This window comes from Lithobates pipiens, unplaced genomic scaffold (genome assembly GCF_037356315.1).
Source record: "Lithobates pipiens isolate NorthernLeopardFrog02 unplaced genomic scaffold, aLitPip1_a1.2 Scaffold_22, whole genome shotgun sequence".
In the NCBI taxonomy this organism is placed as follows: Eukaryota; Metazoa; Chordata; class Amphibia; order Anura; family Ranidae; genus Lithobates; species Lithobates pipiens.
Window position 1 is genome coordinate 80,140,740 of NW_027507784.1, and position 144,179 is coordinate 80,284,918.

The window sequence follows — 144,179 nt, forward strand, 5'->3', positions numbered from 1 at the left end:
GTAACCAGTAAAAAAATATTTAAAGCGTCGCCTATGGGGATTTTTTAAGTAGCGACGTTTGGCGCCATTCCACGGGCATGTGCAATTTTGAAGAGTGACATGTTTGATATCTATTTACTCAGCATAACTTAATCTTTCACTTTATGCAAACATTGGGCTAACAAGTGGTTAATAATAGAGCTTGCAGTCAGTAGTGTTAGGAGATAGTGCGTGCTGTCTGCGTGCTCTGTACCCAGTACATACCGCTATAATATAGGGCAGGCCCCTACTTTCAAACATCCAACTTACAAACATCTCCTACTTGCAAACGCAAGGAGACAGCAGCAAGTGAGATGAAAAAAGATGGACGACAAAACAAATTATACAGGGGTGATAACCCTTCCCTATGTTTTCCAAAAAGCTTAAAGATAGTTTTTTTGACTGGAGCTACACTTTAAAAATGTACCAGTTGAAAATGACAAACAGATTCAACTTAACACAACAAACCTACACAGTCCCTGTCTTGTTTGCACCGCCTGTATACTGCTGTTCTGAGTATATAGGGCCTGGGGGCCACACGCATTTCCTTTTTTTAATATGGGTACGGGGTTCCCCTTAATATGCGTACAAGACCCAAATAGGCTGGTAATGGGCAGGGAGGGCTACCCATGCCATGTTTCTCAATGATTTTCAACCATATTGCAGGAACCAGATATAACATTAAAACCGCAAGCAGTTTTAAATGGTGTTATTTCCGTTTAATGTAATTTTGTGCAGGGACTGTTCTAAACACGGGAAACACGTGGCACTTCACAGGCATACTACAGACACCCCGCAGGCACCATATTTAAAGGAATATTTCACTTTTTTTTTTTCACTTTAATCGTCATTAAAATCAGTGCTCCCGCCAAAACGGTAGTTTTTAAAACTTTTTTTTGCAGTGACCCATGTCCCCTGAGGCAGGAGGCAGGTCGCCAAACCCTTTTTAGGACACCATCTTGCATATTAGCCGTTAAAATGAGCACTTTCCAATTCGAACGTTCGAGTCCCATAGACTTCAATGGGGTTCTAATGTTCGTACCGAACGCGGGGGTCGTTCGCAAGTTCTGGTGCGAACCGAACCGGGGGGTGTTCGGCTCATCCCTATTCCTGAACGACTTTGGGGGCGACTTGCATTGACTTCTATACAGAAGTCATTTTGCAAGTCGCTGCAGCGGTCGCGTCTGGGTCGCCTGAGGCAGTAGCGCTGTAAGTTGCGCTGCCTCAGTGTGAAACGACCCTCAAGTAGCATCTCGTTGTTTCTTATGATCATCAGCATTACAATTATCACAGGTAACACAATAAGCAGGTGCTCTGTCATGGCTCTATCATTGCTCTAGGTCACATTGCTTTTGGGTGCTCACTGAGTTAACTTATGGCTGTACTGTATGTAACAGACTGTAACAAAGCACAGCCATAATACAGTGAGCACCCAAAAGCAATGTGACCTAGAGCCATGACAGAGCCATGACAGAGCACCTGCTTATTGTGCTACCTGTTGTAATTGTAATGCTGATAACCTACTGAGCTGTGAGATACATGATAGGACACAGTGAGTATTCTAACCTCTATTCCCCACTCACTGTGTCCAGTGCAGCCAAGTTGCCAACGCTGTCCTCCTCCTCTCCCCTGTCAGCCAATCAACTTCTATATAACTCATGAGGAATGCAGCCGGGAGACGAACGGAGAATCACTGTATCACTCCGCCAGCCGGGACTAATAAAATAGTGGGGCGGCATGATGTACATGTGCCCGAAAATAAAGAAATAGTCCCTCTGCTGCGCCTGCACTCCCCTCCTGGAAAATTATTTAACCCCCCCTATGTAAGCAAGTAGGAGCGGGAGGGGACTTTAGGAAACTTTTTTTTTTTTTTTTAAATGCAGTAACAAACTGTAAGATGCCCGGGCCCCACTGTGTAGCTGATGGGGGCGGGCCCCGTACAATGGGGCTGGTTGTACTGCCCTATCAGCGGCCCTGCCCACCCATGACTGTTCTGAAGAATTGACTAATACAACTTCACCAAGACTGGACCTCACTGACACTCCCAACCCTGAATTTCTAGACATTTTTGTTGACGGAAGTTGTTCCAGACCATCAGATAGCACATACAGAACAGGGTACGCAGTAGTTACTTTGCCTGACGTCATTATTGAAGCAAAACCACTAACAGCCAGTTCAGCACAACAGGCTGAACTCCATGCCTTAATTAGGGCATGTCAGTTATTTCAGGGACAGAAAGTGAACATTTACACTGACAGTAAATACGCTTTCAACATGGCCTATGATTATGGAATGATCTGGATTAATCGGAGGTTTAAAACCGCAGACAACAAACAAATTTCCAACCAAAAATGGGTGGAAAACCTCCTGCAAGCACCCCATTTACCATCCAAAGTTAATATTATAAAAGTGAAAGGCCACTCTTATGACAAAACAGAAACTACTAAAGGTAACAATTTAGCTGACAGAGCAGCCTCCTGATTTTCCCTCCACAGCTTCTCTTGTACAAAGAAAAGCACAACCCGAAGACATAGATTGCTGGGTTCATGCAGGTTTGACACACAATCCAGATGGATTGTGGTCAAACAAGGAGGGAATCATAGGGATCCCAGAAGCTGTTGCTCCCTTAATCCTGTCATACCTTCATGGTCCTGGACACATAGGAAAAAAGCCCCTTTTACAACTGTATAACCAAAGCTTTTGCACACAGAAAGCGCATTCTCTGGTCAGTTAGCTAGTGGACTCATGTCTCACCTGTGCACAAAACAATGTTCAAGGTCCAAAATATGGTTTACATGGACATCTCCCACCCCCTTTGGGTCCCCTGCAAGATATACAGATAGATTTCCTATTACAGGAGAGACCGCAGGGATAGCTACTAGATGTATAATCAATCATTGGATCAGTAGGTTTGGTTTACCTGCTACCATATACTCTGACCAGGGGCCCGCTTTCACAGCAAAACTCACCCAAGAGTTAGTGAAAGTTTTGGGGATACAATGGAAGCTCCACATTCCTTACTATCCACAGAGTGCAGGAGTAGTGGAAAGGATGAACAGGAACATTAAGGACAAGCTAAGGAAGGCCACACAGGGTACTATGAAGAACTGGCTTCATTTCTTGCCAGGGGTACTCTTCCAGATAAGGACTAACTTATATTCCTTACAGGAAGAGCACGTGAAACATTTGGTAAGTAGCCTTACTGAAAACTATGATAAGGTTGCTGTCACTTTCCCTCCTCTTTCCACAGAGCCCCTTCATACCAGGAGACAAAGTGTTGATCAAACAACTTGCAGTCCGCAAGCAATCAGGTCCCGTCTTCCAAGGTCCATTTGAAGTCCTCAAGGTCTCCAGGACAGCAATTCTGACCGAGCAAAGTCCGCAATGGATCCACGCATCAAGGATAAAGAAAGTGCCACAGCAGCAAGAACCAGAGATGGACCCAAAGCCAGGACCAAACGGATCCGAAGAGACACTGACCCAACCACTCCCTGCCACCTCCCTCCTCCATTCGGATCCGAAGAGACTCTGATCCCATCACTCCCTGCCCCTCTCCCCTCCAGCCCCACAGACCCCCTTTGTCCCACAGCCAAGCTGCCTTCCTTCTAGGGTCCCCCAAGCCCCAATTCAAAAAGCCCAGAAGGTGCAATGTTAAAATTATTCTTATTTTGTAAATTGCATTAACCATGAAGGTATTCTTATTAACTGTTTTTGGGTGCTGGCTTACATCTTCATGCGGAATGAGTAGAAATAACTGTATAGGGGTCAGGGGTAGAGCAACATTTACAGGAATGAGTTATAAATTATCCCTGCTGTATATAGACAGGAGATAAAATGTCAAAAGCACAAGTTGCAGCAATTACTGAGTATCACATCCAGAGGAGGGATGGGACATGTAATATAGCAGCAATCATATTGTTAGCAACATATAAAGGGACACAATGATGAAAGGGAAAAATTACAGGACCGAATGAGACGTTTGGGAGACTCCTGGAATCCATTCTCTGGAGTGGGAGGTTGGTTTGGTTCGTTCTGGGATAGTATCATGAATTTCTTTAAGAAAGTAGGAATGATCCTCATCATCATACTTATCCTGGGAATTGCAATTTATGCCACCATTAAGATTGTATTTTGTCTAAATGGGTAGAATTACCAAAATCAAACCTTCCACTTCAGACCCAGACACAGCCATGGCTATGTTCTACTCAGAACATAGGTGGTACTGAGAATGATCAAGAAAGGACTTTGTCCTTCATGATCAGAGGAGGGATTGTAAGGGTAGGGAGAGTCAGCCTTTAAGTTTATACTCTTCTTTTTACATTTAGACTCTGCTTGAACAGATATTTACTAAAGTTTAGTGAAACACCATGCTTTGCAAGTTACTTCTGAAGTCTGCAAGAAACAGGATGCATTTGTGGTTAGAGCTAGCTGTTAGAACTTATAAGAAGTAGGAAATATTCATAAGGTGAAATGAAGTTATGTGGTTTAATTGTAGACAATTTATAAGGTCATGAAATGTATTTTTATAAATATGTGTCTGGGGACCTTTCATCAAAAATTCCCCTAAAAATTCTGCTTAATGTATGACGCTCTAAATGTCAATGTTTCATGATTGGTTATGTCTTGAATGTCTTGACTAATCCTGATTGGCTGACAATGCAATGTTTGAAGCACATAAAAGTAGTATGCAGGAAATAAAGAACTCGTAGTCATGATAATCCTCAACTCGTGTGATTGTCTGATTTTACCCAATCGATTGAGAGGGCTTTCCAGTGATCACTAAAGTCCAGCTCGAGCTAGGAGCTAGGAGGGGCGCACCTTACAGACTATATTAGCCATGTATATTTAGATATTGTCAGGCAGATTGTCTCAGCCTACGGCATCTGGACACCTCCTGGTCTTCAGGTTCAATAACAAACTGGACAAATTGCATCCAGGTGGAGATATCCACTTGTGGAAGCAGAAGATGCTCTGATAGCCCCAAGGGATCAGTACACTCTGATCTATACTGTTCTTACCCTAAAACATCTTTCTCACCTGATCTCTAGTATTGAGCTGGAGCACATATTGGTGATCTATATAGGCCTGGAATGGCCTAGGCAGGTGTATGATGATCTGGTAGGATTTCCTTCAGATGTATTGTGGGCCCTGCCAGACTATCCGTATATTCTGCCCCAAGGAACAGTTTGCTATCTTACCTCTTGTTCACTATCTTTAAAAGCATGGCTGTTAAAGCCCAGGTTTTAAGGAGTACTGGTATAGATGTGTTTATGATTCCTACTATGCTCAATTCTAAAAGTCCACTTCTTGCAAGGTTTCTCTAAGGATGTGGAAGGCATACTTTACTTTATTGTGAATCTATGGGCTTTCAAATCAGAAGTTTCTTTGTGCAACAAATTTTCTCCTTACTACAGTTGGGTCTGGACCATCGTGGGGCGTTTGGCACCATCAAAGTTCAAAGACATCACTTTTTAAACTTAGACCTTTGTTCGAGGGTTCTCGCCTCTGCAAGGCGAGCTTCTGCACTAGTAATCTTATTTTATAAAGAACACATTTTGGTCTTGTGTAAGGTACTCCAGAGGTCCAGGGCTTCTTTCCTGCCCTGAGATAGTCTCTGTCTTTCACCTCCAAAAGGAGATTTCTTCATCAAAAGAAAAGTTTGATCCATTGTCTGACTATGATTGGTCTTGTATGACTTTATCTTTCAGTCAATTTTGGAAAGACGGATTCTCATTTTATCATTCTGGAAGGATGCCTCAGCTTTTCATTCATGCATCTCTTGGTAGCTCACACACATCATTCAAGCTCAATCTCAAGGATCAGGTTCCACCTTTTCCTTTCTAGGTGCACTCTACTAGATCTAGGAGTGCTTTTCAGCATTAAGCATCTGTTTTCCAGCTTTGAAATGGTGCCCACCTAGTCTTATGTTTGCATATTCTCTAAGTTGTGCCAGGTGGATGTTTCTGCCTTATCTGATGCCAGCTTTGGGTATATGATCTTTAAGGTGGTTCTTTGAGCTGTAAGCAGTCCCCAAGTCTCTGGTGTTTTCTTGGGCCTGTTAATGTTTGATGCGTTTCTCACGTCTCAGTTGGACTGCTTTTGGAAACGCTGAAGGTTAAGACGTACTGTATTCCTAAAAGGACTTTTGCTTGTGATTATTATCTCAGTGCTACTTTGCTACAAAACTGAGGCTTGTTGGTAGTGAAAAGGATTATCTTGGGCTGGTCTTCAGTTTTTTGGCTTGCCAGTGTCCAATCCTGTAGGCAGCAAAATAACTCAAAGGTTAAGACTTCTTGGGGTTTATTTACTAAGGCTGGAGTGTGCAAAATATGGTGCAGCTGCACATGGTAGCCAATGAGCTTCTAACTTCAGCTTGTTCAGTTAAGCTTTTACAAAAAAACTGAAAGCTGAATGGTTTCTATGCAGAACCGCGCCAGATTTTGCACTCTCCAGCTTTAGTAAATCTATACCCCCCCCCCCCCCCCCCCCCGTGTCCTTCATTCGCCTACACTGAAGGGTTCCATTGTTCTTAAATGAACTCTTATGGTGAGTACAAAAATCTTATTTTTCACCACTAATTCACTTATTCTAGTGTTCTAGTGCATTATTCTAAAAGTTTCATGCTATTACATAGTGTGTGTGTTTATGTATGTAAGAACAAATATATATTCAGCTAATAATTAACACTTGTTCTGTTTAAATACATTCCATGTATTTTCTATATCTCTTCATCAATAAAAATATTTTCAGCAGTTTTCTTATCAGTAGGAAAGATAATAAGGAGTTTATGGTCCCAGAGAAGGTATAAGTGTCCTAATACCGGTATGTTTGTACCTTCTGATCAGGATGGCGCTGGCCTGGAGAGGACTTATTTTAGTTCTCCTCTCATCACTGTATCATGGAAACTGTTCTGAAACTGCTAAAGACTTGATTACAATTGCTGGACCTCTTAGAAGTAACATCGAGGACTTACACAATGCAGCAAGGGCATTTGATGTGTTTGATTGCCACGAAAATGATGTACATGAGATGAGAGAGCGGATTTTGGTTCTGCAAAAGAATGGAGTCACCCACTACAAGATACATTTAGTAGAGAGCTCCATGGTCAAGGGTGACAGTCAAGTGCTGTGTTACAGGAGCCTTCTCCAGGTCCTGGCTGAGGCTGGGATCAAACCTTTAGTAGTATTGCATAGTGGAGATGTGCTATCCATCCGCCATACTACTGAGCATAACATGTATGTAGACTATGCTGACTTTGCCTTCCGCACGTTCGGGGACCTGGTCCACACGTGGATCACCTTCGATATCCCCAAACATGAGACAACTGTCTCTTTAAAAGATCTGCTACAGGAACATGTGAAGATATCCAGCTTATACCGCAGCAAGTATTCCACAACTGGTGAGACGTCCTGTTGCATTTTGAATTATATCATGTTGAAGCCCTTTGTATTAGGTTGTATCTTAGCAACCAGATATTGTGGCTGTTTTCCTTATTATTGCCCCCTTTTACAAATGAGCATAAACCAATCTGCCACTTCAGAGTAGCCTTTTCCTCTGTTATGTCACTGTACATCACTGTTAAAGGGCAGTAATCACCTGGTAGAAATTGATGTGATCAGCATCCTGCTCTCTCCATGGTGACTGTGACAGAAGTTGGATGCCCATGATCATGCCTTGGTCTTGGAAATATCTAACAATTAGATCCACTATAATTATAAGTGTGGATCTGCATACTAGTAATTTGTAAAACATGACTCACTGGCACAAAGAGCTGCTTGTAGTAGGCATTAAAGTTATACTCCACGTGACTGCTGCACTCCTGGGGAGCCAATGCCTATCATACCTGAGACCTTGAGCAGGGCCGGGACAAGGGGTGGGCAGGAGGGGCGGCTGCCCCTGGAGCAATGGTTTATTGCAGGGGTAGGGGGCATCCTGACCCTAACCCTAAGAGAAAGGGGGGTGCAATTTGGTGTCTTTGCCCTGGGCGCTGGATGACCTTCTCCCAGCACTGACCTTGAGCAATGGTGTCCTCTAAAGCGATGCTTTGAGATGCATTGCTGTTTATGCCTAGGTTGTAAACCATTTCACCAGCTAGAGTTCCCAGCAGTATGGGTCCTGGTGGTTATTCCACCTAAAGCAAGTCTCAGGTGATTTTATTCAATTCCCTGCTCTCACAGGAAACATACGATGTCATTTCTCCGGTGATCTATACCACCGGGTTAATAACTTATATCCTGATTCTTACATTCTAGATGAAATAGATGATTTATGTATGAAATGAAAAATAAAGTCTCTTTGCTCATCAGAGATGTTCAAATCCCTTTGCCATGCAGCAATGTAGGATGGAATATGCAATTCTGGAGGTGTTATCAATTCTGCAGTTGCCCTAGAAAGGCGTTGTCTAGTGATTTGGCCCATTGCGCATAATTGCTCAAAAGCAGTAGGCCCAAGCATTATCATAGGATCAAATGGTAAAGATTTAAGATAGTGTCATAGTTGGGGTGCCTGCCATATCATAAAAGCTATAGATTTCCATCTTCCCGAATCCCTAAAATCTTGCATTCTGATTTTATTAATTTCTATAAATTGTTGGGATTTAGGCTCAAATAGTCCTGGTAGAAAATCTGGGCTTCCAATCACTGGTGTCATAGTTGTCATCTTTGAAGGTTTTATCAACCTCAGTTTGGTTAAGCACGCTACTTTACAGGTAGTGCCCATGATAGGATGTTTTTTTACCTGGTTGGGCATTTATTACATGGTAACCACGGGCGGACCTTAAGTGGGACGGTCGAAATGGATTGTTAAAGATATCCAACTCTTTGTCCCTGTGTGGTTGCACCAGTCTAAGATTATGGATAGATATACTGCTTGGTAATAGCGGACTGGGTCTGGAAATCCCATACCCTGACATTTTTTTAGGCATAGTAAGTGTATATGCCTTGATCCCAGGTGGGCAATCTGCCCATAGGAATTGTATAAACTCCTGATTTAATTGGCTTAGAAAGTTAGCTGGAATTGTCACTGGCAAAGTCTGGAATAAATACAATAATCAGGGCATTATGTTCATTTTTAAAATACTGTTCTTTCCAAGTCATGTATGTGTCAGATTTCACCATCTCCTAAGATCGCTTCTAATATTAATCAGCAGTTGTGGAAAATTATACCAGAATGTATTGATTATGCACCGTGTAAGATATATTCCTAAATACTTAAGTCGTTCCATCACCCATTTAAACGAGAAGCTAGGTTCCAAAGCAGAGACTGTAGCTTCTGGAATTTTTCCCTTTGATGTTACTTTTGGTGGTGCCATAACCAGGGCAGCTGGCGAAGCCGCAGAAAAGAAGCCCCACAAGTCTTGCTGTGCAGGGACACCAGTACCAGCCTTAGGTCTCCTCTGTGTTGGCATATAGTTTGATTACCCTCTGCAGCCCTCTGATGATCATCAGATGTGATGGGTCTGCCTGGTCTGCTCAGAGCTCAGCTCATCAGCGTCTGCACTGCTCCATATCCAACCCCTCCCCCTAACTTACACCTTTGACACTTTTTGGGGGCCAGCGACAATAATAGAGTGATCAGTGCTAAAAAATATGCACTGTCACTGTACTAATGACACTGGAAGGGAAGGGGTTAACAGGGCCATTAAAGAGTTAAATATGTTCCCTGGCAGTGATTACTAACTGTGAGGTGGGCGGAAAGATTAAAAACAATCAGCCAACAGCCACACTGAAAAACTGCTGAATGAACCAGTGAGCCCCTGGGGACCATTACAAGTGAGTGAGCACTTTCATTGACCAGACCCTGCTCCCTTCTCTCCCTCCCTGATCCCCCTCTCTTCCTGACCCCCCCTCTCTCTCGGACCCTCCTCTCTCTCCCTGACCCCTCTCTCCCTCCCTGACCCCCCCTCTCCCTGACCCCCTCTCTCTCCCTGACCCCTCTATATCTCCCTGACGCCCCCCCCTCTCTCTCTCCCTGACCCCCCTCTCTCTCTCCCTCTCCCTGACCCCGAGACAGGGTGAGTGGAGAGTGCAGGATGTTAATTTCTCACTACTAAAGTAGTTTACAGCATTTACTTCATAAAAAATCCTTTTCATGATTGAGAGTGTGAAGTTGATATTTTTTTGTTATAAAATCGGCAAGTTCACTTTCTTTGAAAACTATTTTCAGCACACTGAGCTCAAAAGGTTGCCTACTCCTGCTGTAAATCATTACACCTAGCCTGATTTCTAGTTGATAAAGAAACAGATTTTTATATCTCCTAAAATGTAGATATAATTAAATCTAATATATAACAATGTTTTTAAATTTCCTTCATCAGGTGGACAGCTGTCAATTGCTGCAGATCCAGCCCTTGTGGACGTATTCCCTACCATTCAAGAACATTTCTTGGTAAACGTAACCTCTTCACCAACCATTTATTCACTTATATATGTTGTTGTTTTTTTGTTGTCTGTGGTATATAAACTAAACAGCCAAATGTACAAAAACATAGCTCAAGCAAAATAATATGTAGCGACCGCTCTTGAGGAGCATGCGCTATATGTTTTGAAAGTTAATGTTACACCTGAACTGCAGTTTGGTTTGGGTACAATTGTTCCAAATTTGGACCTCAGCATTAGTCTGACTGGACTATAGGATGTTCAGCCTGGCCACCGGGGGGCACTGTCTCTTCTGGCAGTCATGGAACCACAGTCTGGTTGGATGATTTAAGGTTACTTTCTCTCGGGAGCCCGCCCAGTGGGAGTGTCACTCTTGCTGTGCTTTCTGGGAGAGGGTACTTAAGTTGTGGATGTCACGTGGTTCGGGGGTTCTGGTCCAGAAGTATGTTCTGACTCCATGGACCTGGTCCTCCTGACCAGCCCCCAGGAAGGCTATGGCCTGGGGTGTGGATCCACCCGACTTTATGTCTCTGGGCTGGCTAGCCCGAGGCAAGGAACCTAAAGAAGGGATTCTGAGGTGGTTTGGTGCTGTCTCCGGTCGTGGAGAAGCCTAGTAACTTTGTAGCTATCCAGGGGAGGAATCTTCAGAAGAAGGCCACGTACGGATTGGTTTCTTAGCAAGAGCCTGGTGGGGCTGAAGTACCTAAGTGAATCCAATCTCGTGGGTATCGCCAAACTGGTTGAAAGATCCAGGTATTACACGAGTGTTCTATGAGTTTTAGTTTCCTGCATGTTCTACAACAACGTCTGTGGTAGAGATTTATTCCCACATGTTCTACAACAACGTCTGTGGCAGAGACTTGTTCCTTTGTTAAGCACCTTGTTGGCTGCTAGGCCTTGTGAGAGAGGGACTATCCAACTTGAGTGAACATCCAGCTGTGAATGGCTATTCTCTGGATTTAGACAAAGTAAGCAAGTCTTTCATCATTGACTTTGACACTAAGAGTACCTGAATTTTACACCTAACCCTCTGATCCTATTTTAAGAGACTGTTCGTTAACTGCGGTTTTTGCAAATAAAAATCCCTTTAAGCGGATCTGTCGTCAGTCTCTAAAGTTACTGGGCCATTTACCACGGGAAACCCCTAGACACAAATCACAGTGAAGAAGGTAATGGTAAGCCCAATCAAACCAGCAGCTCCTTCGGGGTTTAGTGCTACAAATATATCATAAAAATAATTAAAGAAAGGACCCTTGGTGAAATTGACTCTGGATAGCTACAGCTCAAGATCCACTTGAAGGTTCACCTCTAAGATTCCATTAATTGTACCCAGAACCTCTGCCCAATACCTCTGGAGTTTTGGCAGCCCCGTAATAGGTGTATCAGAGACCATGAATTACTGTATCTAGGGCAAGCCGAATCGGCTCTTAAGCCAAAAGCACAGAAAGGGGTTCTATACACACTATGTAATATAAAAAATTGGGTCAGCCTGTGCAAAGGTGAAAGTGACACAGAAGGAAGAGCCCAAAGAATCTCTTCCCAGGTATTATTAGGAATGGGCCCAATATCCTGTTCCCACTTTGCTCTAAGGGCAAGGGAAGTAGGCAGCGGAAATAATACCTGCAGTAGAAATTGCTTGAACTACTCTTTCCAGCACTGGCAACCAAAACCAAACAGGAAGCTGATAATTTGGCATGTAGAGCATGGCGTGGCTGCAAAAATTGATAGAATCCCCTCTGGTTCAGAAGACCAGTGAACCTTTCTCATATAATTGAGACAGAGTAAGAACCCCCACCCATTCCCACCACTGAAAATCCTGCAGGGTTGATAGCTGAATATTTATTAAGGGAGGATGCCCCCATTAACTTCTTGACAGAATCTCACACCTTGAACAGCTGTAAAAAGGTGGGCATGACAGAAAAACAGAGCACCCAGACAACCCATCCAAGGTAAGCAGTGGTGGGCGTACCTGAAACACTAATTATTAAAGTGAAAATAAACCCTACTATCGTTTTCAGCCATGGAAGCTGCCATTTTTGACCCTGTTTAATCTTCAACTGCCATGGTGCTGCACATGTGATCAGTTATGACACCAGCCATTGGATGGTTTGACAGTTTGACTGAGAGCACAACCAATGTGCAGTTAGCATTCCCGGCATGCCGGGAATGTAACTGTTTTTTGAAACTGTTAAATTGATGGGTTTATTTCCACTTTAATGCCTTTGTTCATAAAATTTGAATGAGTTTGGACTCCATAGATAAACACCTATTTCCCTATGGACTTTGACCATAGCATTCCTTTTGTGTTAGGCCAAGATCCATTCTTAGATCTCCCATCCCTTCCCTCCCATTTAACTTGAGATGAAATGTCCCTCCCTCTATTTTACTTTTTTCTTCTCATCTAAAAGATGTTAGGTCCTGGACTCACATGTCAAACATTCCAGCCTGTAATTAATAGCTGACTTTGTTCTTCCCATACCTATGTGATTTTTGTAGCTCTAGGTTCCTGAGCCTTTTTGGTGCTTTTAGGCTTGTTAAAAACAGCTTATTGTCAAATATCCGTTTATGATTAGAGATGGCTGTGGGCTAGTGAAGGGTCCCTCAATATCAATAAAGGTACCACTGTTTGGTTTGCATCTTGTACTTGTCGCCAGCTGTTCTATTGTCAAACTCACAATAAAAACTAATTAAAACAGAAAGGGCCAATTCAGACTATATGTACAGTAAAATGTATGCCACACACGGTAACTCAAGTACAGCGGTGCGGTATTTTGCAGAGCTATTGATTTTGAAAGTACCTTAATGCCCTGTACACACGGTTGGAAATTCAGACGGAAAAGGTCCGATCGGATTATATTGTTGGAAAATCCAATCGTGTGTGGGCTCTATTGGACTTTTGAGAAATTTGAGAGCAGGATCTAAAATTTTCAGACAAAAAAATCTGATCTGACTTTTCCGATCATTTGTAGAGAATTCCGATGGACAAAGTGCCACACATAATCAGATCAAATTACGAGACCAAAGCTATTGGCTACTAGCCTCCAACTTTGTCCGGCCGTGTGTATGCAACACCAGTTTCGGACAAAATTTGTCGGAAAAAATCTGACTGATTTTGTGGTCAGAATGTCCAACCGTTTGTACAAGGCATAACGCAACAAACCAAACAAAACCAAAGAAAATTCCAGCCTGCAACCAACCAAATTCTCTTGTCTAAGAATTTGCATTAAAAGCAGGGGTTTGGTTATCACACATTTACAAATACCGTATATAAGTAAGCTGCAGAGCCACGTCATGGCACCCCAATATCATCTGCAGTCTTAACTCTGTAAATGTATGAGAGTCTCCATAGTAGAAGCACATGCATTCTTATGAATAGATAGAGGGCAGGTGAGCCTGGAGGGAGCCCACCCCTCCTTAAAGGCACAGGGGCACGCTGGACACCCAGCACATGGCACAATGGCAGCAAAGGTATCCAGTGCGTCCCTTTACCAGTATTACATCAGAACAAACAACTAGCCACTGCCTCCACCTATAACTGGCCTTTGCAGCAAGGAGTGAAATGGATAAGAACTACAATCTAGTTCAAGGTTATCTGCTGCTATTTCTAATTAAAAAGTATAAATGTGCATGCACATTAGAAGTAAACACTCTCTGAGACACGTTCAGCTCGGTTACTTCTAACTTCTGATTTATTCGTGGGCGGTGTTAATATTTTATACATAAAGATACGTCATTGCTATGTCAGTCTAATTGGTACATCCTATTGGTTAAAATACAAGAGAAATGGATAAACTTGATGCTTGAAGTTTGGTTGAAGCTGGTTCTGTTATCTCATATGCATTCTTCTAATGCGTGGGAAGCAGGGGGTACCCGCCATCTTTAAGAGCCAATCTGTATCCTACATAATAAGTAAGGAGTTGCATAGAAACATGTATACACATAAGCAAAAAGACATTTTCTGATTATCATTATGTACATTAGATTCCTTCACAGTCCCCCCTAAAATGGCTATTTTCTTCTGCCCCTCATCTAAAGGTCCTACTCACCTGGCCCATTCTCCTCAGCAACTCTTTTTAAGCTGTATATAGAGTTAGGCAGCAATTAGTTTACTACCCCCCTCGATACAGCTGGAGAAGGGCAATCAGGTGCTATCTATCCCTATAACCCTATAGGATTGTGAGATTTTGGACAGGGAGTGACTGTAGAGGAGTGAAGGGTTTGTCATCCTCCATCATAAGAGGGTCCTCTTCTTCTTGGTGGAGAAATGTAGGTGTGCTGTTGTCTACAGCCTTGCTCATTAACTTCTTTACAAAAGGTAAAATACAGCATACTTTTTTCCACCCACTCATCCAGCTAAAATATTGATCCCATGGGTCTGTAATACCTGAGTTCTTCAACTCCAATCTACATTCTTGTTGACAGTTATTATGGGGATCAAAGATTCAAAACCAGCTTTTACCTGATCCCTGGCTTTGAATTCATCAGGGATCCCCTTGGCTTATGACATGTACAAATGAGGGTCAAAGCTTCCGGAGAGAGCTGCTTGCTTCCTCCTCTGACTAGGTGCTGGGTCAGTATGTATCAAGAGTATCTTCTGCTAGGATATGGAGGGGCATAATGACCTTTTCAAGGGCACATTCACCGGTCCAGATTCCCTCTAATCTGGTCCTATGTTCCAACCCACTGTCCCTCCCAGGAACCACAATTCTGGCCCCAGTAACTGTCTGTAAAACACACATATATATCCTTACCATCAGGGATGTCACTGTACCAATGGCATTGCCATGAAAGAGTCAAACGGACAAGGTACTATGTCACAGTAATCAAAGGTAAAGGTGGTCGCATGTGTACCTGAAGAGTTATACCCAAAATTTAATTATGTTATCATTTTTTTGTGATGGCCACCTCCTGGGCCTCCCCCTAGACCAAACAGAAAAAGGATATGCAGCTTGGTCATCATGAAGTGGGCGGGATCTTGTCCTCAGGGGTTGGAGCTTTCTTGCAGTGGGAGGTGTGTATGCAGGTGTTCTTCCCGGCCAATTCGACTGAGGTGGCTGTGGTCAGCAAAACTTGGAATGGACCATCATATCTGGGTTCGAGAGAATGTTTGTTTTCTCACAAATTTCTTTACCAGCCCCAAATCTCCAGGCAGTAGTTGGTGTGTTCCTGTATCTAATTCAGGATCTGGAATGGAAGAAAACACCTGGACATGCATTTGGGTTAATTCTCGTGATAATGCGGTTACATAATTAGTCAACACATCAGATTGCAACTGTAACTGTTGTGGAAGTAATAGCCAAGTCTGGGGGCTGAACCAAACAACATTTTATAAGGGGATAGAGCATGTTTCCCCCGAGGAGTGTGTCTGACACTGAACAGGGCAATGAGCAAACTGTCTGGCCGACTCTTGTTAGTCTTTTGGGTCATCTTTAACATCCTGTTTTTTTAGTGTCCCTTTCATCCTTTCTAGCTTCCCGCTACTTTGAGGGCGGTAAGGGGTGTGCAGAGCCAACTGAACCCCCAGTGCTGCCCAAATCTCTTTTGTAAGGGTTGCTGTGAAGGCTGGGCCTGATCGCTCTCTATTACCTCTGGGACCTCAAATCTACATACTATCTCACTCAGTATTTTCTTAGCTGTGGTCCTGGCAGTCATGTCCACCTCCACTAAGGCGTATTCAAATCTGCCACTCCTTTGGTATTTGGGAGTGATCAATTTGTATCCCCTGGAAGGGGGTATAGGGCTTTTGCCAGGTGCTTCTTCTGTGCCTTTTCTGTACATTCTGGGTTATATTTGTTGCAGATTTTGCATGATCTGCAGTCAATGGAGTAACTCCTGGTGCTACATAGTAATTGATATGATAGTTCATAAGTGCCTTTGTCAAGTGGGCAGCTCCATTTGCCCATTGCACCACGGCTGGGTTCATACTCCTGGGTAGACAAGGCTTCTTGTTGCACTCAAATAGTCCATCTCTGAGAGTTCCTCCTCTCCATTTTCCAGCTTTCCTTCTCATCCGAACTTGCTGCTTCCTGTAATTCTTCCAGATAAACTCTGTCCACTGGGAAAGTCTGTAGGATGAGCGGTCTTCTTCTACCACCCTGCTGTCCACTTCCCGTGGACCACTGGCTGTCTGTTTGGCAGCTGAATCGGCTAGATGATTGCCTCGAGCTTCCTTCGAGTTGAGTTTGTCGTGTGCTTTACTTTTAGAATAGTCACTTGGGTTGGGAGAAGCAGGGTGTCCATCAAGTCCTTGATGGCTGAGCTGTGTTTCAGAGGTGTTCCTTCAACTGTCAGGAACCCTCTATCCTTTCAGATAACACCAAAATCATGGGCAATGCTGAAAGCATATCTTGAGTCCGTATGAATGTTGGCTCTTTCGCTCTTTGCCAATTTACATGCTTTAGTAAGTGCTTGCTGCTCTGCCACCTGTGCAGACATCACCGGTGGTAAGGTTTCAGTTTGGAGAACCAAGTTTTCAGTGGTGACCTGGATCCTGCAGGGGTATTTCACTCACGGTGGGGAGATGCGTGGTTAACAGCCACATTAGTTCGATGCAGTCATGGGGTGACAAGTCAAGACTAGACTCCTCCTCCTTTCCCCCCTCGAGAACTGAAAGAAGGGTGGTAGGTTTCATTGTTTGACAGCGTAATAGAATAATGCTGTCTAGAAGGTAGGAACACAGGAGTTTCAAGTGTCTGGCAGTGGACAGATGTTTCGGCTGGATCTTGGTTGAGTATGGGAGCAATGTCATGGGGAGCAAGCAGAACGAGGCAGAGTCTGAGGACCAAGCCTGAGGTTTTGTCAAACAAGGCTTGTGCAGCAAAGACAGCTCGCAGACACGATGGGCCTCCTCTTGCTATAGCATCCAGCCGACAGGAATAATATCCTATAGGGCATAGGCAGAAGCCGTGTGATTGGGTGAGTACACCTATAGCATGTCCCAGGTGTTCGGATACAAAAGGCTTGAATGTTTTGTCGTAGTCTGGGAGCCCTAGCGCCAGAGATGGTGTGCTTGAAGGCCTCAAAGTTGAATATTGCTTCAGGAGACATCTGGAAATCTGGAAGGGGTCTGATTTCAGAACATCATACAAAGCTTGCATCACTAGGGAGCCTTCTGGAATCCATGCTCTGCAATAGGAAATTAGTCCAAGGAAGGAATGAAGGGGCTTCTGGCCTTGTGGCAGTGGGATGTCGAAGATTGCTTTCACCCTGTCTTCAGTGAGACAAGACAGTGTCCAAGAAAAATTACAGATGTTGAGCACCACTGCAATTTGGGCTTTGAGGCTTTGCAACCCTGTTTGGCAAGATAGCACAACTGGCTTTCTGAGGTGACTTCAACAGTGGGTAAGTCAGCTGCACAGTGGAGAAGATCATCAACATATTGGAGGAGAATCACTTCCAGGTGATCCTCTTGTTATATGTCAAGGATGATAGCCATAGCTTTTGCAAACTAGCTTGGAGAGTTCTGTGCCCCTTTTGGCATAACTGTCTAGGTATGTTGCTGTTTTTTTCATGGGTGAATGCAAAAGGTACCAGCAGAAGGGGTGAGGGTGGACACTGAAGAGAGCGTGGTCCACCACTGTGAGGTCCTTTGCAGTCAGGGACACCCCCGCAAGTAGCTGGTTCTCTTTTAGGGGTTCTCTTCTTCCTAGAGAACAGAGGTGTGTTGCATGGAGATGTGCAGGGTATCAGGGCTCCATTTGAAATGAGGGCCTTGACATGCTTCGAAATAGCTGCAGATTGGGCTAACTTTAGAGGGGTTATTGTGGTTGATGCACCCTCTTTGAGCTTGACTGAAACTGGTGGCATATTTTAAGTGACAGTTGTCTTCTGGTCCTGTGGATCATAGGCACGCAGAGATTCTGTCAAGTACTTCCTGCGGTATTGAACTTGGAGTTATTGCTTCATGAAGTGTCATCAGGAGAGGCAGAGAATACAAAGCAGATGAGTCTTCTAAGGATAGGGGAGCAAGCTTTTTCTGATATCCTCTTTGAGCCCTCAGACAAAAGCAGTTGATAATGTGTGTGCGTGTGCCTTTCCATAGTGGGAGAAGCCCAGATCATCAAAGGACTTTATGAGTCTAGCATGATACTTCTCCACAGACTCCCCTTTATCTTGGGTTGTGATAGACTGATCTGCCAATTTCTCCTTTGCCCAGTCACAGAGTTGTGCACAGAACTCCACATCTGTGGTGTAGGAAGTGGTACTTGTCAGGCAGACATCATAGAAGGCCGCCTGCATGACCGGCCAAAAGACATGTCCTTCTTTAATTTGGCATAGGCTGATCAAGTCTCTTGAATCCGCACTATCCTGTGGTAGAAGGGCATTGGCTGTTTCTCTGGGTCAGGCAGACTTGTCATTAAGGCCCCTGCTTGTGATGGGGTAAAAGCGACATACATCACAGGTGCCCCTTCTGGTAACCGAGACTGGTGTTGGGGCGAGGGCTGAGAATGGGCACTGTTTCTTATGGTTGCCAGCATATGTTTGAGATCCTCTCGGAACTGTGTGTCGGAGCCGGATTGGGGGTTAAATCAGCAGGTGGCCTTGCTGCCTGTTGTTGGTCTTCCCACTCGGACGCTTCTACATCATTAACATATCTGACCTGTGAAGGTAGTGCTTCCGTATTGGGGAAGATGGGTGTGTGGTAGGATCCATCCTGGTTTAAAACAGGAAGAACTCGGTATAGGCTGTGGTTGGGCCTAGCGGGTGTAGCAAGATGGCCGTCGGCAGGAAGTGCACTGGGCTGGGCAGAAAGTGAAGGCCTGGGTGCACTAAGATGGCTGCCGGGTGGAGTTGTCACAGTGGGTTGTGCTTGGGCTGGAGTGGTGAGAAGGGAGTGGGTGTTAGGGTTGCCCCTCCCCTCCTCTGTTTCAGGTTTTTGCATAACATGGTGATTCCAGCATTTCATCAACTCTGTGATACAATTGTCCGCTTTCTTAACTTCCTTTATACAATTTTCTTTATCACACAGGATTCCTCTCTGTTTCTTTAGCAACATAACACAACTTTGTTAACTATTTCAACATTTCTTCACAATATCACATGCTAGCATTCTCTCTCTTTCTCTTTCAGCGGACGGCTTCAGAGGAGAATACAGGCAACTAATGGGTTAATACTCCTCTGACTGCTGTCTTATCAAAGAATTCCTAGGGTGGGGGCTTACATCCCTGCAAGCTATCCTGTCTCCTTGCAGGCTCCTGGCTGACTTTTATAAAGCCCCAGCTACCCACATTGATGTCAAACATTAATCCACATACACATTTAGGACAAGACATTACACCTGCCACTCTTTGAACTGCAAAGATAGCTCTCGGGAGCAGCTCACCTGAGTTGCAAGACTGCCAAATTCCAGCAAGCCTTCATTCAGTCTGCCCAATCCGCAGCTGAGAAAAACCCTCAGGAAAAGCTCACCCGACAAAACCGTTTATAGACGTTTGCAAGACTGCCCTATTCCAGCAAGCCTTCTTTCAGACTGCCAATTCTGCAGCTGAGAAACCCCTCAGAGGTCCTACACTGTCAACCTCGAGTAACCCATCTATAAACGCCTGCAGAATTCCACCCCACCACTAGAGGCAGAATCTAGGGGTGTGGATGGACACACGCCTGCAGCTGCACTTTCAGTCTGCTAAATTTGCAGTCCTTCAGAATGACAGACACTGAACAGACAATAGTCAGCAGAAAACCATTGGCAGGTTTGTTAAAACAGCCCCAGGCGAGAAATAAGTTACCTGCCTCTTTGAAAAATCTAAAGGAGCCAACAAGACAAAATCAACCGGCCGAATCAGAGAGGTCGTACAGTGGTAAGAATAAATATGCTTACCGTACTGTTAGAGCTGCGCGCTTAACCCCCTTCTCTGATCTGGCCAGCCGTTCAGTCCTGGAATGCGGTTTCCCTTTGATTGAAGCCCGGAGCCCCCACGTTCTGGGCGCCAAATGAAATGGATAAGAACTACAATCTAGTTCAAGGTTATCTGCTGCTATTTCTAATTAAAAAGTATAAATGTGCATGCACATTAAGGTAAACACTCTCTGAGACACGTTCAGCTCGGTTACTTCTAACTTCTGATTTATTTGTGGGCGGTGTTAATATTTTATACAGAAAGATACGTCATTGCCATGTCAGTCTAATTGGTACATCTTATTGGTTAAAATACAAGAGAAATGGAGAAACTTGATGCTTGAAGTTTGGTTGAAGCTGGTTCTGTTATCTCATATGCATTCTTCTAACGCGTGGGAAGCAGGGGGTACCCACCATCTTTAAGAGCCAATCTGTATACTACATAATAAGTAAGGAGTTGCATAGAAACATGTATACACATAAGCAAATAGACATTTTCTGATTATCATTATGTACATTAGATTCCTTCACAGGAGCACATGGTAGGGACAACGCATGTCAAACAAGACCATAAAAATTCCCAGCTCAACTCATCAGCCAGCCTGCAACCAACTAAATTCTCTTGTCTAACAATTTGCGTTGAAACCGGGTTTCGTTTGCACACATTTGCAAATATATGCGTAAAAAGCTGCAGAGCCACTCCATGGCACCCCAGCATTATCTGCAGTCCTAACTCTGTAAATTTATGAGACCCTCCATAGTAGAAGCACATGCATTCTAATGGATAGGCAGAGGGAATGTAAGCCTGGATGGAGCCCACCCCTCCTTAAAGGCACAGGGGTGCACTGGACACCCAGCACATAGCACAATGGCAGCCAAGGTGTCCAACAAACCAAAGCATCTACATGCAATGCACCGCATGCAAACATACTACTGTGCAATGGTGTCGCTATGGGGGTGGCCCATAGGGGGTGGCCCATAGCCCAGAGTCTCTGCAGGGGACCCCAAGGGGAGGGGATTCTCTCTGGGAACTCTGATGTAAGTGGGGGGCTCTCTGGGGACCCTGATGCAAGGGGGAGGCTCTCTGGGGACCCTGATTTTAAGGAGGAGGCTCTTTGGGGGGCCTGATTTAAGAGGGGGTTCTCTGGGGATCCTGATGTAAGGGGGGCTCTCTGGGAACCCTGATGTAGGTGGGAGGCTCTCTGGGGACCCTGATGCAAGGGGGAGGCTCTCTGGGGACTCTGATGCAAGGGGGAGGCTCTTTGGGCACCCTGATTTAAGGGGGGGCTCTCTCGGGGGACCCTGATGTAAGTGGGGGGCTTTATGAGGATATATACACACGCACACGTATATTACTGTATATACATGTGTATGCCCACCCAAGCGTATGACTTTCTTTACTACGCTGTTATGGGCACTAGCCCCAGATCTTTTGTGGTGTGTTGGCAGTCCATTTATTTGAATGCAACATATGTTAACATACCACAACAAATCGCATAGGTCTGAATGGCCATTATGTTGTTTGGTAAGTATTAATATATAATAAATGTTGAAGAAAGCTCTTCATATGAGACTCAGGTCAGGAAGCTAACACACCAGGATAATGAACCTTGATTAATAAGGGAAATAAAAGTGATAACAAGTGGAATATTTTGGGGTTCGTGGCTGGCTCCTGTCAATATACCAAGTAAGAATACTTAAGTTATCTATAGGCTCAATTCACAAATCTTTAACACAAGGATACAGAACTTTTAATCATAATTTAAAAAACTCAGACTTTTAAAAAAATATATATAAAAAATAAACCAATAAAAAAAGAGACAAACTTGATGGACCGCTTGGTCTTTTTTTTCTGCTGGCACTCTTCTATGATACGGTTTAGCATGTTGTAAGCCATGTGTTAAAATGCAGCAGTGCCAATTCTATATCGAAAAACAGAACAGTAAAGTGGGAACAAATAATGGTGGGTGGGCAAACTCCAAACCCCATGCAGGAAAATTGCAACCTCAATTCCAAAAAAGTTGGAACGCTGTGTAAAATCTACTTAAAGCGGAGTTCCACCTGGGAAAATAAATAAAAGTCAGCAGGTACAAATAGTTTAGCTGCTGACTTTTAATATAAGGACACTTACCTGTCCAGGGACCCCACAATGTTGGCACCCAAAGCCGATCTTCAGATCGATGCCCTGTGCTGCGTCCGCTATTCCTGGTAAGGGAGCCAGCCAGTAAAGACTTTCGGCTTCACTCCTGGTTCCCTAATGCGCATCTGTGAGTTGCGCTGTGCATTCTGAATGGTCTCTGCTGTCTTCTGGGACCTGTGTGTCATCCAGAAGACAGCAGGGGGGGGAGGGAGGAGAAGGGGCCGGACGTGGCTTAGTTTGCCGCACAATGTGTGGCATTCTTTTGCTGGAAGTGGGAGCAAATACCTCAAATTTGACAAATATTTGTTCCCCCTCCCCCTTAAAAGCTGCCAAATGTGAAACCAGAGGAGGGGGGAGGAATCCAATCAGTGGAAGTTCCATTTCTGGTTGGAACTCCACTTTAACCACTTCCAGTCCAAGGACATCGTATGACATCCTGGACTTTGAGTATATCTGAATGATGGGTGCAGCTGCAGGCATCATTCAGATATCATCTTTTTCAGCCAGCAATTCCCAGCACTGTAAGAACAATCATAGCAGCAGTTCAGCCATTTGATCGTTCTTACAGGCAGGAGGAGGGGATGCTCCCCCTTCCCACCGCCCTCTGTGCTTCTACCGGCTCGTCCATGCGATTGGGAGCCGGAGAAGGAACCCGCCAGAAATTGAGCATAGAGATTTCCGGTGACTAGATGGTCCCCAGTCATCTCTTTGACCTTCGGAGGCCTGTGCGTGACGTTGTGGCATCACATTCGCCTGGTGGAAGTAAACATTGCCGGGAATCAGCTGGAAAGGCAGAGATTGTTTATTTTTTTTTCTGATCCGACATCTCTCCATAAAGAGGACCTGTCACACACTATTCCTATTACAAGTGATGTTTACATTCCTTGTAATAGGAATAAAAGTGTTTAAAAAGATAAATTTAAAGAGAAAGTGTAAAAATAAAAAAGTAAAAGCAAAATAAACAATGAAAAAAATTAATAAAAATTTAAAGTGCCCCCGTCCCGCGTGCTCACGCACAGAAGCGAACGCATACGTAAGTCGCGCCCACATATGTGAACGGTGTTCAAATCACACTGTGAGGTATCGCCGTGACCGTTACAGTGAGAGCAACAATTTTAGCCCAAGTCCTCCTCTGTAACTCTAAACAGATGACCTGTAAACATTTTGAAAGCGTTGCCTATGGAGATTTTTAAGTACTACGTTTGGCGCCATTCTACAAATGTGGGCAATTTTAAATTGTAACATGTTAGGTATCTATTTACTCAGCGTAACATAATTTTAAGTTTTTTTATTTTTTTATTCATGAAACTGTTTCAAAAACGTGTTTGAAAAATTGCTGCGCAAATATTGTGTGATATAAAAAGTTGCAAAGCTTAGCTCACTATGCTTCACCTATAATTAAAATAAAACCTTTGGCAGACTGACACTTTAATTAGTTTTTTTCTAACTTTAATAAAATTATTGTGTTCATTTAGAGTAGAATAAGCATTTACGTCTTTATATATTATTTATTTTCCAGGAGTCAGTGGATTTCCTGGCACTAAACCTGGAATATAATTGCCAGGATTCTAACCTACTGCCAACATGGACAGCCTATAAGGTAAGATTTGTGACCCGCCATAAGAGGTACTTCAAATAAATAAAAAACATAAAAGGAAAATGTTTTTATTATTCTACTTTGAGATCCTAGTCATTTTCATATAATTATAATAAACACACGGCAGCACTCCAGCAAAGATCCTTGGCATCCTCTATTACATCAAATGGCTAAAAAGTAGCTTGATAGAAGGGCACTCTGGAAAGATTCAGCTTCATATGGGCCTCTTGGAGACGCCATGTATCTGGGTCACTTCTGATACCCTCTAGCCTAAACATGGCCTTGCTTGCCTTTCCAGACTCAGACTTTCAACTACTTGTACAGGCGCACCATTAAGGTCGACCCCCTTACCTGACACATTGACTTGGCCGTTGCAGGTTCTTGTTTAAACTCTTTTTTTTTAGCCTGCATATTAGACGGGGTTGCTGAGTTTTGAACTGCTGGTTTGCCATGCGTCCTTCCCCTCCTTTTTTTCTTTTTCTATTGGGTGCCGTTATCGTACTCTTTCACATTTTGTTGGCTCTATTTCTTTAGGCTCCGTTCACACAGGGGGCGACACGAGGCGACACGACTTGCCGTGCCGTGACCTGACAAGTCGCCCCCGTTCTGTACTACGGAACCGTTCTAAGAGGAGCGGCTCGAGTCGCTCCGACTTAGAAAAAAGGTTCCTGTACTACTTTTGGGCGACCTCGGGGCGACTTGCATTGACTTCTATACAGAAGTCATTTGCAAGTCGCCGCTGAGGTCGCGGCAGGTCGCGGCGCGGCAAGTCGTGTCGCCTCGCATCGCCCCCTGTGTGAACCGAGCCTTATTGTTTTGTTTTTGTAGACTGCAGCCTACGATTTGCCTTATTTTATTTTTTTATTATTGGTCTGTTATTGATGTATGACGATTTACATTATCTGATCCCTCCCTTGGGTGCTTTTTCTTGTCCGTTTTTATTTTTTGCCTTAGAACACGCCTCTCTATTTGGGAGCTTGAGGCACTATGTCTCTCAACTACTTGCCACCCGTAGGACGTCCATGGATGTCCTCGGGTTTCAGTAGTTATACCGGGATGATGCATGCACCTACAGTCATCATCCTGGTATGGATCTTATCAGACGGCGATTATCTTTCCATCAGAAGTGATTATTATTAGCCACTCAATCACTTCAGGGGTGGTGGAAGGGGGGTTAACTTGGTTTAACTTATTACATTGCATACCTTGCTCACAAGTGGTTACAGTCTATTAATCTGTCTTTGTATTTAAAAATTCTAAATAAAGAATACTATAAAAAAAAAAAAATAGCTTGGCAGATATGCATACGTGTTTCAGCCACTCCAGAGCCTTACTCATTACTATGAATAAGGCCTGGAGTGGCTGAAACACGGCAGTAAAGCAGCTTTTTAGACATTTGAGGTAAAAATTATTAGCAAGAATCGTTACTGGAGTGCCGGCTTGTGTTTATAATGATCGTTACCGGAGTGGCTTGCAGAGACTGAGGCTGAGCACCAGTGTTCCCTGATGAATGGAATTGGGTGAGATCAGGTGTGCACATGTTCAATGAGAGATTATTGACAAACTCTGAAATGTTGCCCGTGCACATAATGATAAACAAGGGATCAGTCATAGATATGTTTATTAAAACAATCCTTTGCTCAAACACAGTCATTTGACACAAAAAATAAACATAACATAACTTGGTAACATTTTTATTAAATGTTCTACCAGGACCGATATTCCTTTTCTATAGTAATTTTTTTTTTGATGATGAAACCACACTTTTAGTGCAGTGTGCTTCAGAAAAATACAGTACCCAGGCCATTTTACTGGAATATTCAGCCAGATTGGCAGTCCCTTTCTACATGTTTATCTCTCTAACACCAGTTGTCGATTTCCCCCACATAAGCTGATCTTTTAATAATCCACTATTTCCTTTTCGTAGCCAGAATGTGGCCCATAACCATAGGGGTGCACGTAGGTGGATGCCAGGTGTGCCTGGGCACACTCTTGACACCCCATGTGGCTCAGATTCCCCCTGCTGCCTGGGCCCCTATGTCATTTACTTACCCCTTCCTTTTGTGAATGAACACGGTGAGTGATCGGTACTGGGTTTACACTTATGGGAATTTGATGCGGGTTTCCCCGCATCAAATTCACATGACAGGGGACTGTGACTGGCTTTCAATGGAGCCGATTCACACATCTCCGGGGTGGCCACAGAGCGCACAGCATAAGGGTCCTGTGTGTCTTTGGCTCTGTTTCAGCTCCAAATTCAGGCAAAAATTCAGACCTGAAATGGTAAACAGGGATGCATCGGACCCCCTGCTGTGCCCCACGAAGGGAACTGAAACTGGAGCATGCTCAGTAGATGTGGCAATGGCTGGTCTACATAGTCTCAGGCTGCAACGGGGACACAGACAAGGAAGGAGGGACAGTGAACAGCAGGATCAACCAGGATTTTTGCAGAATACAGAAAATGAATCCCATTGAGTATTAACACTATGTAAAAACAGGTGTTTGAGCAATGGTTTTACTTCTAATTCTAACATTACAGGCTGTAGATAGGGCTATACACATGCTGCAGCCTTGATGCTTTGCTTCGCAGCCCCAGCATTTTTAACTTGGCTAGCAGAGTTTTACAGCCAGTACAGCCTGTCAAGCTTACCCATTGAGGTCAATGGAAATGTGCCGTAACAGCAAGCCAACAGAACCTCCTCCATAAAGCAGAGTTCCATCCATTTAAAAGTCAGCCGCTACAAAAAGTGTAGCGGCTGACTTTTAATAAACAGACACTAACCTATCCCACGGTCCAGCGATGCGGGCGCCCGAAGCCTCGCTTCTCTCCCTCTCCTCTCTGCTGCACCGGCATTGCAAGTGTGGGCGCCCGGCTGTAGCTTCACAGCAGGGCACGCACTGCGCATATGTGAGCAACGCTGCACGTTATGAATGGCCGGGCAATCTTTTGTAACCTGTGACGCGTCCCAGGCGATTGCAGGGATGGAGGGGGGAGAGGTGAACTTCCTTCCGGTGCCACGGAAAACTAGGTACACGCCCCCCCCCCCCCCCAAAAAAAACGTGGAAGTTCCATTTTTGGGTGGAACTCCGCTTTAATGCCTGCCAGCCGCTGCTATACAGCCTTCTGGAAAGCAATCCTCCACTGATCGGTTTTCAAAGGGCAGTAGGCATTGCCGCCAGTGTGAAAGAGCCCTTTGAAGCCGATAATGTAGCCTCTGTGTCAGGCAAATAACTGCTTAACTGAGTTTAAATTGTATGGATTGTTTGGGTAGGCTGCTAGTGAGCCTGTTGTACTTCAGATGTAGCAGTTAGAGGATTGAGTCAAACCATTTTACACTGACAGGAGTACTTACAATGGGCAGCTTTTATTCCTGTATGTAAAACATTTATCCCAAAAAGAACAAAACTGTTTGCTGGAACTGCTTATAAAGTTAGATTTGTAAGGCTTTAATTTGTTAGTGTAAATCTGCTACCCCATCTAACACTCCCCTCCCCCCAGATTAACAATGCTGTTGTCCTAAGGTGTCTTTGTTGCTCTTTAATACAAAATGTAGCCACCCTAATATAGAAGGTATGTTACTGGCAGGATCACCAGGTAAAAATATAGGAAAACAAGCATAAAAAGAAGAAAACGAATACAGCCACCACGTCTGATTGACTGGTAAGCTGCAATATATTACTTTTTGTTTTTGGATTTAACAAGGCTTTAATGGTCTTTCTCCTTTACATTTTTAGAAGAAGAATCTAAAGATTTTAGTCTTTGGTTTATCCCTCACAAACTGTAATGGCAATCTGGAGAGCGGTAAAAATCTTATGCCATTTAACATACACACAGGTAAGAAAGCGTCATATTTTATGATATTGTGGCTGAACCCAGCTTAGACGTAATCCTCCACCCTACCTATCATATACCTACCTTTCCTTTGCCCCCCCCCCACACCTACATTCAAAGAAGCCAATAGAAAAGATAGTACTTCCGGGTACTGAGGACCATGTGACTCACTCCATGTGACAGCACAGGGCCAATCAGTGGAATCCATAGCCCTGTGTGAGCTGTGACTCCGAAAACTCATATTTTGCAGAGGATATTCCTCCAATTCCAGCAGCTAAACAGAGCGATGGGGAGTGAACCAAAGCTAAGTATGTTTTTCTGGAGAGGGCAGAGTTAAAGAGAAGCTGTTGCTTTGCAAAAAATGATTTATTTTACATTCCTTGATAGTTCTTCTAATTCTTGAGCATAGGGTTTTAGCACCACCTACAGGAGTAGGACACTAGACAGAAAAGAATACAGAGAGAATATAGAGCTTTTTTTCACTTTTTGTGCAAGGCTTCAACTTCCATTGACAGGAACAGGAAGTAAGGCAAGATCTCCCCAACAGGACTAAAAAAGGGCAATAACAACCCTTTAGCGACACCAATGCCACGTACACATGATCGGATTTTATGACAACAAATGTGAGCTTGTTGGTGGAAAGTCTGACCGTGTGTATGCTCCATCGAATATTTGTTGTCGGACTTTCCGCCAACAAACATTGGCTAGCAGGTTGTCAAATTTTCCGCCAACAAACTTTTGTTGTCAGACTTTCCGATCGAGTGTACACAAGTAGAGGTCGACCGATATGGGTTTTTCTCTGGCCGATGCCGATGCCGATATTTAGAAATCATGGTGGCCGATAGCCGATATATAATGCCGATTTTTTTTGGGCCGATATGTTAGGCCGATTTTATTTTATTTTATTTTTAATCCCCCTTGATCTAACACACCTTTCCCACTGGGGCGTTTTTTAAGGCGCTTTTGGGCTAAAAATAGCGCCTGTAAAGTGCCTGCAAAATGGCTCCCCTGCAGTCTGTGTGAAAGACAGAGTGCTTTCACACTGAGGCGATGCGCTGGCAGGATCTTAAACAAAAAGTCCTGCAAGCAGCACGTTTGGAGTGGTGTATACCGCTCCTCCACCACTCCTGCCCATTGATATGAATGGGCACCACTGCCGAAGCGGTGCTTCATGGGCGCATTTAACCTCTTCCTTGGCCGCTAGCTGGGTTATATGTGCCCCACTAGCAGCCAAATAGCACCGCTAAAATGATGGTAAAGCGCCGCTAAAACTTGCGTTTTACCATCAACGCCTGCCCGCTCCAGTGTGAAAGCAGCCTTCATTAGTGATACAGAAAATTTCTTACACTTAGGCCCCTTTCACACATGCGGATGATATGTCCGTATTTCATCCATCCGTTTGCGGATGAAATACGGACATCCATTCATCCCTATGGGATAGCGGGTGTCTGCGGATGAGCATCCGCAGACACCCGCTATTGTCCGCCTCCGCAAATGTCCGATTCTGCAGACGGAGGAAAATCCTATTTTTCTGTCCGTCTGCAGAGCGGATCGGATGAACACGGACACACGGTCCGTGCTCGTCCGATCCCCATAGAGGAGAGCGGAGAGCTGACAGGGCGGTCCCCGCACAGTGTGCGGAGACCGCCCTGTCCGCAGCCGGCTCAGCGGGGACAACGGAGAGATCCCCGCTGAGCGAGCGGATCATCACGGGGCGGATCTTTACTGATCCGCCCCGTGTGAAAGGGGCCTTAAACATTTATTAAACAAAACAAACCTCCAATCAGTTTACTTGTATGTATGATCTAGCTAAAAAAAAAACCTATTAAATAAAAACAGGTAGTCAAAAACTTTTGGACAAAAAAAAAAAATGGACTAACTTTACTGTTTTTATTTTATTTTTATTTTTTAAATGGTGTATTTTTTTCCCAAAAAAATGCATTTGAAACACCTCTGTGCAAATGCCGTGTGACATAAAATATTGCAACAACCGCTATTTTATTCCCTAGGATCTCTGCTAAAAAAAAAATATATATAATTTTTGGGGGTCTAAGTGATTTTCTGGCAGAAAATACAGGATTTTTACTTGTAAGCAACAAGTGTAAGAAAAGTATTTAAATGGTTAAACTGAGAACTTCTACACAGAGATGACTTCATTCATTCAGTGTAAACATTGTAACATTTAGTTCTTTTCTTGGCAGTCTGCCCAGAGAGGAGGAAAGTGTTGCTATGACAACTCAGTCAACTTACATTGACTTCTTACAGAAGTCATTTCAAAGTCCCGCTGTAGAATCGGCTTTTTATCAGCAGAATCGGCCGATGCCGATTATTTAAAAAACGGCAAATATCGGCCGATATATCGGCCGGCCGATATATCGGTCGACCTCTATACACAAGTCCGTCGCACAAAAGTCCACGCAGGCTCGGAATCAAGTATGAGCCGGAAGCGCTGGGTCTTTTAAAAATAGTGTTCGTAATGGAGATATTAAATAGGAGTTTGTATCTATCACAGGGTGGCATCTGTGGACACAATAAAAAGTCAAAAAAAACAATTGCCACGTCCTAATCATAACTTCAATAAAAAATTGTAAGGGAGAAGGGAAAGGGGAAAAGGAGAAACCTTCACACAAAAGACCTCAAGGAAAAGTGTTGGTTTTATTGGACTTTTTAGGCAAAAATAAAAAACAATATATTTAAAAGTGTTATTTATTTAAAAAAAAAACAACTAAAATTTAGAACAAAAGGAGGAGATTTGTAAAAACATATCAAGTACTATTTAATATCCTGTCAAGATTAGTACAGTCTACACATAGTTCATATTCATTTCCATATATATCCAAAAATTAACAGCTTATACATTAATACAGGAAGTAAATGAGACAGGATATCAGGTATACAACTAAAACTTAGATATGTTCTGGCGCTCTACATGTTTCACGTTTGTGAATAACGCTTCCTCAGGAGCTTTAACAATTTTCTAAAATACAAAGAATATGTCAATCAGATCAATAACATAAGAACATTTCACATATATTTATTTATACAATCTATCAATATATTAAAATATTAAAATGAAGAAAAAAAAAAAAAAAAAAACCAAGGGGGGGAGGGAAGGGAAAAGGGGTGTTGGAACGGAGGTGTGTGTTGTGAGGACTCCCATGATTTGAAGCAATATGGGAACGGATGTGACATTTAGATTTCGTGCATATAGTGTCGGTATTATAATGAATTTACTTACGTTTCTTCATGGGTACACCCCAAAAGAGATGTGTCGGGGGAGAGAGAGGGAGGGTAAAAAGGAAGTGTTTTTCCAAATAGATAAAACAACCAGTTTTCACTTCAGGGAACCACTTTGATCTATATAAGAGCCTGCGATTTAGCATAGAGGCTTCAGGTACTATGTGGTGTGAAGTGGCCAAGAGAACACAGGAAGGGGTTCTGGTGCCCCGTATTCTGTATAAAAGAAATTAAATAAAAAAATACTTTTTAGGGTGTTTATAAAAAAAAATAAAGAAAGATGTGTATATATACAGATATAATCTAATTTAATATAATAAACTAATGTGGAAGGATCTACTATATTGAGAGGTAATAGATAAAGTAGTGTGAAGGGATTTTCAATAGTTAATTCGACAGATTATCCATCGTTTAGAAAAAGATTTTTTTGTTAATAGATACCAAGTAATATATGATGGGTATATATGGGAAAGATATGGAACATACATGGTAATAACTGTAAAAGAAGGAAGGGGAGGAAGTGGTGCACAAAATGTGCTCAGCATGTGCTGGTGGCAGCATGGTGAAAAGCAAGATAGATAATTAAGGATAAGTAAGGAAGTAAATATATTATTATATCACCTTTAGATTTAAGTGGTAACTTCTAGCGGTGTCTTAATGCAAGTAGAGTAAGGACAGGCTCTCCCAGAATGGTCCAAGGTGAAAAGGGATCCTTGTAGCCCCTATAATGTTTCGCCTGGTGCAGAGGTGGGTCCGACTTATGCACAGCCGTCCCGGTAGTGACGTCACTCCGCGATTAGCGGAAGTGACGTTCATCAACCCGACCACGCCCCCTCGGGTGGCCCCAGTCAGCCAGAACGCTGCGGACCGGAAGTGCGACGTCCCCACAGTCGGTGCATATACTGGAAGCGGGCGGAACGATCGCCCCGCCCCCTATCCAGCCAGCCACGCCGAACAATACAGGAGACACCACACACCCACTCCCCGGTCGGTGGATAGACCGAGTCCAGTACCCCGAGGGGAACCCCAAGGGAGAGTGGGTAATACCAAACTCCCCCATGGGACAGCGCCAACCCGTAGATCCCGAGCGCAAAGCAACGGGGCCACCGCGGGCAGCGCTCACGTGGCCGCATATTGCGATCAAATCAGTCCAAAATCAACACAAAAAAAACATCATTCCCATAAAGAGGAACAGAACATTTGAACAGAAAAATAAAATCAAAATGAAAATATTGAAACATAAATTTAAATCATATATACATAAGGTAATTTTAATTTTTAAATAAATCCCGATGCCATATATGGCTAAATAAGATTTGAGGACATTATCCAAGTGTCCAAATTGGCATTGGCATCAGGAAGTTTGGCAAGTGAGCAAGGACAAAAAAAAAAAAGAGAAGAAAGGGGGGGGAGGGGTATTTAAAGAAATGATTTGTATGATTGGGTCTCGTTTAGGCCTGGAGCTTGAGTGGCATTGAGTCTCTCAATCCAAATAGTCTCTCTTTGTAAAATGCGCTTGTCCCAATTCCCCCCTCGTGGGTCCCTTGGTATAGTCTCCAGGACACTAAACGTGACACAAGTTGCATCAAACACATGGCATAGATCAATATGCCTACTGATCGTTGTTAGCATTTTTCCATTTGAGGATACATACACGTGGTCTTTGATGCGTTGCCACAAACATCTCATAGTCTTTCCGACATAAAAGGCTCCGCAGGTGCAGGTCATTAGATATACTACACCCTGCGTTTTGCAGTCTGCTCTAAAATTTTAATGGAGAGACTCTCCATTTGGAAGTGCGATTTCTGCACCTTGTTTTATCCAGGGGCAGAAATCGCAGTTCCCACATTTGTATAGTCCATTGCATTTTTTTGTATCTTGTCTGTTTGTCGAATAGAAACTTGATACCAGACGATCCCGTAGTGAGGTGGTACGTCTAAATGTTAACCGGGGTTTTGCTCCTATATGTTTTTTAATTATGGAGTCTTGGTGTAGAATGTGCCAGTGGTTTGTAAGAATGCTGCGAACCTCTTCATGTTGGGATGAAAAGCGCGTAACAAGTCTTAAATCAGTTGTTTCAGAGTTGTCATTTTTCTTAGAGTATAGTAAAGTGTTTCTCGGTTTTCTACAGGCTCTGTTATAGGCCTTTCGTAACAGAGATTTACTATAGCCTCTAGCTAACAATCGTGTACGGAGAAGACCAGCTTCCCTGTAGAAGTCCTTATCATGAGTGCAGTTCCTACGTAGTCTGACATATTGCGCATAGGGAATATTCCTCACTAATGGGGCAGGGTGAGCACTCGCTGCATGGAGTAGAGTGTTCCCTGCAGTTTCTTTACGGAACAATTTGGTGGCCAGGCAGTTATTCTTATCCTTGAAAATTTCCAAATCTAGGAAAGTAATTTTTTCAGAGTCTGTGTTCAGGGTAAACTTCAAATGATATGTATTGATGTTCATTACTTCAATAAATTTGATCAGCATTGTAGTTGTTCCTGTCCAGATTATGAAAATGTCGTCAATATATCGCATCCACGACATCACATGATCGGTAAAATCAGAGAGAGATTCATTTGAGAATATATCACGTTCCCACCCCCCCAGGTACAGGTTCGCATAGGCCGGTGCACAGCATGTGCCCATAGCAACACCCTGCACCTGGAGGTAGTGGGACCCATTGAAACAACCAATTATGTGTCAAAACAAAATTGAGAAGGGTTAGAATAAATTCATTATATTTCCATCTGGTATGTGGTTCTTCATAGAGGAAGGTGCGTACTGTCCCGACGCCCTTCTCGTGAGGGATGCTGGAATAAATTTTTTTTAATTTTTATATGTTTTTTCTTTGCTCGCTTGCCAACAATAGTCAAAGAAAAAGTAGACTTGTTATTGCATATATCATTCACTTTTCAACTAGGGTCAAGGATCAGCGCCTTGTCTGTTATCAATAATAATAAAATATATATATATATATATATATATATATATATATATATATATATATATATATATATATATAAAAATATAAATATATAAGATTCCACCTAGAGGTAATGGAGATATCACATACGTCTTGTATGTCACTACGTTCGTAATTGTTGGCCAAGATTTGTGTGACCGTGTGTATGCAAGACAAGTTGGAGCCAACAACCTTCGAACAAAAATCCACGGTTTTGTTGTCGGGAAGTCCGATCGTGTGTACGGGGCATAATCCTCGACTGTATCCAAAGTGAACAAAAAAGGTTTGGTTGAAGTTTGACTTTAAATAAAGAGCAGACATAGCTCTAGTCTACCCCATTCCTCATCTATTTTTGTTCACTGCTTGTTGTGTCTGCAGGTTAATAACTCTGTTTTCTTCTTTTCAGCTATAACTGGGACAGGCGCCACCTTCTTGGGATATGATGTCAACAATTTCCTCCCTGTATCTTCAGGCAAAGTAGGGTAGGTAATTGTGGGGTCAGTTTACACAAAAATGGTGCTTATTTATTGGGTTAGTCAGACATTTGTTTACATCTTTTATCTCTGAAAACTACCAGAAAACTCCCAGAAATAGTTCAGAGACCCCAAGAGGTAGAAGAGAATGCTTTGTGAAGGGTGGAAAGAAGCTGAATGTGTCAACAACCAGCAGCGGCCTAACCATTAGGGGCGCCCAGGCGCCATCCCCTCTCTCCTCTCCACCCCCTATATGCAGTGGATAGATTCATGCATAGCATGAATCTATCTACAGCCACCGCTGCCTCCCCCTAGTCATGTGTCCGGCCCTTTCGGGTCACTGTGTGCAGGAATTACAGAGGCCAGGGTTTTTTTAATCACCTGATTAGAGCCATAGGCTCTAATAGGCTTCAAAATTGGGTGGGCTCGGGTCGCAGAAGATGCTTCTTGAGCCCACCCAGGTGTGTTGCAACAGGGAATGAACATTCACTGTTGCAACACTCATCCTCCTCCCGGTCAATCTGGAACCAGGTATGAAACCCGTTTCCCGATTGGCAAAAACTTCAGGCGATCCTATTGGATGCCTATCGCCGGGAGGAGCATAGAGGAGACCCCCGCAGAGAGGACTCCAGGAGAGGACACCAGAGCCCACCATGCTGTTCTCACCGCCCGCATCCATGGTAAGAACAGCGGGTGGTAGAGGGGGGGTGTTAGCGCCGCGCATGGGGTAACTGGCAGTTGTGCTAGTGCTGGCCCGGGGGTGGGGGTTGTTTGCTGCCCCCCCCAAGAAACCCCACCAGCCGTCACTGTCAATAACTGTCCATAATGGTGCTAAAAACTACATGATTATCAAGGGGAAAATTCGTGCTTTAAGCAAGAGAAGGCTGAAGGCCATCACAACAATTAAAAAAATATGTTAATGTACTGTAGACTTATCTAGGATAAGGGTGGGAAGACCATAGCAAGGTGAAGATGACAGCATTAAATTACCTTGGTTCCTCAGTACATTGGAATTTACATTCATGCCATTAAACCTTTAAACAAATACATACTTTGCCATTGCCAGGGAAACCAAGGCCAGACCACGCAGCAGTATTTCTCCGGAACCTTAGCTTTGCCCAAGTTATGTAACTGACAGAAGAAAACAAACTCCAATAATGTCTTCCTGAATCTGAGATACTTTTCCTTTTTCTCTTTCAATGATTTTTATAGTTTTTATCAAAAGAAAATAACAAATATATACTTTATATATATATATATATATATATATATAAAACTTTACAGTGTTTACACATTTCACCACATCAATATATTGAATACATTTGCCAGTTTGTTAGGCTACTTTTTCCATATACAGTGGGGGAAATAAATATTTTTAATCCCCTGCAAATTTTGTGAGTTTGCCCACTTACAAAGAAATGAAGGGCCTATAATTTTTATCATAGGTGTATTTTAACCTCCCTGGAGTTATGATTATGTCAGATTTTTTATGCTCAAAGCGGTACAATGTGCATAGAAATTTGACGTTTTATTTTATTGGCCTGTAATTCTTAGGAATAACACACTTAAATCTGTCCAAACAAGAGTCTAGTAGACATCCCGGGTATGATAAAGTTTGAAACACAAAATCATAAATTATAATATAATAAATAACTATAAATAATTATAACAAATAATAATAATAATAATAAAAATTATTCAATAATGTAATCAAATCAAAAACACTGAAATTTGCTCAGTTGCAGAATTGTCGCTGTCATTACTCTCAGTGTTTGATGACAAATTTCCCCACAAATCACCATCGCTCAATTCTGAAAGTGATTCTAATTTATTATCGCTGTTTTCTAGCTTGTCTAAAACTGCTTTTGATGTAAAGGGACACTTTTTGGTTGCTATGGACAATCTCCAGCTTCCAGGCAGAAAGAACACTATATATAATATAAAACTGCATGCAGGGCACTGGACAAACCACTGGGGACAAAGGGGATGTAAAATAAGGTGATACAGTAATGTAATCTGTAAGATTACAGTGTACTGTATGTGTAATGTGTTTTTAACTTTTTGAATTTAGTGCTGTGCTCCGTCCCCGTGCGTCGCAACGCTCACAGGGAACGGAGCCTGGCACTATGATAGATTTAGCAGAGACATGGCTTGCACACGCAGCCGGGAGACATTCAAGGATCCTGGGGACAAGGGACAACTTTGCCTGGATCCTGCAATGCGATCCCAAGTGTGGCTCGGGGTTACCGTTTTTGGTACTGAAAATTCACCCCGAGCCACACTTGGGAATACCACTAAGGAAGTTAAATGATATACAGTCATGCCAATGAACATCTAAATGATTCAGAGAAGGACTGGGAGAAAGTACTGTGCTCAGAAGAGACCAAAATTGAGCTCTTTGGCATTAACTTGATTCGCTGTGTTTGGAAGAAGAAAAATGCTGACTATGAACCTTAGAACTCCATCCCTACAGTCAACCACGAAGGTGGAAACATTATGCTTTGAGGCATTTTCTCTGCTAAAGGTACAAGCTGACTATGCCAAATTGAGGGACCATTGGACAGGGCCATCAATCTTGGTTGAGAACCTTCTTCCCTCAGTCAAAAGGTCTTCAGACCTTACTCCAATAGAAAATGTATGGAGGCAGCTGAAACTTTGAGCTGCCAGGAGACAGGCAAGAAACCTTAAGGGTTTAGAGAAGATCTGTAAAGAAGAGTGGACCAAAATCCCCCCTGAGATGTGTGCAAACCTGGTCACTACCTTGGAACCACTGGCATTTATACAGGGATCAGTGCGATTAAAAATGCATTGATTACTGTAAAAATGTCACTGGCAGTGAAGGGGTTAACACTAAAGGGCAGTGAAGGGGTTAACTGTATTCCTTGGGAGGCGATTCTAACTGAAGGGGGAGGAGACTGACTAGAGGAAGTGATGAATCGTGGTTCCTAGCTAATAGGAGGAACACATGATCTGTCACTTCTATCAGAACAGAACAGGGAAGTGTGTGTTTACACACACTCGTCCCTGTTCTGTGTCTCCTGGTCACAATCGCTCATGGCCAGCAGTCATCGTGACTGTTGGCCATGAGCATCGGCCTATTGGGACCTCACGAGCCCACATACAGTAACCTGGTTTCGCGCAGGGGAGTCAATCTGCCACAGTAAAACTGCGGCGGCTGGTCTAGAAGCAGTTAAAGTGACACTAAAGGTTTTTTTTTTTTGTTTTTTTTTTTAAAAAACAAACTTGTCATACTTACCTCCACTGCACAGCTCGTTTTGCACAGAGTGGCCCTGAACCTGCTCTTCTGGGGTCGCCCGGTGGCTCTCTCGGCTCCTCCCCAAATCAGATAACCCCGTCGGAGAAGCGCTCTCCCGTGGGGGTTACCTTGCGGGCGTGGTCCCGAGTCCAGCGTTCAGTGTCCATAGAGGCCAAATGCAGGCCTCGGCCACACCCTTCCTCTCCCACTTCTTTGGATTTGATTGACAGCAGCGGGAGCCAATGGCTGCGCTGCTATCAATCTATCCAATCAAGAGTCGAAAACCCTGGGGCAGAGAGAGAGAGAGAGAGAGCGCGTTCCCGTGGGACAAGTTTGAGGGTTCAGGTAAGTAAAACAGGGGAGCAGGTCAATGACAGGTGTTCACACGAACCTTTACAACCCCTTTAAGTGGTTAAGGGCTCATTCACACTATACATGCATGAAAACTGATGGGAACTGAGGGGAAAACTGATATTAGTTTCACATCAGTTTCTATCGGTTTTCATGCCCGTCAGTTATGTGCCCTATTCATACCATTGTTGATGTCATACCAGTTTTTTCCTGTGCAGAAAAAATCTGCATGTGATATCAGTGTTGGGGTGTAAACAGGGCACATAGAGAACAATTGTTTTTTTCTGTGCCCTTGTAGAACACGTGCAGAAAAACTGATGTTTCTACAACGAGGCCTTTTCGTTTCAACTGAAACCCTCGCAACCAAGAGAAATTTTATATTCAGCAACAACTTACATACAACAATGTAACTTTTCTGGGAAAATTATTTTTCCCGTTTAGATTCCTGGCACCATGGGAAAAGGCTAATTGTTTCTTTTGTTGCAGATCACAGAAGCAGTTGGATAGAGCTTCACGGTCAGCATTTACCACAGTTTGGGAGAAGTTTGCCAGCCAGACACCGGATGAGCGTGATGCCTTCTTATCCGAAAGATTCCCTGGTAATGTTTTGTGGGGTTCTTCTTCTGCTGCCTTCAAAGTTGAAGGGGGTTGGACTGAGGGAGGAAGAGGAAAGTCTATATGGGATGTGTTTGGAGAACAAGGCAATGCTCAAGACAATGCCACTGGAAATGTGGCCTCTGACAGCTACAATAAGATTGACTATGACGTGAACCTCCTAAAAAGTCTACAGTCTAAGGTCTACTACTTCTCCATCTCCTGGTCCAGAGTCTTCCCAACAGGGCGAAAGTCCACAGTTAACACATCGGGGGTGAAATACTACAATAAACTGATTGATAGATTAATAGAAGAAAATATCACACCAATTGTGGCACTATACCACTGGGATCTACCCCAAGCTCTGCAGGAGGCAGGTGGCTGGCAGAATGAATCCATCATTGACGCCTTTGAGGAATATGCTGATTTCTGTTTTAGCAGTTTTGGAGACCGGGTGAAGATTTGGATAACCTTCCATGAACCCTGGGTGGTCAGTTATGCGGGTTATGGCACTGGAGAGCATGCCCCTGGGATTAAAGATCCAGGGAACGCCTCATTTAAGGTAAAACTTAAAAAAATAAAAAGCATGACGTGTTTTCTAGATTTCAATCTTTTTATTACATTTGTATGCATTTAAGAAAACAGAGTACCCACGAGGGGGAAAAAGTAGACAAACACTTGGGTACAAATTCCCTTCATGGGGTAACCAATATAGTGAAGACAAAGTATTCAATTAGGGTAGAGAAGAGAAATACTATTACATCTCAACAATTGCTACAACGCTAGAGGAAAGAGCAGGTTCTAAAGAGGTCATCTCTCTTATTCGACATTCTCGCTTGCTGTCTTAAACCCAATTTTCTGCATATTTTTTCCTTCAGATTAACCAAAAACCTATAATACGAGGTCAAACCTTAGAAGTTTCAATTGGTATGCAATCAGGCAGGCCCTTGCACTACATGGTTTTGGTAAATCTGAAGGAAAAAAACTGCAGAAAATCTGATAGTGTGTATGGGGCTTTACTTGCACCAAGTGCCTACACAAAAACAAATTACTATCAAGTAGAAATTTCTTGGATGTCCAAAAGAAGGAAGAATGAGGCAGGACACGGGAGAAACATGACGAAGATTAGAGAGAAAGGACAGAAGTAGAAAAGATATGATCAAGATCCCCAGGATGCATTAGACTCTCCGTAGTTACCACATCCAGATTTCCTGGTCAAACTTCGACTGGGTATATTTGAGGAGACACAAGAGTTTATCGTTAATCATTATCCAGTTTAGTTTTTGAGCAACGTATTTAATTGACACCACTGATTGGTTCCAACACCTAGCTCAACCTACCTGGTAAAAACTAAAAAAAATACACAACTACAAAGCTGTAACAAACAGCAGTGATCACTCTAACGCTGCGTATACACGATCGGACATTCCAACAACAAAATCCTGGATTTATTTCCGTTGGATGTTGGCTCAAACTTGTCTGGCATACACATGGTCGCACAAATGTTGTCGGAAATTCCAAACATCAAGAACGCAGTGACGTACAACGCATATGACGAGCCGAGAAAAATTAAGTTCAATAGCCAGTACGGCTCTTCTGCTTGATTCCGAGCATGCGTGGAATTTTGTGCGTCAGAATTATGTACACACCAGAACCAGCTCTCAAATTTTTGTTGTCAGAAATTCAACAGATGTCTACACACAGTCGGAATTTCCACCAACAAGCTCACATCGGACATTTGTTGTCGGAAATTCTGACCATGTGTACGTGGCAATATGAATAGCGTGTGAAGTCACAAAGCACAACCAATGCATTTGGACCAATAGGGCTGCTTTTTGGCTCCTGAGTACTAATGCAATTATATACACACCACAAACCAATATAAAACATGTACACCCAAAACATTCCATATATATAAAGTATATCTTGAAAATGATTCTCCAATTGAGGATAAAATCAGTCCTTCATTCTTCTTCCCATGAAACATCTAATCCTGTCTAAAGCTTAGTACACACAACTAGTTTTTGTTCATTCAACCTAGTGGGCTGAACTAAAAAAACAGACAGCTTAGGTTGTAGCCACTATACTAACAATCAGATGCTAGTACAGCTATATCCGCTGCTGTTCTATTGTGTTCTTACAGGGGGGAGGGGCCCCCCCGCCAGAACACTTCGGCACTCAGTCATTGGCTGATGACCAGTCTGCAGACCTTTATCGGTCACGTTCCTTTGAAAGAAACCAGCCGAATGGCTGGCCTCTGTCGGACCAGCTGCAACACACACAGGTCGAATGTCAGCCGGCTTCAAATGAACCATGTACATGATAAAGACCTTCAGGTTGAAATGTGTCATCTGCATATCTGACGTCTAGTGGTGGAAAAAATTTCTGCAAGAGAAATCGCTGGAGAGGTGGTGAGTATTGCATTTAACACCTCAAGGGAGACTTTTTCTTTTTGCTCTGAGTTGTGCTTTAAAAGCTGATTTTCGGGGTTTAACTGTAAAGCGATCAGAGAGGACAGGGTGTGTAAAGCCAAAACTTTTTTTTTAAATTTAGGCTGGGTTCACACTTGTGCGAATTGGATGCGGGTTTCCCCATATCCAATCCGCATGACAGGAGACTGTGACCAACTCTCAATGGAGCCGGTTCACACAGTTCCGGGATGACCGCGGTCTGCACTGGAAAAGGGTCCTATGCATCTATGGCTCCTTTTCAGGTCCAAATTCAGGCAAAAATTCACACCTGATTAGCACCTGCAATGGAGAACAGGGATGCACCGGACCCCCTGTTGCGAGCTGCGCCCACAGTTACTGTGAACCCGGCCTTAGACAGTAGAGAAGGTAATAAAAAAAAAACCCTGATGAGTTTTTTTTTTTGCTACCTCTATCCCATTGGGGTGATTTCCTTTCACATTCTGTATTAAAGTATAAAAGAAGAATGAGAGGACAGCTCCCTAAAGTAAGAGACATCTGCTCCCTCTAGACAGCAGTAAAATCTGATAGGGGTTGTAATCCTATTCCTATTCAAAACATGGAAAACATTTTGGCTTGATATATACTTTAGCCATATTTGAAACTTTATGATTTGTCATTCTGTACGTAGAACTGCCTGCTCAGTAACACTCTTTCTTACGTTGTTTTCACAGGTTACCCATAATATTGTGAAGGCTCATGCAAGGGCCTGGCATGTCTTTGATGAAAAGTACCGTGCCGAGCAATATGGAGCGGTGGGCATCTCTCTGAATTCAGACTGGGCAGAGCCGGCTAACCCCAATGACCCAGAAAGTGTGAGCGCTGCGGAGCGATATGTCCAGTTCATGCTGGGGTGGTTTGCTCATCCTATTCTGTTGAATGGAGACTACCCTGAGGTTCTGAAGACACAGGTAAACCAGAAGAACACCCAGTGCCCCAACATAGTGGCTCCATTGCCCACTTTCACTGAAGCGGAGAAAAACTATATTTTAGGTACTGCAGACTTCATTGGGATCTCGCACTACACAACCCGACTGGTCAATGTCTCTAGCAGCTCTGTTTGTGAGTCCAGCTATGAAAACATTGGTGGGTTTACTACACATGTGGATCCATCCTGGCCAACCACCGCCTCTCCATGGATCTCAGTTGTGCCATGGGGCCTCAGGAGGCTTTTGAATTTTGTCAAGGAAGAGTATGGGAACGCAGTAGTGTCAATATTCATAACTGGCAATGGAATGCCAACATCCAGTACAGGGGATGTATTCAATGACACGGCCAGAGTGCAGTACCTGACCTCCTACATCAATGAAGCTCTTAAAGGTAATGCCCATTGAATAAGAAATGTGATATTTAAAAGGCTTGAGAATTTGCATTTACTGTAAAGAATATCTGTTGCTTTGCCCGTTTGCCTCTCAACCTACTGATACTTGCCTTACTTCACCACTTAACTGTCAGTGCCCTCAGAAAAACCCACTTATTCTAGTATGGAAGAATATGTGACCTCTTATTAGACTGGTGGTACATAAGATTGATAGATCAACTCGTGTATAATCATCTATCTCATACTGTCCAGCTTTAGACCCACAGTCAGGGCTTTTTTTCTCAGAGAATAAGTGCAGGAACTCCCCCCTCCCAAGTCACCACTTGTCTCTGCCCCCTACCCACCTCCAACCACCATCCCATATTTCCACCCCATGCCCACCTCTCAGTACCACCTCTTTTAGCCCTTGTGCACACGGTAGGAAATTCCGACGGAAAATGTCCGACCGTACCGCGTTGTCGGATAATCCGACCCTGTGTGGGCTCCAACGGCTTTTTCCGTCGGAATGTCCGACCAACAAAGTTTGCAAGCTGGGTATAACATTTTCCGACAACATGATCCGATCGGACTTCACAGTGCCGGGACAAGGTCATCCAGAGCCCAGGGCAAACATGCTAAACTGCGCCCCCCCCTGCCCCCAATGTGTATGAGCATTATGTGTCATCAAATATCCCCCCCCCAAAAAAAAGAAAAATAACTGAGCACTAATCTTTTTCACCGCCCTAAGCATAAATGCCCCCTCCTCCCAGTGCAAATCTGTTCCCCTTCAGAAATCCCCCCTCCCAGCAAAAATCTTACCCCCTCCATCCCCCAAATCCCCCCAATTCAAGTGCCCCCCCAAAAAAGAAAAAAAATCACTTCTCCTAGCACATATTATCTACCCCTAAAATTGCCCCTCCCAATAACCCCACACACAAATGTTCTTCCCCCCTTTCCTTCTCCCCTTAAATTTTTGCATACCCCCCAAATTTCCCCTCCTCGAACAATACTTACTCCCTGCTGCCCCCCAAATCCCCCTTTCCAACACAAATCCCCTCCCCCCAATTTCCTTGTGGTGCCCCCCCACCTCACATGAAGCCACAGTGCCCAGGGCAGCCGTCCCTCCTGCCCACCCCTTGTCCCGGCCCTGACGCTTCATACCTGCCACAATTTACCCCCCCAGTGGTGCTTTAAATGTTCATTTGTCATGCTTTATTGGAGTATCCAGTTGATATAATAAGTAATTTTTGACCCTGCCTTACATATTTTGTATATATTCTGACCTTTGTGCCTCCTTATTCTACTTGCAGCATTCAATTCTGATGGTGTAGTTATAAGATCCTACATAGTCCGGTCCCTCTTGGATGGCTTTGAGGGCCCTGAGGGATACAACCAAAGGTTTGGCTTACATCACGTTGATTTCCAAAATGCAAATAGACAGCGTACCCCAAAAGCATCTGCCTACTCATACTCCACAATTATTGCGAACAATGGCTTTTCTAGCTTAAAAACTGACAAAAAGTTTTCAAGTGCAAAATGGCTGCAGTCTCGAAAGTTGGCTCCCCAGCCAGCCTCGGAGGTTCCGTCAAAAGCAAAAGTTGTGTGGGAGAAGTTTTCAGGGCAGACACCCTTTGAAAGAGACATGTATCATTATTCAGCTGCTCCAGAAGATTTTAAATGGGGGGTTTCAACTTCGGCCTACCAGGTGGAAGGAGCGTGGAATGAAGATGGAAAGGGGCCCAGTATTTGGGACACATTTACACATGTACCTGGAAATACATTTGCAAATGACAATGGGGACATAGCATCTGACAGTTACCACCAGCTAGATGCAGACTTGTACATGCTTAGAGGCTTAGGAGTAAACAGTTACCGTTTCTCCATCTCCTGGTCTAGAATATTTCCAACTGGACAAGGCACGCCCAATGACAAAGGTGTTGACTACTACAACAAACTCATTGATGGTCTACTAGCAAGTGACATTTCTCCAATGGTGACCCTCTACCACTTTGATCTTCCACAAGCTCTTCAAGATTTAGGTGGCTGGGAAAATGACGCTGTCATTGAAGCCTTCAATGACTATGCTGACTTTTGCTTTAGGACATTTGGAGATAGGGTCAAGTTCTGGATGACATTCCACCAACCATACACTATTGCAACAGCTGGGTATGGGACTGGTATACACCCACCTGCAGTAAAAGACCCTGGGTATGCTCCATACAGAATAGGTCACAACTTGTTGAGAGCCCATGCCAGAGTCTACCATACTTATGATGATAATTATCGAGGAAACCAACGAGGTGTGATCTCATTAAGCCTCAACACAAACTGGGTGGAACCCAATGACCGAACAGACCCAAAGGACATTGAAGCTGCTGACCGTTACCTGCAGTTCACACTGGGGTGGTTTGCTCATCCCATCTTCATAAATGGTGATTACCCTGAGGCCATGAAATGGCAAGTGGCCAACAAGAGTGAGCTACAGGGTCTCTTATCCTCCAGACTTCCAACTTTTACAGATGAAGAGAAGGCCTATATCCAGGGCACAGCTGATGTTTTCTGTATTAATATCTACACCACCAAAATAGTTCAGCAGAAAATTGTCAGCCTGCAACCCCCATCTTTCAGTACTGATATTGACATTGTAGAAAGATTTGATGATAGTTGGCCTACCACAGCTTTTTATGATGTTTACAGGGCAGTAGCCTGGGGAATGAGGAGGCTTCTTAATTGGGTTAAAGAAGAGTACGGCGATGTCCCAATCTATGTCACTGAAAGTGGACTTTCAATGGACAGTAACCCAGATTTTGATGACTTTGCACGAATAGAATATTACAGGACATACATTGATGAAGCATTGAAAGGTCTGTAAATTTCCTGTCTGTCTATCTATATCTATCTTTTTGTAGGCTGCCGCTGATGACTTCCCTCTGAAAATTGTCTAACTGGTTATCATTTTGGTTTGCTGGCTTTTCTAATTTCCAAATCATAGGGATTGATTTACTAAAACTGAAGAGTGCAAAATCTGGTGCAGCTCTGCATAGAAACCAGTCAGCTTCCATGTTTTTTGCCAAAGCTTAAGGCCGGGATCACACAGATGTGTATTGGATGCAGGTTTCCCCAAATTCAATTCTGCAAAAGCGGCTCTGATTACCTTGGGTTAAAGCCCCCCCCCCCCCCCCAACTTTGTCCTCAGGCCATACATGGTACAAGCAGGGTCCTCTGCAGATAGTTTCCAGTAATGGACAACCATAAAAGTGATTTTAAACTCAAGAAGTATAGGGTATTGAAAAAACAAATCTTAATCCTTGCCTCAGCTGTCCCAGGTCAGCTCTAAGACTCACATCACCGCTGATCACTCAGTTCTCAGCCTCAAGATCTCAGTACCAGCTATCTGCTCTGGACCTCCAGCACTCACTGGAGCTCTGGACTGGGCAGGTTACAGATGCAGCTGGCTGCTGCTCTTATCTTCATGCTGGGAGGCTTAGCCAGGTAGTTCCTGACAATATTGTCAGGACCCTTCCAGAGCCTGGAGCAGCCCATCTTCATTAGCTGATAGTGGACAAACATAGGTGTACTCCTGTAACCCACAAGAGAAGTATGGCCAAAAAATATTTTGTCCTAGTTATCTTTTAATCCATTCTCTGCATTAAGGTAAACCTCACCCCCATCCCTAAACATTTGCCTGAGTCCTGTCACCGATCCAGTGTTGTTCTGGTTGCTTCACCACCCTCTTCTCTTCCTGGTCTCACAGGAGACATTGAGGGCAGTCGGAACCATGAGCTCCTGTTGTTGTCAGTCAAACTCCTCTGAGGAGGGAGCAGGGTCGTGGCTTACCAGTGCTGTGCATGTCTATGGGTGCACATAGCCCAGCTCGGGAGTGCGCCTGCATAGGTGCCCACATAACACAAGGCACTCAAAGGAAGGAGCAGATAGCACCAGTGGGCGATTTCCAGAATAGGAGGTAAGGGACCATTCCCTGCAATATCATTGCACAGAGCAGGTAAGTATAACATCTTTTTTATTTTAGAAATGTAGCCTTTAATATCCCTTTGAAGATACAAATTGCAGTAATCATAAAATGATTTGTGAGTTGTGTAATCATAAAATGTCCATCCACAAATGGAAGCCTCCACAAAGGGTTTAGAAGCAAAATCCAGCAGAAGCTACAGAGTATTAAAAAGAACAGAGGCGCCTCTAAGTGTAGCAATATGTTGCTAAATGTTGTACCTTCATTAAATGTAATTGATACACTTAGAGGCGCCTCTCCTCTTTTATACTCGTGACATGATGCTACTTGTATATCAAGTCAAAATTTATTTAAAACTGTAGCTTGTCTTGCAAAACGCTCTCAAACCAAGTTACTTTTAAACCAAGGTTTTACTGTGTAGTAAAAACAAACCATTGTACTGATTGTTGATTGTACTGGAGGATGTTCCTATAAAACTATAAAATTTGATTTTGAAAATTTTTACTGTTTTGTGAAGCTTACAGCATTGATAGTGTCAATCTAAAGGGTTACTGTGCGTGGTCACTAATGGACACCTTTGAGTGGGATCAAGGATACCAACTCCGGTTTGGACTTTATCATGTGGATTTCAATAATCCCAATCGCCCAAGGACAGCCAAGCGCACAGCCATTTATTACACTGAGGTGATACGCAACAATGGAATATTACAGTCTAGAGATGACTATTTCCTGTATGATGAATTACGCCCTGACTTCGCTTGGGGTGTGGCCTCCTCGTCTTATCAGGTACAGTAATGGTGTTTTTCTGGATTTTTTTTCCTGATAGTTTCCCTGACAGGCATAAACATGTATTTTCCTGTGAAACTGCAATAACCCGTAGTCACTGATCACATGTGGGGTTACTGTAGCCATTTTAGTTAAAGATACATTTTGACTGGTTGCTGCAGGTTATTATTATTATTATACACGATTCATATAGCACCAACAGTTTACGCAGTGCATTACAATGTAGAGGGTGGCAGCACAATTACAGTACAGTTCAATACAGAAGGGACGGGAGGGCCTTGCTCGTAGAGCTTACATTCTAAAGGGAGGGGGTGGTGGTACAAAAGGTAATATATGCGGGGAATGATTTGATGGGGGTGGCTCAGTGACAGTTGTTAGGTGGGTGTGGGATAGGCTCAGGGCCGGGACAAGGGGTGGGCAGGAGGGACGCTGCCCCTGGTGCAAAGGGCTTATTGCAGGGGTAGGGGGCACCCTGACCTTAACCCTAAGGGAAAGGGGGACGCAGTTTGGCATCTTTACCCTGGGCGCTGGATGACCTTGTCCCGGCTCTGGATAGGCTTGCTATACATTGAAATATACATTGGATAGGATAGGATTGGAAATATACATTGGATAGGTTGCTATACATTAAAAATTACTAACTGCCTACTTAACATGGAACTCTGGACATAGCTATACCTTCTCAAAGATTAAAATTGATTGTGCTGAGTGTCAAAACGAAAATGATTTCAGTGACTCAAAACGAAAACAGTGATGGCTGCACTGTTGTTGTGCTATCCAGATAAAGTGCTAGTGCATCAATAATCAAATGAAAACAAATAAAGTGTTTAAACAAGCAGAATTCATGCAAGATAGATCATTTCATACCCATCCAAAAATAATTAATACAGAAAAAAGCGCACAGTACAAAATAGTACATCAATATATGCTCAGTGCAAAACATTCCATATGCGGGACGCCCAAATCCAAATATGCTGCGTGTATATACACACCACTTCAGACTTGGGTGCGTACCCCACTCACAAGCTGCTTACCAAAAGGTAAGACCCCCCCAAAAATGGAAGGTCTGGCTGCACTTTTAGGGGGAAATCCCACTGGGATGGACGGATGGATCCGGGGGCTCAGGAACGATAATTTCAAAAGTAACGTAACTCCTGTACCCCTGGATGACGTCCTATCAGATGAAGCACATCGGGTGGAGCAACAGTGGTGACGTAATCACGCTCGTCAGGGTGCTGACTGCGCTGATCTGGTTTACATGCTGTTTTTGACCTGGCTTTGTGAGTAACTTTTTTTTCAAAATAAATGCTGGTATTTTATATGGGGTTGAAAGGGCAAAAAAGCTGTGCGCGCTCCATGTGCAGTTGCTCCAAAGAAAATGAAGCTCAGGAAGTGATAAATGTAGAGAAGGGACTCATAGAGGTTGTTTTACTAAAGACAAATTGGCTGTGTACTTTACAAAGTGCAGTTGCACCAAAGCTTAGTAAATGGGGTAAAGCTTCACTTTGCAAAGAATACCCAATCATGTTCAAGGAAAATGAAAAAAAAAACAGCATTTTTGCTTGCACATGATTGGATGATGGAAATCAGCAGAGCTTTTGCTCATTTACTAAGCTCTGGAGCAGCTGCACTTGCATACGTGAAGCAAAAATTCTGTTTGTTTTTTTTTTTTTTTTTTTCCTTGCATGTGATTGGGTATTTTTTGCAAAGTGAAGCTTTACTTCATTTACTAAGCTTTGGTGCAACTGCACTTTGCAAAGTGCACAGCCAATTTGCCTTTAGTAAATCAGCCTCTATGAGGTCCTTCTTTACATTTACTACTTCCTAAACTTTATTTTTGGACTGTCTTGGTTACTTATGAAATCATTGTTCCTGAGCCCCAAAACTCTGCCATTCATCCATCCCAGTGGGATTTCTCCCAAAAAGTACAGCCAAAGCATTTCTTTAGTTTGGATGGAGTTGCAGTTAGAAGCTGTATAAGGTTTTTATTGCTGCCGGTATTCCTGTTAAGGAAATAATCCTAATTTTCTGTGTGGTCACCAAAATAGGAAGCAGCAGGTTCGGGCGTTTGACACAGGCACCGTTCAGAAAATTCTTATTTTTCTCAAGGAATGCAACATATTCTCTGATTGGACTAAGTGGGGAATCAGAGTGCTGACAGCACATGCTCCACCTAGTCCAATCAGAAAATTCTTGCAATTCACTGAGAAAATGCAAAGCATTCTCTGGATAGCACCTGTGCCAAGCGGCCAACCTCCTTCATTTACAATGCAGCAGGGCAGCCTCTTGGCACAGGACCCAGAAGCTAGCAGCGACCACTGTAGTAGTAGTGCCTACAGCAATGATTTCCAGCTTCCAAAAGGATTCCACCGGTATGGTATTATCCAGTTTGTACCTGCAATCCTCCCTTAATGCATATTACCAAAAGGGGAAAGAAGTAAATCCAGCCCTAGTGGATAAGTGAAATATTAGCCTCTGTATTCGCTGTATTGTAATTGGCAGGCTTAGGGCTTTTGGATTTTGGACATCCTTTTTTGGCCCTCTTCTCCATTCAGTTGGGGTAGGTGGTAAGCACATCATGAAATATGTATCTCAGTTGCTTTAGAACTCTGGAAACGAGCAGGCTACAGGTCTACGTGACAGCAGGAGGGGTCCCAGTACCCCAAAGACCCACATCATGTGTAAATGGTCCACTTAAATTACCAAAGGGTTGCTGTGCAGTTGGACAGTGTTCACAAATGGCTCATCCACCATTTTTGGACCACTCTTTTTATTTTTGATATATCATTAAATCATTAGTACAAAGGTCAACATGTACCCAGGAATGTATTGTGCCCTAACCCCATCTCCATTCTGATCTGTAGATTGAGGGAGCCTGGAGGGCAGACGGGAAAGGGATTAGCATCTGGGACCAATTCGCACACACAGATTCAAAGATTGCAGATGAAGGGACTGGAGATGTAGCATGCGGCAGTTATTACCGCATTGATGAAGATGTAGAGATGCTGAAGAGTCTGAAGGTCACCCACTACCGCTTCTCCATCTCCTGGCCAAGAGTTCTCCCAGACGGTACAAAAGACGTTGTGAATGAACCAGGGGTCAATTACTACAGTCGTCTGATTGATACCTTACTGAATGCCGGTATTACTCCCCAGGTGAGCCACACATTTTTGTTTCCATTGTAGACCAAAGTAACTGCTGAGCAAGGAGATACTCTTGCACTTTAACTCCAGTCTTCAAAGTCCAACATTTTTTACTTTTCAATAAAGAGGACACTGATGACCACAAGTTAGCTGAAGCTGAACATGCCGTAATTCATCCTTATGATTGCAAGATTCCCTCTTTAATGAGACAACCCTAAATTTTTTTTTTTTTTGGTATTTAGTTGGTGATAGTGGCTCAATATGGCTAGCAGATTTATTGTGTGATTTTAAATGTTTTTTTTTTAACATTATTTCTAATAAAATGTATGATTTCTTTTAAGGAATTGTTATATTTTGGTGCCTTCAAAGTCCATGGTTTCGGTCAAAAATTCCTAACTCTATATTAAAGGTTTCAGCTTAAAGCCTGGAGACAACCTTTTTTTTCTTATAAATCTTTTTCTTTGTTTTTGAGTGCAATGCAAAACGTGTGAATGTACGTATAAGACAAACAACAAACAAACTAATGCCCCGTACACACGAGCGGACTTTTCAACATCCAAAGTCCGAAGGACCGAGTCCGTCAGACTATCCGATCGTGTGTGGGCTGCAACGGACTTTTGATTCGCCAAAGTCTGACGGACTTTAGAAATGAAGCATGCTTCAAATTTTCCCGAAGGAACTCCGCCGGACCCGGTCCCCTTCGAAAACTCCGCTCGTGTGTATGCTACTCCGACGGACTAAAACCGACGCTAGGGCAGCTATTGGCTACTGGCTATGAACTTCCTTATTCGAGTCAGGTCGTACGTCATCACGTTCGAATCCGTCGGAGTTTAGTGTGATCGTGTGTGGCCAAGTCCGTTCGGCCGAAAAGTCTGTCAGAACTCCGTCGGAACTCCGGCGGAACTCCGGCGGAACTCCTTTGGAAGTCTGTCGGACATAAGTCCTCTCGTGTGTACGGGGCATTACAGTTTCAGCATTCTACCCACGCAAGGGGGAATAAGTCACAAGGAGTAATATATGGTAAAACAGGGTAGCTTAGCCAACTATATCTCACCTATAACATATTTATCAGTATCAAGACCTGTGTACCACTGACCGAAGTCTATCAATTACTTAAAGCCCCAAAACCAAAACACGGTTAATATTCCAGCTTAATAGAGAGTGTAGGTGGGGTTGCTGGTAAAAGTTGTTAGTCGTCCACAGCCATGAATGGTTCTGCAAGCCATTTGGCCCAAATTTTTTCATACTTCTTAGGGCAACCTCTGTGAAGGTATGTGTCTCTATAATAAGGAAGAGGGCTATTAACAAAACATTTCCTTGGGTTAAGCGGAGGGAATGCCTGCTTCTTCCAATGTAGTGTGATAGCTTTCCTGGTATAGAATAGTAAAAGGCCAATTAGAGTCTTGTCTGTCAACCCAGGGACTATGTCCTCCACCAGGCCAAGCAGGCAAACTTTTGGAGAGGGGATTATGGAAGTACCAGCAAAGAGATTGGTCACCGTAAGCTGGACACAACCTTTATCTGCTACCTTGGTGGCTCTTGTGACCACAGACATGGTCATTTTGGCTTAAATTATAACTTTAATCCATCAATTCAGCCTTGCTCAGATAGGTAAATATGCTGCGTCAGGCTTCCGCTGGTTCTGGTCACATGAGCATGAGCTTAGATATTTTGTCATGTGGTTTCTGCTGAAGGTGAGGATCAGCCAATCTGAACATTTATCCTCCCTTTCAGCAGAATCTTCAAACTAAAGGCCTAGGCTTTAACCTCCCTGGCGGTATGATTCAGTCTGGAATAAGGTGCTGAAAGCGGTACAATTATTTTGCATGGAAATCTGGCTTTTATTTTGTAGTCCTGTAATTCTTAGGAATAACGCTCTGAAATCTCTTCAAACCAGAGTCTAGCGGACATCCCGGGTATGATAAAGTTTATAATATAATAAAGAATAATAAAAATTATTCAATAATGTAATCAAATCCCAAAAAAACTGAAAAAGGGACATGTTTTGGTTGCTATGGACAATCTCCAAATTCCAGGCAGAAAAAACAGTATTTATAATATAAAAGTGCATGCAGGGCATTGCACAGACCACTAGGGACAAAGGGGGTGTGTATTTTTTAATACAGCACTGTAATCTGTAAGATTACAGTGCTGTGTGTGTTTTGTGTGTTTTTACTTTTTTGAATTTGCCGCCGTTCTCCGCTCCCGTGCGTCGTAACGTCGCAGGGAATGGAGCTCGGTGGCATTCGGCACTGTGAATCGAGCGGAGGACAGCTCGATCACACAGCGCGGCGGACATCGCTGGATCCAGGGGACAAGGTGAGTAACTCTCCCTGTGTCCTCCCCTGCATCGAGCGATGCGATCCCGAGTCTGGCTCGGGGTTACCGTTTATGTAATTAAAATCCCAACCCGAGCCAGACTCGGGATTACCGCTAGGAAGGTTAATCCAGAGACAAGTACTGAAGGGAGCCTTGAACAGCATTTTCTCCATGAATCCTAAGTATTTAATGCCTTCTGTTACTCTTTATTCATTTGTCTGTTTATAATAGTTTCAATATAACATATGTCTACGTTGTAGTTTACATTTAATAGTAATCTATATGTTCATAGGTAGTAGAAGGCACTATCTGTCAACCATTTTTCTCAAGAGAAAGCTAGTGATTGATCAGAATGGATCTTGTGGCCTGATTGCTTGCCTTTCCTTAAGGTCAGGGGTCTCCAAACTTTCTGAAGAAAAGGCCAGTTTATTGTCCTTCAGACTTTAGAGGATCCGGATTGTGGTCGGTGGGATTGAAAATATTCTTAGCATCAGTGGGATTAAACATTGTTATATTTGGTATTAGTGGGGGAATAGTGCTCCATCGTTGGTATCATAAAGAAAAATAGCCTCCCATTATTGGTGGTGTCAGTGGGAGAAATGGTATCCCATTATTAGTGTCAGTGGGACAAATGGTGCCCCATTATTGGTGTCAGTTGGCAGAATTGTGTCTTGTATCAGTGGAAGCAATAGTGCCCCAAGGGCCAAATAAAAACAAGCATAGTGCCACATCTGGCCCTGGGGCCGCAGTTTGGAGACCACTGCTCTAGGTATTTCTCGAAATAGGTATTTCTGGAAGCTGCTTACTTCTGAGACATTGGGGTTGATTTACTAAAGGTAAATAGACTGTGCACTTTGCAAACTGCAGTTGCACCAGAGCTTAGTAATTGAGGTAAAGCTTCACTTGCAAAGAATACCCAATCACATGTAAGGAAAATATAAAAAAACAAAACAAAAAAACAGCATTTTTGCTTGCGCATAATTGGATGATGGAAGTCAGCAGAGCTTCTGCTCATTTACTACGCTCTGAAGCAAGGGCTCTTGCAGAGTGGAACTGCACTTTGCAAAGTGCAAAGTTTATTTGCCTTTAGTAAATCAAAACCATGGGTACATGACTGCACAGCATAATGGAAGAGATTGCTTATTTAAACTCGTTTGCAATGTCCTATCACCATCTAGCTCACTTTATCACAATTTGGCAGTAAGACAAATATATCTTTACATCCAGGTGACAATATATCATTGGGATCTGCCACAAGCTCTGCAGAATGTAGGTGGCTGGGAAAATGAAACTATAGTGGAGAGATTTAGAGACTACTCGGAAGTGCTGTTCCAGAGACTGGGGGACAGAGTGAAGTTCTGGACCACCCTCAACGAGCCGTATATCATTGCCCATCTCGGATACGGAGAAGGAATATTTGCACCCGGTAAGTGTTATGAAACTACATAATTCACTGGATTTATTCATCTCCAGGGCCAGCCCATTGGACCCAGGCAGCACTCTGAGAGGGGCAACAAATTGAACCACGGCCGCCTCTCCTTCTCTTCTATTTAACCAGCAGTTTTGTGTGTCATGATGACAACTGCCCCCTGCCACTCCGCTTGCCCCCTGCCACTCCGCCTGCCCCTATACTACCCTATTCCCTCCTCATAGAGCTATTTACTACCCTAGCCTGTCCATATACTACCCTAGCTTTCCCATATACTGCCCTAGCCTGTCTATAAACTACCCTAGCCTGCCCTTATACTGCTTTAGCCTGTCTATAAACTACCCTAGCCTGCCCCTATACTGCCCTAGCCTGTCTATAAACTACCCTAGCCTGCCTCTATACTGCTTTAACCTGTCTATAAACTACCCTAGCCTGCCCCTATACTGCCCTAGCCTGTCTATAAACTACCCTAGCCTGCCCCTATACTGCCTTAGCTTGTACATATTCTACCCCTGCCTGTCTATATACTACCCTCGCCTGCCCCTATACTACCCTAGCCCATGCTTATACAGCCCTAGCCTGCCCCTCAGAATTGAACATAATGGTATGTCATACAATTTTGCATATAGACAAGGTGCTGTTGCATGCAAATCTGACTTTCTGATAAATGTCATTTTCATTTTAATTATCATGATATAAAATAATGGATGTGTGGCACTTTTGGTGGGTGTGCTTATTTTAATTTTTTTATTTTTTGGGGGGGGGGGGGGGGGGTAGCATTTCATTCTTGGACCCAGGCAGCACAATGTCTTGGGACAGCCCTAAATCTATGGAATATACTTTTTGTCTCAAATTAAATGTGCAGGTTGCTGGAGGAGGGTTAACTCAATTATTAAAGCTTTTGCTGTATGGAAGAATTTTAAGTGACATTATTAGCACTGAGCTTCTACCACGCTGTCAACAGTTTTTTTTATTTATTGTTTTAATAAACCCCTATAGTGTGAAATGCAGCTGTGATTAACTAAGTATATTATATATACATAACACACCCAGAGCTAAAGTGCAATTATGCACTACAAATACCACTTGACCTCTGGAGGATTTACCCCCCTTCATGAGCAGGCAATATTTAGCGATACGGCACTGCATTACTTTAACTCACAATTTCTTCAAAAATGTAGGCTAATATGTATTCTGCTACAAGTTTTTGGTAAAATAATAATAATAAGCGTATATCGTTTGGTTTACATGAATGTTATAGCGTCTACAAACTATGGGATATATTTATGGATTTTTTTTTTTATATATATACTAGTAATGGCAGCGATCAGCTACTTATAGTGGGACTGCAATATTGAGGCGGCCACTAATTGACACTTTTGACACTTTGAGGGAACCTGTGACATTAATAAAGTGATCAGTGCTAAAAAAGGTACACTGTCACTGTACTAATGACAATGGCTGGGAAGGGGTTAAACATCTAGGGCGATCCTCCCCCCCGGGCCATAAAGGCCAGGTAGACATGGGGGGGAGAGGAGGGAGCAGGTATTCCGGAGAGGCTCTTCCCACTTCCGCCCGTACCCCACATTATCTTTTCTTTTCATCTCCAGTCTCGTTTCTTTTTGTACTAAATTACACCAGCCACACCCCTTCCCCCTCCCCCCACCATCCCACCTCCATATTAAACTCTCTGCCTTCCTTCTTCAGTTAGTCTTTCTTCTCTCTCCAGTCGCTCGGGTATACTGATGACTGGAATCTGCAACTTTCTGCACAAGTCCTGTGCTTCTTCCAAAAATGTCAATCTCACCGTCTTTCCATCCCTATGTACTATCAATGCTGCAGGGAACCCCCAACTATATTTAATATTAGCCTGTCTTAAATGTTCTAGTAAGGGTTTTAATTGTGTTCTTCTAATTAATGTTTCACTTGACAAGTCCGCAAATACTTGAAGAGTTGTTTGCTCATATTGCAGCGGGAGACCCTCTCTAAGGTTCCTCCATATTTTCTCCTATCTGTATACCGATGAAATTTAACAATAACATCACGTGGGGCTTCCTCCTTCATTCCTGAAGGCTTCCTAATTCTGTGTACTCTATCGATCTTTAACTCCTCATCCTCTTCTCGCCCTAATAAAGGGTTAAATATTTTCCTTATTTTTTCCTCCAGTTTCTCTCCATTTTGTTCTGGTAGGGCTCTTATCCTTAAATTTTGGCGTCTGTTTTGATTTTCCTGTGCTTCCATTTTATAGAGGCAATTCCTCTGGTTTATTTGCAGTTCTTTCACTTGCGATTTTAATTCTGCGATCTCTTGTGTTTGTTTCTCAGTTTTCTCCTCAGCCTCTTCTACTCTCCTCAACAGGTGGCCCAAATCCATCCGGACATTTGTAATCTCACTTTTAATTAGACTTCCCTTCCTCTCGAACATTGCCATCATCTCAATCTTTGTAGGCATTTGAGCTATCAGGCATGTACTGGCCATTGGGACTACAGGGAGTTTCCCGGTGGGCCGATGGCTCAGTGGGCCGGTTTCAGTGACAAAGTAATGGCTGCGCGACTTGCCCCTCAACTTCACGCAGTGATGTGAGAAAAATACAGAGGAGAATAAGTGAAATAATAAAAGAGGTTAGTGAGGACGCCTTATGTTATGCTACTTATGTTTTTTTGCACAATTACGTATAGTTTTATATACTGTTTTTGTGCTTGTTTGCAAAATTTTAAGTGGGCTGGTCTGGATGAAGGCCAGGGCCAAATTTTTGTCCCAGTCCAGCCCTGTGAGCTATTTCTCTCTCTGTTTCTATACTTTCTCTTGTTTTATCTCCTTGAGCCCTTTTTAGCTTAGCGATTTCCTTTTTAGTGTTTTTGGTTGGCTGGGATGTTGTTTGTTTTTTCCATACCTGGGCTTTTTTGGTTCCCCTCTTTAGTTGTCAGATATTTTTGTATCGAACTAGCATTTACACTAGAATTTAGGCTCTCCCTTGGGGTTTTAGGTTCTGTTGTTTTTTGCGATCTTCCCCTCATCGTTTATCTTATTCGACAGATTACTTGTCCTATGTAAGAGGGTACCTCCCAGCCCAAGTCTCCGCTTTTTTATTTATTATTATTTGGTGGGGGAAGGGGGAGGGGAGGGTTTCCTGCCACTTCACCTCACTGGCTCCCTGATTTAGATGGGGTACCTCTCTCTTCCTTTGCTTTAAAGACTCTGGGACTGGGTGAATTCTTTAAGCCCCTGTACACACGATCGGAGATTTCCACAACCAAATCCGTCTGATTTTTCCCGTCGGATTTTGTCCGTTGGATCTTGTCCGAAACTGTTGCATACACACGGTCGGACAAAGTTGTCGAAAAATCTGATCGTTCAGAAGGTGATGATGTAATTTCATTACGATGGGACTACATTCAGGCTAGTAGCCAATAGCTTTGATGTAGGAATTTGATCTGAGCATGCGTGGCACTTGGTCCAATCAAAATTCTCTACACATGATCGGAATATGTCCGATCGGCCCAGTTGGTCGGGAAATATTTCCAACAGCTTGCTCCCTGATGGTGTCTTGCATGTGGATTTTGTGAACACAAGTGGATTTTTTGAACTAAAGTGGAGAGTTAACAACCAGGACTTGAAAACAGGAGTTAAGACAGGAGTCTCTAACCTCTATCCTACCTCCATCCTCCCCTCCATTTTAAAGATCCCACTGCAAGGGGCAACCAGACAGCTTTCCAGAAACGTCAGGCTGACAGCAAGCCAGATTCACCAGAACCAGAGTGTTTAACGGGGACCACCGCAGCCAGGTAAGCTCGCACCTCCACTCCCCCCCCCCCCAGTGATTGTTCCAGGGACTCCGTCCGACCGCCTACGGGGGTCAGGAAGGAATTTTTGCCCCACTGGTGCGTTTGGCTGTTACTGTCAGGGGGTTTTTCGCCTTCCTCTGGAACAATCAGGAACAACCATAGGTTAGCATACCCCTACCTCCGGCCTCCTTTCCATTTTTTACGCTATCCTAGGACGACTATTCCAGATCACAGCCAGACTTCTTTTCTGAGCGGAGACCTTCACCTTAAGTAAAGGTAGCTGGAACAGCCAGCAACCGAAAACAACAACTCCTTCTGCATCCATATAGGCATCCCCTGATCAACTTGCACGCTAATAGCCTCAAGCACGGCGGCAAGTCTGATACCTAGCCCCACCTCAGGATCAATACCCTGATCAGGATCATCATCTTAGGCCCATAGTACCATCAACAGCATCCACAAACCATGTGCTACTTCAAATACTCAGCTGAAGTTCTGCACAGACTAAGGAACATCAACACCACATTGCCATCTTCCATACAAAAAATACTTCAAAGAGAACAACTATTAAAAACCGGATGACAAGCAGCTCCCAACCACAGGAAGACATCTACTCGACCACTACAATTAGATTGCGCCTTGATTAACGCCAGGTCTGCAGTCAAACATAGACTGGAAGTACACGACTTCATCATCGAGAACAATGTAGACTGCCTCTTCATCACCGAAAGCTGGTTAACCTCTGACTGCAACACCATCCTCACCGAATTGGTGCCGGAAAACTACAGGATCCTAACCGAACACCGGATAGGGAAAAAAGGAGGAGGCCTAGCAGTGATCTTTAAAGGTCACCTGGATCTCACTAAACCATCATCTCAGAACCCAGTTCCTTTTATGGAAACCCTGACGCTACATCTTCAACCAACACCCCATGACACCACTCATATTCTACTGTGCTACAGACCACCGGGACCAAAGTCCAATCTTCTTTCACCCCTCACGGAATCCTTTGCAATGCACACCCTAAAATTCAAAAATTTCCTGGCACTCGGAGATTTCAACCTTTGGGCAAACGAGCCTAAAGGCCCCATCGCGACTGCCTGCATCAATCAACTAGAAGAACTAGGTCTACAGCAACTGATAAAGACTCCCACGCATGGGTCAGGACACACCCTGGACCTCATTTTCAAACAGAACATCGACGTCAACATACTCGACAACATAACTCTGCCATGGACGGATCACCACGGCATCAAATTCAAAATCGCTACCAACATCACCAACGCAAAACGGAAACCTGTAACAACGCACTGGACCAGATCGCATAAAAAACTGTACTCCGAAGCCTTCAAAACCACTCTGTCCAAAAAGATATCTACAATAACCTTAAACCACTCTACGGAGGAAACACTCAACTCCCTGAACAAGGCATTACTGCAATCAGCAGACTCGATAGCACCAAAACGCAGGGCACTCATCAGGAAGAAAAATGCTGGATGGTTTAATAGCTCCCACTCCGCACTAAAGCAAGAACGCAGAAGAGCGGAAAGAACATGGAGAAAAAATCCCACTGAGGAAAACCTATTTAACTACAAAGGTCTCACAGAGAATTATCGGAAAGCAATCTTCAAAGCCAAAAAGGACCACTTCTCATATACAATCTCAACGGCTGCAAACCAACCACGGGAACTGTTTAAACTGGTTATTCAATCAATGAATCCGGTGTGCCTAGAACCCCCAGAAAGCGAATCCCAGGATTACTGTGACAAACTGTCGGATTTTTTCATCGATAAAGTCAAAACCATCAGGGAAACAATTTGTCAGAAGAAAACATCCAACCTCAGCCAGCAAATACATAAAGAGGATGTCTGCACCAACATACCGCAACCGCCAAAATTTTCACTATCCCCAATTACCGTAGACACCGCAAAAAACATCATTAATAAACTGCGTGACAGTACCTCACCTATTGACATCATCCCCACAAAACTACTGAAAGAATGCTCTGACATCGTGGCTCCAACCATAACCCACCTCATAAACCGATCATTCCACGAAGGGATTGTTCCCAGCATCCTCAAACAAGGCATCGTCAAACCTCTACTCAAGAAACCAAACCTGGACCCTCAGGATCCAAACAACCGTAGGCCAAATACAAGCCTCAACACCATTTCTAAGATCATGGAGAAAGCTGTAGTACATCAGCTACAACTTCACCTGGATACTCACAAACTCCTGGACCCCCTGCAATCAGGCTTCCGCCCGGGCCCAAGATTTGAGATGACGCCCTCGAAGCAGCAGATGACGGAGAGCCGTGTCTCCTCGTACTGCTAGACCTAAGTGCAGCGTTTGATACAGTAGATCACAATACTCTACTCGTCCGCCTCACAGAAGTAGCCGGAGTCCAAGACATAGATCTCCAATGGTTCGCGTCCTTCCTAGGAAATCGGTCACAGACAGTGAAACTAGGAAAATTCCTCTCCGAAACTCGGGCAGTCACCTGCGGAGTCCCTCAAGGCTCTCCGTTGTCACTCGTTCTCTTCAACATATACATTGGCCCACTCCTTCAAATCATCAGATGCTCAGATCTCTGCTTCCACTCTTACGCTGACGACACGCAACTTTATTTCCGGATCAATGGAAAAAAAGATCACCAACAACAACTTGAAAACTGCCTCAAATCAATAGAGGACTGGATGACCACTAACTCCCTCCAGCTGAACGAATCAAAGACAGAGCTTCTTATCTTACACCCAAATCATAAGCCCGCAACCAAAACCTCCTGGTCTCCACCAACCGTCTTTGGGCAGACTATCTCCCCAAAGACCAAAGCGAAGAGTCTCGGGGTTATTTTAGACACACAAATGTCAATGGATGCGCAAATAGGATCTGTAGTCAGTCAATCTCACCATCTGCTGCGCATGCTTCGCAGACTCATCCCTTTTATCCCAAAGAATGACAAAGCAGTGGTAGTTGGAACAATCATTAATTCACGACTGGACTACGCAAACTCGCTTTACATAGGATTACCACAATATCAACTTGCGCGATTACAACTGATCCAAAACACGGCGGCAAGGCTGATAACAGGAAAAAAACCCTGGGAATCCATCTCTCCTTCACTGAGGAGCTTACATTGGCTAACCGTAAAAAATCGGATCACGTTCAAGACCCTGTGCCTCACCCACAAATGCGTGCATAGAGAAGCTCCGCAATACCTAATGGAGAAAATAAATCATTACACACCAAACCGCAGTCTTCGATCAGCCAACAAAAACCTCCTCCTCGTGCCCAAAGCCCTGTATAAATCCAAGGGGGATCGGAGATTCGCTGTCCAAGGGCCTCGGCTATGGAATGCTCTATCAATCAACATCCGCCTGGAAGAAAATCACCTGGCTTTTAGGAAAAAACTCAAGACCTTCCTCTTTTAGCAGATGATCAAAGCTCGCCACAGCGCCTAGAGGCGATTCAGTTCGCATTGTGCGCTATACAAGTATTTCATTCATTCATTCATTCAACATGTTGGAAAATTGTGTCGGACGGATATTCGGGCGGAATCAGTCCGATGCATACCACACACAGTCGGATTATTACCCCACGACACGGTCCGATCGGACACATTCCGACGGATTCTCTGACCATGTGTACAAGGGCTTACTTATTTTACTGAAGCACCAGAGCAGAAAGGATCATTCGCCCCCCTTTTTTTTTTCCTGGTTTCTATATAACGTGAGAGAGAAAAACAGGAAAAAAAAGATGTCCTTATATTTTTGCTGCTCTATTTTCAGCCATAATAAAATGTCTATTTAGCAGCTATCCAACACAGGCAAGGGAAGTTTCTTTCCAATAGGTGTTAATTCAGGTAATCACTGCAGATTTCAGCAAAATTGGCGATTTTACAGCACTACTACCGACCCCCCCTTTTTTTTTTTTTAATAATCATAGCATCCGAGCTAATCGCATAATTCATTGCATAGTTCATCACATAGTCCACAGCATAGTTCATAACATAGTTCATAACATTTTGAACCAGCACTGAGCTATATCAAAACAGAGTCTTTAAATGATCTTAGTACTCAGTGCTTGCTTCGGGTATCTATTTAGCAATTCCAACAATTCCAGCAATTAATCAATTGAACCGTTCCAAAGACATCTGAAGATTTTAGGCAGTCATCGACTTTTGACATTTGAACAGATCCCCTTATTCATACAGTTCTTACAGTTGATTTCAGTAGATCTCATAAGTTCAATAATTTCAAAAGCCACCACTCCATCAAAACCTCTTAAATTTCTCCAGTCTTTAACCTTTAGCCCATCCCAGCTGCTGCATCTCTCCTTCAGCTACTCACTAGATCTCTTGACTTCCACAGCAGGCACAATGCACAATGCAGCAGCACTGGTCACACTCGGGACTCAGGAGGATAGCATACAGGGGCAGAGGTAAGAGGGGGGGTGCAAGGGGGGTAGAAGGAGGGAGAGGTGTGGTGGGAGGGAGGCCAAAACAACCAGGTACTCTTGGGGTCCTGGGACCAGGTGGTCTCTTGCAGCAGCTGTTAGACTGAACCAGGGATATCTCTTACTTACCCCCGTTCAGTTTCAGCATCACCAGCGTCCTTTGCTGCTGTCACCCCCGGCCATCGCTCCCCCTTGTTCTCCGAATCCTATAATGTGGGGTATAGGCGTCCACGGGATCCCTCCATGTGTGGTCCCCTAGCGCGGTGCTTTCTCCCTCCTGACCGGCATTGGCGTCGGACTCACCGCCATGGATCTCCTGCCTCCCCTTCCGCCCCCACAGGCACCGTCTCGGGCTCCTCCCCCAGCCTTCCCACGTCACGTCATCACCACCCCTTGACCCTGACAGCCTAGGACCTCATTAAGTGAGAAAATCAACCTGATTAAAAACCTATGTCCATAGTTAACTTTTTGTCATACAATGTGAGGGGGTTAAATGAACCAGCAAAACGGTTTAAAATCTTGAAAGAAATAGAACAGTATGAAGCAGGTATAGTGTTCTTACAGGAAACTCATTTATCCTATGAAAGTAAGATTAGAATATATTTTCCTAGGCTCCCGGTGTGGTTTTATGGAGACTCAATCTCAAGGAATTCAAAGGGGGTAGCCATTGGTATAGGACGGGAGGTATGCCATAAAATAGAAGAAAGGTTAGTGGATCCGGAGGTTAGATTCCTCTTCTTAAAAGGGAAATTATGGGGAGTAGATTATACCCTTGCTAATATATACTGCCCAAATAGAAGCCCAACAGTCTTTCTGAAAGAGATACTAGAGAAACTATGGGACTTTAAGAGAGGGAGAGTGATCATAGCTGGAGATATGAATTTCTGTATGAACCCGCAATTGGATAGTTCGTCCCGTGTGCAGGGGATAAGGAAGGAGCAGAGGAGAATAATAAAACATAGGCTGTACCAGTTTCAGCTTATGGATGTGTGGAGAACTCTGCATCCGGGGATACGAGACTATTCTTTCTATTCCCCTGTACACGGGACATACACTAGGATTGACTACTGGTTAGTGGAACATAGAGTTTTGGATGAGGTGATTTCTACAGATATAGGAATTAGAACACTGTCCGATCATTCCCCAATATGTATGAAGATTAAAATCCCAGGATCTCAGAAACCTATATTTTCTTGTAAATTGAACAGGGAACTACTGGATGAGAAAGGCGAGGAAGTAATTAGAAAGAAATTGGAGTTTTTTTTCTCTATTAATTCACGTGGAGAGAATATGGAAAATATTGTATGGGAGGCACATAAAGCTTATATAAGAGGGATATATATTTCTTTAGGAGCAGATAGGAAGAGAGAAGGTATTAAAAAGAGTAGGGAGTTGAGGGAGGAAATTCATAGACTAGAGCAAGACCATAAAAATGCGAATGGTAGGGAAAGAGGTCAGGATTTGGACCTATTACATAAATTGGTTATTAAAAGAGAGGAACTAGGGGAACTAATGGAACAGGAAATGAGGATGATATATAATAGGATCGCTAAAGAGAGACACTATGGTGGTAATAAAAATAGTAAGACCTTAGCAAAGATATTGAGGAAAAAAAGATCGAAGAATTGCATAGAGAAAATATAAAATAAAGAGGGAGAGCTGGTCTATAAAACTAAGGACATAGCAGAAGTTTTTAGGGAATATTATGAGCAGCTGTATTCTGTGAGAAATAAAGAGACAGAAAAACAAGAGATGAAGAGAAGGGGAAAAATTTAAGAATGTATACTCCAAGCAAATACTTCTAAAATACCGGGGGAACTGGTGCAGGAATTGGAGAATCCAATCTCAGTCCATGAAATAATCCAGGTGATAAAAGAGACTAAAGGAGGAAAGAGCCCAGGCCCTGACGGCTATATAATAGAATATTTAAAAAAGTTTGGGGACATATTAGCTCCAATTCTATGTGCATATTACAATGGACTAGATACAAAATATGGACTGAGCGAGGAGGCCTCCACTGCGCCAATTTCCACGATACTGAAAGAGGGAAAAGAGAATACAATATGCTCAAGTTACAGACCAATCTCATTACTCAATACAGACGTTAAATTGTTTGCAAAAATATTAGCCACTAGAATAAAGAAGTTGATGCCAAGTTTAGTCCATGCAGATCAGGTGGGATTCATCGGTGGGTGAGAAGGAAAAGATAATGGAGTAAGGTCAATATTGCTGCTCCAGAGGATGAAGGAGAGTAGAATCCCCAGTCTACTCCTATCAATTGACGCTAAAAAAGCCTTTGATCGAGTAGACTGGGGATTCATGATGGGTACTCTGGAGGGAATGGGGTTTGGACCCAAAATTTTGAATTGGATAAAGGTGCTTTATAATAGCCCCAAGGCAGCAGTAAAAGTTAATGGGGTATTATCAACAGCCTTCAGAATGAGCAATGGGACTAGACAGGGGTGTCGCTGTCACCACTATTGTTCGTTCTGGCACTGGAACCACTCCTGGAGACAGTAAGGGGAAACCCAGATATAAAGGGGGTGGAGATAGAGGGGGAAACACATAAAGTAGCCGCATTTGCGGATGATATTCTGTTTTATGTGTCTAGCCCACGAATATCCATGCCAAATTTGTTAAAGTCCTTACAGGAGTATGGGGAAATATCTAATTTCAAAATTAACCCAAATAAGTCAGAAATCTTAAATGTGAATATAAATGTAAGAGAAGAACTAGACATTAAGAGGGAATTCCCATTCCTATGGCAGAAGGAAATCAAATATTTAAGGATTAAACTGACCTCAACAATAGAAAAAAATATATCAAATAAATTATATCCCCCTCTTAGAAGAATTGAGAGAATAAATAAGGAGAATGAGAACAAAACCCCTGTCATGGTTGGGAAGAATTAATGCCCTAAAAATGATTATACTGCCTAAAATACTGCAAAAATTTCAGCTACTCCCAATATATATCCCTCCTGTATATTTTAAAATGATAAATTCTTTAATTACTAAATTCATCTGGAACAACAAGAAACCTAGAATCCCACTGAAGACTTTGCAAAAGGGAAAAGATGAGGGAGGAATGAATGTCCCAGATATTAAAAAGTACTACGAAGGTGCAGTATTAACACGGGTTGCGGAATGGGCAAAATTAGAAAGTAAAAAAAGATGGGGGAAAATAGAACATAGTTTATCAGGCACAAATTTAGGTAGAGAAATTTGGACACCTTCAAAATATAGATCACTAGGGGAGACAACACCTTTGCTCACAAAAAATGTGTTTAGAGTTTGGGAGGGAATACACAAACACAATAAGTGGAAATATAATTCCCCTTTAATATATTTAAAAGACAATGATTTTTTTCCACCAGGTAAAAGCACAATAGGAGGGAAATGGATAAAACAAGATAATATACAATTACGACACATAATTAAAGAGGGGAAATTGAAAACACTAGCAATGTTACAGAAAGAAAAAGATTGGATGGATTTAAACGAGTGGTGGTATCTGCAGCTTAGACATTTCGTTTTAAGACTACCACAACCGCTTAGAGATGGAGAAAATCTGACTGCTTTTGAGCGGATATGTGAGGGGAAACCCCCAAGGGCAGGCATCGCCCAGTTTTATAGGATCTTGAGACGGGAATGTGAAGCGGAGATACCAACATTTATAAAAAAATGGGAAGAAGAATTAGGACCACGGGGTGAAAACCAAAATGTAGAGAAAATATTGAAGATGGTACACAGATCCAGGGAAAATAGTAAGACGATAGAAACAAATTATAAAATTTTAGTAAGATGGTATAGGACCCCATATATAATGGCAAAGTACCAGGAGGGACAATCTGGGAAATGTTGGAGGAATTGTGGACAAACGGGAAGTTTGGCCCATATATGGTGGGACTGTCCCAAGATTAAAGAGTATTGGAGAGAAATAATAAGATATATAGAAGTAATAGCTAAAATACAGTTACCTGAGAACCCATGGGTATGCCTATTCCATGCAGTAGATACCCCAATTAAGGAGTATAGGAATTCCCTTACAAGCTCATTAATAAACGTGGCAAAAAGTCTGATTCCGAAAAAATGGAAAGAAATAGAAGCACCCAAAGTAAAGGAATGGCTAGGAAAAGTTGAGGAAATGTACAGCATTGAAGGGCTGGGAATGGAGGAAGAAAGAGAAAGAAAGAGATTCCATGTGAAATGGAAATACTGGAAAATCTTTAGACAATCTATGATCTTTAACGAGGTAATGGGTCGGTAGGGGTGGGGAGAGGGGTGGGAGGGAGATATTTTAGAAGAACTCGAGAAGTAAAGAAAGAAAACCAGGATAATGTGAAAAATTGAAAGACATGAATGTATATTGGTCCTATGGATTTTTTTTTTTAATACTTGATTATGTTTTGTACGCAACTTAAATGAAAAATTTAAATAAAGAATAAAAAAAAAAAAAAGACTACCACAACCAGTGGCGGAACTACCGCCATAGCGGCACATGCAGCCGCTATGGGGCCCGCAGCTGAGAGGGGCCCGTGGGAAGGATGAGGAATGCATACTGTGGAGGGGGGCATCACCTCCCGCATGTTCCCCCAGCCAGCGGAAGCGAGGAGAGGAAGAGGCAAGCTGTCTGTACGAGCAGAGAGCTGTAATAGCTTTCATTTGAATGTCCCGTGTTCCCGGGGCTCACCGTCACATAGCCCCACCTCTTGGCCCGGCGTCTTTGATAGACAGAACACCGGTCCAATGCGGGACATGTGACATCATCAAAGGCTGCAGGCCAAGAGGTGGGGCTATGTGACGGTGAGCCCCGGGAACACAGGACATTCAAATGAAAGCTATTACAGCTCTCTGCTTGTACAGACAGCTTGCCTCTTCCTCTCCTCGCTTCCCCTGGCTGGGGGACAGTGCGGGCGGTGCTCGCCCCCCCCCCCCCCACTGTGAGGCAGCCCCACACTTGCCCGCAGCCATTTGAGGGCTCCATACTGGACTGCACTCCACATCCTCCCCGGTAGTTCTGCCAGTGGCTCGCCTCTTCCTCTGCACAGGTGAGGCTGCAATTGTGACTGCACATTCATTCAGCATTTCTCTAGTTGTTCTAATTCTAACATTAGTCATTGGTTACATAAAGGAAAATTACAAATGCTGATCTTTTAATTTGTGTTATATGGTAATTTTTTGAATTTGAATTGGCAAAGGAAACTAATGTTTGAAAAAAAATTTATGTCTAAAGAACATGTAATGTACAGTGCATTTTTGCATGTAGGAATTTTCTTTACTACATATTTCAGATTTTTTTATTTTTTTTATTTTTTTTTATTTTTTACAGCTATAAAGTTAACAGTATTAGTGTTTGCATTTTTAACCACTTTCAGACCGGACCAATTTGCTGGTCAAAGACCAGACCACTTTTTGCGATTCGGCACTGCGTCGCTTTAACTGACAATTGCGCGGTCGTGCGACGTGGCTCCCAAACAAAATTGACGTCCTTTTTTTCCCACAAATAGAGCTTTCTTTTGGTGGTATTTGATCACCCCTGTGGTTTTTATTTTTTGCGCTATAAACAAAAATAGAGCGACAATTTTGAAAAAAACGCATTATTTTTTACTTTTTGTTATAATAAATATCCCCCAAAAATATATAAAAAAACATATATTTTTTTCCCTCAATTTAGGCCGATACGTATTCTTGTACATATTTTTGGTAAAAAAAAAATCGCAATAAGCGATTATTGATTGGTTTGCGCAAAAGTTATAGCGTTTACAAAATAGGGATAGTTTTATAGCATTTTTATTAATTTTTTATTATTTTTTTTTTTACTAGTAATGGCGGCGATCTGCGATTTTTATTGTGACTGCGACATTGTCGGGGACCCATCGGACATTTTTGACACATTTTTGGGACCATTGTCATTTATACAGTAATCACTGCTATATAAATGCAGTGATTCCTGTGTAAATGACACTGGCAGTAAAAAGGGTTAACCAGTGGGTGGCAGTGTAGGGGTTAAGTGTTCCTAGGGGTGTGTTACTAACTGTGGGGGGGTTGGGCTTTCATTTAGTGTACACTGATCTCTGCTCCAATCACATGGAGCAGAGATCAGCGTCACTAGTTGCTAGGCAGAATGGGAAAATGTTGTTTATACAGCATTTCCTCCATTCGGCCGCTCCGTGAGACGATCGCGGGGATGCCCGCGGCGATCGAGTCCGCGGGTCCCACGACCGGACTCACGGGGGTCCCGACCAGCGCGGTCAGCACGTCCTGAGTAAAGTCATTCAGGAGGGATCCAGGCCAGGTGTCGGTGAGTGGAAATCACAGTGGAAAGCTCTGGAAGAGACATGCCAGGAGTTGGATGTAGAGCCAGAGCCCCCCCACTGTGAGGCAGCCCCACACTTGCCAGCAGCCATTTGAGGGCTCCAGTATGCATTCCTCATCCTCCCCGGTAGTTCCGCCACTGGCTCGCCTCTCCCTCTGCACAGGTGAGTCTGCATTGTGCTCGGGTCACGCTGCATTGGGCACAGGTGAGGCTGTATTGGGCATGGGTCACGATGCATTGGGCATAGGGGAGGCTGCATTGGGCATAGGTGAGGCTGTATTGGGCACAGGCAGGCCACGCTGCATTGGGCACAGGTGAGACCACATTGGGCACAGGTGAGGCTGCATTGGGCACAGGCAGGTCACGCTACATTGGGCACAGGGGAGGGTGCTTTGGGCACATGCCACACTGCATTGGGCATAGGTAAGGCTGTATTGGGCACTGGACAGGCTGCATTGGGCACAAGTGGGCACAGGTGAGGCAGTATTGGGCATGGGCAGGCCACGCTGCATTGGGAACAGGCAGGCCACATTGGGTACAGGTGAGGATTATTGAAGCGCTAACACCAGCTGTTTGGAGTATCTTTATCTGTTGATTGTTAAACGTTCTGGAATATGTATATTGCTATTGTGGTGTAGGATCTGGGCCTGTTGTCCCTCCATCCCTTTTCTTTGCTTCCTTCCTTCTTTCCTCCTTCATCTCAGACTCGAACCACACCCCCTTTGAGCCACGCATTTTAAACCACGCCCACTATTTAATTTAAGCCCCGCCATTTTTTTGTGGCGGGGGGGCTGTTTGAAGGGGGGGCCCCATACAACATTTTGCTATGGGGCCCTGTGATTTCTAGTTACGCCCCTGACCACAACCGCTTAGAGATGGAGAAAATCTGACTGCTTTTGAGCGGATATGTGAGGGGAAACCCCCAAGGGCAGGCATCGCCCAGTTTTATAGGATCTTGAGACGGGAATGTGAAGCGGAGATACCAACATTTATAAAAAAATGGGAAGAAGAATTAGGACCACGGGGTGAAAACCAAAATGTAGAGAAAATATTGAAGATGGTACACAGATCCAGGGAAAATAGTAAGATGATAGAAATAAACTATAAGTCCTTAGTAAGGGTCCTTTCACACGGGGCGGATCAGTTCTGATCCGCCCCGTGGATATCCGTTTGCTCAGCGGGGATCACTCCGCCGATCCCCGCTGAGCAGGGAGATGACAGGTCTGTCTCTGCACACTGCGCAGGGACGGACCTGTCACAGCGCCGCTCTCCTCTATGGGAGATCGGATGACGACGGACCGCAGTGCCCGTCGTCATCCGATCCGATCCGCAGACGGATGGAAAAATAGCTTTTTCCTCCGTTACACTTTTTCGGATCGGAGCGGGTCGGATGTCAGCGGACATGTCACCGCTGACATCCGACGCTCCATAGACCTCTATGGAGCATCCGTTCAGGTCCGCCTGAAAAACTGACAGGCGGGCCTGAACGGGACATCAGTGTGAAAGAGGCCTAAGATGGTACAGTACACCAGATATAATGGCAAAGTATCAGGAGGGACAATCTGGGAAATGCTGGAGGAAGTGCGGACAAACGGGGAGTATGGCTCATATATGGTGGGATTGTCCCAGGATTAAAGAATTTTGGAGAGAAATAATAAGATACATCGAAGTAATAAATAAGACCCAGTTACCAGAAAATCCATGGTTATGTCTCTTCCATGCAATAGATACCCCAATTAAGGAGTATAGGAATTCCCTTACAAGCTCATTGATAAACACGGCAAAGAGCCTGATTCAGAGAAAATGGAAAGAAATAGAAGCACCCAAAGTAAGGGAGTGGCTAGGAAAAGTAGAGGAAATATATAGAATTGAAGGGCTTGGAATGGAGGAGGAGAGGGAAAGTAAGAGATTCTATGTGAAATGGGAGTACTGGAAAATCTTTAAACAATCTAGGATTTATAGCGAGGTAATGGGTCTGTAGGGGGGGGGGGAGATGTGTTGGAAGAAATGGAGAAGTAAAGGGAGAAAGCTAGGATAATGTGAAATATGAAGGGCATGAATGTATTTTGGATCCTATGTTTTCTTTTATTATTTGGTTCTGATTTGTATTTAATATAAGTGGAAAATTTAAATAAATAATAAAAAAATAAAATAAAATCTAGGGCGATCAAAGGGTTAACTGTGTGCCTAGCCAGTGTTTTTGTGCACACAGTATGCTGCCTTCATTAGGGGAAAAGACAGATTCTAGTCTCTGCTTTGCATACACAGGATGTCCCTCCCCTGTCAAAACTGAGATAAGCCTTGTTTACATATCTCAGTTCTATGAGGGTTATTTACTAAAGGAAAATCCACTTTGCACTGCAAGTGCACTTGGAAGTAAAGTCGCTGTAGATCCGAGGGGAGCATGCAAGGAAATTATAAAACAGCATTTTAGCTTGCATGATTGGATGATAAAATCAGCAGAGCTTCCCCTTAGATTTAGAGCGACTGCACTTCCAAGTGCACTTTCAGTGCAAAGTGGATTTGCCTTCTGTAAATAACCCCCTCTGTGTTTTACTAACGATCGGCGGGTGCTGGAGGACATCGAGCCCCTGGGACCCGCAGATCAGCTTCTGCTGTGACTTATTAGCTGGATTTCTACTCACGTTCTGCTCTTTGGACACTACAGGAAATGAGAGGAAATCTCTTTAATGTAAAGGAAATCTTCTTTTAGGCAACTACCACTGGAACACGTGTGGCCATGTAAAGGCATCCTCTCTCTTTCTTTTGCATTGACAACTCAAAAAAGTATTTTCCCTTACTTTGGGATTATTTTACTAAAGGCAAATAGACTGTGCACTTTGCAAGTGCAGCTGCTCCAGAGATTAGTAAATGAGCAGAAGCTCTGCTGACTTCCATCATCCAATCATGTGCAAGAAAAAAATGCTGATTGTCTTATTTTCCTTACATGTGATTGGGTATTCTTTGCAAAGTGAAGCTTTACCTAATTTATTAAGCTCTGGAGTAGACACACAGAGTGCAACTGCACTTTGCAAAGGTCACAGGCTATTTGCTTTTAGTGAATCAACCCCTAAGAGTCCCAGGGGCTGATTTACTAAAGACAAAAAGACTGTGCACTTTGCAAGTGCATCTAATCCAGAGTTTAGTAAATGAGGTAAAGCTTCACAGAATACCCAAACACATGCAACAAAAAAAGTCCCGAGCACACGCAGGTTCCTGAGTCCATTCGGCTCCCATCAGCGCTGGACGCCACCCACATGAGCCTATCCGGTCCAATCTCAGTTCCTGCCTCGCGGCTTTCATATCTGGACCAGGGCAACTCCGTTTGTCTATCAACAGGAGCAGTCACAAGCCCACCTATACACCACCAAGAGAGAGCGGAATGCCATCTGACCGCAGTCTCACCCGATCCCTGTCAGTACACCAGCTGGCTCTGTACACTAACATTTGAGATACGGCGCTTCAACTTACCGCTGCCTGCAGCCTCCCCCCCTCCGCACCGAGAATACAAGTCCAGGCCGCCTAAGGGGTCCTTTGTCCAGCCGAGTGCAGCAGGGAGCTTGCCCCCCCCACTGCCAGGCTCACTCCCCCCGTGGATGCCATCAGCTCCTTGTTGCTATTGGAACCCCACCGTAAGCTGTTTATAATACATTTATTCTTTCCATCATCCACATTATCATTGTATTGACTTTGGATTTTGCTTTCTTATGTGCATTAATTATTAAACCTGTTAAGCTTTTTCATGCTGCTTCCCAGAGACTCTTTTCTACCCCAAACCCATTGAGCGCTGATATCTTTGGTTTTGCTGTCACCCATATTCTTGGCGCCTGTACCCGAGAGCCGAGGGACAGATCGGCTTCGGGTGCCGACATCGCGGGCGCCCTGGACAGGTGAGTGTCCATATTTTAAAAATCAGCAGCTGCAGTACTTGTAGCTGCTGACTTAATAAAAAATAAAAAATTGGCGGAAATCCACTTTAAGCTCTGTAGCAGCTGCTCTTGCAGTCTGCACAGTCTATTTGCCTTTAGTAAATCAACCACCCCCCCAGTGGCAGTGGTTCCATTGACAAACATAGAGGGTAAATCTCCCGGGAACACAGACCACAAGAAAAAATAAAAAACAGGTATCATAACCCTTGACCACACTATCCAAGGCTAAACTTTTGCCATTGGTTAAACTTTGGTATAAAATGATACATGCGCTTTGAGGTCACCCTGTTGATCAGTAATGTTCTTTTTCCATTACCAGGCATTAGGTCCCCTGGTATTTCGGTGTATGTGGCAGGACACAACCTAATAAAGGCTCATGCTGAGGCCTGGCACTTGTACAATGACAAATACAGAGCCACACAGGGGGGACAAATCTCCCTCACCATCAACATTGACTGGGCCGAACCCATCAACGAATACAAGCAGGAAGATGTGGAAGCGGCACAGAGATTCTTGCTGGTACGTTGTACTGTATCTGTTTGAAAAATAAAGTGGTATTAAACCCAAAACCAGAAATTGTATATATTGCAGCTTTAAACAGAGCTCCACCCAAAAGGGGAAGCTCCACTTGTTTGCACCCTTCCCCCCTCCAATGCCACATTTGGTACTTTTTGGGGATGAGTGGGTACCTGGTTTTGACAGGTACCCACTCCTTCTTCCAGGTAAGATTGCCAATCGGCGATTTACAACATTTCCAACGGACCAGGCTGTCCTGCAGTTAGGCCGCATTCACATCTAATCGTTCCGGGAATGCAGGTGGAGACGTGCATTTATGACCGCATTTCCAGAAACATGCAAATAAAAAAAATGGCAAAATTCACAACACGCTTACTATGCCATTATTGCTTAAGCAGTCCTGCATTTTTTTGCACATGTATCGGGAGTCAAATCATGTTTGGCTCCATGCCAAAAAGAGGTAGATGAGCTACTTTGGCACATTTGTTGTGCATAGGGCAGCCCAGTCAACTGCAAGTGTAAACTAGGTTTTCCTGCTCCTTCTCACATTGCAAGCCTACAAGTTGCTTAATTCATCCCATTCTGTTTTATTATATATTCCGATCAGATACAGAGCACCCCCCCCCCCCCCCCCCCATCCTCCAGTACTGGATTTCACTGGGGCATCTCTCAGCTATAGTCACCTCTTTACACAGAACATTTTTATGATTTCTTCAGTCAGGCAATAAATAAATAATGTTATAGTAGACAACTGATCATCTAGTGGTGATTAGTAAAAGCCAATCAAAATATATGTTTTTTGTTTCTTCCGCCTGCTGTGCCTCAGCCTCATTCACATTGGTGTACTACAGTGTACACCCCTGCGAGGGCCATGTTTGCCCACATAGGGATGTACAGGTGTTCTGTGTATCCCAGTGCAGGCAGTCCCATTCATGTCAGTTGGGATGCAGCAAGGTGCATGGACACAGCCGCTGCTCCTAATCTGACAGCCATGTGGGTGCGAGTGCACAACCCCCAGCGCAGACAGTTTTGGCCTTATAGTAAGTCCAGTCCTGTGTCTATTGCATTATTTAGATAATAGATATTTATCACATAAATAATAGTTCTCTACTTTTTGCCTTAGTTTTTTGGTGGTTGGTTTGCATACCCAATATTCAAAACAGGGGATTACCCTGAAGTCATGAAGACCAATGTGCGGGAGAGGAGCCTTGCCTTTGGATTGCCAAAAAGTCGGTGAGCATTACATGTTACATGTCACCTGAATACAGTATGCATAGGATTACATGACACATGAGTCCAGTATGCAGAGAGACCTCTGTAAACTAATACAAAGATAAGAGTGTCGCTCAAAGCTCCAATGTTTTCAATCCAATGGTTCCCACATACGGATGGTTGCAGCTCCAAAGGGGCCTGTCCCACCCAAATTGATTGACAACAAGCAGAAGATAGGTGCGCACTCTGAAAGCTGCCCAATTCTAAGACTTTAAAGCAAGTTTTGGCTTTTCCTCTTCCCAGACCACGCCCCCTAACACGTTTCACCCACCCCTGGGCTTAGTCGTAGCAAGACATGACACATGAGCGCAGTATGCACAGGTACCTTTGTTACATGTCACATGACACAAGAGCACAGTAAGCATGGGCACCTTTGTTACATGTCATATAACTCATGAGTAAAGTATGTGAAGGGACCTTTGTTATATGACACATGAGTATAGTATGCACATAAACCATTGTTAAATGACGCATAACATTTGAGTACAGTCTGCACACATGTAACACATCAGCATGAAATGGCTGCTTCATAGTGCATATGTGCGCCACAGCCCCATTCATTCCTATTGGACAGCAGTATTCCAGGCCACCATTTGTGGCAGCAGGTTTTTACATAGGAATGAACTGGGACGTGACAATTTTTGGGATAAAAGCTATGTGGTTCTAAGCGGGGTAGCACAGCGCAGATCATTGATCAGGGATAAGGGACATATGAGACTAAAGCCGGGTACACCCTACAGTTGGCTGAGAGTGCTGATCGGGAGCCGGTTGGATGCTGGCTTGCAAATTTGACACACACACGGGCTGAATTTCGGATATTTTTTTTTTTAAACCGGAAAATGTCTCCTGACATTCTGCCCTTCTGTGCGGGGCTTTAGTGGAAAGCACTCAGAGTGCAAGAAGTTAATCATGGACAGCTGTACAAAGGTATACTGTAAGTGTCCTTTAACCAGTTGCCGACTGCCGCACGCCGATGTACGCCAGCAGAATGGCATGGGTAGGCATATTGGTGTACCTGTACGTCCATGCCTTCCCGCGGGAGAGGGGCCCAATCGCCCCCCCCCCCGGTGCCTGTGGCGGTCGGAATCCGTTCAGGAGCGATCCAAGATGAGGGGGTGGCCATTCATTCATGGCCACCCCCTCGCGATCGCTCCTGACGAATGAAATTCTTCCTCTGCATCACTTCCTCTCCTGTAATGTAAACACAGGCAGAGGAAGTGAAGTAATCTCTCCTCGTGTTGGTCTTTTTCGTTCTGGCACCGAGGAGAGAGGATCAGTGAGCTGCACCAACACACTACACATGCAGTAGAACACTGGCACACTTTTCAGCCCCCCCCCCCATCACCCCCTGAACCCCCAGTCACAGTGACACCAATTGCAGTTTATTTATTTTTTTGATTATTGCATTGGTGTCATTTGTGACTGCAATAACTGTTAGGGCAGTTAGGGTTAGCCCCTTTTAGGTCTAGGGTACCCCCTAACCCCCCCAATAAAGGTTTAACCCCGTGATCACCCCCCGTCACCATGTCACTAAGTTATCGTTTTTCTGATCGATGTATTAGTGTCACAGGTGACACTAGTTAGGCAGGTAGGTATTTAGGTTCGCCGCAGCTTTTTATAGCGTCAGGGACCCCCATATACTACTGCATAAAGGTTTTAACCCCCTGATTGCCCCCTAGTTAACCCTTTCACCAGTGATCACCATATAACTGTTACGGGTGACGCTGGTTAGTTTTTTTTTTTTTTATAGTTTCAGGGCACCCGCCATTTATTACCTAATAAAGGTTTAACCCCCTGATCACCCGGCGGGTGATATAAGTTAGGTTTTAGGGTCAGATAGGGTCTGCGTCGCCCCAGGCAGCATCAGGTTAGTGCCAGTACCGCTAACACCCACGCGCAAAGCATACACCTCCCTTAGTACTATAGTATCTGAACAGATCAATATCTGATCTGATCAGTGCTATACTAGCGTCCCCAGCAGTTTAGGTTTCCCAAAAACGCATTGTTAGTGGGATCAGCCCAGATACCTGCTAGCACCTGCGTTTAGCCCCTCTGCCCAGCCCAGCCCAGCCCACCCAAGTGCAGTATCGATCGATCACTGTCACTTACAAAGCACTAAACACATAACTGCAGCGTTCGCAGAGTCAGGCCTGATCCCTGCGATCGCTAACAGTTTTTTTGGTAGCGTTTTTTTTAACCTGTGAGTCTCACTTGTGTACCACTAAATTTAGACCCCAAAATGGCAAATCGAAAGGTACACTAGTGAAGAGGCCTACACGTTTCTGAGCATGACAGATAGTGAAGAGGAAGTCACTCATCTGTCAGATTCAGGCTCAGAATACGATCCTGTAGAGGACAGCGGCTCCATGACAGATAGCTCTGACGACGGAGATGTGGTCCCTGTTAAGGGCAGGCGTACCAGATCCCGAACTTCTTCTGTTGTTGATGTGCAAGATCGGCAGGTCCCTCATATGGAGCAGAGAAGTACTAGTGCCACTATTCCTTCTGGTGAACTGGCAAGCACCAGCGGCCTAGTACACCCTGGTCATACATCCAGCACTGCAGTACCAAGCCGGCGATGTGGCAAGCACAAGTAGTGCCCCGCTGCCACCAAGAAGAAGACAAAGACAGGCCCGTCGTGCCCATAGTGCCCTTCCTGCAGAATTCACCAATCCTGATTGGGTGACCACCACTTCTGCAGAACCCGTACTTCCCCCATTCACTTGGCAACCCGGCATTCCCATGGAAACAGATGATTTTACGCCACTTGATTTTTACTCACTGTTTTTCACCGAAGATCTCTATAGATCTATTGTGGACCAAAACAATTTGTACGCTGGTCAACACATCGCCACTATTCCCCAGTCCTCCCTTGCCAGACAAAAAAAATTCAGAATTTAAGATCTTTCTGGGCCTTTCCCTCAACATGGGCATAACCAAAAAGAGTGAGTTGCAGTCATATTGGTCCACTGACCCAATTCACCACATGCGCGTGTTCCCTGCTTCCATGGCCAGGGCACGATACGAGCAGATTTTGCGGTTCATGCACTTCAGCGACAATGAACTCTGTCGTCCTTGTGTAGACCCTGCATACGATCGGCTCTACAAAATTCGGCCACTCATAAACCACTTCAACCAACGTTATGCAGACTTCTTTACTCCCCATCAAGTTGTTTGCGTTGATGAGTCCCTGATTAAGTTTTCTGGCTGCTTGTTATTTAAACAGTACATTCCCAATACGGGGTCAAGGTCCAGATACGAGGTCAAGGTGTATAAGCTCTGTGACAGGGCCACAGGCTATACATGTAGTTTTATGGTTTATGAGGGCAAAGATAGTCACGTAGAGCCGGAGAACTGCCCTGACTACAAAGGAAGCGCTGGCAAGATTGTGTGGGACTTGGTGTCACCCTTATTCTGAAAGGGGTACCATTTGTATGTGGACAATTATTACACAAGCGTGCCACTGTTTAGTCATTTGTTTGATCATCAGATTGGAGCATGTGGCACTGCAACCTAATTGCCGGGGATTTCCCCAGCGGCTTGTAGATTCTCTTCTTAGGCTGGGGGAGAGAGCCTGCTTGCGGTGTAATAATTTGCTCGCTATGAAGTGGAGGGATAATAAGAATGTTTTCGTTCTTACCTCCCTTCATGCAGACACGACGGTCCAAATTCCTACGGCGACTGGTGTTGTGGAGAAACCCCTCTGTGTCCACAAATATAACCAAAATATGGGAGGGGTGGACCTCAATGACCAGTTGTTGGCGCCGTACCTAGTTGCTCGTAAGGCCAGACGCTGGTACAAAAAGGTGTCTGTTTATTTATTTCAATTGGCTATGCTGAACGCTCATGTGCTACACAGAGCTTCAGGATGGACTGGATCCTTCCTTAAATTCCAGGAAGATATCGTCAGAGTCCTTCTGTATCCAGACGGTGCTCCACCTCACCTTCCCCAACCAAATGCAGTAAGCCGGCTGCATGAGAGGCATTATCCTTATGTACTCCCACATACCCCTACCCAACAAACCCCCCAAAGAAAATGTCATGTCTGCAGAAAGTGCGGATATAGGCGTGACACCCGTCATTATTGTCCCCTCTGTCCTGACAATCCTGGTCTTTGCATTGGTGAATGTTTTGAACGCTACCATTCACTAGTTGAGTTTTAGAGTAGGGTACAGCATTGGACAGACTAGGCACACGCTTACAGGGCCTCCCAAGATGCCATCGCATTTTGAGAGACCCAAACCGCTGGAACCGTTACAACAGTTAGAACTGTTACAGTTACATAAAAAAGAATAAAATAAAAAAAGTAAAAAATAAAAACCCCCAAAAAATATGAAATAAAAAAAACAAATATAGTTGTCATTTTATTGTTCTCTCTCTCTCTATTCTCTCTCTATTGTTCTGCTCCTTTGTACTGTATTCTATTCTACAATGTTTTATTGTTACCCATTTTTTGTTTTCAGGTATGCCATTCAGCTGCAGCGCGGATTTATTTATCTTGACAGCAACAGCGTTTGCTCCCACGATACATAAAGCCATGACTCCAGTGCTGTCGGAGGTGATTTCACCACCACAGTTAAAAAAAAGAGCATATATGCCAAAGCATGGGGGCAGCAGGGGTGGAGGAGTGATTTGCTCCTAACTTTTGCGGGAGGATGCCCCCTATGCTTCGGCATATATATATATATTTTAGGCACAGGTTGCGTTAAATATGTCTTACTGTTATACTGTAATGTTACTTTGTTTTACCATCATTTGCTTAGCAGCTATGTCATTCGGCTGCAGCGTGGGATTTATTTATCTTGACAGCAACAGTGCTGTCGGAGGTGATTTCACCACCACAGTTAAAAAAAAGAGCATATATGCCAAAGCATGGGGGCAGCAGGGGTGGAGGAGTGATTTGCTCCTAACTTTTGCGGGAGGATGCCCCCTATGCTTCGGCATATATATATATATTTTAGGCACAGGTTGCGTTAAATATGTCTTACTGTTATACTGTAATGTTACTTTGTTTTACCATCATTTGCTTAGCAGCTATGTCATTCGGCTGCAGCGTGGGATTTATTTATCTTGACAGCAACAGCGTTTGCTCCCACCATACATAAAGCCATGACTCCAGCACTGTCGGAGGTGATTTCACCACCACAGTTAAAAAAGACCATATATGCCGAAGCATGGGACAGCAGGGGTGGAGGAGCGATTTGCTCCTACCTTTTGGGGCGGATGCCCCCATGCTTCGGCATATATAAATGGTGCATGTAAGCCCACCATTAGAAGTGGGTGGATGAAGGGAGGTATTCTAATGGTGAGCATACCCACCGATCAATATCTTTTTTTTCGTTCAGCCCACAGGCTGCATAAAAGAAAAATTACAATATATGCCCAACCAGTTCCAGCAACGTACTAGTATGTTGCTGGACTTTGAGTGCTTATACCAGAATGATGCCTGCAGGTTTAGGTATCGTCTTGGTATCATTCTTTTCAGCCAGCGGTCGGCTTTCATGTAAAAGCAATCCTAGCCACTAATTAGCCTCTAGACTGCTTTTATAAGCAGTGGGAGGGAATGTCGTCCCCCCCCCCCCCCCACCGTCTTCCATGGTTTTCTCAGGCTCTCCTGTCCCAGCAGGGAACCTGAGAATGCAGCCGGTGGTTCCGCCAGCTGACCATAGAGCTGATCAGAGACCAGAATGGCTCCAATCATTTCTATGGCCTAAGAAACCGGAAGCTACGAGCATTTCATGACTTAGATTTCATGGGATGTAAACAGCGCCATTGGGAAATTGGGAAAGCATTTTATCACACCGATCTTGGTGTGGTCAGATGCTTTGAGGGCAGAGGAGAGATCTAGGGTCTGATAGACCTTATTTTTTTCTAAAAAGAGTACCTGTCACTACCTATTGCAATCATAGGGGATATTTACATTCCCTGAGATAACAATAAAAATTATAAAAAAATATATAAATGAAAGGAACAGTTTAAAAATAAAATAAAAAAGCAAAATAAATAATTAAAAAACAAAAAAACACACCCCCTGTCCCCCCCTACTAAGGCGCAACGTCAAACGCAAGCGTTGGTCTGGCGTCATATGTAAACAGCAATTGCACCATGCATGTGAGGTATCACCGCGAAGGTCAGATCGAGGGTACTAATTTTAGCAGTAGACCTCCTCCGTAAAATCTATAAAGGCGTTTAAAGGCTTTTAAAAATGTAGTTTGTCGCCGGTGCACATTTTTGCACAATTTTAAAGCATGTCCTGTTTGGTATCCATGTACTCGGCCTAAGATCATCTTTTTTATTTCATCAAACATTTGGGCAATATAGTGATTTTTAGTGCATTAAAATTGATAAATAAAAAGTGTGTTTTTTCCCCAAACAATGCGTTTGAAAAATTGCTGCGCAAATACCGTGTGAAAAAAAATGAAACACTTTAATCTTTAGGGCCTTTGCTTTAAAAAAATACTTAATGTTTGGGGGTTCAAAGTAATTTTCTTGCAAAAAAAAATATTTTTTCATGTAAACAAAAAGTGTCAGAAAGGGCTTTGTCTTCAAGTGGTTAGAAGAGTGGGTGATGTGTGATATAAGCTTCTAAATGTTGTGCATAAAATGCCAGGACAGTTCAAACCCCCCCAAATGACCCCATTTTAGAAAGTAGACACCCCAAGCTATTTGCTGAGAGGCATGTCGAGTCCATGGAATATTTTTTATATTTTGGCACAAGTTGAGGAAAAAATACATTATTATTATTTTTTTTTTTTTGTTGTCATTAAATTATATATTGCTCAAACATGCCATGGTTATATGTGCAATTACACCCCAAAATACATTCTGTTGCTTCTCCTGAGTACGGGGAAACCACAAGTGTGAGACCTTTTGGGAGCCTAGCCATGTACGGTACCCCAAAATCCAAGCACCGTCTTCAGGCTTTCTAAGGGTGTAAATTTTTGATTTCATTCCTCACTGCCTATGACAGTTTCGGAGGCCATGGAATGCCCAGATAGCACAAATCCCCCCAAGTGACCCCATTTTGGAAAGTAGACACCCCAAGCTATTTGCTGAGAGGTATGGTGAGTATTTTGCAGACCTTTATTTTTGTCACAAAGTTTTGAAATTGAAAAAAAGAAAAAAAATATACATTTTTCTTTTTTTTCTTCATTTTCCAAAACAAATGAGAGCTGCAAAATACTCACCATGCCTCTCAGCAAATAGCTTGGGGTGTCTACTTTCCAAAATAGGGTCATTGGGAGGGGGGGGTTGTGCCATCTTGGCATTTTATGGGCTTCAAAACTGTGATAGGTAGTGAGGAGTGAAATCAAAAATGTACGCCCTTAGAAATCCTGAAGGTGGTGCTTGGTTTTCGGGGCCCTGTACGTGGCTAGGCTCCCAAAAAGTCCCACACATGTGATATCCCTGTACTCAGGAGAAGCAGCAAAATTTATTTTGGGGTATAATTCCACATATGCCCATGGAATGTGTGAGCAATATATCATTTAGTGACAACTTTGGGCAAAAAAAAAAGGTTTGTCATTTTCCCGCAACTTGTGGCAAAATATAAAATATTCCATGGACTCAACATGCCTCTCAGAAAATATCTTGGGGTGTCTACTTTCCAAAATGGGGTCATTTGGTGGGGGGGGATTGTGCCATCTTGGCATTTTATGGCCTTCAAAACTGTGATAGGTAGTGAGGAGTGAAATTAAAAATGTATGCCCTTAGAAATCCTGAAGGCGGTGCATGGCTTTCGGGGCCCCGTACGCGGCTAGGCTCGCAAAAAGTCGACCACATGTGGTATCCCCGTACTCAGGAGAATCAGTAGAATGTATTTTGGGGTACAATTCCACATATAACCATGGCATGTGTGAGCAATATATCATTTAGTGACAACTTTTTGTAAAAAAAAAAAAGTTTTTTTTGTCATTATTCAATCGCTTGGGGCAAAAAAATTAAATATTTAATGGGCTCAACATGCCTGTTATCAATTTCCTTAGGGGGTCTACTTTCCAAAATGGGGTAATTTGGAGGGGGTTTGTACTGCCCTGCCATTTTAGCACCTCAAGAAATTAGATAGGCAGTCATAAACTAAAAGCTCCGTCAATTCCAGAAAATGTACCTTAGTTTGTAGACGTGACAACTTTTGCGCAAACCATTAAATATACACTTATTGACTTTTTTTACCAGACATGTGGCTGAATACATTTTGGCCTAAATGTATGACTAAAATTGAGTTTATTGGATTTTTGTAATAACAAAAAATAGAAAATATAATTTTTTCTCAAAATTTTCGGTCTTTTTACGTTTATATTGCAAAAAATAAAAATCACAGAGTCAATCAACTACCTTTAAAAGAAAGCTCTATTTGTGGGAAAAAAAGGGCGCAAATTTTGTTTGGGTACAACATTGCATGACCGCGCAATTACCAGTTAAAGCAGCGCAGTGCCAAATTGTAAAAAGTCCTCTGGTCATTGACCAGCCAAATGGTCCAGGTCTTAAGTGGTTAATGTTTTGTTTTTGCTTTTTTACCACAGTTTGCCAGAGTTCACAGAAAGTGAGAAGAAAAGGATTAAAGGGACACACGATTTCTTTAGCCTTAATCACTACACTACATTCCTGGCGGCGCGAGCTGTCTATGATCTCGATTTTCAGGCTTACGAAGGAGACAGGTAAATCTCAAAACAGGGAGATTATTGTAGTCGTTGTTCCAACATTAATGAAATATATCTATCAAAAGGTGGAAAGAAAGCAAGTCTATCACTTGAAATGCAAACCAAGACACCTAGTGGCGCTAAACAAAATTTACACTGTTGAATAGCAGTGTGCTATATTACCCCACGTGAAAAAAATGTGCATAAAAAAATGGTCAGCAATACAATCAATATTGATGAAATAACAGTACAAATCAAACCAAAAAAAAAAAAAAAAAAAAGAAATATGCAATCAAACAAAATATTATATAAATTAAACAAATAATAATGCTGTGAATAAGTGACAAAGTGACAATATAAATAAAAAATGAACACAAGAACAAATAGTGCTCTAAAAAATGAGTGATTCCAAAGTGAATTAAATAGATCTTCAATCAAGGAAAATTGATGGAAAGCAGTAATCCTAATGGTGGCAATAGTTCAAAAAATTGGTAAATAAATAATCTGTAGCCAAGTGTCCATCAAGTGAAAAGCCTCCACCGCACCCTTGGTACTCGTGTCCCCCTTGTCTAAAAAACTCACCAGAGGTATTGCCCAGCACTCTCGTGTCAGGCAAAAGCGCTTATAGTGTATACAAATGATGATAAATTTCTCCAAGCCACTTCTTATGAGAACTTCACAGGCAAAGGATAGTCACTTATTATCTCAGAATTACCTCAAGGAGACAAAAGAAACTTCCCATAGTGCAATAATGTAAAGCAAGTTTAATAAACGTAAAAGTTTAAAATCACACTCACATGGGTTCAATTAAAAGCAGGCACTTCAAATAGACAATCCACTGGTCAATTCAAAGGTTCTCCCCTCATAAGCATTGGTGAGTATACTGGATGCAGGCTAGGTAGTGTCACATAGCACCGTCTCTATACAAGGTATCTGTGTGGTACCTGACAGCAGATATCTCAAATTGAAAGCAGCGCCAAATAGTGATGTTCAGCCCTTCAATCTGTATGTTCTCCTCCCTCCGCCTTCTATCAACTAGATTACTGTGTGTGCTGGTCACGGAAGGGGGGAAGTCCTGTTTAGCCACTCGCCATTATGAAGCTATATCATTGGCGTTTGCGCAGCTCATTATTGGCACCGGGGTGTATTATTATGGCGCGGGTGTAGTGGGCGGTCTTGTGAGGTGGGCGGTGTTGCGCGTGAGGACGGCGTCGCTGAGACCTGGCCAATTAGTTTACTTCATCTACGAGCGGCCCTGAATGTTCCGCGCATGCGCACTGAGCGTCGCGCGTGAGGACAGCGTCGCCGACACTTGGCCAATCAACATTCGGAATCCATAAGCGACCCTGAATGTTCCGCGCATGCGCGCCGAACGAATAAAAACACTTACTGGTATATGATGACCGGATAATGAGGTAGAAGGGGAGGTTAAATGTACCTTCTTTGCAATATGGGACTGTGTTTATCTGACTGGGATATTAGCAATGGGGGGCTAATGAGAGACCCTTGCCCACATAGAGATTGTTAGGTGTGGGTGGTGACATTTACGTTGATCCACCCATCTAGGGATTTCGTCGGCCAATTGAAAGACTTGGGGGGGGAGTGGTTACTTGGAGGGGGAGTGTTTGGTCACCTGTGGCTGCAAATAAAAGGGGGTTGTTATAGCTGGATAGCCAAACCCATGAGGAAGTCCATTGGACGAAACATGTCGGGGGCGTGGCTATACGGTGACCAGCACACACAGTAATCTAGTTGATAGAAGGCGGAGGGAGGAGAACATACAGATTGAAGGGCTGAACATCACTATTTGGCGCTGCTTTCAATTTGAGATATCTGCTGTCAGGTACCACACAGATACCTTGTATAGAGACGGTGCTATGTGACACTACCTAGCCTGCATCCAGTATACTCACCAATGCTTATGAGGGGAGAACCTTTGAATTGACCAGTGGATTGTCTATTTGAAGTGCCTGCTTTTAATTGAACCCATGTGAGTGTGATTTTAAACTTTTACGTTTATTAAACTTGCTTTACATTATTGCACTATGGGAAGTTTCTTTTGTCTCCTTGAGGTAATTCTGAGATAATAAGTGACTATCCTTTGCCTGTGAAGTTCTCATAAGAAGTGGCTTGGAGAAATTTATCATCATTTGTATACACTATAAGCGCTTTTGCCTGACACGAGAGTGCTGGGCAATACCTCTGGTGAGTTTTTTAGACAAGGGGGACACGAGCACCAAGGGTGCGGTGGAGGCTTTTCACTTGATGGACACTTGGCTACAGATTATTTATTTACCAATTTTTTGAACTATTGCCACCATTAGGATTACTGCTTTCCATCAATTTTCCTTGATTGAAGATCTATTATATTCACTTTGGAATCACTCATTTTTTAGAGCACTATTTGTTCTTGTGTTCATTTTTTATTTATATTGTCACTTTGTCACTTATTCACAGCATTATTATTTGTTTAATTTATATAATATTTTGTTTGATTGCATATTTCTTTTTTTTTTTTTTTTTTGGTTTGATTTGTACTGTTATTTCATCAATATTGATTGTATTGCTGACCATTTTTTTATGCACATTTTTTTCACGTGGGGTAATATAGCACACTGCTATTCAACAGTGTAAATTTTGTTTAGCGCCACTAGGTGTCTTGGTTTGCATTTCAAGTGATAGACTTGCTTTCTTTCCACCTTTTGATAGATATATTTAATTTTTTAAGTGGCAGCTGGAGGGAGGGAGTGTGGGAGCGCTGTGATGATACACCAATTGGCAGGTCTTTGAGAGTGTATCTTAAGTTGTTTATTAATGAAATATACACTGTGGATCGGACAGGCTGCCTGAGGCCGCGTACACACGCGCGGACTGTTTGCCCAACTTTGTCCGTCAAACAGTTTCGGCAAACAGTCCGCTCAAACTTAGCATGGACGGACATGGCCACACACGACGGACGAACAGTTTGCTGAAACCGTGCGCGATGACGTGAACGGCACGTACGACGGGACGAAAAATATGACGTCCTATACACTGCATTATAGCTTTCGGCGTGAAAATCCTTTCTGAGCATGCGCGCAACTTTGTTTGACGAACAAGCCTACACACGAGCGGACTGTTCGCTGAAACAAGGTTTCAGCGGACAGTTTTTCGGAAATTCCGAAAAACCTTGTCCGTCAAACTGTCCGCTGAAACTGTCCGCTGAAAGCCCACACACGAGCGGACTGTCCGCCCAAACACTGTTCAGCGGACAAAGTTGGGCGAACAGTCCGCCCGCGTGTACGCGGCCTGACACTTCTGCTCAGTAGAGGGCGTCCTGTTCTGCAACATATTTGACTATTGGTGGTGAATTGACCAGATGGTTGACCTGTGTTTGGATCGCCTCTGACTTTGCAGGTTGTTAGTATAAGCAGAGAATTAGCATTTCAAAACTCAAAGCAAACTAAAGGTCATTTTGAATAATAAATCTCAGTTAAAGTGGTAGTAAACCCGCTGAAGTTTTTTTTTTTTACCTGCAAAGGAAAAGGCATAATGAGCTAGTATGCACCGCATACTAGCTCATTATGAAAGCTCATTATGAAATACTTACCTTAGAACGAGGCCCGACATCTGGCCCGATCCACGCCGAGGGAGCCGACATGTTCCCTCGGCATGTCTTCCGGGTATTGCGGATCCGGAGCTGTGAGTGGCCGGAGCCACGATATTGTCACTCCCGTGCATGCGCGCGGGAGATTTCTTTCCGGCAGGGTCCGGCGTCTGCCGGACTTTCAGCAGAGAATCCCCTGTGCGCATGAGCCGCTGCAGTCAGCGGCGCATTGCAAGGGGAATATCTCCTAAACCGTACAGGTTTAGGAGATATTTTTTTACCTACAGGTAAGCCTTATTATAGGCTTACCTGTAGGTAAAAGTTAAAAAAATTACTATACAACCACTTTAAATCAAAATGTTCACATATATGACACTATGGGGTTGATTTACTAAAACTGGAGAGTGCAAAATCTGGTGCAGCCGTGCATAATGGCCAATCAGCTTCTAACATCAGCGTGTTTAACCACTTGGGATCCGCGCTATTGCAAAATGACGGCAATAGCGCGGACCCACATTTTCGGGACTACGTCTATTGACGTAGTCCCGGTTACGAGCGGCCTGCGCGCCCCCTGAGGGGCGCGCGCGGCGCGCTCTGTGATCGGCGAGTCCGTGAGACTCGCCTGATCACCGATCCGTGTAAGGGGTCGATCCCCGACCCCTTATCACGTGATCAGCTGTCAGCCAATGACAGCTGATCATGTGATAAAACGGAGCCGGTAATCGGCTAGTATTCCTCCTCGCGCTGACAGCGCGAGGAGAAAAAAAAAAAGCCGATCGCCGGCGGCCGTGTTCGGGACATCAGTCCCGATCACGGCCAGCAATTTAAACGGACACCTGCCCCCTGCCAGTGCCCACCTGCCACCCGCAGTGCCATCCTGAAATAAAGTAAGTGCCCCCCTGTCAGTGCCACCCAGCAGTGCCCATAGTGCCCACAGTGCCACCCAGCAGTGCCCACAGTGCCACCCAGCAGTGCCCACAGTGCCACCCAGCAGTGCCACCCACAGTGCCACCCAAAATCTGCCTCAAAGGTGCTGCACCCCAGTGCCGCCCATCAGTGCCCAGCAGTGCCGCCCATCAGTGCCCAGCAGTGCCGCCCATCAGTGCCCAGCAGTGCCACCTATCAGAGCCACCTATCAGTGCCACCTATCAGTGCCCATCAGTCCCATCTATCTGTGGTACCTATCAGTGCCCATCCGTGCCACCCATCCGTGCCACTTATCCGTGCCACCCATCCGTGCCATCTTATCTGTGCCCATCTTTGCCCATCAGTGCCGCCTTATCTGTGCCCATCGGTGCCGCCTTATCTGTGCCTATTAGTGCCGCCTTAACTATGCCTATCAGTGCCCACCAGTGCAGCCTATCAGTGCCCACCAATGCAGCCCATCAGTGCCCACCAATGCAGCCCATCAGTGCCCACCAATGCAGCCTATCAGTGCCGCCTAATCAGCGCACTTCAATGAAGGAGAAAAATGACCCGTTTGCAAAATTTTATAACAAACTATTAAAACATGATTTTTTTTTTTTGCATCTTTTTTTGTTTGTTTAGCAAAAAATAAAACTCCGAGCTGTAACTAAATACCACCAAAAGAAAGCTCTATTTGTGGGAAAAAAATGATAAAAATTTCATTTGGGTACAGTGTTGTATGACCGCGCAATTGTCACTCAAAGTGCATCAGCGCTGAAAGCTGAAAATTGGTCTGGGACTGAGGGGGGTTTAAGTGCCCAGTAAGCAAGTGGTTAATTAAACTTTGATAAAAAAAAAAAAAGCTGATTGATTTCTATGCAGAGCTGCACCAGAATTGGCTCTCACAGGTCGTAGCAAATCCACCCATATGGGAGAGATTTACTAAAACTGGTACACACAGAATCTGGTGCAGCTGTGCAGCCAATCTGCTGCCAACTTTACATTTTTACACTAAGCTTTGACAATAAAACCTGTTTGGTTTTTATATAGAACTGCTCCAAATTTTACACATTTCAGCTTTAGTAAATCTCCCCCTATGTGTGCTAATTAGAAATGATGGTGGTGGGCTTCTGTTCAAATCCAATGCTCCCACAGGGCACAATGCAAGTCACGTCATCAGTAAAATAAATACAACTGATCTAAGTAGGACTTCAGTTGGGAAAGCCAGTTATCAGACTGAAAAAAGGACACCATACTGGAAAATGTCTGATGTTGGCCAGTGGTGAAAAAAGCTGAATAATGCCCTGTACACACGGTCGGACATTCCGACCACAAAATCCATTGGATTTTTTCAGACGGATTTTGGGCGAAACTTGTCTTGCATACACACGGTCGCACAAAGTTGTTGGAAAATCCGATCGTTCTGAACGAGGTGACGTCAAACACGTATGTTGGGACTATAAACGGGCCAGTAGCCAACAGCTTTCGTCTCTTCGTTTATTCTGAGCATGCGTGGCACTTTGTCCATCGGAATTGTCTACACACGATCAGAATTTATGCGATCGGCTTTTGATGTCAGAAAATTTTAGATCCTGCTCTCAAACTTTGTGCGTCAGAAAATCAGACGGAAAAAGTCCAATGGAGCCCACACCCGGTCGGATTTTCCGAAAACATGATTCGATCGCACATTTTCCGTCGGAAAGTCCAACCGTGTGTACAGGGCATTTCAACGGCAGTTGGCTGTGTTTCCCAGTTACTTCATTTACTAGTCATATTTTTACAAAATGAGTATCAAATAAACAATAATAAAATGTAGAAGTGATCTTAAAATAAGTCTGTCCATATTTATTTAAAAAGTCTGTCCATATTTAATTATTATTTTTTTTTTTTTTGCGAAATCCTGAAGAATTATACCTCCAACTGGGTTTTTATATTTGTCATAGCTTCAAGCTGTGGCAATGAGATGTCTGTGCTTACATACCCACCCGTGCACACCAGATACAAGTTTAGAAAGGTGGTCCAACTGTTTTCTTTTTTTTTTACTTTTATAGTTTGGGGAACACAAGTGGGAGAATGGAAACACCTAAATGTGGGCTAGAGCAGATCCAGGGTGTAGCAGAGAAATCTCACAATTGGTGGCCTTAGGAAGCCAGTAGATGTAATTACGGCACTGTTGCATCTTTAATTTTGTCTTTGGATGGACCAGCCCTTTAAAATCATGCATATGAAAATCAGAAAGAATGAGCACGTCTCCCAAATTCCTCCGTTTAGCACTTGTTGACCAACTTTTGTCTAAACCCTTTCATTACACTTCTGGCTTTCAGGAGGCCTGGATGTGTATAAGATGGCGGTCTGTCCAACTAATAGATGTGTTTTATCATGACAGAGAACTCTACATATTGAGTGACCGCACCTGGCTTGGGTCAGGCAGCTCCTGGCTAAGGGTTAATCCTGTTGGCCTGCGAAGGATATTAAACTGGATAAAGGACGAATTCAACAACCCCCCCATCTATATAAGTGAGAATGGAATATCTGAACGTGGGACAAACTTGAAAGACGTATGGAGAGAACACTACTACAGATATTATATCAACGAGGCCATGAAAGGTACAGAACAGAAGTATTTCCTTATAACTGAGTATATCATTGAGAAATATATTAAAATGCATAAAAATACATAAAAAAAATACATAACCAGAGGCTACCATCAGGGAATAAATGTCGAAATGGTCAGTAGTAAAACTCCCATCTGTCTGAGGTGGGAAAGAAGGATACTTTTTAGCAGATATTGTTTAGGGGAAAGACATACATTATCCTTGTCATACATGCACCCCTTCATCCTCCAATCACCTTGATTATTTTAAGTGTATCTAAAGCCTGGAGACCAATGTCAATGAGAAGGATTATCAACCCTCCACAACAATTTTTTTCTGAAAAATGCCTGTGTGATTCACATGCAGTTCTGTGCAGTGCGATTTTAGCCCATTAATTTTGAATGAGCTGAAATCACATCAAACCAGAAGTAGTAGAAACTCACTGCAACTGGATCGTATGGTACTTCTGTACAATTGATCCAGTGCCGGCAAACACACCGCGTTTGCAACCTGCATGTCGGATATAATTTACTTAATATTGTCAAAGGCCGCAGATCACTACTGCAGTGCGTTTTGAATATTGTGTGGAAAACACACACAAAACACTGCACCGTATTCTGGTGTGAACAGGCCCTATAAGGATTTTGTTGTTAGTATAGAGAGTCCACTAGATGGAATATAATATATGCATTTTATGGGACATCTCATGGAGTACCCCTAAAATGTTTTAGCTCACACTTTATTGACAACAGTATGCTGGCTTTCAGCTGTCCATGGCCTTTTTAGGAGTTAGGAAAGTTTTTCCACTGGGGTCCCAAAAATGGGAAAGAGCGTAGCCAAAACGTCACTGAAAATGGAAGAACACCTTTTTGACGCAGTTAAGCTTTACATTTAGGTATTAAAGAATGCTTCCTATTGCTTGTTACAAAATAAAGTTAGTGGAGAAATGTTGGCCAAGCCTTATTGGTTAAATCTAGATTAGGAAAAACAAATCTGACATTTTAAAATCATTGTCTATGTTTTTTCCCACACAGCTGCCAATCTGGACGGGGTGGACCTGCGTGGGTACTCAGCTTGGAGTCTCATGGATAACTTTGAATGGGCTATGGGTTACTCAGAACGCTTTGGTTTGTACTATGTCAACTTCTCAGACCCGGCTCTGCCTCGCACTCCCAAGGATTCTGCCAAATTCTACAGATCCATTATTAGGTGTAATGGTTTCCCCAATCCCCGGAATATCTCTCATCCTTGTTTCCAACCAGAGAATTTGCCTGAAGGTGAGTCAAGGGGAGTTTTGTGTGACCTAACCAGATTGTTGTCATGTTAGGTCATAGTGACTAAAATAAGGAGACCTTGCTGCTTATGTTAAAGCAGTAGTAAACTGCGGCATAGTTAAAAAAAAAAAAAATACCTGTAAGGCAATTGCATAACGCATTATGAAATACTTTAGAACTAAGCCCTTGAGCGTCCCGCGCTGTCCCCTCTGAGAAAGCTGACATCTTCCCCCATTATTTCTTCAGGGTTTGCGGTCCCCAGGGCTGTGAGTGTCTGGAGCCGTGATAACGTCATGGTATACCAGAATTTCAGAGTGCATGTGCCGGTTACGTCACCGGCTGCATCCAGGGTGAATATCTCTTAAACTGTGCATGTTTAGGAAATATTCATTTTACCTACAGGTAAGCCTTTTTATAGGCTTACCTGTAGGTAAAAATCACAAAGCCGACATTACTACTGCTTTAACTGTCATTGAGAAATAGGTAGGACTTGTCTGTTGCTTGTACCTCCTTTTCTTATGTCTAATCACCACAAGACAAAGGGGGAGCTGTGATTTTTAGCAGTTGGAGGGACGCATTTTAGCACAAAGTATGTAGGTGAAGAACTGGTCCCGCCATACCACCAGTGAATCATGAAGAATTACACAAAAGTACTTTTTTCACCTCTACATTTATTTTATACTGATTTTTCAAAGTAACAAATACGCATAATTATTAACCTGGCTACAGTGATATGATTATGTGGAAACTCTGTTCCCCTGCCTCAGTAGAAAGCAGCTCCTCTCATATAGACCCAAAAGCAGAGGCGGCTCTCCAATTAGGCAAATTAGGCAATCGCCTTAGGCCTCGCGATCGCAGGGGCCTCGCCATAACCGAATTTGCCTGATATGTGTAAGCGGGTGCCATGGATCCCCATCCCGCTTGCTCTCGCTGCCGGCAAATGACAGGAGTGTCCGAGGAGATCTCCTTCACCTCCTGCTCAAGCTGCCACTAAAAGACTGGAGGGCTCTCTCTCTCTCTGCTTCCTGCCCATTCCCCTCCTTCCTCCTGTCAGTGTTGAGTAGAAGATCGCAGTGGTTGTGTCTGTGTGCAGAGAGAGAGCAGCTGCTGCGGGCTCTCCCCCCCCCCCCCCATCTCACCACCCTCCTCACTACTGTACTAGTGTTTCTTCCCCCTCCTTCTTATTGGACAGGGAGAAAAAACACTAAAATTAAGCTGAGAGGAGGATTGTGGGAAATGTAGTCCCGAGGGATGGACATTGCAACACTAAGGGAAGAAACTGCATCCCCCCAGCATGCCCAGCTGAAGAGGAGGGAGAGAAAAGCAGAAGCCCGGGAGAATTTTGGGGAAGTGCAGCCAGGACTCCATCAGAAAGAGAATCCCACTGCACTGCACCACCAGAGAGAAATCCACACAGCCTAGCACCATCCCTTCTGAAGAAAGGCATGAGGTTATTTCCAGAATACAGATCTGGGCACTACTCAGCGGAGTCGCTGCAGGCAACCCAGAATGAGCTAAATCCTGATCGGAGGAACCATTGTTGCTGCATCCCCGAGTCTGGTAAGAGGGCAAACTGATTTGGGGGGTGTCATTAAATTTGTATTGACACTCCCAGCAATTTGAATAGGGCAGTGTGAACTGCTGCTGGGAGACATGCGATGAGGGAACCCACAGTGGATTTGCAGGGTTCCCACTGCAGTGTGAACCAACACCAAGGCTCGGTTCACACTGGTTGCGATGCGAGAACCCTGCGAATCCACCGCGGGTTCCCACATCGCACCTAACTCGCAGGTGGTTCACACTGCCTTATGCGAACCACTGGAAGTGTAAATACAAAGTTAAAGTGGTGTTGCACAGAAAAAAAAATCATGAAAATTCCTAAAAAAAATAAAATAAAAAAAATTGGAATTTTTTTTTAACTCCCCTCTAAATGCCTGTTGCTAGCTGGTCCCTCGTAGTCTGCCTCCTTCAGTGCCTGGGCTGGTGACATTATTTCCCATCGTCGCAGGAAGGGCTCAGCTCTGTCCCCTCCCTCCTGTCAGTCATCTGGGACACGTGACAGGTCCCAGATGACTGTGCAGCCAAACACGGCACGCAGCGCCTCTTCCGCATGCGCAGTGGGTGCCCGGCTATGAAGCCACAGCCGGGTGCTCACAGTTAGAATGCCGGCGCCACCGAGCGGAGGGGGGAATGAGCGGAGCTTCGTTCCCCCACATCGCTGAACCCTGGGACAGGTAAGTGTCTGATTTATTAAAAGTCAGAAGCTGCAGTATTTGTAGCTGCTGACTTTAATTTTTTAAGGGGAACTCCTCTTTAATGACACCCCCAGATCGGTTCACATATTGCTGTGCAAGCTGTCAATTCAGACATGAATCGGATCGCATGGGTGTGAACACCTATGTGATCCGATTCTGGTGCAGGCCAAAAAAAGGTCCTGTGTGACTTTGGTCCAAATGCGATGCAAATTCAGCCATACTATCTGTATGGCAGAAATCGCATAGCACAGACTTCACATGTGAGTTGCACTGCAGTGTGGTGTGGTGTGAATCACATGTGAGGTTGCACAGCACACTGGTGTGAACCGAGCCCAAAGATTGCGCTATAACTGTAGCTGCCCCAGGGCTATGGCCGGCACTACCATATAGCAGCTTAAGAAGCCACCTCAGGGCGCCAGAATAGGGGGGCAGTAAAATCAGATTTTTACAGTGCTCTATTTTTTTGTTTTTTTTGTTTTTTTTTACACACTTCCAGCCCCTATAGCAGCTGGGAGTGTGCGTACTTTAATAAAGCTGACTGTCGCCTTTCATCTGGAAGTGTTACAAGTGGCTGGGAAGCTGCCTATCACTTCCAGCACTGACCCAATGTGCAACCCCCTTCATCATGTTTACCGGGCACCACTGTCCCACTTGCGGGCCCAGTGCTGTCATGGTGGGTGGCACTGGGAAGGGCGGCAGTAGCTTAGCAGACCTTCGTCCACTCAGCCACCCTCCTGTACACAGACCGGGAAGTGTCATGTATGACGTCAGGGGTGGGGTGGGCTGGGCCGGGGGGGGGCAGAGTGGCAATTACCACCTAGGCCACTCTAACCTATGTTGAAAACAGCCGGCAGCCACTGCCTTTTTATTTTTCCTCATGTAGGAAGTTGGGCCAGCGGCCCAGCCGGCCGCTGTTGCATTCCGGGAGTTGTAGTCCACGCTCAAGTTCTTGAACAGGGCAGAGGAAACTACAACTCTGGTGAGCCTGCATTTAGGGACATTGGTGAGGCTGCATTGATGGGCACTGATGTGACTGCATTTATGGACACTGGTAAATCTGCATTAATGGGCACTGATGAGGTTGAATTGATGGGCACTGATGAGGCGGCACTGGTGAGGCTGCATTTAAAAACCAAGTGAGCATGGATGAGCTGATTCGGTGGTTCAATGGGCCACTTGACTGGACAGGCTGCCAGCCCTCCCCTGTATGACATCACTTCTTGGACCGGGGATAACAGTTGTTGCCATTTAAAGGGGGACCCCACCTTCTCTAATTTTTTCGCGTGCACTCGAAAACCACTAGGAAACCGCTATTCCTTTAGACTCGTTTAGATTACAGTTGTGTTGCTAAATATTGATTTACCTAGTCTTGTATTGATTTTTTTTCTATTGATATAGAGCTGCTTTTATAGATATATTTGTTTACCTTTATTACCTGAGGGCAGTTCTACTCTGCTTTGTGAACTGCACTTTTTGTCATTTATGCAAGTTTCTAATTCTAGACAAATAGTGTCTACCACTAAGCATGTGTGTAATTTCCTATATTCTACAGTAAGGTGAAAGGTACTATACGCTACGTGTGTCTGTACTGATTCAATCAACCAGGTGTGTCAGAGGGGCTGAGGGTGTTCTTGGAGTTGAGGCGCAGAACAGGGAACCCATAATTACCAGGCGGCTCTTTCAGGGGTAGTGCGACACACATTACCCCAGTTTTCATTGACAGCGGACCTTAACTGCTGTGCTCAGGCAGCATTAAGAGCCCTGTTTCACTTAAACGTGCCAAATATCTGATCTGCAGCACTTTATTTTAGAGGTGCCAGGACATCTTAATGCCGCTGTGTGCAGGCAATGTTAAGAGCCCTGTTGCACTCACTTCTCACGTAACCTAAGACACCTGATGTTCTGCCTGGCCAATGAGGAGTGATGTTGTGTCCACGCACGTCACTTTTCCCATCCACCGCACGAGGATCTCAATCTTTGAAGGCCTGCTGCGCAGTTAAAGGGCATCAGTGGGGCCTCATGTCTAGGTTTTGCCTAAGGCCTCACAAAGCCTAGAGCCGCCTCTGCCCAAAAGAATTGCAGAAGTAGAATTCTGGTGTGCACCTTGCAACTGCATGAGGGACCTTTTAGATCTAGACCCCTTTTTGCTGTCACATAGACCTGAACCCTGCTCATTTCCTTGACAGGTCAGAATTAAACATTCCTCATTAATCTCTCCTTATAATTGAATGAGGGAAAAGGAGGGGGCAGATTTATTATAGGGCTTTTCAATGTACTGTATGTCTGTCACTTTCTTCAGTTCCAAAAATTTGTATTATTTATATTTCAAGAACAATACAAAGTGATATACATTCCATTGAACACATCAAGTTATATAAAATGTTTCCCATACAATACAAGCAAGAGAAAATGTTTTTTTTTTTTTTTTAAAACATTTTTGGTGGTCATAGAAAGCAGTTAAAGAGCTTCTGGGTACCATTACATCAGCTGAGGTCTGTCATTCCACTAACATAGAGGTGACCCTCCTCGTATGTCTCCGGGGCCTCCCCACTGGGTGGCATTATAATGCTTGCTGAAGGGGACTTCTTAAGATTCACTTGAGCCAGAGAGTAGATAAGGTTGTATAGTTATGTCCAAAATCGTTTCGGGCATGTCCACCAAATTTGGAATGGTGTACCCTCCTGGCCACACCCTCTAAAACAGTGTGAAGAAGCCCCCCGGGACATAGGATACCACCAATGATTTATTAACTGACCAATGACATCATCAGTTGATAAGGAGGATGTCAGTCGCCTGTATAGCATCCTTGTTTGACCCTCCCTTGCCTCTCTCCATCTGCTTTGGCGTCACATTAGCTGAGTGATGGAGAAAAACTGAGGAAGAAGAGAGAAACATTGGAATACTAGTCAGTACCATTTTGCACCTCTAATGTTGGGTCTCCCACATATGTGGATGTTGCTGCATTATGTAAAACAATTAGAATAGTGTTTACATTTTAAAATGGGTGCCTCAAGACTGTCCATAATTTTAAAGGGTACCTTGACTTAAAAAAAAGTTTGAGAAACGCTGCCATATACCATCTCAACATCACTTTATAATTGGTCTCTATGATTGAGGTTTAATATAGGTCCTGAAGGTACACTGTGCCAGCTTGTACCAGTCATCCAGCTCAAGTATCTCACCCATATCTCGCTCAAAGTTCTCCATTTAAGGCAACTTGGTAGATGTAGAGGTGAGTATGGTGTAAATCTTAGATATATGGCCCTGCAGCTTGTTATAATTCCTGCATAGGTGTTCCTTTGATGTAAAAGTGGTCAGGTCAGAATTATGTTTTAAAGAGCTTAGAAAATGTGCTATCTGGGTATATCAAAAACATTCTGTAGAAGGTAGCTGACACTTGTACTGCAAGAATTGTTTTGACACAATGCCCTTATTGTCATATAAATCTGCAATTTGCAACAAGCTCTTGTTGGTCCACCAGTTAAAGTTTTGTGGAGTGATACACAGGGTGAAAGCGGGGTTGTGGAGTTGTGGGACTAGGAGGCTATGCATGGATGTGATTTTTTAGGTAGTCAACAACCATCCCATAAATTGAGCAAAAAAGAATTGAGTTGGATGGAGGATAACAGGTCTATCCTTAGCCAACACATCAAGTGACTAATCTTTCTGGATGGGTGAAGAGAGGACTCCAATTATATCCATAAAGGAGAGGACTTCTGTGTATGAAATCTTATTAGCTGTACCAATTGTGCAGCCTGGAAATACTTGGTTAAGTCGTCTGCCACTTTTTTATACTAGGGTTTTATCTGTTCTGATAACATATAAGCATGCTTGCCGGTGTGGCAAGTGTGGCCTCTGGAGCAGCAAATCTGCACCTCTGGTTCATCCAAATCCAGCCCCTTGCCATGGATGAAAACTGGAAGCAGCTGGAAGGATCAAGTCCATAGAATGCAGGGAGATGATGCCACTTGTAGGTTTATCAGCACCTGAATTGCAGTTTTTAAATAGTCAGCAGTGGGGATCAGGGGAGTTGTATAATATGGCTGTAGGTCACTCGACATAAGGACAAATCAGATTGAAAAGATTTTTGTACTCACCGTAAAATCCTTTTCTCTGTAATTCACCAACCGACACAGCTCCTCTCTGTAACTAAATGGGTTGTATAGCCTGCTATTAGGAGAAACTAGGCAAAATTGTTACACAAAATTGTTACACATTACACAGAACTTTAATCCCGCCCCCCTGGGCCTGGGGCGGACCCTGTGCTATCAACCCTCCTCCTGCTTTTAGCAGCTTCAGTACGTCAACAAGCAGTATAACGTAGAAAAAAGGAGGGGTGGGTGCTGTGTCGGTCGGTGAATTACAGAGAAAAGGATTTTACGGAGTACAAAAATCCTATTTTTTCTTATATTCACCGACCAACACAGCTCCTCTCTGTAACTAAATGGGACGTCCCCAAGCAGTGCCAAACGAAGGGTGGGAAAAAACAGCCTTAAAACTTCATACACCATGGAAAGTGGGAACTAGTGAAACTAAACCCACAAAAAACAGCAGTGTGTTGAAAACTCCACCATATAATCGGGTATCCTCAACAGAAGTGAACTCAAAGACCGCAACATTGCGGAAGTAATGCAACAGTGCAATAACGAAACAGTACTGTGTTTTTGTCACAAAAAACAGGAAAAAACTCAATACCAACTACACGGCCGCCTGCAAAACTTTGCGGCCAAAAACCAGCATCACCTGATGCACTGACGTCTACCTTGTAGAACTTGGTAAACGTATGTACGGACGACCAGGTCGCCGCCTTACACACCTGAATGACAGACGCTTGGTGTTGGAAAGGCCCAAGACGTTCCGATTGCTCTTGTAGAGTGGGCCGTGACTGGAAAGGGAGGCACCTGCCCCTTCAGGGCGTAGGCTTGGACTACAATCTGACTGATCAACCTGGAAATTGTGGCCGACGAGACCGCCATGCCCTTCTTAGGACCAGCCACCAAAAAAAAGTGGGTCTGACTTCCGAAAGGAAGCTGTGACAGACAAGTACACCTTCAGAGCCCTAACCACATCGAGCGCATGAAGGGCCACCTCCTTGGGGTGCTTCGGCTTAGGACACAACGATGGCAATACAATGTCCTCATTGATATGAAAAGCCAAAACCACCTTCGGCAGAAAGGCCGGTTGTGGACGCAACACCACCTTATCCCTGTGGATGACCAGATAAGGTGACTTGCAGGACAAGGCCGCCAGTTCCAAAACCCTCCTGGCCGATGTGATGGCCACTAGAAAGACCACCTTCTGTGAAAGGGTCAACAGAGGAATCTCCCTGATATTCTCAAAAGGCGGCTTCTGAAGCCTTCTGAAGCGCCGACAACACCAGGTTCAGATCCCACAGAGGTAACGGAGGACGCACCGGAGGGACTACATGTCGCACCCCCTGAACAAAGGTACTCCCTAATGAGTGAGACGCTAGGGGTCGCTGGAAAAAGACAGCCAGAGCTGAAATTTGTCCCTTGATGGTGCTCAACGCCAATCTCTGGTCTACCCTTTGCTGAAGAAACAGCAGGATCCTGGATATAGAAAAAGGAGCGCGGATGCCACCCTTTCTCCTCACACAAGGAGATATAGGCCTTCCAAGTACGATGGTATATCTTCCTGGAAGAAGATTTCCGCGCCTTCAGCATAGTTGGAATCACCGAGTCAGACAGACCCCGGTTCCTTAATACCTGGCTTTCAACAGCCAGCCCGTTAAAGCCAGCGACGGTAAAGCAGGGTGAGAGATTGGACCTTGAGATAGGAGGTCCTCTCGCAAGGGCAGTCGCCAGGGAGCGTCTGCCACCAGGTGCACCAGGTCTGCGTACCAGGTCCCCTAAGGCCAATCTAGGGCAATCAGGATTACTGAAATCCCCTCGGTTTCCACTCTGCGAAGCAGACGTGGCAACAGTTTTAGTGGAGGAAAAGCGTAGATCAGCTGGTACTGATCCCACGGAGCCACCAGCGTGTCTGACGCGTCTGCCCACGGATCTCTGGTCCTGGACACGAATCTCGGTACCTTCCGATTGAGACGGGAGGCCAGTAGATCCACATCTGGTGTGCCCCACCTCAGGCACAGCAGCCTGAACACCTCCGGATGCAATGCCCACTCTCTTGGGTCCAGCATCTGTCGACCCAGATAGTCTGCCTGCCAATTTTCCACCCCTGGGATGTAAATGACCGATAGGGCCGGTACATGTCGCTCTGCCCACCGAAGTATGTGAGCGACCTCCCGAGCAGCGTCTGAGCTTCTTGTTCCTCCTTGGTGATTTATGTACGCCACAGCTGTGGCGTTGTCCGACTGTATTCTGATCGGACGCCCATGGAGACCCATCGACCATGTGCGGAGGAAAAATTCAAGCAGATTGATTGGCAACTTGGATTCCTCTGTTGACCAGAGGCCCTGAGCCAACTGAATCCCCATCTCTCCACCCCAGCCGGACAGACTGGCGTCCGTAGTGATCACCGTCCATGTCAGAGGAAGGAACGACTTCCCGGACTGAACCACCGGGGACCTCAACCACCAGATCAGGGAGTCCCTGACTGGTTGGCTCACCTGGATCTGCCGATCCAGACAACGGAGATTTGTCCCACTTTGTCAGAATCTCCTTCTGCAGGACTCTTGTGTGCAACTGGGCATAAGGTACCTCCTCGAAGGAGGCCACCATGAGCCCAAGCACCCGCATGCAAAAGCGGAGCAATGACCACTTGCAGCTCCTCAGTAGATTTGTCGCCGATCTGAGAGTTCTCAATTTGTCTGAGGGGAGAAAAACCCTCACTTCCCTGGAGTCCAACAGTAACCCCAGGTACTCCAGGTGCTGAGTCGGTACCACCTCCGACTTCTTTAGGTTCAACAGCCACCCAAAATCTTGAAGGGTCTCCAAGGTGATCGCCACATCCTCCAGTAATTCTGAGGCAGAAGAAGCTCTCAGGAGGAGATCGTCTAGGTAACCCATGATTGCGATCCCGCATTGTCTTAGCAACGCCAATACCGGACAGTACTTTGGTAAAGACTCGGGGGCTGATGCCAGGTCAAAAGGAAGAGCCACAAACTGGTAGTGGGCTTCCCCGACTGCCAAACGCAGAAATCTTTGATGTCGAAGGCATATGGGTATGTGCAGGCACGTATCCTGGATGTCTAAAGATGCCAGGAAGTCCCCTTGATGGAGTGCAGCGACTACTGAGCGAACTGATTCCATTCTGAACCTCTGCACTTTCACAAAGTGATTGAGTGCCTTCAAGTCCAAGATTGGACGTACCCCTTCCTTCTTGGGAACTACAAACAGATTTGAGTAGAACCCCTGGAAGCATTCCGAATCCAGAACTGGTACGATCCCCCCTCACACAGCAAGTCCCTCACCGCCCCTAAGAAGGCCTGCCGGCGAACCGGGGACACAGGTATGCTGGAGGCGAAGAATCTGTTTGGTGGCCAAGAGAGAAACTCTATCTTGTAGCCCGTGGAAATCAGATCGCAGACGCATTGGTCGGATAACCGGGAGGTCCACCGGGCTGCAAACTCCCGAAGGCCACCCCCCACCCGGGACATGGGTTGGGGCAACTCTTCATGCGGTAGCACTTTTATTTGCATGCTTGTTAGGCTTGCGGTTCCAGGGACGCTTCTGACTGTCCGTGGGCGTCCTGTCGGGCTGGGGGTGTTTCGCCGAAGCACCAGGCAGACAAAAAAGCCGCTTGTGAGCGGAAAAAGAGGGCCCTTGCCTGCAGCGTGGCTCCTTAGCCTTCCTGGCCTGTGGGAGTATAGTACTCTTACCACCCGTGGCATTCTTAATAATGTAAATAAATAGATAAAGTCGCGCTATGGACTACCCACCCTGTGAGTGACTGAAATAAGTGAAAATTGAAAACAAATAATGGATTGAAAATGTAAATACTACTGTGAATTATTAGACGTAAAATTTACAGGGGTTAGAGCTGCCTTTGCCTAGATCCTCCAATTCTTAATAATGTCATCCAACGAGGCTCCAAAGAGCCGGTCACCAAGGAAGGGAAGATCCGTCAGGGCTTTCTTGGATGCCTGGTCAGCAGACCAGCATTTCAGCCAAATGAGGCGCCTCAGCACCACAGCTGACACTGAAGCCCTGGACAACAGGGGGAAGAGTGTCCAGTGGCGCGTCACAAACGTACTTAAGGACATGCACTAGTTGGTCTGCTAGCTGCACGCAGACAGGAGAGGTGTTCTGCTCTTCCAAGTCGCGGTGCAAAAGTTTTGCCCACTCAGTCAGTGTCTGCGACACCAGTGCGGATGCCAGTACAGGTCGCACGGCTGACCCCACAACCGTAAACAAGGAACAAGCCACTGCCTCGGCCTTCCTGTCCATGGGATCCTTGAATGCAGGAGTCCCCTCAACCGGGATCGTGGTTACTTTATTTAACCTAGATACTGGGGGGTCCACGACTGGAGAAGTCGACTACTTTTTGAGAAGGCTTTCCTCAAAGGGGTAATGCACCGCCAAATTTTTGGGGACCGAAAAGGTCAGTTGCGGGTGACCCCATTCCCTGTAGATGAATTTGTCAAAATAAGTCAAATACGGGAACACTTAACATAGGTGAACGTGCTGGCTTGCGGGACCCAAAAGGGACCGGAACATCAGCAGAGGAATCCGCTGGCTCCTGAATCTTCAGGGTATCACGCACAGCTGTGATAAGCGCTCCAACAAGCGCCTTGTCGCGCCTGGACCCGGACGGGGAATCATCCTCACTGTCCGAGCGGTCCTGGTCAGCCACGTCTGATAGGTCAGAGCAGGGGTCTCCAGCCACTGCAGGGCCCAAATCTGCATCAGAGCTCTCCCCAAAGGACGAGGGGGGGGGCAGGGGCCTCTTACGTGCACCTTTCCCGCCAGGTACCGTCTGTATTTTAGCAACATAGGAGTCAAGGAACGCCGTCAGGGTGTCCATGCGCACCGCACTAACTGCAGGTGACCCGGTTGCTATAGCTTGGATTTCAGGGGGAAGAAACACCAGTGTCTGAAGCCATGCTGGCCCTATCCTGTCTGCCACCTGCAAGGGGACTTAGGATGGTGAAGGTCCCACCCTTCTGCTGCCGCCACGTGGAGGGTTGGGGGTGTACTTAGCGCTAGACTCACCACCCTGGGGCGTTCTGTGAATGCCAACAGTGCCTGTAGTCCCTAGGAGGTTCTCAGTTGCAGAGAGTAGAAAAAACTGTGTCAGCAGCAGCAGCTTCAACAGTGGTGCAATGATCTGCAGAACAGATTCAGCGTTCAGCACAGAGCCATCCAGTGTCCTACACACACAGTGGACACAGGAAGTAACAAGAGAAAGCACATGTCATGCTGTCACAAGAGGACAGCGGTAAAGAAAGCATTCAGGCTTTAATAAAATGGCCACCAATGCAATCAATAGGAATCCTAAGGAAGATGGCTGCTGAAGCTCACCAGGGGAATCTATAGCTTTGCCAAATCCAAGATGGCCGCCGGAACGGCGCCATGCGGTGAACAGAGCAAAAATAAAACCAAGCTGCCTGCTGACAGACAGACAACCTCCACAAAACTGCTTTTTTGGGACCCCCAGACCTGGACCAGGACTGAACAGAGCCCCCACAGGTGAGAAACAGTGATCCACACACACACATACACCGCCAACAGTGCATGAAGACACCCCCCTCGGAGGGGGGAGGGAGGGGAGATAGGGACTTGGGAGAGAAGATAAGGAGGTGAGGTGGCCCCCCGAATCGACCCCCCAGGGAATGCCCAGTTGCTCCCCCCACCGAAGCAGGGAGAGCTATACTTACCAGTCCTGAAGAGCTGGGAGAAATTCCATCACAGACCTACACCTGCGCAGTGACAGGGTAGCTGTTGGCCTCAGTATACTGTGATCCAGACATCAGTAGCCCTGTCATATGTATACCCCGGAGCATTGAAGCTCACCGACCACCTCTGGAGAATGAGGTATGTCGTGGCCCGCCGAGCCGTAGCTGCGGCCTTCTCGCGCTCGATGGCCGGACTGGGGAGACTACAAGGATATCATTAACCAGCCTGTCACCCAGCCGGCAGTTGATAGAAGATCTCAGGATCTCTAATCTTGCGCAAAAAGCAGCAAACCTGCAGTAAAAATATGGACAGAGAGGCCCGCAGGGTTTCCTAGGTCATTCTCCTTGCTAGGCAAAATAAAAACGGAAGCTGCTAGCAGCAGGAGGAGGGTTGATAGCACAGGGCGGGATTAAAGTTCTGTGTATTGTGTAACAATTTTGCTTAGTTTATCCTAATGGAAGGCTATACAACCCATTTAGTTACAGAGAGGAGCTGTGTCGGTCAGTGAATATAAGAGAAATATTTTTTTTTAAATAGCTAAGCTTCTTACTAAAGATCTTGTTTTTCTCTGCAGATACAACCACCAGCACATCAAGCACCAGCAGCACCACCAGGAATACTCAGGCAAGCGGCAGCCCAGAACCCACCAAGAAAACAGAATCTGTCAGTTTCCTGGGATTGGACATCTCTATGAAAGATGCCTCCACTGCCTTGTATGTGGAGTTTGCCCTGCTACTCACTTCTGTCTTGGGCATTATTTTATCTATTGTGATGTACATTAAAAAAGGCAAAAAGGCAGTTAAAACTGAAACATTCTAACTGTGTTTGTAACTAATGTATAATGTTATATAAAAGATCTTCCTGAATGGCCTGAAATAAACTGATTCCAAACAAAAATCTATTTTTTGTTTGTTTGTCTGAGACTTTGTATGGTCAACCACATAGTCATCCCAAATGTAATATACAAGTAAACCCAACACATAACCAATTCCTTCTCAGGGTCAAGACACCTCTAGGTGTATACTCCTGTTTCCATATTCTTTGTAGAGCGCCCCAGAAGCTTAAAATCATGAAGTTCCATACATAGAAAATTGCAACCATAGCAAGCATGGCTCCTGTGTAGCCCTTCCCCTTCATGCTGCCTTTGCCCAACTATTGAGGAGGATATGAATGACATTGCTGGCCAATAGAAAGGTGCAGTGGGCAAGAATGAGTGGGTGTTCACAGGGACCAGGCAAGCACTGGCTGCAACTTCCATTAAATAGTAAAGCAGGATTTTCAGCTACTGAGTTACTGTTTGAACAAACTGAATAAACATGGAGGAACCCTTGAAATAACTTGCTGGTCTCATGTAACCCCTGCTAATAATTACTATATCTACAGTTCAGAATACATTAGTGTGATGATCACCAGGAAGAATGTTCATTACATTTTTGTTCTTTACAGATAGCTTAACCACTTCACCCCGGACCATTTTGCTAGCCAAAGACCAGACCACTTTTTGTGATTCGGCACTGCGTCGCTTTAACTGACAATTGCGCAGTCATGCGATGTGACTCCCAAACAAAATTGACGTCCTTTTTTCCCAAAAATAGAGCTTGCTTTTGGTGGTATTTGATCACCCCTGCGGTTTTTATTTTTTGCGCTATAAACAAAAATAGAACGACAATTTTGAAAATAACGCATTACTTTTTACTTTTTGCTATAATAAATATCCCCCAAAAATATATATAAAAACATTTTTTCCCTCAGTTTAGGCCGATACGTATCCTTCTACATATTTTTGGTAAAAAAAAATCACAATAAGTGATTATTGATTGGTTTGCGCAAAAGTTATAGCGTTTACAAAATAGGGGATAGTTTTATGGCGTTTTTATTAATAATTTTTTTTTAATAGTAATGGCGGCGATCAGCGATTTTTATTGCGACTGTGACATTATGGCGGACACATGGGACATTTTTGACACATTTTTGGGACCATTGTCATTTATACAGCAATCAGTGCTATACAAATGCAGTGATTCCTGTGTGAATGACACTGGCAGTGAAGGGGTTAACTAGTGGGTGGCAGTGTAGGGCTTAAGTGGGCCTAGGGGTGTGTTACTAACTATTGGGGGCTGGGCTTTCTTTTAGTGAACACTGATCTCTGCTCCAATCACATGGAGCAGAGATCGGCGTCACTTGTTGCTAGGCAGAATGGGGAGATGCTGTTTACAACGGCATCTCCCAGTTCAGCCGCCCCGTGAGACGATCACGAGTATGCCCGCAGCGATCGAGTCCGGGAGACCCGCGAGCGGACTCATAGGGGTCCCGACCAGCACGCGAGCGTGCCTCCGGAAGGACGGCATTTAAGATTGGACGTACCTGTACACCAATATGCCTGCCCGTGCCATTCTGACGACGTACATCGGCGTGTGCTGGGCGGGAAGTGGTTAAAAGGTCATAGTTTCAGTGGTTACTTATCTAAGGGGTAGAAATTACTCATTGTAAGGTGGTGGTGCTGTGCGGTAGGATGACTAGAGAAGATGAAAAAGTTCTACGGTATAAGGTGCAAGTGACAATCAATATGTAAAAATTTAAATATAAATATTATACCCACAATATTCTTACGGTAAATTTGCAAATGCGTGGAAAATCTTCAATATAAAGTGCAAGTGCAGATGGCATACAATGTATACAAATGTATAAATATTCCCACAGTAACTTGATAAAACACAATATAGATTGCATAGTAAATAGATAAAAAAAAACTATGCCCTGTACACACAGTCGGACATTCCGACGACAAAATCCATCACATTTTTTTCCGACAGATTTTGGCCCAAACTTGACTTGCATACACACAGTCACACAAAGTTGTCTGAAAATCCGATCGTTCAGAACGAGGTGACGTAAACCACGTACGATGGGACTATAAAGAAGGCAGTAGCCAATAGCTTTCATCTCCTAAGTTATTCTGAGCATGTGTGGCACATTGTCCGTTGGAATTGTCTACACACGATCGGAATTTAAACGATCGGATCTTGTTGACGGCAAATTTTAGATCCAACTCTCAAACTTTGTGTGTCGGAAATTCCAACAGAAGAAGTCCGATGGAGCCCACACACAATCGGATTTTCCAACAACATGATCCGATCGCACATTTTCTGTTGGAAAGTCCAACCGTGTGTACAGGGCATTAATGTGTGGACAAAAACAAAGGTGCAATACAGTGCAGTACACTCAAAATGTCCCATGTGCCACCTTAGGTACAAGTGGCAATCACAAAAAAATTGTTCATAAAGAAATCAAAAGATGATGTGTAGGTGATGATGCCCTTCACCATAACCAGTGACTAAATGGCTGATGCCCAGCCAGTCCAATACGATGACACCTCAGTGTGCGCTAGCCTCTCACCTTACTGTTGCAAGGTAACAGCATTGAACTAGAATGGATGCTTCAGATGGCCTCTGTGGGTTTTCTGGGGGTCCCGCTACAGTGTGGTGGTAGCCCACCCTCTTTCCCCAAAAGCTTTCTACATACTGAGACCTTATAGAGTTAGAGAATTTTGGGAAGAGAGGGTGGGCTGTAAAAGCTTCCTTATTAGTAGGTCTAGCTGGTGATGCCCTATGATGGGTAAATCCTCCTAGATGGTTTCCTCAGTGTGTAAAAAATGTCTTATAATTGTCTAAGCTTTCAATAGCTTTCAATAGCAAATGTGAGACGAATTTCCTTAATTATTTCTGAGTCAGCTTAAGGCCCCTTTCACACTAACGTCCCGTTCAGGCCCGCCTGTCAGTTTTTCAGGCGGACCTGAACGGGTGCTCCATAGAGCTCTATGGAGCGTCGGATGTCAGCGGTGACATGTCCGCTGACATCCGACCCGCTCCGATCCGAAAAAGTGTGACGGAGGAAAAAGCTATTTTTCCATCCGTCTGCGGATCGGATCGGATGACGACGGGCACTGCGGTCCGTCGTCATCCGATCTCCCATAGGGGAGAGCGGCGCTGTGACAGGTCCGTCCCTGCACAGTGTGCGGAGACAGACCTGTCATCTCCCTTCTCAGCGGGGATCGGCGGAGTGATCCCCGCTGAGCAAACGGACATCCACGGGGCGGATCAGAACTGATCCGCCCCGTGTGAAAGGACCCTAAATCAAAATGTGTGTTTTATTGAACACACCAAAGTAGAAAAATAATACTTACAAAAATAGTACAATGATACAAAAGAATGTGTTGCTTCATATATGATTAAAACTTCTAGTATTGTTCATTCGTTTCAAAGATAGAAGAATTCTTAGCATTAGACCATGTGCTCATGGAATCTAAAATGGCTGAATAACCCTTTGTTTGCTGAAGAGTAGCTGAAGAAAGTCTGTGCTGAGATGGATGTTGTGCCTCAAGCAGGCTGGATGAAAGAGACCTTCTTCAAGGAAACTTTTAGGTTATATGAACTCAAATTTCTAAATTCGCACCAAAAGAAATACACACACCACTATTCCTATTAACATCACCTCCCCTTTTGCTTCTCACAAGGGTGAGGGCTAAGGAGTGGATACCTGAGCTTTTCAACATTTGGTACCATTCACAGCATAAGCTGCCCATTCATCAGACAAGAAATGGGGGGAAGGAATCTAAACCTTAAACTTTAACCCCTTGCTGCCGAGCGTACGCAGATGTGTGTACTCGGCTTCCGGGGGTTATACCGGGATGATGCCCGCATCTGCAGGCATCATCCCGGTATCGTTTTGCAGAGCGGGCGATCGGCTTTCCAGTCATAACAACCGATGCGGCTAAGAGCCGCTCGGCTGTTATGCTGGAGGAGCGGGAGGGGACGTCCCCCCTCCCGCCGCCTCCCGCCGCTCTTACCGGTGCTCCCGTTCAATCGGGAGCATCGATCTCACATCCGCCGCTTCCAGTGGCTAGGGAGGGACTGGAATGAAGCCGTAAGCGGCTTCATTCCAGTCTCCTAATTGTAAACACGGAAGCGACGTCATGATGTCACTTCCCGTTTACTCGGCTGCCAATGGCGCCAGATTTAAAAAGAAATACACTATTCAGAATCGCCGAAAACGGCGATCTGAATAATTTGAAGTGTAAAGGAGGGATCGGGGGTCTTTTAGACCCCCGATCCCTTCATAAAGAGTACATGTCACCACCTATTACTGTCACAAGGGATGTTTACATTCCTTGTGACTAGAGATGGGCGAACTTCCGACGGGACGTTTTGCGAACGGGAACCGCGAACACGGTCGAAAGTTCGCGAATTGCAAAGTTTGCGGCGGGCCCCATTGACTTCAATGGCATGCAAACTTTAAAAACCTACAGGTTATATTTCCAGCCACAAAATAATTACTAGCTGTGCACACATAGTCCCATCACATGGCCACTGACATAACACATGTATGAAGTGAATCTGGGATCGACAACTACAAGCATTCTTTTTTTATTTGTGAAATTTTGACAATTCAGGACTCAGGAGCGCATGAAGGCAATGGAGGAGAGGAAAGGTCAGGGTAGGCTATGAAGAGGGTGCAGGAGATGATCACCAGCACCGTGATATAGAGCACTGACACCAGCACCATGATAGAGTGCACTGACACCAGCACCATGATATAGAGCACTGACACCAGCACCGTGATATAAAGCACTGACACCAGCACCGTGATAGAGTGCACTGACACCAGCAACGTGATATAGGGTGGAAACTATACGCTTACAAAATAGTGTTGCCAGCAGTTGATTTTCTAAATAATTTACTTTGAAGGTGACCCTTTTTGTCTTTAATAACGGTAAGGTCTAAGAAGGTTCCCCCTGGTCGACCTATTGTCAGTGGCATAGATTCAGTGACGTCCAGGGTGGGCAGGTATATAGACTTTTTTCTTCAGCCGCTTGTGAAGAAAATCCCATCATACGTGAGGGATACCAAGCAAATCCTTAATATGTTAAACACCTACAAACCAACCCCAGGCTTATGGCTCGTGACAGCCGACGTCACATCTCTCTACACCATTATTCCCCACGAACTGGGATTTGAAGCCGCCAGGGTTTATTTGGAGCATGACTCTGGTCTAACACAGATCCAGATTGATTTCATTTTGGCCCTTTTAGATTTTGCAGCCAAGCACAATTATTTCTGGTTCGATAACCAGTTTTATCGTCAAGACAAAGGGGTTGCCATGGGGGCCAAATATGCCCCCAGTTTGGCTAACTTATTTATGGCCAAATGGGAGGAGGATGTCATCGATTCTCCCAGACGACCGGAGATAGTGCTGTGGGCACGATATATTGATGACGTCCTCCTCCTTTGGGATGGTGACGAACATGAACTCCATGCCTTTATGGAAGGGCTAAATAACAACACGAGAGGCATCAAATTTAACTATGAAGCCAGCCAGGAAGGTGTGAACTTTCTAGATTTAAACATCAAGGTTAACAGTGAGAGTTTTGTTACCTCCACCTTCTTTAAGTCTACAGATAGGAATTCCTACATTCCTATGGGCAGCTGTCACTTGGACTCCTGGTTAAGGTCGGTCCCTTTGGGACAGTACCTACGCATTAGGAGAAACTGTTCTGATACCAACAAGTTTGATGAGCAAGCTAAGTTACTATCTCAGCGGTTTGCGGAGAAAGGCTACGCAGCAGACTTGTTGACCGAGGCTTATACAAAAGCACGGGAGAGAGACAGATCTGCCTTGCTGGCAGATAGGGAGCGTGAGGTCGATGCGAATCAGTCCTTATTACCCTTCGTCACTACCTTCTCGATGCAACACCAGAAGGTTAAACAACTTATCCGTAGACACTGGCATATTTTGACCAGTGACCAAACTCTTGGAATTATCCTACCGGAAGTCCCCAGAGTGATTTTTAAAGTAGTCTCTTCACTAGGTAATATGATTGCCCCTAGCGTACAGAACCCCCCTGTTAAAGACAGATGCTTTTTTCAGAACCTCAAAGGGTTTTACAGATGTAGGAATTGTCAGGTGTGTTCCTATAATAAGAACAAAAATTCTAAAATCCTTGAGTTCGTCTCCACCAGTACCCAGAGAAGGTACACAGTGGAGCCGTTCATTACATGCTCGTCAGAAGCAGTGGTTTATCTCATCCAATGTCCTTGTGGGCTTCAGTACGTGGGGAGAACTAAGAGAGCCCTCAAGGTCAGATTGAATGAGCATATCGCCAACATTAAACAGGGTTTTGACAAACATCCCCTTTCTAGACACTATGACGAGAAACATGGAAGGGATCCGTCTAACACCTTGTACATGGGGATTGATAAGTACAAACCCCACTGGAGGGGGGGAGCTCTGGTTAGAGAGATTTCACGGTTGGAGATGTCTTGGATCCATAGACTAAAAACTTACACCCCTTACGGTATGAACACAGATACAGACGTTAATGCATTTATTAATAATGCTTAGCGTGTTGTTTCTGTCAGTGTTCTAGGTATAGACGCTAAACAGATATGACTTTTCCATCAGACATCGTGTGATCCGGATATCTGTGGATTTTTCTACCTTAATTTAGCGTCTGATGGTTTTTCTTGCAAGCTCCCAATTTTTTATTTTATTTTTAGAGAGAAATATCTTATATCCCATAATATATTGTGTTTCATAAAATACAGTTGCGTATGTCCCTTTCACCTTATGTTGTGGGTGAACTTTGTAGCTGATCCAATACCGCTATTTTATCATTACAAAGTGTTTAACCGCATAATGAGTTAGATATGTATTATAAAGTGCCTTGCATGTTTTATCCATTTTGAGTATTAATTGTCAGTTAATAATTTTTAATTTTGTGGTTGGACCAGTCCCCTCCTCCCCTGTCTTAATTTAGTTTCATTTGAGGTATATACATCTTCCTCCTTTATATATCTTCCTCCTTTGGGATAAGGAGGAGGATTTATTTACTATGGAGGTCCGGAGCTATGACTACGCTTTATTGAAAGTGTGACGTGGCACCGGATGAAGCGCACACACTTCCCTTTAAGGGGTGATGCACGCCGTTCATCCGCCTGCTACGTACGGTGCGTTGTCATCCGCTCGTTACGCCCATTATATTGAAAGCGAGACATGGTATGGAGCGCACACACTTCCTTTTAGTGGGTGATGTGCGCCGTCCATCCGCTCGCTACGCACGTCGTGTTGCCATCCGCTCGTGAGCCACGACGTGACGTCATCCGCTCGCTACGTACGGCGTGTTGCCACGCCGTCGTAAGGAGCGCCTTTTTCAGATGTAAAAAGAGAGGGGCGGGTGATTGCATGGATCACTTCTGCCGCCCTGGCCCCCTGATCTTGCACGTTATTGGACACGGGAGCATCACTTCCGCCGTCTTGGCCCTTTGACCTCGCATTCTATTGGATATGGGAGTGAGGCTTGGTCCTTTGATCCCGGACGTGAAAGAGGCTCTCAGACATCGGAGGAGGTGGCTTGTTCCAACGTTCACTATTTAATGGAGGCAATATGGCGTGTCACCCATACCCCAGACGACGTGAATTTTTCACGAAACGCGTTGGGTGGCGTGACACGCTTACTTGCCTCATGTGAACTGGTACCAGAAGGGATATCGATTGGTGTTCGCGATCGGCCGACGCTTGCCCAGTTTGATGATATGCCCGATGTTCTTTCATGTTTGGTGAACCTTCCTTGATTCTACAATGCCATGCATCTGAGTCCCGCTCTAAACAGCGTCTTCCCATGCTGGACGGTTTATGACTGGTGTATCTCCTAACCCACCTTACGTTAAAGTGTTCCATTTGGAGGGCTCAAGTTTGATCCATCTGCAGACCCATTTTGTGATTAAGCGCTCCCTACCGGGACATCTGGTAAGGGGCTACTATTACTTGTCTGGTGGAGGTGCACCTGGTTTTTTCTTCACGTTGATTGAAAAGCTTTACGATTGAATAGATCCCTTCCACACAGGGTGTCTCTCCAGTTGGACTGTTTATGGACTTTATGTTATCACATATAGTTGTAAAACTGTTTGAGTTTACTTTATATGCCTTTTTTCTTTGAATTATTGACTTAGAATTGTACATGTCTTTTCCTTTTTGGTTCATAGTCTATGAGGGAATATATATGTTCACTGTATACAATTATAAGTAATGTCTTATGGTTTATTCAGTCATAAGTTTGGTGTGTTAGAGTTATAGATCACAAGATACACTTGTTTAAGGTAGATTGGCTTAAATCCTGATAGAAATATTGGGGATTGCGCAGTTCTCTTCTTTTTCTTTGTCTCTATATGTATATTACACTTTGGGTATATATTAGAATTGCTGCATCACACATTTTCGTTAAGTATACACTGTAGCGCAGATTTCCTCTTCCTTTTTTCTAAGAAGGATATACTCAAAGTGCTGGGATCCGCTTCTTGTTTGCGCTCCAGCGTGGATCACAGGCATCTGGGCTCCCCACGTGCCGGTGACGTCATGACGCAGTTACTCGTATACTACGTCAGCTCTGATGCTGTTTATACCCAGGTACATATGTTTACTTTTGGTCATTTCCTCTTTCACCAGATATACCTCTGCCTAATCTCAGCTGATGTTATACTGTGTTGGCTAATGATATAGCCATACAGTGGAGATCTTGCAGTCACAGCACCCACAGACGCTTTTATTTATTGCCTTACTCTGTGTACACCCAGCTCTTTAAAGGCATTTATCTACTTTGTATTACAATATTGAGCCTCTGACCTTCATCTTAGTACTTCCACCCCCTACTGGTTACTATCGGCGACAGGTTCAGGCTTGTGAGTATATTGTATCTTTCCAGTATTATTTAAGATAAATGCTGCTGTAGAGCCATGCACCTATTGTTTTGTTATATTTGTACTAAAGAGAGGACCGGAGCGAGAATGCATCGGAGGGGAATGTAGGGGAGGGCGAGTGACACACTTGGGGGTTTTGGGTAGAAGTAGGCAGGACTGCAGAGAGGGAGCGGCCATATAAAAAGGGGGCGGAGCTGAGAACGGGCAGTCGGAAGGAGGAGAGCACACGAGGAGGCAGTTTTCCCACTCACCCTCCCTTTTGTTCTTATGTTCCAGTTTTGGGTGTGTTAATAATTTTTGTTGTCTTTGCAGGATTGAACACGGAGTTGGTGGTGTTTGTTTGTTGGTCAGTGACAGTAGCAGTAATAGAAGTGGGTGGGGGGCTCATCAGTAGATGGCCCCTCCAGTGTGTACATCAAAACTTTTGATGAATACTGGTGTTGTTGCACTGCGGGAAAGGTGGTTGTCTCCGAGCGGTACAGCTGGAGGCCTATGAGGTTGTGGTAAAGGTCCCGCAGTGCCCCCGGGTGTATATATATTTATATATATGGTAAAAGGAGTTAGCTCTGTCACTGACCAATAAATCAGGTGAAACATGTTGTTTCTATGTGTTTGATATATGTTATTATATTCAGAGTTAATTTGGAGTTTATTGCAGTTGGTTTAATAAAGGCTGTTGTGGCCATTTTACTCCATAAGAATGGTGTGGTCTCTTATTAAAGGGAAAAAGGGGTTGGGAGTAAAAGGGGCTGTATCAGCAGAGAGTGGCTTATCTGGGCTACACTGGTCATGTGACTATCCTTATATTCAAGACTATGTATATACGAGATGTATGGTATGCCTAGGAAAAAGGACGGATAGTCCGAAACATGTCGGCATCATTCTCAATTCTACATATGTCGCAAGCCAACTGTTAACCAAGTCCTGTCAAGTACCTTTTATATTATGTTGAAAATTTGAATATACATGTATTAAAGTCTTCTAAATAAATATATAGTTACATTTTATCTACGGACTGGTCCATCTTATTTAGAACATCCCGGCTGTGTGTTTAGCACTAGGCCATTTTTTTCTATGATGTCAACTAAGGTACACTGCCTGTTTCAAACAAACAGAATTGGGGGGGGGGTAGAGTTTCAGGAGCTCACAGAGGATGTTAAAGTGTCAGAAAAATCACAGTAAAGGCTAATTCACACTAGCGAATTGGGGGGCAGTAAAACCCCAAGGCTAAAACCACCCTTTTACCACCCACCAACTGCTAACTGCAGAAGCAGCAGCAGGGGGCATGCACATGCTGTGGCTGCAGCAGGACTTATACCCCCTGTTGCTTTCACCTGGTTTATTCAAGATGATGGGGTCGCTCTCCAACCGCATGCAATGCAAGCAGTTGCAGCTTCATAGGGCAGCAATCAAGGGGTTAAAGCAGGAGGTGAAAAAGTGATACAATGCCTCCTCACCTTAAATGCTCTCTGAAGAGTGATCCGAAAGCAAATCACTCTTCAAAGACAAAAGCAAGTGTGACTGAGCCCTAAGGCCCCATTCGCACCTGAGCGTTTTGTAGCTTGAAGCCTGAAGCTACAAAACGCTGGAGGGGAAAAAATCTATTATTCTTAATGGAGATGGTTCACATCTCCACTCCATGTCACCTGAAGCTCAAACAAGTTCTGGACCCTTTTTTGTCGCTCAAATCGGGCCCAGCACAAAACACGGTAAAAAACATCGCAAAATCACGGTAAAATCACGCGATTTTCTGCCTGAAAACGCTACGTTCAGGTGTGAATGCGGCCTAAGGCTGGTCATACAATTTTCTATAATTTTCATTTATATTTACCAAAAGCACATACTATGAGGTAGAGCTGCATGATTAATCATTAAGCATGGCTATCGAGATTTTTCCCCCTTGCGATCTCGAAAAAAGTATTTCCCAATTCTTTCTATGCAGAGAATTCTCTCTGCTCTGCTAAAGCCCTCAAAAGAAAGGAAAAAAAATCTGGACAGTCTGCCAAGAATTTACAACATTCTTTAGCAGTGGAACTTAAAGATAAACATTGTAATGATTTGTCCTTTAGATGAAAGGAATACATTTTGGTGTGAAAATGAGGGAAGTTTAACCACTTAAACACTAAACCTTTTTCTGACATTTGTTGGTTTCAAGTTAAAATCACTTTTTCTTGATCATACATCACGGAACACAGGAGCTTCATTACATAGTGGGTTATATAGGCACCTCTGGTGATTGGACACTGGTTAACCCCAATTAAGGAGAATTCCTCCCCTATATAACCCCTCCCATATGGCAGGCACCTCAGTTTTTTCGCCAGTGTCTATGGGGGTTGGTCACGTAAAACTTTAACTCTAAGGGCTACAACAAACCGGATCCATATCTCGGGCCGATATTTTGACTCCCAGGATGGTATGGTACCCGAGCCTCGTCAGCCGAAGAAACGAGGTTTGGCCTGTAAGTCCTCTCCATTGGAAGACTGGGCTCTGGGAAAACCAGACTTGGTGTACTGTTTACACAGAGCGCACAAAAGTTTCTGGCAGAGTCTTTTACATGGTCCAGGTAGGAGGCTCTTCTGAGAAAGAGCCCCAGATAAACCTGAAGGTTGGCTAACACTGCCCGCCATGATGGGTGAAGGCTGGAATTTGTCTGTTTCAAGCAATTCCTGCGGCAGGGACAGGTAAGGGAAGTTAATCCTATATATATAATTATATGATGGATTTCTTGATTTTGAGTAGTTGTATGTCTTACCTGGTTTCCACCACTAGAGGGAGTAAGAGCAGCCTGATGCATACTTACATGCCTTTCAGTACACACGCTCAGTGAAACCTGGTTCTCCAGCTGTCTCACGTCTCCATTGCAGTCCCTGCCACAATAAAGGTAATACAGGGGTCCCACGTAGTCTGGGGGTCCCACGCAGCTCCGATGGAGTCTTCCTTTCCCCTCCTGGATTCCGCGGTCCTCGTGTTGGCGCGTGTGCGTGCGTGCCGGGCGCGTTCCCGGCCTAATGGAAGAGGGGGGAGTGTGGTTGTGAGCCGTGCACTGCGCTGTACTGCGCAGGCCCCAGGCGGCAGTTTTAAAAAGCCCAGAGCATCAGGGGGCTGTAAGTGGAGACACAGGAGCTGTGGGCACACTGGGCAGTAAGCATCCCAGGGGATTGGATCCAGGCAAACCTTAGACACCTACTCAGCATCATGTTGTGCAGTTTAAGCATATATATTTATTGTGAGACTTTAAGCACAACAGTGATTGCACTTTGTACTAGTACCTCTGCTTTGTAGCTTAGAACTATGTCTCCTCGTAAGAGGGTCTCAGGGGGAGGTAACAAGAGCACTGGTAAATCACTGCCTAGGTCCAGGGGTCCTAAAAGTGCCTGTAAGTTACTATCCCCCCCCTGCAAGATTGGAGCCAGCCTCTCAGGACGAGTCAGTACCCCTGTCAGGTTTTGCAGCCTCTCCTAATGTCCCAGCCCCGGATTATGTCACTGAGGACTCCCTTAGGGCTACAATGGAGGGTTTTGAAGGGAGAATAATGAATTTTATTTCTGCTTCCCTGAAAGATAGCAGGAAAAGGGGTAGATCCCCTCCCTCTGCTGAAATCCCTCTCTCAGATGATTCTTCTGACAATGAGGAGAGATCCCTATCTTGGGACAGGGATCCTGAGCAGTCGGATGAAGCAGAGGAAGAGGAGAGAGTCCTCTCCTCCCAGGCGCTCAGAAAACAGGTGCAGTATTATACTGAATTGGTGCGTACCACATTCAGAATGCCTGCTGCTGAAGTTGCTACGTCCTCTGTTTCTTCCCTGGGAGTCAGGAAAGCCCCACAGACTGCCTATTCCTTCCCAATTCATCCCTTAATGAAAGAATTGTTGTATGAGGATTGGGGACATCCCGATAAACTGTTTGCTCCTCCTAAAAGGTTTTCTATGCATTATCCTCTGGAGGAAAGTTTCACCAAGAAGTGGGGGGTCCCATCTGTTGATGCGGCTGTTTCTTGCGTGAACAAAAACCTGACTTGTCCCTTGGATAATACTCAGGTATTTAAGGATACAACTGATAAGAAGCTGGAAACCTTATTAAAAGCCTCCTTTTCCATGGCTAGCGCTGTAGTGCAACCTACAGTCGCAGCCGTGGGGTTGTGCCAGTTCCTCAAGGAACAGGTTAAGCAGATGCTTGGGCTCCTTCCCAGTGAGGAAGTAGAAAATTATGCAGAAATGCCTCATATTCTGTGTTTCATGATTGATGCGATTTTGGATTCTGTCCAACAAGCATCACGTTTGTCTCTCATGTTGGTACACATGCAAAGGGCCCTATGGCTAAAGAATTGGGCAGCTGAGCTGTCATGCAAGAAGCATTTGACTGGGTTCCCGTTTAAAGGGGAACGTTTGTTTGGAGAAGAATTAGACAAATTTGTCCAAAAAATTTCAGGAGGTAAGTCTACTCTCCTTCCAGTCAAAAGGAGCAAGCGTCCTTCATTTAGGCGTGCTTCCTCTCCCGGAGCATCAAGCTCTAAGCAGTGGCGACGGCCTTCTCAACCCTCCCCTACAGGAAAGGCTCAGGGCACGAGCCCAGGGGCAGAAAAAGACTTGGGGGCGAAAGCCTGCCAAGCAGATCCCAAAAGCTTCCTTGTGAAGGGGCGCCCCCGCTCGGCCGAGTGGGGGGAAGGCTCCTGCAGTTTGCAGGAGCCTGGCGGGAAGAGATCCGGGACAAGTGGGTGATCTCTTCGGTATCTCTGGGCTACAGGCTAGAGTTTCAGGAGATTCCACCTTCTCGTTTCCTAAGGTCAAGGATCCCCAGGGATCCAGTAAAGCAAAAACCGCTATTTCTGGCCTTAGATCACTTACTATCCCAGGGGGTGATAGTAGAAGTGGACCCAAAAGAACAGGGTTCAGGGTTTTACTCGAATCTCTTCATCGTTCCGAAGCCAAATGGAAGTGTCAGACCTATCCTAGATCTGAAGGATCTGAACCGGTTTTTACGCATCCGGTCCTTCCGAATGCAGTCAATCCGCACTGTGGTCTCCTCCCTGCAAGGGGGAGAGTATATGGCATCAATAGAAATCAAAGATGCATATCTCCATGTGCCAATTTTTCCCGCACACCAAAAATTTCTAAGGTTCGCGGTAGAGCGGCATCATTTTCAATTTGTGGCCTTGCCGTTCGGGCTTGCTACGGCCCCTCGAGTCTTCACAAAGATTCTGGACCCTCTCTTGGCAAACCTAAGAGCCCAGGGTATAGCCGTCATGGCTTATCTAGACGATTTACTTCTCATGGAGAAAACAGTAGCGTTCCTGAACCACAGCGTTACCAGAACGCTAGAACACCTGGAACGCCTAGGTTGGATTATAAACCTAGAAAAGTCGTCCCTACAGCCTGCCACCAGGTTGGAATACCTGGGTATGGTCATCGACACCGCTCAGGGCAAGGTGTTTCTTCCAGGGCCAAAAGCCTTGGCCATTGGGGATCTGGTGCGCCTAATTCTGGCCAGGAGATCATCCCCCATTCGATTGTGCATGAGACTGTTAGGAAAAATGGTCGCCTCCTTCGAGGCCGTCCCATTTGCCCAGTTCCACTCAAGGCCTCTGCAAAGATGCATCCTTGCGGCTTGGAACAGGAAGCCCCAATCCTTGGATCTTCCTATGCGTCTATCCTCAGGGACACGCAAGAGTCTCGTCTGGTGGTTACAAACCAAGAATTTCCTGAAGGGCAAAACTTTTCTTCCTCTTCCATGGAAGATTATCACGACAGATGCCAGCCTGACAGGCTGGGGAGCAGTATTGGAGGAGACGTGCTCGCAGGGGAAATGGTCTGCGATCGAGAGGCTATTGCCCATAAATGTCTTGGAGATCTGGGCAGTTTATATGGCTCTCATAAAGTGGTCTTACAGACTACGAGGTCTCCCTGTTCGGGTTCAGTCCGACAATGCCACAGCAGTGGCTTATATCAATCACCAGGAGTCTGGTTGCGCAAAAAGAGGTGAATCGCATACTTGTCTGGGCAGAAAAGCATGTTCCATGTCTTTCTGCAGTCTTCATTCCAGGAGTGGAAAATTGACAGGCGGATTTTCTGAGCCACCAGCAGTTGTGCCCAGGAGAATGGGCTCTGCACCCCGACGTGTTTCAGAACATATGTCGCAGGTGGGGTACTCCAGACGTAGATCTGTTTGCATCCAGGTTCAACAGGAAACTGGACAATTTTGTGTCAAGGACAAGAGATGCACTTGCTCAGGGGTCAGATGCTCTGACAGTTCCCTGGGATCAGTACAATCTGATTTATGCCTTCCCCCCGAGCCTGCTTCTGTCTTGGTTCCTGGGAAGAGTCAAGTGGGAGACAAAATCGGTCCTTTTAGTGGCCCCGGCTTGGCCCAGGCGACCGTGGTACGCAGAGATCATGAGGTTGGCAGTAGGCAGGCCATGGATCCTCCCTCTCCGGCCAGATCTGCTCTCACAGGGTCCAATTTACCATCCTGCTTTACACAGTCTAAATTTGACAGTTTGGCTGCTGAGACCCACATTCTGAGAGACCGTGGCCTTTCGGGGCCAGTCCTTTCTACTCTGGTCAATGCCAGAAAGCCAGCCTCCAGGCTTATTTATTACAAAATCTGGAGGGCATATGTTTCCTGGTGTGAACTCAGGAAATGGATCCTAGAAGGTTTGTCATTAGCAGGATCTTGGCCTTTCTCCAGTCAGGCCTAGAAATGAATTTGGCCATAAGCACTATCAAGGTGCAGATTTCGGCCCTGTCAGTGTTTTTTCAGAAGCCACTTGCATCGCATTCCCTGGTCATCCAGGGGGCCATGCGGATAAGACCGCCAGTCAAACTTCCGGTATGCCCATGGGATCTGAATTTGGTTCTCTCGGCTTTGCAGGGGCAACCATTTGAACCTTTGCATCTGTCTTCATTAGTTCTCCTGACTAAAAAATTGGTTTTCTTGGTAGCCATATTCACGGCTAGAAGAGTATCAGAGCTAGCAGCTCTTGACCAGGGTAGTCTAAAGGTCCCACTTTTACCTGTTACCCATTCCACTCCAACCGCCACCCCATGTTCCACCCATAAGTAAGAGACCACACCTTGCTTTGGAGTAAAATGGCCATAACAGCCTTTATTACAATACTCAAATACTCCAACCAAAATATATATATATATATCTCAATATATAAACAACCAAAACAATGTAAAATATAAATATAACTATAACCATATACATATAACCATAACACACATCTGGTAACGAATAGCATATAGTTAACATGCCCGGTCTGGTGATCTCTGACGGTGACCCATAACTTTACCAACCCAACAAGTCACTGCGGTACCCACTTCCCACTTTTCCAGGCCTCCAGCTGTGACCGCTCGGAGACAACCTCCGCAGTGACAACCATAAAGGTATTCCCTCCAACGTTCAGGAATACACCGGAGGGACCCATCTTAGCAATGGGCCCCCCACCCCATATCAGATGACTTCTGATTTACCGCCAACCATCAAAGACCACCAGACACACACCGCCACAGCCCAAGAGGGTGACTCTCTTACCCTTGAGGGCCACCCCACACCCGCAAAGCCCTTCGGATACCTTCCTGCAAACCCAAGGACCACAAATCAATCCCCACATCGGACAAGTGCACCCCATCCCGCCTCAGGTACATGCCCACATTACATTCTAATTCCCGGTGGCGAACCACAATCCCACCCTGTTGGGCCACGAACCTCCCCACTACCTTGTTAACCCTAATACGGGTCCTCTGAATGCTCGCCACCGAACGAGCCCAACGCCAGGCCGTCCGCGCCATGATGTCCGACCACACCAGAACCGTACCCGGAAAACGGAAGCGCAGCCGCAGGAAATCGGACTTGATGTCCGCAATCAAGTCCCTAACCTTCCGAACCCCCAGGTCATTCCCCCCCGCGTGAATCACCAGCACCGCCGGGGGACCCCCCTGAGACACATGTCTCTCAACCTCCTCCACCAAACTACCCCAACGCATCCCAGGGACACCCAACCACCACAAACACGCCTCCCTCCTAGAGATCCCAAGTTGCCTGCCCTCTGGTCGCTGATCTCCTCTCCTGGCCCCCCAACACACGTAGGAGTGCCCCACGATCCAGACGAGGAGAGCCGGACCTCCATCTGAAAGAAAAACCAACAGCGTAAAAAAGCTTCCCCCAAAACCCACACAGGAAACCCAAAGTGAGGTACACATATGCAACACTCCGGACACACCCCAAAGTTAGCAGATATTTTTTTTTCCTTTAAAAACAATCAAAACAACCCTAACTGCGGCCTAACATAAGAACGAAAACGCCGCAATTCCCACCTCCCAATCCTGCGAACCGCCGCCTCATCCAGACCGCACCGGGCCGCCTCCGTGGCCGCCCCGATCCGGAACGAATGGGACGCGAATTCTTTCCCATCCAAACCCACCGCCCGCAAACACTTCCGGAACACCGAAACAAACTGGTATTTCAACAAAAAGGACCCCTCCGCGTGACACAGGAAAGGACCCTCCCCCCCACATCTGACTGCGTGGAAATCCCGCACCGCCGCCACCGGGCACAACCCGGATCCCGGCAAAGCAAACAGCGACACCAGGACCCCCTTGCCCAGCTGATCCGTTTTGGACCTTCGCAGCCAGAGCCCAACTCTATCCGCACCCAAGCGAACCTCCCCATCCAACAATCCCCCAGCCACTCTTTTGGACGGGCTAACCAACTCCCCAAACCGAAAAGCCCCATAGAAGGCCAAAGAAAAAGCCGCCGTAAACAGCCGCACCTCATACTCCGAAGAGCACACAACCCCCAACTGAGCACAGATCGCCTGTAAGGTAGCGAACGTAACCGGCCTCCGCGTATCCCTCGCCCTGCAGCGCCTGCGATACCCTTCAGCGCCTGACGCACCCAAAAATCCTTAGTCCAATCTTCCACCCGCAACAGCTTAAACAAAAACGCCAAACCCGCCAGTTTCCGTCCGATCGCGGACAACGACACCCCACGTTCCATATTCCTGGCCACAAAATAGATTACCAACAACCGCCATTCGGAGCCCCGATCACCTACCCCCGCTTCCCGAACCAGCCCCGACCATTCAGACCAAACCTTGGAATAGGCCACCCAGGTGGGCCCACTCACTGACTGCCGAATCCATCCGGCGGCGACTCCAATGGCAGCCTCCAGATCCACTCCGGGCAAGGGGCCCCGTCCGCTTCCACGCCCGGCGCCAGCTCCCGGAACCTGTCCCACTGAAAACGAGACAGGGAGTCAGCCAACTCGTTTTCCACGCCCGGTATGTGGACAGCGTAAACAAAAACATTCAGCTGCAAACAACGCAGGACTAACTGACGCATCAACCGTATGACCGGAGGGGAAGAAGCCGACACCCGGTTCACCACCTGCCCCACCCCCATGTTGTCGCAATTAATACGCAACTTCAGATTCCGACACTCCTCCCCTCACAACTCCATTGCCAACACAATCGGAAAGAGTTCCAACAGGACCAGATTGCCCAGGAACCCCGCCGCACGCCACGCCTCCAGCTAAGGCTCCGCGCTCCACCTGCCCTTGAAAAATGCCCTGTAACCCGAAGAACCCGCAGCGTCCGTAACCAAATCCAAATCAAAATTACTGACAGGGCCCGCCATCCACATGGCCCTGCCATTGTAAGAAACCAAAAACTCGTGCCAAACTCGCAAATCCGCCCGATGCTCACTCCCCAGCCTCACAAAGTGAATGGGAACGCTGATACCCGCCGTAGCCGCCGACAGCCGCCTGCAGAAAATCCTCCCCATAGGGATAATCCTGCAAGCAAAATTCAGTTTCCCCAAAAGCGACTGCAACGTCCGCAACTGAACCTTACATCGACCCTGAATCTCCCGAATCTCCCGCTGCAATTCCACCAGCTTGGCCTCTGGCAGCCGGCACTCCATAGCCTGGGAATCAATCACGATCCCCAGGAAACTCAGCTCAGACGTCGGACCCTCTGTCTTATCGGCTGCCAGGGGAACCCAAAACCTGCCCGCGATGTGCTGCAACGTGGACAATAAAATCGCACACACAGCGGAGGCAGGCGGGCCCACACAGAGGAAGTCATCCAAATAATGAATGACCGACTCCAGACCCGAAGCATCCCTCACCACCCATTCCAAAAAAGAGCTAAACGTCTCGAAGTACGCACATAAGATCGAGCAACCCATCGGCAGGCACATGTCAACAAAATAATTGTCGCGCCAGCAGCACCCCAACAGTCGAAAGCTATCAGGATGAACCGGGAGCAGCCGAAATGCCCACTCCACGTCGGCCTTGCCCATCAGTGCCCCACGCCCATACCGCCGCACCCACCGAACCGCAGCGTCAAACGACGTGTAAGACACCGTGCACACCTCAGGGTCAATGAAATCATTCACCGAGCCCCCTTTAGGAAAGGACAGGTGATGAATAAGCCGAAACTTCCCAGGCACCTTCTTGGGGACCACCCCCAATGGGGAAACCACCAAGTCGGGCCACGGTTTTTCCGCAAACGGCCCCCCCATGCGCCCAAGCGCCACCTCCTTCCGCAGCTTCTCGTCCACCACCCCCGGACGTTCCAACGCAGACTTCAAATTTTTAGCGACCCGCGGCACCCCAGGCAGCGAACACGGAATCTGAAAGCCGTCCCGAAACCCCGCCTCCAGCAACCGAGCCGGCGCCCTATCTGGATACCTACTTAGAAAAGGGAGCATCCTTGCCAGCATCACCGGCGTCCTCCCTCTTCTGGGCGGCATCCCCGGCCCGCTTCCCCTTTTGGAAGCAGCGGGACAACATGTGAGCCCCGCCGCACCCGGAACACTCGTGCTTAAACTTGCACGTGCCCCCGAACTTGCAGGCTCCCTCGTTGTATTGCCAGCAAACCCCCCCACTTCTTAACGGCCGACAGTCCTGAGGTAGGCGCACTCCCGGCCCCCCCCTGAAGAAACTGAGGCGGGGCCCTCACCGAAGACATAAGCCTCATCCAGAGGCTGATGTCCTTGTGGTCCCAGCGCAATTCCGGCCGCACCGCCTTTCGCTGCCGGAACTGCTCATCGTACCGGAGCCACGCCACCCCCCCATACACCCGATGGGCCTCGCCAATCGCATCCATGTAACAGAAAAGCGCTGAGCAATGCTCAGGGCTCTTCTCCCCTATGACGCTCGCCAAAATGGCAAACGTCTGCAGCCAATTTGAGAAAGTGCGCGGGATCAGCCGATACCGCCGCTTTTCCTCGTCCTCCTTCTTGGAATCATCGGGCTTAACCCTGTCCAAGTTGAACTTCTCCAACGGGAGAAGCGAGAAAATCTCCACAAATTGCTCCTTCCAGATCTTGTCCCGCACCTCCTGTTTCAAATGGGCCCCCAGCGGCCCCTCGAAACACACGTAAACCTCACACTGCGCCACGTCGGCCAACCGCACGATGTACGACCGCACAACCGCATCCTTCTTACCCGCGTCAGCCGCCGCAGCCCCACCCCCCCCACCTCCGGCGTAGGCACCGCAGGTGCCACCGGCGAAGCAACCCCGGTGGCCCCCAGGGCCGCCCCAAGCTCCCCTGCCGGGGGAGCAACTCACGGGGCCACAGGCGGCGCGGCCTGCCCCCGGTCGAAACGTCCAACCAAGGCCCGCAAACCCTCTAACAGGTCCCGGTCGGTTCCCCCCCCCCGGCACCACTGCCGCCGAGACCCCCGCCACCCCCGTGTCGCCCCCCACAGGCGTCACTGGTCGCCCCGTGCCCGCCTGCACCGCCCCCAAAAAACCCTGCAATGCATTCGACAACAACAACGCATCAGGGGACTCACCTGGCAGCCCAGGGACGCTCCTCTCAGCCGGACCGGCGACATCACCACTCAGACCAGGCAGCTCCTCATCGTCTGAAATTTCCCCCCTCGGACCGGTCCTCCTGGCCCCAAGTAGGCGGGGGTGTAAGCCCCCCGGGGGAAGAGACCCCGGAGGCCGACGCTCCAGCCCGCAGAGGTGCAGCCACGCTCCCGGCTGATCCCTCCTCAGCAGCCTGGCGACGAGAGCCAGCCCTGCCAGCCCCTGGAACGGCGGACCCCCGGGCGATCCTGGATCCATGCTGTGTGGAGCAGCCTGCAGGCAATCCACGAACCTGCCCAGGCTGAAGGTCAGCACCCCTGCTCTGAGCTGCCGGATCCATGACAAGGCCAGCCCGAGCAGCCACCCCCCCCCCCAGCAGAGCATCCCGGTGCCCCATCCCCCCCGCCCCCCCCACAGTCAAGTCGGCAGCACGCCGGCCGTGTGACCCTCCCGCCCCACCCCCCCCCCCCCCGGGGCCGCGGCGTGAGGACCGCTCCGTACCCCTAGAGGTCCCTTGTGTCCGCTTCGCAGGAGGAAGTGAACGGTCCCCCCAGGGCTGCGCACAACACGAGGCGGCCGAGGGTCAGGCCCAGGCGAAAAGCGCGCCGGAGGCCGAGACCTCCACGCGCGTGGTAACAGCTCACCCCTCCGCAAGTCCACTCCAGACGCCCCCGCCAGGCCGCCGAGGTGCTTCCGAAGCCAGTCCGGTCCGCGCTCCTCAGCCTGACGCCGCAGCTCAGTCAACATGCGATCGACCTCCGCCATCTTCAGAGGAGCAGCAGTGAAAAACTGCCTCCTCTCTCTGTCGCCTCCGCCGAACTGAGCTCTGCTCCGCCCACTCCACACTTTATATAGGGCTCCGCCCCCCATCCCTCAGACGCTCTACCAGCTCCTCCCCTCAGCCTATTCCTCTCATACTTAACCCTCCAGTTCCCTTATCCATCCCCGTCATGCCCGGCCCTCCATTACTTCCCTTTTAGTCCATTCACTGCGGGCCTCCCTTTCCAGCAAGGAGCCGTATCTAATTATTCATAAGGACCGGGTGGTCATGCGTCCCAACAGGTCCTTTCTACCTAAGGTGGTTTCGGGATTCCATTTGAATAAAGATGTAATCCTACCATCCTTTTTTCCGGACCCACAGTCCGCAGAAGAAGAATCTTTGCACACTTTGGATGTGGTTAGGGCAATCAGTATATATCTTCAAGCAACTGCTCGGATAAGGAAAACTGATTGCTTGTTTATTTTGCCGGAAGGCCCTAGGAAGGGCCAGGCGGCGTCAAAATCCACTCTCTCAAGGTGGATTAGACAGATTATTTCTCAGGTCTATAGTGTTAAAGGGAAAATCCCTCCTTTTCCAGTGAAAGCGCACTCTACTAGGGCTGTAAGTGCTTCTTGGGCAGTGCATCACCAGGCCTCCCTGGCTCAGATCTGTAAGGCTGCAACTTGGTCATCAGTCCACACATTCACCAGATTCTATCAGGTGGATGTCAGAGGGCAAGAGGATATCGCCTTCGGGCGCAGTGTACTGCAGGCTGCAGTTTAGGTCCTCCGGTCCCTGGCGGTCTATAATTATGATCTGTGTCTCCCTCCCCTCAATCTGAGCATTGCTTTGGGACATCCCACTATGTAATGAAGCTCCTGTGTCCCGTGATGTATGATCAAGAAAATTGGATTTTTATATACAGCTTACCTGTAAAATCCTTTTCTTGAGAGTACATCACGGGACACAGGGCTCCCGCCCCTCTTGGGTTTTACGTGGTTTCTTATTGCTTTGCTACAAAACTGAGGTGCCTCCCATATGGGAGGGGTTATATAGGGGAGGAATTCTCCTTAATTGGGGTTAACCAGTGTCCAATCACCAGAGGTGCCTATATAACCCACTATGTAATGAAGCTCCTGTGTCCCGTGATGTACTCTCAAGAAAAGGATTTTACAGGTAAGCTGTATATAAAAATCCCATTTTTTTTGCTAGAAAATTATTTGGAACCCCCAAACATTATATATAAATATTTTTTTTTTGTAGAGACCCTAGAGAATAAAATGGTGGTTGTTGCAATTTTTTATGTCACACTGTATTTGCGCAGCAGTCGTTCAAATGCAATTTTTTGGGGAAAGAAATTACACTTTAATGAATTAAAAAAAAAAAAACTAACCAGTAAAGTTAACTCATTTTTTTTTTTTTATAATGTGAAAGATTTTACACTGCGAGAATCATGAGAGAATTGTGATCTTTTTAGTCTAAGCAAAAAAATCGTGATTCTCATTTTGGCCAGAATCGTGCAGCTCTACTATGAGGTCAACCCTGAACACGTTCAATTTGTATGCAATCAGGCAGGCCCATGTACTACATAGGAAAATCTAAAGGAAATTGAATAAGAAAATTGTATAATGCATGACCAGCTATAGAAACAAGTTCAACAAAAATAGATTACAGGATCAATAAAGTGATAGTAAAGTCTGCTTTGTCATTTTTACCTATAGGTAAGCCTATAATAAGGCTTACCTGTAGGTAAAATGAATATTTCCTAAACGTGCGCCATTTAGGAGATATTCACTGTGCATGCAGCCGCTGACATCAGCCGTGCTTGTGCTCTGAAGGTCCGGCATACCATGTCATACCTTTGTGCCGAAACCGAGGGCTCCTGCGCGCATGCATGGGAAGTGAGGTCATCGCGGCAGCTTCGGCCACTCACAGCGCCAGAGCCGGCGATCCTGGAAGAAAGGACAGGAGGAGATGTCAGCCCTCTCAGAGGGGAGAGGGCGCCGCTGAGAGAACTTCATTTTAAGGTATTTCATAATGTGCTGATATGCGATGCATACTAGCACATTATGCCATTGTCTTGCAGGGTTTTATTTTTTTCAGCAGTTTACAACCGCTTTAAGTAGGGGATGTGTGGATTTTTTTTTTTTTTTTTTTGGAAAATAAGGATATCGTTTCACTTTAAAGCAAAGCCAAACCTGTTAATTTTAACGGCTTCACAAAACAAAGCAGAGAATGATAACTGTCAGGTGCTTGTGCTCTCAACCAAACTGTCAAGGCATAAAAAGGTTGGTGTCATAACTGATCACATGTGCAGCACTCATGCACCTGCAGAACAGAGGCTGAAGCTGGATACACACTATACAAATTTCTGTAGATTTTTTCCTTCAGATTTACCAAAACCATATAATAAGAGGTGAAACCTCAGGAGTTTCAATTTGTATGCAATCAGGCAGACCCTTGCAATACATGGTTTTGGTAAATCTAAAGGAAATTGGAGAACAAAATTTGTATAGTGTGTATGGGGTCTTAGGCCTCGTACACACGGTACGATTATTGGCCAACTGAGCATCTGATCTCTCTCAAAAGGGCATGTGCCAGGATCTTGTCTTGCATTCAACGATACACAATTGTGCAACTAACACAAACGTAGTGACGTACTACGAGGAATTTCAGCTCTTGAGCGCCACCCTTTGGGCTTCTTTTGCTAATTTTGTGTTTGGTGAGCATTGATTCCGAGCATGCGTGTTTGTACTTTCAACTTTTGTGTGACGTATTTGTGTACTGACCATATGAAAATCTGATGTCAAACCGCCAAAAATTTACTAGCCTGCCATTCAACATTTTTTGGCCGAAAGTTGGACAACAAATGTCAAAAGGAGAATACTAACGGTCAGATTTTAGAACAACAGTCTTTCAATAGACAGTCCCCTGCCAACAATCATAACGTGTAAAGCTGGCCATACATGATACAATTTTCCTTTAGATTTACCAAAACCATATATTATGGTCAGGGCCGGTGCTTCCACTAGGCGAACTAGGCAGCCGCCTAGGGCGCACTGCCACCTAGGGGAGCACTGCTGCCTAGCCTAGCTTAGTGAGGGTGCAAGGCAGCTCGGATGGATCATGGATCACTTATGTGGTTTGCCTGCCCAGCGGTGGCCGGCGTGGCTCCGCCTGAATAGTGCTGCTGACTGTGTGTCACTCCCACTGTGCAGACCTGGACCGTGGCGGCGCAGCAGGCACGGCGGGAGAAGTGAGATGCGAGTGCCCGGGAGAGAGAGGAGCTCCCTGACCACCAGAGAGGTGAGGACAAACAGTGTCAGCAACCCGATGCGGCAGCGCCACCAAGAGGCTGGATTCCTCAAAACCTCCTCTCCGGTCTCCACTTCCAGCTCCGACAGCGGCCGAATGACGAGCGGCTCGCCCCCCCCCCAGGGCCGGCAAAGGGAGCATGCAGCCAGGGACTGCTAACCAGAGCACCCCCATCCTCCCCAGCCAGAAGAATGGCTTGCTGCTGGCCAGCGTGAACGTCTATGAAAGGAGGTACACACTTACCCACAGACTGGGACAAGGGGTGAACAGAAGGGACTGCAGACACTGCTAGGGGCCCCCCTCTCTCATCCTCAACCCCCTCTCATCCCCTAAACCACACTCTCTCTATCATCCTCCCCCTTCTCACCCCCTCTATCATCCACAATCCACACTCTCTCTATCATCCTCCCCCTTCTCTCATCCTCATCCTCCCCTCTATCATCCCCCTCTCATCCCCTCTCTATCATCACCCTCTCATCCCCAATCCACACTCTCTCTATCATCCCCCCCCCCTCTCTCATCCTCACCCTCCCCTCTATCAACCCCCTCTCATCCCACTCTCATCCCCAATCCACACTCTCTCTATCATCCTACCCCCTCTCTCACCCCCCCCCCATCATCCCCCTCTCATCCCCAATCCACACTCTCTCTATCATTATACCCCCTCTCTCATCCTTCCCTCCTCTCATCCCCAATCCACACTCTCTCTATCATCCCCCCCCTCTCATCCTTCCCCCTCTATCATCCCCCTCTCATACCCAATCCACACTCTCTCTCTCATCCTCACCCCCCTCTATCCCCCCCTCTCATCCCCAATCCACACTCTCTCTATTATCCCCCCCTATTATCCCCCTCTCACCCCCCTATCATCCCCCTCTCATCCACCCCCTCTCTCATCCCCAATCCACTCTCTCTATCATCCTCCCCCCTCTCACCCTCCCTCCTCTCACCCCCCCTATCATCCCCCTCTCACCCTCCCTATCATCACCCTCTCATCCACCCCCAATCCACACTCTATCATCCTCCTCCCCCTCTCTCACCCCCCTTTATCATTCCCCCTCTCATCCTCCCCCTCTCTCATCCCCAATCCACACTCTCTCTATCATCCTCCTCCCCCTCTCTCACCCCCCTCTATCATGCCCCCTCCCCCCCTCATCCTCCTCCCTCTCTCATCCTCCCCCCTCTCTATCATCCTCCTCTCATCCCCAATCCACACTCTCTCTCTCATCCTCCCCCCTCTCTATCATTCCCCTATCTATCATCCCCCTCTCATCCCCAATCCACACTCTCTCTATCATCCTCCCCCCTCTCTCATCCTCCCCCCTCTCACCCCCCCTCTATCATTTATCCCCCTCTCATCCACCCCCTCTCTCATCCCCAATCCACACTCTCTCTATCATCCTCTTCCTCCTCTCTCATCCCCAATCCACACTCTCTCATCCTCCCACTCTATCATATCCCTCTCATCCCCAATCCACACTCTCTCTATTATCCTCCCCCCCTCTCATCCCCAATCCACACTCTTTCTATCATCCTCCCCCCCTCTCTCACCCCCCTCTATCATTCCCCGTCCCGCTCTCATCCTTGCCCCTCTCTCATCCCCAATCCACACTCTCTCTATCATCCTCCCCCCTCTCTCATATCCCCAATCCCTCTCTCTCATGTAGATAGTATATGGGGAAATATTGTATACTTTTTTTTTCGGGGGGGGGGGGGGGGGCGCAAGTAGCTGGTCTTGCCTAGGGTGCAAAATAGTTTGGCACCGGCCCTGATTATGGTCAAACCTAAACACTTTCAATTTGTATGCAATCAGGCAGGCCCTTGGACTACATAGTTGAAGGTAAATATGAAGAGGTTGGCGAGTAATCTCTTCACATTTGACATGAGACTAACATGCAACAAAAAACAGATGAACGGTCATCCGAAAATCTGATCGTGTGTATGGGGCTTTACAAGGTGGCCACCTTAAAGCAGAACTGAACCCTCATCCTTTACAACCAAAGAAGTTGCCAGTTAAGGAAGGTCACACATTATACAATTTCCTTTAGATTTACCTTCAACTATATACGGTAGTCCAAGGGCCTGCCTGATTGCATACAAATTGAAAGTGTTTAGGTTTGACCATAATATATGGTTTTGGTAAATCTAAAGGAAAGCATTGGACACAGTTCCCCATAAACGTTTACTGTACAAAATAAGGTCGGTTGGCATGGACCATAGGGTGAGTACATGGATTGAAAACTGGCTACAAGGGCGAGTTCAGAGTGTGGTGATAAATGGGGAGTACTCGGAATGGTCAGGGGTGGGTAGTGGGGACCCCCAGGGTTCTGTGCTGGGACCAATCCTATTTAATTTGTTCATAAATGACCTGGAGGATGGGGTAAACAGTACATGTATCTGTATTTGCGAAAGATACTAAGCTAAGCAGGGCAATAACTTCTCCGCAGGATGTGGAAAACTTGCAAGAAGATCTGAACAAATGAATGGGGCAGGAGATTACATGGCAAATGAGGTTCAATGTGGAAAATGTAAAATAATGCATTTGGATGGCAAAAATATGAATGCAATCTATACACTGGGGGGAGAACCTCTGGGGGAATCTAGGATGGAAAAGAACCTAGTAGATGATAGGCTCAGCAATGGCATGCAATACCAAGCTGCTGCTAACAAAGCAAACAGAATATTGGCATGCATTAAAAGGGGGATCAAACAATAATTCTCCCGCTCTACAAGACTCTGGTCCGGCTGCACCTGGAGTATGCTGTCCAGTTCTGGGCTCCAGTCCTCAGGAAGGATGTACTGGAAATGGAGTGAGTACAAAGAAGGGCAACAAAGCTAATAAAGGGTCTGGAGGATATTAGTTATGGGGAAAGGTTGCGAGCACTGAACTTATTCTCTCTGGAGAAGAGACGCTTGAGAGGGGATATGATTTCAATGTACAAATACCGTACTGGTAACCCCACAATAGGGATAAAACTTTTCCGCGGAAGGGAGTTTAACAAGACTTGTGGCCACTCATTAAAATGAGAAGAAAAGAGGTTTAACCTTAAACTGTGTAGAGAATTCTTTACTGTAAGAGCGGCAAGGATGTGGCATTCCCTTCCACAGAATGTGGTCTCAGCGGGGGGGGGGGGGGGGGGGGCACCTATAGTTTCAAAAGACGATTAGATAAGCACCTGTATGACAACAACATACAGGGTTATACAATGTAATACTGACAATATAATCACACACATAGGTTGAACTTGTGTCTTTTCATGTAACTATGTAATGTGTTGGATAGTTGTGTATGTATTCTTTCGTTTCTCAGCATGTAGTCTTGCTCTTACGATTTTTTTCAGACAAAATCTGTACTAATTAAATGAAAATCGGACGTTGTGTTCACGTACCATTAAAATATTATAGTCTGCACATCCAGCTTTTGTCGTACGAAAAATCGGAATCGGCTTTCGAAAGCAGCGTACTAACGATCTGAAAATCAGCAGATCGTTCGTTGGATGAAATCTTACTTCCGATTTTCGTACCGTGTGTACGGGGCTTTAGACCATCCAGTACCCAAGCTGGCATGTGATTTTTTTTTTAAAATCACGTGTTCTTAAAAAAGCGCAACCCGATAAATTTGCGATCAACTGGATCAGTGTGAAAGCAGCCTATAAGGACATCTATGGCCACACCATACATTTACATTTTTTAGCATCATCATTGTAATAACAATATGTTTTTTGACAATCCAAGATAAGCCTACTTAAAAAACCTCCTTTCAATTTGTCCTTCCCGTCTGCTGGCCATGTCCCTTTCCAGCCTCTTCCTGGATTCCCAACATGCTTTGCAGCTTCTCCTTAAAGTGGAACTTCACCCAAAAGAGGAAGTTCTGCCCCCCCCCCCCCCCCATCATGTTTGGAAGAGATACTAGTTGTGCGAAGTACCCACTTCCACACCGCCTAGGAGATCAGAGCAAAAGTTCTCCCTTCCACCAAACCCCACTTTCCCTGTCTCCCCCCACGCCCAAATCCTCTTCAGACACACCACATGTCCCAGGAGGCTGCAAGACCATTCAAAGGCGCACGCAGTAGGGGAGCTACATAGTTACATAGTTCGTCAGGTTGAAAAAAGACACAAGTCCATCTAGTTCAACCATAAAAATAAATAAATAGAAAAAATAATATCAAACAATCCCATATACCCAATCCTACACCCACAGTTGATCCAGAGGAAGGCGAAAAACCCCAGCAAAGCATGATCCATTTTGCTACAGCAGGGGAAACAATTCCTTCCTGATCCCCCAAGAGGCAATTGGATTTTCCCTGGATAAACTTTACCTATAAATGTTAGTACCCAGTTATATTGTGTACATTTAGGAAAGAATCCAGGCATTTCTGAAAGCAATCTACTGAGCTGGCCAGAACCACGTCTGGAGGGAGTCTATTCCACATTTCCACACCTCTTAAAGTGAAGAAACCTTTCTGTATCTGTAGATGAAATCTCTTTTCCTCTAGACCAGGGGTCTCCAAACTGTGGTCCTTTGCTAGCCTTTATCCAGCCCCTTGGGGCACTATTCCTTCCGCTGACACCAATGATGGGGCACTATTCCTCCCGCTGATACCAATGATGGGGCATTATTCCTCCCGCTGATAACAATGATGGGGCATTATTCCTCCCACTGATACCAATTGAAGGACATTACGTACTCTATAAACTACTCTTAACTTGTCTCTTCCCATAGTTATCTAGTTTATAAAACCCTACTAGGCACACTGATATAAAGTTACTTATGAAAACACACACTGCTGCTAGTAAAACACTATCTTATTTATTCCCTAATAAATTAGGAAAGCTAACATAACGTATCAAAAAGACATTACAATATCACAAAGCTTACAATCAGAACATATATAATACAAGAATATGAAAGATACTTATCACAAGGCCCTCCGTGAGGCTTTGCTGCATCGGCTAGGCTCAGACCAGGAGAGGGCCTTCACCATGAGGTTTAGGCCGGATCCATCACCCAGAGTAGGCCTCAAGATGGCTGAATCATCAGGTTAGCAGAAACACATGGCAGGCTCTTGCAGCGGACAGAGAGAGCGAGCATTATCTGTGTGTGAGCCTTTCATTCAAACATCCACGCCCACTCGTAGCCAACCCCATTTGCCTTCCATCCAATAGATTTCGCCAAGCGGTAATCCTTCACATGTCTGCCCATTCTTCAGGAAGCATGCTGTATTGTCCACTATGGTCAGTGTCTCTATTAGCCCTGAGCCGTCTAGCTAGCTCTTATTCCCTTTGAAGTCTGAAATCACACATATCACAGCAGGTGGGTCTGAGCCAAGCTATTGTTCTTCTGATTACAAAGCTTTCATGTGCCTCATTTCAACTGAGGCTAAGTGGCTGTCTCAATCAGGAACAAATACTAGAAGTATTATATGAAATTCAATCCAACACCAATGATGGGGCACTATTTCTCCCATTAATAGCAATGATGGGGCACTATTCCTCCCACTGGTACCAACAATGGGGAACTATTTCTTCTACTGATACTATTGACGGGACACTTTTCCTCCTGCTAATAGGGGCACTCCTCCTCCTATTGATCACCAACCCTGAGGCCATATTTATTCTCACTGATGCCGGGTCTGGGACATTTTCTGCCCCCACTGGCTACACTCCGGCCCACATAGAGGCTGAAGGACATTAAACTGGCCCTTTGTTTGAAAAGTTTGGAGACCCCTGCTCTAGACATAAAGAGTGCCCCCCGTCCTCTGTGTTGACCGTAAAGTGAATAACTCAATCCCAAGTTCACTATATGGACCACTTATGTATTTGTACATGTTGATCATATCCCCCCTTTAATCTCCTCTTCTCAAGAGGGAATAGATTCAGTTCCTTTAATATTTCCTCATAGCTGAGATCCTCCATGCCTCTTATCAGTTTGGTTGCCCTTCTCTGCACTTTCTCCAGTTCCTCGACATACTTTTTATGAACTGGTGCCCAAAACGGAACTGCATATACCAGATGAGGTCTTACTAATGATTTGGATGGGGGCAAAATGATCTCTCTCTCTGGAGTCCATACCTCTCTTAATACAGGAAAGGACTTTGCTCGCTTTGAAAACCGCAGCTTGGCATTGCATGTTATTATTGAGCTTATGATCAACCAAAACCCCTAGATCCTTCTCCACTATGGATCCCCCCAGTTGCACTCCCCCAAGTATGTATGATGTATGCATAGTCTTAGCCCCCAAGTGCATAACTTTACATTTATCAACATTAAACCTCATCTGCCACATATTCGCCAGACAGAGCATTGAGGTCAGATTGTAAGTTGGAGACATCCTGTAAGGACGTTATTCCACTGCATAGCTTGGTGTCATCTGCAAAGACGGAAATGGTACTTTTAATCCCAGACCCAATATCATTAATAAAGATATTAAACCTTGAGGTACACCACTGATAACCTTAGACCATTCAGAGTAAGAATCATTAACCACTACTCTCTAAATTGTGTCTTTTAGCCAGTTTTCTATCTATTTACAAACTGATATTTACAAGTCTGTAGACTTTACCTTACACATTAGCTGTGTGTGGAGAACTGTATAGAACGCTGACTGTGAAGCCGCAATGAATCACATCTGCCTTCTCACAGTAAACATGTCCGCTCCGAGGACCCAAAGACTGGTGAAAAGTCGGCCGGGTGAGGATGGCGCTGGTTCCCTGGACAGGTAAATGTCCTTCTATTAACCACTTCCCGACTGGTGTGCGACGATGTACGTCGGCAGAATGGCACGGACAGGCAAATTGGCATACAGGTTCGTCCCTTTGAATTTGCCGCCGTGCCTTCTCGTGCGCATCGCTGGCAGGACACGCGCACGTGCCGCCCGGGACCCCCGTGAGTCTGACCACGGGTCCCGCGGACTCGATCGCCGCGGGGACACCAGCGATCGTCTCACGGGGAAGAAGAATGGGGAGATACCAATGTAAACAGCATCTCCCTGTTCTGCCTAGCAACAAGTGACACTGATCTCTGCTCCCTGTGATTGGTGCAGAGATTAGTGATCTGTAAAACACAGCCACGCCCCCCACAGTTAGTGCCACCTCCTGGCAATGGTCCCAAAATTGTCCGATGTGTCCGCCATAATGTCGCAGTCACAATAAAAATTGCTGATCGCCGCCATTACTAGTAAAAAAAATGATTAATAAAAATGCCATATTTTGTAAACGCTATAACTTTTGCCCCAACCAATCAATAATTGTGATTTTTTTTTTAACAAAAATATGTAGAAGAATACGTATCGGCCTAAACTGAGGAAAAAAAAAGTTATATATTTTTTGGGGATATTTATTATAGCAAAAAGTAAAAAATAATGTGTTTTTTTTTTTTTTCAAATCGCTCTTTTTTTTTGTTTATAGTGCAAAAAATTAAAACCACAGAGGTGATCAAATACCACCAAAAGAAAGCTCTATTTGTGGGAAAAAAGGACATCAATTTTGTTTGGGAGCCACGTCGCATGACCGTGCAATTGTCAATTAAAGCGACACGGCAAAAAGTGCTCTGGCCTTAAGCCAGAAAAATGGTCCAGTCTGAAAGTGGTTAAAGGTCAGCAGCTACAGTATTTGTACAATGGCTACAGCACAATCATTCAGTTCTAGGAGAGCATCTATAAATGTCCTCCCTGAACCCTGCGCCCCCTGCGCACATCCTGCAGCATGCATCGTGGGCACTCAGTGACCGCTGATCAAAGATTCGGGTAAAGGGCCAATCACAGTGGCCCTTTACCATGTGATTAGCTGTGTCCAATCACAGCTGATTACATGTAAACAGACCTGTCGGTTATCGGTAGTCCTTTCCTCCCATTCTGTGTCTGTGTAAGGAAAGGAGAGCAATGTTCTGATATGCAGCCTATCAGTGTCCTGATGTGCAGCCTCATCAGCGCACATCAGTAAAGAAGAAAAAATTACTTATTTGCAAAATTCTATAACAGAAACTAAGAAAAACGTTTTATTTTCAAAATTGTCAACCTTTTTCATTTGTTTAGCAAAAATAACAAAAAAACAGTGTTGATTAAATACCATTAAAAAAAGCTCTATCTGTTTCAAAAAAATTCTAAAAAATTTATCTGGGTACAGTGTTGCATGACGGCGTAATTGTCATTCAAAGTGCAACAGCGATGAAAGCTGAAAATTGACCTGGCCAGGAAGGGGGTGAAAGTGCCCAGCATTAAAGTGGTTAATTTATAAGGACTCCATATCCCATGGTACCTTGCTGCCTGCAAGCAGTGATTCCTGTACTGACTCTGCCTCCTGAAACTCCTCCTCTCAACCCCTCTGTAGATCAGAAGGCAGGCTCTGTGAATTGTGTGACACAGCAGTGCTACTCACTACGTGTCACAGAGTTCAAGTAAGTAAATGTGTATGGATCTCCACAAAGTAAGTTTAGAAATTTCAAGGTCTTTCAGATTAATAGGAATAGACTGTAAATAATTGAAATATAACGCAAAAATAATTATATGATTTAACTTTTTGACCATAGATAAGGTTTAGCCCGGCCTCATGTACTGTGTAATGGTCATTTTTTTTAGCTGTTCCTAGTAGTGGCATCTGGCAAGTTTTTCCCTTGTTTCTAAACGCCCCTGCCTGTTATCCTATTCTATGGGGGTAATTTATTAACATGAATGCACAGCCCCAGTTCATAACTTAATTTGTGCGCCAGATAAATTATTAATTGAGCAGGTGAACCGGCGCATGCATAAGCGCAAAATATAATATGCCGGCGCACACGATAATGATATGCCATTGATAATAGCGCACGCCGTATCATTAACAGTCCATTCACACAGGGGCAACACGACTTCCAGCATAACTTTGGGAGGCAACTTGGACATGACTTGAGTATGAATCACAGCGCTACTTGGGGTGACTTACAAGTCGCCCCCAGGCCAGGTGACTTTAAATAAAAAAAAAAAAGCATGGGTTCCCCTCCAAGAGAATACCAGGCCCTTCAGGTCTGGCATGGATATTAAGGGGAACCCCGCACAAAAAAAAATGGCACGGGGTTCCCCCTCAAAATCCATACCAGACCCTTATCCGAGCACACAACCTGGCAGGCTGCAGGAAAAGAGGGGGGGCGAGAGAGTGCCCCCCCTCCTGAACCGTACCAGGCCACATGCCCTCAACATTGGGAGGGTGCTTTTGGGTACCCCCCAAAGCACCTTGTCCCCATGTTGATGAGGACAAGAGCCTTATCCCCACAACCCTGGCTGGTGGTTGTGGGGGTCTGCGGACGGGGGGCTTATCTGAATCTGGAAGCCCCCTTTAACAAGGGGACCCCAGATCCCGGCCTCCCCCCTGTGAGAAATGGTAAGGGGGTACTACCATTTCACCAAACAAAGTGACAAAAGTGTTACAAATGACAAGAGACAGTTTCCTCCATGGCGTCTCTTCTTCCTCACTTTGTTCTCGGGCCTCTCCGCGCAATGGGAGGCTCCCGCTGTGTGACACTTCACAACTGTCAGAAGAAGAGAAGCGTCACACAGCGGGAGCCTCCCATTGCGCGGAGCGGCCCGAGAACAAAGCAGGGAAGAAGAGACGCCTTGGAGGAAGATGCCGGATGAGAACACCGGAGCAAGAAGCAGAGGATCGGAGGAAGAAGAAGATGGAGGAAGAAACCGAAGGATGAAGAAAGGAAGAAGGAAGAAGGCCCGAAGAAGATGAAAGAAGAAAACTTTAATAAAGGACTTGTCAAAAACTGTCTCTTGTCATTTGTACCACTTTTGTAATTTTTTGGGTGAAATGGTAGGGGTACTTTTGTACCCCCTTACCATTTCACACAGGCCGGGATCTGGGGGTCCCCTTGTTAAAGGGGGCTTCCAGATTCCGATAAGCCCCCACCCGCAGACCCCCACAACCACCGGCCAGGGTTGTGGGGTTGAGGCCCTTGTCCTCATCAACATGGGGACAAGGTGCTTTGGGGGGTACCCCAAAGCACCCTCCCAATGTTGAGGGAATGTGGCCTGGTATGGTTCAGGAGGGGGCGCTCTCTCGCTCCCCCTCTTTCCTGCGGCCTGCAAGGTTGCGTGCTCAGATAAGGGTCTGGTATGGATTTTGAGGGGGACCCCCACGCCATTTTTTTGGGGGGGCGTGGGGTTCCCCTTAAAATCCATGCCAGACCTGAAGGGCCTGGTATGGATTTTGAGGGGGACCCCCATGCATTTTTCTTCTTCATTTTTTTTTTCTTAATGCTAATATGACCTGTGTGCAAATAGCCTTAAAAAAACCCCATAAAAGTGAACCAGCGTAAAAAAAAAAAGCGCAAGTTGAGAGGTGCGTCTTTTCAGCTTATGCAAATGCATCTACGTGGCTTGACATTTACTAAGATTTAGCCAGCGCAGTGAACCAAAGCACTTGAACGTGCACAAATGCCGCTTGCGCATGCACTGCATAAATTGACCTCGCGCAGTTCTAAGTGTATTTGCAGGCGCAGCTAGCTTGTTCAGAGAAAGTTACTTTTCCATTCTATTTTGGGCAAATTTGTTACTCGGACAGTTATAACTATACTTTCTCACATCACCCCCATAATAATAAATAATAATAAATCCTGAGTTGAATAATGCGTGCTCCATGTCTATAGTGGCGCACCGTTCGCCGCCTCCCGTGCGCCGGCAACATGATAGTAAATGGGGAATTGCGCTGTGTTGGATTACGAAAACGGCCGTTGTGCACTGGTGTGCGCCGCAGCTCATGGCGCAAATCATTTGTAAATCAGCCCCTATGTGTCCATGTACACATAGGCTTTAGAGGTAGAAAAAAAGGAAAGGCTTCTGGGGGAATTAGCAAAATGTCCTGTGTACACGAGGCCTTAAAGTGGAACTTTAGTGAGAAAAATAAGACAATAAAAATAGGAGCTATACTGTTTCAAATCCAGCAATACCCTGCTCTGCAGATGCTCAGTTGCTCTCTATGTTTTGGCACTGTTCCTAAAATGTAGAGGCTGATCTGCTGACAGCCTAAAGATTTATTGCTGCTCACGGGCTCTGGACTTCAGCAAAATGGCAGCCTCCAGCAAGTAGAAGCAGGAGCAATGCTGAAGGCAATTTACAGCAATACACTCATTTTGGTAGCATAATTATTAATGTGGAATGTATGTTCCTTGCTAAAGAACATTATTTTTATCAAGTTGTTATGGGTAAAGTTCCATACTGAAGGGTCAGTGTTCAACTGTTGGCCTCTGCATGCGTCATGTAAGGAATAATGAACTGTTGAACCATACGTGTCATCATGTTCTTGTATAATCATCACAGATAATTTACAAGGCTAGGTTAATGTGTTATATACAAGGAGAGTGCAAATACACGTACACTTAGAACAGGCTTTTAATGTATTATACAAGAGGACTTCATAACAGGTTAAAGTGGCCGTAGATCAGCCTTTGTCAACCAGGGTTGTGTAGAACCCTGGGGTTCCTCCAGAAGTTCCGTGAGCAATGAACAAGTTCTTTCTCTTAGATCAGGATTCTCAAAACATTCTAAACAAAGGGCCAGTCCTTCAGACTTCAGGGGAGCCAGACTGTGACCGTTGGGGGTAGAAAAGGTCCTGATGTCAGAGGGAAAAAGCAATGTCCCATCTTTGGTGTTAGTGGGAAGAATTATGTCCCATCGTTGGTGTCAGTGGGAGGAATTGTGCCCTATTATTGCCGTCACTGGGCCTCAATATTGGTGTCACTGGGAGAAATTGTGTACCATCTTTGGTGTCATTGGGCCCTGTTGTTGGTGTCACTGGGAGAAATTATGCCCTGTCGTTGACTTCATTGGAAGGAACTATGCCCCATTGTTGACATTATTGAGAGGAATTGTGCCCATTCATATGGCTCCATTATTGGTGTCAAGGGGGGAAATTGTGCCCCATTGTTGGTGTCAGGGGGAGGAATAGTGCTCCATTGTTGGTGTCAGGTGGAGGAATAATGTGCCATCATTGGTATCAGGGGGGGGGGGAAATTTTGCCCCATTGTTGGTATCAGTGGATGAAATAGTACCCCCAGGGGCTGGATAAAAGCAAGCAAAGGGCCACATCTGGCCCCTGGGCCGCAGTTTGGAGACCATTTTCTTAGATAACACTTAGATAACCACTGACACCAATGATCTTTTTAGCTATCTGTAAGGGGGGCTCTTCCCAATGACCACAAATCTGAGGAGCATGCTTACTAGTGACCATCACGCTAATGATTAATGAGCAGTAGATACTGTATATAATTATTAGTAGGGGTTGCCTTACATCAAAAAAAATGTATTTCAAGGGTTCCTCCATGTTAAAAAGATTGGGAAAGGCTGCCATAGATGAACAAATTATTAGAGATTTTCATGAATTCTAGCTTTACTGGCTGTGGTTAAGTGGTTTCCAAGCCCTAGACAAGTGGTTGTCAATTTACAAGGTATAGAGAGGCCTCAGTTGTGACCCTTGACATCACACAATGTTCAATATATGTAATGTAGGAGAGGACTGTCAGACTTTGGACATGATATAAGGGGACAGGTTACTTGAGTCTAGTCAAGATCACTGTTGTCACCCCCTTACCAACCAATGCACCCACTGCAGACTGCTGGCATCTGAGGGTCATGTGCTGCTCCCAGGACTCATGTTGGGAACCAGGGCTCTAGGAAGTGGTAAGTGTCCCTAGCTGTTTGAGATACTCATCATCTACATTTATTACCATGGACACATTTTTGGGAGAACCACAAATTAACGTTTAGATGGGCAGAGCTCTTCACTCTTCATCCTCTGAGAAATACTGTATCTACCAGGCTGTAGATACCACACTTGGACATTAGGTAGTTGCTTTTGTTGCAAAGTACAGTATATAGATTGATAAAAAGGAATTAAACAGACAGAATTCTTACGAATACATATGATCAAATATAAAATATTTGCATACACAAATATGCAATGAAACTAAAAGTACATAATAACTAGTCCAGATATAATGACCAGTGCAAATTAACAAATCCAAAAGTGATAAAAAAGTGACACCAAAGGAAAAAAAGTGTTCTTCCTCTCTCCACAGTAGAAACACACCGCTAGGGCTGCAACTAACGATTATTTTCATAATCGATTAGTTGGCTGACTATTGTTTCGATTAATCGGTTAATAACTTAAAAAAAAAAAAGTGGGTCAAATTGACGTTCATTTTCAACCACAGTGCCGGGAAAATTTGGAAATAGAAAACTTCTTGGTCAAAGGAATTTTCAGACAGTGTATGTGGTTTTTGTTCCGAAATGAAGTGAAAATTTCAAACAAAATTCTTTCATTCAGCGAATGTACAAAGATTTTTCATCTGAATATTTTCACCTGAAAATTTATCCATGTGGCCAGCATAAGGCTCGGTACACACCTATGCAGTTTTTGCTTTTGATCTGTTTCTGCAGTGCTTTTTGCTGTGCATTTTGATTTTTGTGCACGTGATTTTACTGCAATTTGCGTTTTTGCATTTTTTTTTGGGCAGATTAAAAAACAAATTGCTGCAAAAATGCATTACATTCTTTTCTGCAGCTTCTCCATTGAAGTATATTGAACCAAAAAAGCACTGTTTTGCATTACAAGTCCCTGATCCTTTCCAAATATGCAGCGGCTGAAAAGAGCACAGATATGAACGTATCCCATAGGAAACTATGTAAATGAACTGTAGTGCGTTTCTGCAAAAAGCACCAACATATAGATGTGAACCAGGCCTAAGACGTTTAGGAACATAATGGGGTTAAAAAGACTAAAATTAGCCCTAGTACAAAAAAGCAGATATTTACTACTGGAAGGGGTTCATTTTTTTTACTGTAGAACAGTGAAAGTAATATTTACAGTAGTGATTATATTTTTGTACTATAAAGGGCTCATTTTAGTTTATTTTTAACCCCATTATGTTACTGGCCGATTAATCGATTATGAAAATAGTAATCGATTAATTTCATAATCGATTAGTTATCGATTAATCGATTAGTTGTTTCAGCCCTACACACCGCACTCGCGTTTCGTCAGCAACCTCATCAGACTTTGATGACATACAGCTCTTTAATTTATATAAATTCATTTATAGCTGTTGGGTTATTAGAATTTTTACACATTTATATTTATTAAGCTACATTCACAATTGTTGCACAGTTGTGGAAAGTTTGTGCTCCACCTGCGTTCCAAAGACCGGAAGTGACATGTTCTAAAGGTCCCTCCCAACGCATTTCATCAGCAACATCATCAGACGTTGTTTGATAACATACAGCTGTTTATTTTATATCTGTTGGGTTAAGTAGTAGACACATATTTTTTTATTGAATTTTTATACATTTATACTCATTAGGCTACATTCACAATTGTTGGGCGGGTGTGGAATATTTGTTTGATTAAATAGATTGAGATTCCTCTGAGCTGTAACACCTAGGCTGCCCATCCACATAATAATTTACTATTGATCACTGCAAAACAGACCAGATAGTCTTGGCTTGTTCACCAAATCTCCAAATCACCAAATCTCCCACTTAGTGCAGTTCATTTCTGAAGGATGAAATTCCTTCATTGACTGTTCTATTGTAATTTCTTTACATCTATATCTAGCAGATGTTTTGGAAAAAAAAAATGCTGGAAAAAAGTACCCTTTTATTGGTGCCCCCTACACTGCAAGGGTTATAGCCAGGGCCGTCTTTAATTTTAAATGGTGCCTGGGCAAACATTTTCTTGCCCCCCCCCCTCCATTTTGAGACAAACAAAAAATAGCAGGTAGACTCAAAATCAGTTTACTGCAATTGTTTGCCAGAGGTTACAGCCTATCCTTACTGCTCACTGGCTGGTTGCTAGAGGTTACAACACATAATTTCTGCTTGCCAATTGGTTGCTAGAGGTTAATGCACATCATTACCACTTACTGATTGGCTGCTAGAGATTAAAGCAGATCACTACTGTTCGCTGATTGGTTGAAACAGGTTAATGCACATCATTACCTCTCACTGAGCAGTGGAGCAATCCTAAATAATTGAGCAAGTAAAGGGGCACATTAATACACATACTACAGGAGAGTGTCAGAGAGTGCAGACATACTACAGGAGAGGATCAGAGACTGCGGACATACTGCAGGAGACAA

The 144,179-nt window shown here is 45.0% G+C and overlaps 1 protein-coding gene across 1 annotated transcript; it reads left to right on the forward strand.

The window, feature by feature from the left end:
* Positions 1–6,832: 6,832 nt before the first annotated feature.
* Positions 6,833–104,324, forward strand: LOC143923854 (lactase/phlorizin hydrolase-like). Its single transcript, XM_077447776.1, has 17 exons — positions 6,833–7,417; positions 10,334–10,404; positions 23,889–23,969; positions 27,702–27,801; positions 34,398–34,473; positions 38,558–39,227; positions 41,808–42,453; positions 43,744–45,297; positions 46,921–47,189; positions 50,054–50,344; positions 53,879–54,077; positions 72,887–73,086; positions 74,207–74,316; positions 82,878–83,012; positions 89,873–90,093; positions 91,115–91,357; positions 104,002–104,324. Exons 1-17 carry the CDS (start codon positions 6,865–6,867, stop codon positions 104,244–104,246), a joined length of 5,664 nt encoding a protein of 1,887 aa, XP_077303902.1. The 5' UTR covers positions 6,833–6,864; the 3' UTR covers positions 104,247–104,324.
* Positions 104,325–144,179: the final 39,855 nt, after the last annotated feature.

What these genes read in the sequence shown, in the direction of transcription:
- LOC143923854 (XM_077447776.1), top strand. Translation starts at nt 6,865, where the DNA reads ATGGCGCTGGCCTGGAGAGGACTTATTTTAGTTCTCCTCTCATCACTG. An exon ending in ATGCCGGTATTACTCCCCAG is followed by an intron (nt 50,345 to 53,878) that starts GTGAGCCACACA and finishes CTTTACATCCAG; the next exon opens with GTGACAATATATCATTGGGA. An exon ending in TTTGGATTGCCAAAAAGTCG is followed by an intron (nt 74,317 to 82,877) that starts GTGAGCATTACA and finishes TTTTTACCACAG; the next exon opens with TTTGCCAGAGTTCACAGAAA.